Genomic DNA, 121,896 nt, shown 5'->3' with positions numbered 1-121,896 from the left:
CCCTTTCTGCTTGTACATAACTCATCAGTGGGACTGTTCTATCATAAATGAGAGAGCACTTTGTACACGCACTCCAATACCAAATTGGGTCCATTCACTCTAAACCTACCGTTAATGTCCGAGAGAAGTTTTTAATTTTAGCCCTCTGACTGTGAAATTAGTTTACAAACTTTGTTTGGGTTCTGTGTCTGTTAATCTGTACATTTGCACCGTTAGCAGAGGCCATAAAACTGTAGACAAATGCATTGCTGCTATGGATCTGAACATGCCCTGAACATAGCTAAAATAGACACGAGGTGCTGGAGTAACTCAGCAGATCTGACAGCATCTCCCTGGAGAAAAGGAATAGGAGAGAAACCACTTCTTCAGACAGTCCAACAGCAGTCTGAAGAAGGGTCTCGACCACGGACACGGTCATGAACCACGGACATGGTCGACCCTTCTTCAGACTGCTGTTGGTCCTGGAGTTCCAGGATGGCTCCAATGTTGCCAAAAGGTGAGGGACCCTGGTAATGCACTAATAAAACATTTGTGTTTCCACATGCAATGACACACACACACGCTGATGTTTTTCACATTTCAAGCTTCACTCTGATTTGCCTCCCCCCTTAATTACACACCACTTCTGACTTCAGGCCTGCTGCTCCCAAGCTGCCTTGATGACTAAGTACCCAGAGGACTGCTTTTCCATCTGTCTTGTCTGCATTTGTGAGTGGCCCATAGGATGAAGTAAACCTCAGCCAGGGAACCACAGAAACGTCATGAAAGGCGGATTAAAACAGCTTCACTTCAGGCATCTGCGCCAATTCTGTGCCAGGAATCGAGCGTAGCATCCCTGGTGATGGTCTTAGAACAGAGCTACACAGTAGACCCTGAACAAAGATCATTCTCCTCCGCCAGTGAAGAAAACCAGGCCGACCGTACTATAGATTATGGGGAGTGGCTACAGAGAGAGCTAGGCTCTGGTGGGAACTTGGATGAGGTAGGGAGGTGAGTTGGTGGTTTGGGACAATGGTAAGTGGGTCCCTAGGGAACTGGTAGCATGAGTGCAGGAAGAACCCCATGAGTGTTGTGTGCTTAATGGGGTGGCGTGGGGGGGAATCTCAGACACACAACGGGGCTGGGCTGGGAACCTGAGAAACGTTGGCTACAACACTGAGCAAGAGGGGTTGAGTTGCTGGGAGTGCGGGAAGAGATCATAATGTAGAGGAGTAGAGTAGAACATAGGACAGACAGTACAGTGTAGGACAGAACTGCAGATGCTGGTATATACCAAAGATAGACACAAAGTGCTGGAGTAACTCAGAGGGGCAGACAGTATCTCTGGAGGAAAAGGATGAGACAAAGGTGAGATAAAATGTGTAGAAAGGAACTGTAGATGCTGGTACATAACAGAGAAATATTCCAGAAAATACAAAAAGCGGGACAGGCAGCATCTCTGGAGAGAAGGAATGGGTGACGTTTTGGGTCGAGACCCTTCTTCAGAGATGCTGCCTGTCCCACTGAGTTACTCCAGCTTTTTGCGTATATCTTCGGTTTAAACCAGCATCTGCAGTTCCTTCTTACAAATATTCCATACACCCTGTACATGTCTGAAGTAGGGAACCGACCTGAAACATCGCCAATCCTTTTTCTCCAGAGATGCTGCTTGACCTGCTGAGGTACTCCAGCACTTTGTGTCTACCCTAGAACAATACAGCACAGGAACAGGCCCTTTGGCCCGCATTGTCTGTGCCAAATATAACGGCAAGTTAAACTAATCTCCTCCACCTCTCTGGGATGGCGCTGAGTGTTGAGTGTTGCTAAATTGGACAAATCCCTCCACTCCCTGCCTGCGTCTATCTAAAGCCTCCCAAACACCACTATCGCATCTGCCTCCACCACCAATCTCCTGGCAGCGCGTTCTAGGCCGCCCATCACCCTCACTATAAAATAAAACCCGCCCCGCACATCTCCTTTAAACTCTGCCCCTCTCACCTTAAATCTGAGCCCTCTAGTCTTTGACATTTCCATCCTAGATAGAAGGAATGAATGCCAAGGTAAATATTGAGGTTAGATTCTTCTTACACAATGGCCCCTCAAAATCTACAGGAGCAGAGGAGACAATGTGGGTCCCACTTAATGTTGATTCTACTAATTTCAAGTAACTCCTGCATTCCCTTCCCTCTTCTCCACCCTCCCCCCTCTAGTCTTCCTACCAGTTCCACTTATCGCATCCTTGTATCACTCTTGTTATCATACCTTCACCAGCCAAAAATGGGCCATTATGGGCTCCACCCTTCTTGAGGTCATCTGCTGCCAGTCCGGATTTGTTCTGGCCTTTTGTCACTTCCCCACCAGCATCTGATAGTCTGTGTAAGATGCTGATTTACACCAAAGATAGGCACAAAATGCTGGAGTAACTCAGCAGGTCGGGCTGCATATTTGGAGAAAAGGAGACGGTGATGTTTCGGGTCAGAACCATTCATAAGAGTCAAGAAGAAATCCAAAGACTGAAGAGGGTTCTCGACCCAAACGTTACCTCCTCCTTTCCCCCAGAGATGCTGCCTGATCCGCTGAGTTACTCCAGCATTTTGTATCTACCTAATGAAAGATTTCTGGGTAAAATTCAGTCGCAGGTATGTAAAGCACTGCACAATGTGGTAGATTTTCTCACTCCATACCTTGTTGTTTAATGTCCAAAGTAGATATTCCCTTAAAACCAACAATAGCCTGTGACAGGTTTAAGTGAATTCTTATCAAAAAGCCACAACCTTAACAGTTGAAAAAAAACAATGGTTAAAGGCACAATAAATGAATGGAATATGTTCCTAACGTTATGTTTCCTCCCATACACTTTCCAGATGAGGTCAGGAACTATAAAATGTTAGAGATATTGGCAACACAGGAGATTAAAGAAAATAATCCACCTTTGTTTTTCCCCTTCCAGTCTTCACCGAAGCAGAACCCCGTCTATATTTAATACCTTGGTTAAAACCTCTGTGAAATGTTCTGTTATTGTAGATGCTCATTTCTAACTTTGATTTATTAAGCTGAAAATAATCAGCAGAGAAAAAGCATAAAACAATTGGTGGATGAGTTCCCTGTGGCCCAGTGCCCGCTTCTTCCAGCTGCTTGAAAAGTGTGATCATAGAAAACTGTGGGAGGTTTTCTCTGGTTTCTGTGTTTATTTTATGAGCAATTTACAGAAACCAGTAAAGGCCAGAGGCATCAGCGTTTCAATCATTAACACGGGTTTATTTGGCTGGCAAGTCTCTTCTGCCTTAGATATGGGCTGTTAAAATTCAATCTTCACAGCAACCACACAAGTCGCCCACATAGAACACAGAGCAGTACAGCAATAGGCCCTTCAGCCCATGATGTTTGTGCCAAACATTAACAATAAACAGGGTGGCACAGTAGTAGACCTGTTGCTTCACGGCGCCAGGGACCCAGGTTCATTCCTGACCATTAGTGCTATCAGTGTGTGGAGTTTGTACGTTCTCCCTGTGACCGCGTGGGGTTCCTGTGAGCGCTCTGGTTTCCTCTCGCATCCCAAAGACGTGTGAGTTTGTAGGTTAATCGTCCCTCTGTAAATTGCGTGTGTATTTGCTATAAATCCCGAGTGTGTAGGGAGTGGATAAGAAATTGGGATACCAGGGAACTAGTATAAAGGGATGATCGATGGTCATCATGGACTCGGTGGGCCTGTTTCCACGCTGTATCTTTCAATCTGAACATGATGCCAAGTTAATTCCTCTGCCTGCACATGATCCCTATCCCTCCACTGCCTGCATATCCATATGTCTATCAAAAGCCTCTCGGACACCATTGTCAGATCAGCCTCCACCTCCGGGAATTAAGAGGCAGCCAGCAGGGGGGGGGGGTGGGCTGAGAGCAAAGAGGGACCCAGCGGTGGGGGGGGGGGGGGGTGAGCTGGGAACTAAGAGGGCCTTGTGCAGTAACGGGGGCCTGGTTCACCACTGTGGGAGGGTAAGACTGTTGAAACTTTGTTGGTGCCAGAAACATGGTGATGCTTTGAGTACTGCCTGGGTGAAGTCTGACGGGTTGTATGCGAACACAAAGCATTTCACAGTACCTAGGTACATGGGACAATAAAGTATCATTGAATCCAATGGACTCTCTCAGTGAGCCCAGAGTGGACGACATCGTGAAGTTGAATGCCCTTCAGACACCACAATATAAAAAGGAGCAAACAAAAGCTTTGTTTACTCTTGTTCAGTCAATGCTCCCTCCCACACAAAGCTCAGTTCTATGTAACACTTTCACTAGGTAACCTTAAGAAGGTCAAGCTGTCAAGTTTCAAATGCAATAATTAAACTCACATTCCACATGACCATATTGGTCAGCAGATTACATTTACAACTGGATTATGGGGAATCTTAAATCAGAGATACAAAAGAGCATTTTCCTTCCTTGTTGAAGGGTGCTTATCTGAATGCAAGCAGCGTTCATAATAAGACCCGATAGCACAGGAGTAATGTTGTGGGTACGGTCTGACGTAGACGTGGTTGCACAGTGACCAGGCCTGGGGAATGATGCTCAGGGGAACTTGACACCTTGGAAGGATTGGCATAAAGGGAGAGGAGATGGGTTAGCTCTGTTAATAAAGGATGAGATCGCTGCTGTGGTGTGGAATATCAGCTCAGACATCCAGGCATAGAGTCTTAGTGGAGATAAGAATCAGAAGGGGTAGGAAGGCAAAGACAGCAGTTAGTGGATAAGCTCGATAACGGTAGTTTAGTTTAGGAACAAAGAACTGCAGATGCTGGTTTATACCAAAGATGGACACAAAGTGTTGGAGTTACTCAGCTGGTCAGGCAGCACCTCTGGAGAAAAAGGATGGGTGATGTTTCAGGTCAGGACCCTTCTTCAGACGATTTAGTTTTTTTTCAAAAGTTAGTTTAGTTGAGTTCAGTTCTTTTAGTTTAGTTTGATGGCGTTTTTTTTTAGTTTTGTTTATTTAGTTTAGTGCAGATTAGTTTAGTCTAGTGGGATTTAGAGATACAGCACAGAAACAGGACCTTGGGCCCACTGAGTCTACTCCGACCAGCGATCACCCCTTCACATTAATTCTATGTTATCCCACTTTTGCATCCACACTCTACTCACTTGGGGCAATTTACAGAGGCCAATTAACCTACAAACCCGCACGGGAGGAAACTGGAGGAGCCACAGGGAGAACATGCAAATTTCACGCAGACAACACTTGAGATCAGGATGGAACCCGCAGCGAGGCAGCCCCGGGGAAGTTGCATCACAGGACTGCACGCATACAATGGACAATCAGACCAAAGCTACTTCAGAACAAGCCATTTAGAGCAACATCTGCAATCCCGTCACCTTCGGCCCCGTGTCCTACAGCATCCCCTTTCCACTCTTTCCCCACTTACCAGAGGGTTAATCTGCAGCGGCCAATTAGTGGACGAGGTCTCTGGTGGGGAGAGTCAACAGCATCAAATTCCTGGGCGTGCACATCTCTGAAGGTCATGCCTGGGGCCACCAGTGCGCTGCAATCATTAAGAAAGCCTATCAACGCCTCTACTTCCTTGCAATAACAAGGAACTGCAGATGCTGGTTAGGTAAGGCTACTACTTCCTTAGTTACTGGCAAGGCCTCTACTTCCTTAGAAGATTCGGTATGTCACGGAATGCTCTATTGAGCCTCTGGAGATGTACAGTGGAGAGAGTACTGATTGATCACATCACAGCCTGGTTAAACACCCAGGAACAAAGATTACAGAGAGTGGTAGACACTGCCCAGCCTGTCACGGATACTGGCCTCCCCATCATCGAAGGGATCTTCAGGAGGCGCTGCCTCAAGAAGGCAGCAAATATAAGAGGCCCACACCACCCTGGCCACACTTATTTTGCTCCTACCATCAGGGAAAGATGCAGGAGTCTGAAAACTGTGACCTCCAGCTTTACAAAAAGCTTCTTCCTAGCAACCATCAGGCTCTTGAACACTGAACAACACTAATCACTAACCTCAGCAACTGTAATCTTCTATGGACTTCGTCTTTTGACCACACTACAGACTTTGTTTTTGCACTCTTATGGCTGTTATCTAGTATTATAGTTATTAATTTATTGTGTTTTTGATTACTTATTATGTTGTAGTTCGTGCCCTATGAACAGAATAGTCAGACAACCGAATTCGTATAACCTCTTTATTCTACTCACCCAGGTGGGAGAGAGTCTAGAAACCGGAGCGTTTAGAAACACTCAGGAAGCTAGTGTAGTCTCTCTCCCCGAATGCTAACAATTACACATATTTATACCCAAAATACATTTCCTGTTGCTACCATATATGGCAAGTTTTACAATGTCCTATAAATCTTTATGTCCCCTTTAGGACCCCCCATGTCCTCCGTGTCCTGTGTGACCTACATGTCCTCGGTATTCCCAGGACCAAAGAACAGTCGATATGACCAAATGTTCCCCTTAACCATCAAGGGATGGTCAACCATCAAAGCCTTAAAGCCAGTTGCCCATATCAAAGGATGCACTTAGCCATAAACCGTGCCTCTGTGCTGTCAACAGGATGTCCTGGCAACATAATCGAGCTGGAGCTTTTACACCTTTTTTACACCCCTGCAATAAAACCCATATGGCAAAATGTCGAATGTTTAACCCCTTACAATTATCCGCATGTTACTGCATTTACTGGCCTGTAATGTTGCAGCAAGTTCTGTTGTCGGTACATATGACAATGAAACACTCTTGACTCTTGCTCTATCAGCTCATGTTTAGGATAAGAAACAGGAGCAGTCGGGGCAAATCCATTTGGAACATCCATCTGCCTCACAGACTACACCCGGGTTCAGGAATGAACCTGGGTCTCTGGCACTGTGAAATGCAGCACCACAATGGCCTTCTGTGCTGGTACCAATGGGGAGCATACCGATTTATCCCAGTTACACAGGTTAGAGTGCAGAACAGGACACAAAGTGCTGGAGTAACTCAGCAGGTTGGGCAGCATCTCTGGAGAACATGGATAGCTAACGTTTCGGATCGAGACACTTCTTCAGACTAATTGTAGTAGGGGGCCAGGGAGAGCAGAAAGCTGGGAGAGGGGAGAGGCAGGACAAAGCTTGGCAGGTAAGAAGTAGACACAGGTGAGGGTTTAAAAAAAAAAATAGGCAGATGGTTAGAATAAAGGCCAGAGATTAAAACAGAAGGTGTGAGACAGGATTGAGGGGTTGCGAATCGAAGAATGAAGTACATCAGAGGAGGGAGAGGCTGGAGAGGGCAGTGAGCTACTGTGAGGGGCAGCGAGGTACAGGATGGGAGCGAACAGCCTCGGTCAAGAAACGGAGGCAGTTAACAGTTCCACCTCTTTGGACGTGTCAAGGTGACCTAGACAGGCAACATTTTGTTGCTTAGGCATGGAAACAGACATGCAATTTCTCATACACACACAGTTACATGTATAGACATAGGGAGGACAACTGCGGGGGAGAGAGAGCGAGAGAGGTGGGAAAGAGGATAGAATGTGAGGAAGAGAACCTTTGGACATGGGACTATAAGGAATGGAACCAGGGAAACGTTTGGTCTCTTTTACGTTTAGGTTTATTGTTGTCACGCTTAATGAGGTACAGTGAAAAGCTTTGTTTTGCATGCTATCCAAACAGATCAGATATACCACACATAAATAAAATCGTCAAACTCAAGTACAGTAGGTGGAACAAAGGGGAAGATACAAGATAATTTTCAGGATGTAGTAGTGATAGGTGGAGATAAAGTGCTGGTGTAACTCAGCAGGTCAGGCAGCAGTCTGAAGAGAAGGGTCCTGACCTGAAACGTCACCTATCGTTTTTCTCCAGAGATGCTGCCCAACCTGCTGTGTTACACCAGCCCCCTACGACAATGCCGAGTCAGGTCGAGATTTCACCGTCTTCGGAAACATCGCAAAATTCCCACGCTTCTCCAGCGTCCTAATTTTCGCTGAAATCACTGACAAGTCGGTAAGTACTTGAGAGTTTTGAACTATAACATCTTGTATGGGTTACTTGAAAACCAAGTTTCACGGTAACAAGGCATAAACTGGATTGACTTCCAGTTTAGTAATAGCAGTATTAAGAAATTTAATTTTAAAAGTGGTTAAATGGATTTTTGTGCGGAGTGTGGGCATTCTTTGAAAATGTACGGGAGATGCATATCTGGTTTCTGGGTTGCATATCTGGGTTGGGAGCCTATTTTAAATGTAATGGCTGATGGCCATAAACATCGCGAAAATTTCCACTCTTACCTGGCCGTCAATCTACCTGTCAAATGTCCTGACGGTAAATAAATTGGTTAAACACAAGTATTTTATGGTATCTTCAAATTACTTTACTTAATTTAATATTATGTGCTTCTAAATGCATCTGAGAGAACCTAGCAAACCTGGGGACAGCATGCGACAACGCCCGCAATAAGCAACGATACCTGGCGACAAGCCAGCTGTCGCCGAGAAATTTCACTCCGGTTGATTTCTCAGCGACGCGCTGAGATCCACTACAATTCTTGGAAGACTCCTCACGATCATACCCGCGACACACCGGCGGACTGTCGGAGACAGCCTAGTCACCGGCAGTCGCCTTAAAATCGCCTAAGTGGACAGGCCCTTTACGGGGAAGCGGGGGGGGGGGGAGTCGGTGTTACCTAAAATTGGAGAATTCAATGTTCGTACCCGTTGGGTTATTGGCTCCCAAAGTGGAAATATAAGGTGCTGTTCCTCTAGTTTGCATGTGGATTCACTCTGGCAGTGGAGGCCCAGGGTAGAAAGGTCATCCGGGACTGAGAATGGGAGTTAGAGTCACAGAGTGATACAGTGTGGAAACAGGCCCTTCGGCCCAACTTGCCCACACTGGCCAATATTTCCTAGCTACACTGGTCCTGCCTGCCTGCCTGCGCTTGGTCCATATCCCTCCAAAGTTGTCCTATCTATGCACCTGTCTAACCGTTTCTTAAATGTTGGGATAGTCCCAGTCTCTCAACCACCCCATCTGGCAGCTTGTTCCATACACCCACCACCCTTTGTGTGAAAAAGTTAGAATGGTTCGGTGGTAGACAGGATGGCCCAGGTGATTCTGGTATTTACCACCATGTTATGCCTGTAATGTGTTTTACAGGTGACTGGGAAGTGGCATTGAAACTAATACAGGCTTTAGTTTGGAGGCACAAGGAATGCCAGAATCGTGATAAGAATGAATGATTTCACAGGGTTAGGCCAGCTAACTCTTGTGAAGTGTTCGTTATAATGATTCTGTAATGACACAAGTTATTAGGACACCATAAAGAGCAAAAGAGCATTATAATAATATGACACTTCAAAAGATAACACCAAATCAATGTACATTATGCATTTTGTAATTTGGAACAGTACCCCCCAACTATACATCAGTGGTGTACAGTATAAAACTGTAAAATCCTTTATATAAGATTATATGTTATCAAAATGGTCTTAAAAGATGACAAGCAGTTTTTTAAACCATTTAAAGAACAACATTTAGACTTTACTTTAGACTAGAGATACAGCGTGGAAACAGGCCCTTTGGCCCACTGAGTCTATGCTGACCAGCGATCACCCAGTACACTGGCACAGTCCTACACAATAGGGACAATGTACAATTTTCCAAAGCCAATTAACCTACAAACCTGTACATCTTTGTCGTGTGAGAGGAAACTAGAGGACCTGGAGAAAACCCACGCGGTCACAGGGAGAATGTACAAACTCCGTACAGACAGCACCCGGGTCTCTGGCGCTGTACGGCGGCAACTCTACCGCTGCGTCACTGTGCTGCCCTTTAAAAGACATTTGGACGTGCATGGATAGGAAAGGTTTAGAGGGATATTAGTCAAATGCGGGCAGGGTGGACTAGCATTAGATGGGGCATCTTGGTCAGCATGGAGAGCCTGTTTGTGTGATGCATGACTTTATGGTATGTGACACCTTAATTAAAAATATTCTCATTTACATGTGTTTTTTGAAGAATATTTCCTACATACTTTCTGAAGAATACTTCCTGTATTTTTAAATTGCGAGATATAGGGAGCAAAAAAACAAAAACACCATCAGGAACAGTCTCCTTGTTTTCCCCACCTGAGTTGTGTGTTAGTCTGATGACGGATGCCTTAATTATCCCTGGGACTTTTGCACTTTAGGTCTAAATGAGAGAGGTCTATAAATAGTTCCAATCTTCTGGGCAGGTGCTTTTGAGGTGGAGAGTAAATAGGTGATTAAACAATCACATGCGCAGGGACATTATACACACTTCTGATAATAGCATGCAAGAACATTAAAAATAGTTAATGACATGATAGATGACAGCTGAGATTTTGTGTTGGTAAAGGTGAGGTATTTCACAGCACAAGGACCTGCAGGCGCTGGAATCTTGAGCAAAGCGCTGGAGAAACTCAGCGGGTCAGGCAGCATCTGGGGAGGGACACATCATGCTGGAGAAACTCAGCGGGTCAGGCAGCATCTGGGGAGGGACACATCATGCTGGAGTAACACAGTGGGACAGGCAGCACCTCTGGAGAGAAGGAATGGGTGACATTTCGGGTCAAGACCTTTCTTCAGACTGATGTCAGGGGAGTGGGCGGTACAGAAATAAAATGTAGTTGGAGACAGTAAGACTGGTGGGAGAACTGGGATGGGGGAGGGGATGAAGAGAGAGGGAAAGCAAGGGCTACTTGAAGTTAGAGAAGTGAATGTTCATACTGCTGGGTTGTAAGCTAGCCAAGCAAAATATGAGGTGCTGTTCCTCCAATTTGCGCAGGGCCTCTGTGGAGGGAATGGACAGATGATGTTTTAGGTCGGAATCCTTCTTCAGGCTGATGGAGTAGGGAGGAGAAAGCTGGAAAATAGAGGTAGGGGTGGAACAAAGCCTGATGAGTGATGGGTGGATACAAGTGAGGATGGGTGTGGGGTGATTATTACTATTCAGGACCCTCCTGAATCCTAGCAGGTTACTTGGCATCATCAAAATAGTGTCAGTTAGATCTAGGGTTGCCAACTGTCCCTTATTAGCTGGGACATTCCATATATTGGGCTAAATTGGTTTGTCCCGGGCCTACACTGTCCCGTATTAGGTCCGGGGAGCGCAGTAGGCCCTGGACAGTGTAGGCCCGGGACAGTGTAGGCCCGGGACAGTGTAGGCCCGGGACAGTGTAGGCCCGGGCGCCGCCTAACGGAGGTTGTATAGCAACCCACCTCCCGGCCCGGGCGGCCGCCATTGGTGGAGCGGGAGCATGTGGCCGTTGGCTGGGTGAGGTTACGTGGGGCGCGGGCGGTGACGTCACCTTTTGTCTCTTATTTGGGAGTGAGAAAGTTGGCAACCCTAGTTAGATCACACACCTTTCTGAAATGTATAAAATTTATGGAAAAAGTCATGAGCAGAGTTAAATTCATAAAGGCTAAATACATCAAAGTATATTTACTTTCTTCATTTTATTTTCAATACTGTCTCTCCTTAATAGCAGGACATTTAAAGTATTGGTTAAACCATAAAAGGTTGCAAGTGTTTCAACAGATAACCAATTCAATCAGGCTGGTTGCTCCATCATTTTTACTCTGACTGCTTGTGGCATTTTCCAGAGATCAACAGGCCATATGAAAAAATGCTTTTGCCAACCACTGATGTAAAACTCTGCTCAGCTTACATCAGTGCTACCTTGCGACGTGTGGCTCAATGGGAAATCAAACGGCCACTCTTTTGGTACTAAATATCACTGCATTCCTGGGCAAGCTGTATCAATCTTTGTTTTCACAGCAAATGCAGCTATCTGTTTAGGTTAATTACTGAAGTATAGTGAAAAGCTTTCTTTTGCATTCTATCCATACATATATTATGCAAAAATACAATCAAGTCAAACTCAAGTAGAATAGGTGGAGCAAAAGGGGAAGATACAGAGTGTAGAGCATGTTTCTCAGCATTGTAGTGCGTCAGTTCCAGAGACAAAATCCAATGTCCGCATTGGGTGGAGTGAATCGGAAAGTCCACTAGCTTATCAGAAGCCTGATAGCAGAAGGGAAAATGTTGTTTCGAAGTCTGGTGAGAGGGGGCAAGGAGATGGGTGGATGCCCGCAGCAGCCTGGGGCTCGCCTGGATCGGGCACCGCTCGTAATGATTAGAGCACAGACTGGACTTTGAAAACGACGCCAAAATGTGGTGCCTCTTGCATGCAGGCTCAGTAGACGATTTCTGTACACTTTGCTAATCGGGGATGTGTTTAGATATGGCAATGGTTTACTGGACTGTACGTAAGAAAGGATTTTCACTGTGCGTTTCCACATGTGGCAATAAAAGCACCATTGAAGCGTGCTTTTAAGCATGATGTACATTAGTTGGCAGGATGAAAAGCTAGAACATAGAACTGTACAGCACACGAACAGACATTTTGATCCATAATATCCATGTCGAACATGATGCCAAGTTAAATTAATCTTTGCTGCCTGCACATGATCAATATCCCTCCATATGCATGTGCCTATCTAAAAGCCTCTGAAATACCACCATTGTATGTGCTTCCACCACCTCTACTGACAGTGTCTTTCACCGTGCATAAAAAAACTCGCCCTGCCATCTCTTTGAACTTCACCCCTCTAACTTTAAAGCTATGGCCTTGTTTGATATTTGGATCATATTATTTATGCTTTACTGCAATTTAATGTTATTATTTATAAATCACCAATCCAAAGATTGTATCACAAAGATGAAATTGCTGGATATCAGCAAATGAAGCAGTTAGTTGAATTTTACTTCAGTTTAGAGATACAATGAGGAAACAGGCCTTTCGGCCCATCGAGTCCATGTCGCCCAGTGATTACCTGTAGCCTAGTTCTATCCTACACACTCGGGGCAATTTACAGAAGCGAAGTAACCTACAAACCTGTACGTCTTTGGCGTGTGGGAGGAAACAGGAGCACCCAGATAAAACCAATACAGCTCACAGGGAGAATGTACAAACTCCGTACAGACAACACCCGCAGTCAGGATCGAACCCATGTGTCTGGTGCTGTAAGTGGCAGGTCTACCACTCTGCCTTCGTACCGCCCTCTAATGCTTTTTTTTAACCCAGTTCTTCAAACATCTATGATATTAACAGAACTCTCGAACACAATCGTAGGTGGAACAACATGAAACCTAATGCCAGATAGTAATCAGAGAATGTGCTAAAATAGGACAATACAGAAACTTGGACAAGAGGTTATTGATCCAAACTTGCACAAATGTGTTAGTAATCCATTTTTATTTGTCATGCAGAGATCACTTAATCTATTGCATCAGATGAGGTAGCTCAACCTTGCACAAAAGTTTAGCTAAGTGATTAACGAGCCAAATTTGCACAAATTAGCAATCCAAATGTATTAGTAATCCAGAGACCATTTGACCTATTGCATCAGATAAGGCAACTCAACTCTGCATCAACAGAATTAAATTGGAAAGGGTGCAAAGAAGATTTATGAGGATGTTGCCAGGACTCAAGGGCCTGAGTAATAGGGAGTGGTTGGGCAGGCCAGGCCAGGACTTTACTCCTTTGAGTGCAGGAGGCTGAGGGGTGAATTTATAGAGATGTATAAAATGATGAAGGGCATAGATCAGGTGAATGCACAGACTCTTTTACACCAGGCAGGAGAATCAAAAACCCGAGGAAATAGATTTAAAGTGAGAGGGGAAAGCTCTAATAGGAACTGGAGGGGGAATTGTTTCACACAGTGGGTTGTCGGTATTTGGAACGAGCTGCTAGATTTGAGAAAGGTACTATCAAAGTATTTAAAAGGCACGGAGAGGTATATGGATGGGGTGGGAGTTGTTTTATGTCCTCGTCGTCCACCCTGGGTAGTTCTGTGGAACTGGCAACATTTGCAGCAAAGCGTCAACTACGGTACTCTGAAGCACCAGTTGCCACTTTTGATCGTTGTAGTTGACATACGAAAGAAGGTATATGGATATGAAATGTTTAGAGGGACAAGGGCCAAACGCAGGCAAATGGGACTAGCTTAGATGGGGCATCTTGGTCGGTATGAACGAGTTATGCTGAAGAGCCTGTTTATTTTCTGTATGACTCCAAATGTCATTCCTATTGCAATTCCTGAGGGGAATGTCATTCCTATTGCAAATGTCATTCCTATTGCAATTCCTATTACTCCTTCTAGTCAGTTGATGAATGATTGGAATTAAAAATTATATACTTGTAAGAGAAATGTAGAAACATGAATAAATGTAATTATAAAAAACTATATTGAATTAAAAACAATAGATTGGAGCTGGCCAGTTGAGCACATACAGACCAACCATAATTGCCATTACATGATTTGGTCCATCCGTCCAAAACAGCAATCAAGAGTCAATCTGTAGTCATGGTAGGGTATACGGCTTAACAACAATAAATTAACTTCCCCAGACAGACACTATTGTCAAAAGGATCAGATAGTTTCAGATCACTGTTACTTGTACTAGCTTTTCCCCACCAGAATTACTGATGTATCTAAGTTACACCTCGTACAAACATTTTTTCCAGCTAAATATTGGGCAGTTTTAAATTCGCCCCTCATCTTTCTCCATCTTGAGAACAATATTGTGCACTCTGGTATTCTCTTTTCTCTACTCATGTATTTTATTGTACTCGTGTATGGTATTATTTGAATTGATTGCATGCAAATAAAAGCTTTTCACTGTATAACCTGTATTACCTGTGACAATAATAAACCAATACCAGTGCACCAGAATTTCTACATCTCTAATTTTACATTTGTTTTTCAAAACTAGCTTTGTTTTGTGGAACATCGACTAGTCTTTGTTTCACCTAAAGTAATCAAACCGTAACCAGTCTTATCTTGTAGAAGGCGAGACAGCAACAGATTAATGATCGGGGGTGGGAGGTGGAGGGAGAAGGGGAGATGGAGAGGGGGGAGATGGAAAGGAAGAGGGGGTAGAGGGAGAGGGGGTAGAGGGAGAGGGGGGTAGAGGGAGAGGGGGTAGAGGGAGAGGGGGTAGAGGGAGAGGGGGTAGAGGGAGAGGGGGTAGTAGGAGAGGGAGGAGGGGGGGGGGAAGGAACAGGGGAGGAGAAGGAACGGGGGGAGGAGTTGGGGGAAGAGATGCAAATTTTAAAAAGCCCAATATTTAGTTGGAGAAAAGTATAATGGTATATTAAATTATTTAAGAAGTTAAGTATTATTTTAACAATTAATTATAATTAATGATTTTATAATTAACAACAAATGATTATTCTTTAGACAGTTATAAATATATCTTTCCATAATTTTATCTTTAACAGGAACCTTTACAGTACTGTATATGCAGAAACTGCAATGGGCCTAAATATAATTAGCAAGATAGTTCAAATTGAAACATTAATTAATCATGATATGGTATATTTGAAACTTAAGTAAATAATTCAGCGTAATGCCCAGTACTCTTGTGTGGCTTTATATCTTGCAACTTAAGACAAGTATCTTACCTAGAAATTCAATCCATGATTATGCAACAGAAAATCAATTTATCCCCCAAATAAAGTAGTGTTTGATCACAGTTTTTTCCTGGGAATTTTATATCACATCTGGTATTCAACTGAGCAGATCGGTAAGAGACGTTATTGTGTGTGTAATGGGGGAGTGCCATTACTTGAACCACGTTGCCGTGGGACCGTTGTGGGGCAATCCCAAGACAACTTGGCCAACATCAGATGCACTGATTTGGTTCTCACCGTCTCAACCTTTCCCTCTTATCCTCTCGCAGTCTTGCTACTGATCTCTGTGTCACCAACTGGGAGCCTTACCTGGCCACATTTTACAGCCCAATTAAACCCTTGGCTGCCACCCATCCTGAGCCCAGCCTAAGAAATGAGGATAGACACAAAGTGCTGGAGTAACTCAGCAGGTCCAGCAGCATCTCTGGAGAAATAAAGATGGATGACATTTCGGGTCGGAACCCTTCTAAGAAACACAATTGTCCAGGTCAATGCACATTCTTATGCTTCATAAATGCCTCTCCCCTAAGAGGGTCACAAATTCGGCTGCCCCCTACAGGTCGTGGCTCGCAGCGCATCCAATGAGTTTTCTGCTGCCACGCGGCACATCCCAGCACCCACTAAACACAGAGAGCAACAGAATAATGTTCAACACTAATCCATCGGTGGAAATAAGGCTGTCATTGTTTAGTTTGTTTGCAAGCCAAAACTCAAACAACACTACGAGAGCAAAAACCAAGATCTTTGGAAGTATATTTTTGTTCCGTTTTTGAAACTATTGAAATCAACCCCCAGGAACTACTACTCCTTCAATAAACTTTAAAACAGAAATCTTAAGTAGTTTATCAATTGTTTTCATAAGTTCATACGGCATAGGAGCAAAATTAGGCCTTTCGACCCATTGAGTCTACTCCACCATTCTATCATAGCTGATCTATCTTTCCCTCTCAACCCCATACTCTTGCCTTCTCCCCATAACCTTTGACACCCTTGCTAATCGAGAACCAGACGACATAGGTTTAAGGTGAAGGGGGGAGATTTAAAAGAAAGCTGAAGGGTAACTTTATTTTACACAAAGGAATGGGCTGCTGGAGAGGTCATTGAGGCAAGTACTATTATAACATTTAAGAGATTTGAACAGTTACATGGATAGGGTAGGTTTGAAGGGTTATGGGCCAAGCGCAGGCAGGTGGGACTAGCGTAGATGGGTCATGTTGGTCAGCGTGGGCAAGGTCGGCCTAAAGGGCCTTCTTCCACACCATACTACTCTATAACCTGTCAAAAAATCTCTACTTTAAAAATACCCAATGACGGTCTCCACAACCGTCTGTGGCAATGAATTCCAGATTCACCACCCTCTGACCACGGAAATTCCTCGTAATCTCCTTTCTAAAGGTATGTCTTTTGATTCTGAGGTTGTGCCCTCAGTACTAGATGTTTTTACTCTCAGTTTTAGATGTTTTGCAAAGATTTAATTTTCACTCCCCTCTCCCTAGAGAACAATTTTGAAGCCTTCCCCCATGTGCACAGAACACACAACCCAACAAAAACATTAAACAAATCTAATAAATAGTGCAGATGTCTGTGGGTCTAGGATTCCAACACTTGCTCCTTCTTGCTGCATTAAATGAAGATATCAGGATATGGCCACAGAGGTTAATATGTTTCAATGTATTATAATTTAGTTTTAGTTTAGAGATACAGCACGGAAACAGGCCCTTCGGCCAACAGTGTCCACGCCGACCATCGATCACCTGTTCACACTAGTTCTGTTATCCCACTTTCTCATCCACTCCCTACATACCAGGGGCAATTGTTACAGCAGCCAATTCACTTCTGTGGCACTTGGGAAGAAAACGGAGCACCCGGAGAAAACCCACGTGGTCCAAGGGAGAATATGCACACTCCACACAGACAGCACCCGAGGTCAGGAATGAACCCGGGTCTCTGGAGCTGTGAGGCAGCTGCGCCATTTTGTCGCCTCCCAAACACATGAATGCCCAAATCATTTTACAAGTTTTGCTCGGGCAGAAGACTTTGAAACAAAAAAAAAATAGGACACATATATTTCCCCCCCTCTCGTAAGCATATGGGGGGGGGGGGGGGGGGAAACAAAAATCAGAGACAAATATCTCAAGTGCAGGTAAATTTAACTTCTGTCCTTGTGACCATTGTAAGGAAATGTATGCAAAACAGACTTTAATGCATAAAATAGAAATCTTGCACACAAAATGTTCATCAGAAATCACTGGCATTTAACTGTGCAAACGGAACCTTGATTCAGTGAGCTGTAGAGTACAAAGAACATTTATGGAATATCTTTTACTCTGGAGAACGGGTGGAGCACTTCTTTGCCCAACACACCGAATAGACGTGATTCGGTGCACCCCTGCTCCTGAAAATTACAGCATAAAATAATTGGCATCGAGCTGACTATCTTTGATTACGGTTCTGAAAACAATTAGCTTAAGAAATTGAAATATTCAATGCCACCCTTAAACAAATTGAGCAGAGTGTGCCGGAGTGATGAATGCAGAGTCCTGTATTTGTATTTGAAGGGGAACAGCATTGTTCTCTGTTAATGTTACTTCACGCTCAAATGCGAGCAACATCCATTTGCCAACATTTTGGAAAGAGCCGAATAAACAATTACCAGAAATTGTGTTTTGATTTTCTGTTTATACAGTCAAAATACAAGTGAACAGAAAACATTATTTTTATACGTGGTATTCCTTTGTCGAAAATCTCAAAACAAAAATATTTTTTATATCCCCTACATAGATGATGACCATCAGGAAAAGAGAATTGGCTATTGTGCCTGCAATATTCTCTTTCATTGTACAACTTATTATCTTTGAAGTTCGTTAATTGCAACAGTCTTGGTCATATTTCCCAAATGCCTTAATTTTAATGACATGACTTCAGTTAAAAAGTGATAACATTTAAAATTAAATTGAGACAGGAAATTATTTGAAGTTGCAGATACTATTATGCAAGTACAGGTACATTAATGCAGACTATTGCTTTGGAAATACTTCTCTCTTTACCCATTCTTCAATGAAGTTACAAGTTGCGCACAATATCCTATATTTCTTTGCAGACCGACAAGGTTCTGCTTCGGGGGGCAAAGGCATCAAGTTCTATAGTAACTTAGCAGGACAGCCAGCATCTACGGAGGACATGGATAGGTGGCATTTCGGGTCGGGAAGCTTCATCAGACTGAAGAAGGGTCCTGACCTGAAATGTCTCCTATCCATATTTTCCAGGGATGCTGCCTGACCCGCTGAGTTGCTCCAGCATTTGTGTCCTTCTTTAGTAAACCAGCATCTGCAGTTCCTTGTTTCTATGATGACCGGCTTTTGATAGCTTTACAAAGCAAAAGTGGAGGATTCAGCTGAGATTTTTAAATATCGAGTCTATGTAATTAAATAAGAAATCCATAAGCGTAAGATAGGCTCCATATGAAAAACATTTCAATCATGAATAGTATTTGAGTGCACAAGTCTTAAATAACTTTATACAAAGTTATTTCCATTTAACTAGGTGGTAACACTGAAATCCAACACAACAAATCCATCTCGGAAGAGCCTGTACAAAAACTTTACTTTCCGTACGCCAAATCGAATTTAAACCAAATTAGGTTTAAACTGCAGATCTGCAATGATTTACAGTATCTTATTGGGATTTAATTTTTTTACTCTTCTTTTTCTCAGCTTTCACCATGTCATCGTACACCTTTCTCTTGGCTGCCAACTTGTTTGTCTGTTGAGACAAAATAGAACAAATGCATTTCAATAATATTCCAACTGTACATCGCCAAATGTTTTAAAACAACCCCCTAAATGGTTAGTTAGTAAACGTCTTTATCTCCACACATTTAAACCACTTGTGGTTAGGGGCGGCACAATGGCTCAGCTGTAGAGTTGGCTGCCTTACAGCGCCGGAGTCCTGGATTTTCTCTGGGTGCTCCAGTTCCCCCTCCACACTCCAAAGACATACAGATTTGTAGGTTAATTGGCTTCTGTAATAAATTGTCCCTAGTGTTTGAGATAGTGCTGGTGTGCAGAGTGATTGCTGGTTGGCGCGGACTCGGTGGCCCGAAGGGTCCGTCCGCTTCCACACTGTATCTCCAAAGTCTAAAGTGGAAATCGGTCAATGAACAAAAGGCGATTGTCAGCATCATACATGTCTATTGATCAGTTGAGTGATACTGACAATAACCGCAAAGAACACTCAACCCAAAAGCTGCCGGATAAAAGTCATAGTTCAAAGCGGAGGAAAAGAAGGAAGTGGAATGCAAATTGAAATGAATCAATGATTCATTGAATTGAATGAAATAGCAAATTTGAAAGGCTGTTTTATTCCCACTGCTTGCGTCTTTTCTTGCTCAGGAATTCTAGCAATTTCAAATATTTTCTATGGGAATATGGAGATATATCCTCTATTTTTGCTAAAATGACCAAAACAAATTCTGAAGCAGGTACAAAGACTTCAAACTAAACACAAAATGTAAACAGCTGCAAGTTGGATTCACTGTTGGGTAGTCTCTCAAACAAAGACATCATTTGTGGCCTTTGGCTGGCCTGCTCGGTAAGACATTTTTTAAACTTCTTCCTAATTATTCTGGGTCGTTTAGCTGAAGTAGACAAGATAGACATTTAAGCCACAGACTGTGAAATGCAAGAAAATTATCTAGTCAGCATCAAAGTGGAAAGGACAGTCTGCATTTACAGTACAGAACAGTCTCAGCAAAACTGGTCTTTTAGTCTGAACTGGTTTTGAAATTATTGATTTTACTTTTTTAAATATGTATGAATTGGCCTCAAAAGATATGGAGCATGTGTAGGCGGAAGGGATTAGTTTTAAGTAGCTCAGACATTATGGGCTGAAGAACTAGTTCCTGTCTTATATTATTCTACGGTCCACGAGGTCAATACCATTAAATAGCTTGTGCAGCTTCAAAGTTCCCCTGCCTTTCTTTTAAAGATCTTCGTCTCATTTTATGCTCCAAATTTGTCTCTTTCACCAAATGATCAAAGCAAGACAACAGTATAGTCATTGAGCCATACAGCATGGAAACAGGCCCTCCAGCCCTATTTGCCCATGCCGACTAAGATGCCCCATCTATGCTAGTGCCACATGCCTGCTCTTGTCCCATATCCTAATCCTTTCCTATCCATGTACCTGCCCAAGTCTTTTAAATGTTGTACAGTACCTACATCAAATACCTTCACTAGTAGCACAATCCATGTACCCACCATCAGGAATACAAAAATCTTCAATACTTTAATAATTTACCCATCTCTATATTCTAATTTTCTTCTTTTGTCACATCACCCCAAATTTGTAAGAATTCAGCTTAAAACCTAAATAGATGCTTTGTTATATTTTTTAGACAATTCTAAAAATTGTTAGTTACTACAAAACTTACATAAAAGAATGGATCTTCTACATTTGCTAAACAGTAAATCAGTATTGTTTTAAATGCACGAGGCACAAGTTGAGCACAAACCTCGCGAACTTTTCTCCTCTTTCCAAACATGATTTTTTTGTACAAATATTTCTCCCTTTTCTTCATCATCATGATAGCCAGTCGCTTCTCCTCGGCTTTCTCTCGCTCAGATGCCTGGGCCTTGTTCTCCATCTTCACGGTCCCCGTGGTAACCTTCACATTCAGCTTCTAGAGAAAAAGCACCAACACCAATCTTGTAATTCAAGGAAAACTTCATAAGCCTGTTGCTCTTTGGCATTTGCAAAAAACCTATGTACAAATTAAAGGCACAATGAATAGCAGATGCCAATTTACAAACAAAAAAGACAAACTGCTGGAATAACTCAACAGGTCAGGGAACATCTCTGGAGAACATGGATAAGCGATTTTTTGGGTTGGGATCCTTCTTCAGATCCTGAAGAATTCTGAAGGAGGGTCCCGATCCAAAACATCACCCATCCTTTTCCTCCAGAGAGGTTGTCTGACCCGCTGAATTACTCCAGCACTGAGTATTTATCTATGTACAATTTATTTACTAATCACTCAGATAGATAGATGAAGGATGCACCATCAGATAATTGCACCAACTTTAAACTGTACATGGTGACACTTACATTAAAAATTGCAATCAAAACTTGTATTTGACATTCATTTCATCCTAACAGCACTGAGCGTCAATTGACCATTTACCTATGTCAACTGAACCATTTTTTGAAAAAAAAATCAATTTCCAGAAGACAGTCTGTGCTCTTATTTTAAATTGGTTTAAATTCGTTGAAAAATTTGGCATGTGTCGCAGAACATTTATTTCCCAAATGGCAAGAATTCCCTTTGCTGCGCAAGGCATTATTGCTGCTTGTTGAATGACCCACAGAACGGAAGATGTTAATACAATATATTGATTGATTGATTGAGAGGTACAGCATGGAAACAGGCCCTTCGGCCCACCGAGCACGCTGACCACTAGTTCTATGTTACCCTGCTTTTGCATTCAAGGTGGACACAAAATGCTGGGGTAACTTAGCGGGACAGACAGCATCTCGGGAAAGAAGGAATGGGTGACGTTTCGGGTCGAGACCCTTCTTCAGATCCGAAACGTCTCCCATTCCATCTCTCCCGAGATGCTGCCTGACCCGCTGAGTTACTCCAGCATTTTGTGTCTCCCTTTGATTTAATGCAGCATCTGCAGTGTTTTTCCCTGCTTTCGCAATTTTACAACGCAGATCTTTGGGCTGTGGGAGGAAACCGGAGCATCCGGAGGACACCCCATGCAGTCACAGGGAGAACAAGCCAACTCCACACAGGCAGCATATGTGGTCAGGATTGAACCCAGGTCTCTGGTGCTGTGAGGCTGCAGCGCCGCTGTGCAGCGCACAACCTACTTCATGTTAAGCCAAATAGCAAGTCTTTGACTTGTCACAACTGAATCATGATCTCTGCAAATTGAACATGAAGGAACATAGATATTATGGCACAATGAATCACTGGGTCCGACATCATCTCAAGTGATAACTGCTTCTGCTGGAACTCACTTTGCCTTTCACCTTCTGAGCCTCCATGGTCTTCAGTCTTTCCTCATCTTCTTTTTCAGTTTCATCCATGTCATCATCTCCTTCCTCCTCGTCCTTTTCATCGGATTCTTCCTGATCTTTTTCATCCTCCTCCTCAGATTCACTTTCGTTTTCATCTGTAGCAGGTGCAACACAAAGAATGCCCACTTAGGAGATCAACATGAACCCCCAGTGAAGCTCAAAGCTTGCTGAGCACTGTTGCTGCGAGTGTGCCCTCTCTCCCAGGTATGTGCCCTCTGTCCCAGGTATGTGCCCTCTCTCCCAGGTATGTGCCCTCTGTCCCAGGTATGCGCACAAAAGGATGACCGCTTAAGCCCGCTTAAGAAAAGGCCCTGATATGACAGAAAAATGAGTATCCAGTGATCAAGGTTTAACTTTGGTAATCATTTCATGTGAAATTGAACTTAACTACACCCACTCTTTTTCCTGTGTTCCACCTAGACAGTCACCCATTCCCCCACTATCCCGCCTCACCCAACCCAATGTTCCTTCCACAAGCTTCACTCGTTATCTCACCTTTTCTCTCCTTTTCAGCTCCAGCCTTTGTCCACCCATTCGCCAATCAGCCTCCCTCACCTGTATCCACCTATCACTTGCTCGGCTTTGTCTCGCCTCCCACACTTTTCTTCCAGCTTTCTCTACCGTACTGTAATCAGTCTGAAGAAGGGTCGCAACCCAAAACGTCACCTGTTCATGTTCTCCAGAGATGCTGCCTGACCCACTGAGTTACTACAGTACTTTGTGCCTCTTAATAAGAGGTTCTCTTGTCCTATATCATATCATATCATATATATACAGCGCGGAAACAGGCCTTTTCGGCCCACCAAGTCTGCGCCGCCCAGCGATCCCCGCACATTAACACTATCCTACACCCACTAGGGACAATTTTTACATTTACCCAGCCAATTAACCTACAAACCTGTACGTTTATGTACCTATGTACCTGTACCTATCTATGTACTAAAACTCTCTTTTTGGTTTGTTCCTGAACCACAGCCAAAACGGTACATGATAGCGCGACAATTTGAGGCCCACCTTAATTTGGTGCTAATGGAAGAAGTTTCATTGAAATCGGTGTTATATTTTTAAAGTTATTCACATTTTAAAGTTTAAATCTCTCTCCTAGGGAGGGAGGAGGGGAGGAGAGAGGATAAGGGAGGTTGAGGGGGATGGAGTGGGGGTGAGAGGGAGGGTGCTGCACCAATGCAGGAGAGGTTTGGGCCCAACGGGTCCACTTGGTCTAGTTGATACTAAATCACAAGAGAATGTTGAAAAGCACGGAATGAAATTCAATCTCTTCCTTTTTTACTTTTTGCTTCCCACTAAATTTTAACCCATTTCCTACGTGAGAATAAGCAGCAGGAATATGGAGAACATGCGAGACAGGTGTCAAGAACATTCTCAAAGGCTGAATCAAAACATGAATTGCCGCAGTGTCAGAAATGGAGTCAATAAGAAGTCTGGCTAATAGGTCAAAATAGTCGTCGATACAGGAAGAAATAAAGATAGCACCTCAGGAGGATTTCTGTAGTGTTTTCAGAAGTTTTGGGAAGGGCAGGTTCACGAAAGATTTAACTGCAACAGTAAGGATTTTAAATGAGAAGCACCCAGTTACCAGGGATCATCACAGATCAGCAAGGACAGAAACTATAGTACACTTAGTGTGTGATTAGATAAATCCGACTGAAGTTTGGATCGTAGAAACTTGCTGAGGTTGAGGAGTTGAAAACGTTCCAAGTGAGCTTTGGAACAATTAACTTTGAGAAGTGCCTGGCATTAATGAGGGTTTGGATACATGATACACCCAGGCAGGACATGCTGCGAGATGGAAGTTGGCAGTCTTTGCTTTGGGTTGCAAGTACTGCATTGAGGTGAATAGAATGCAAACATTGTGCACATTCGGGTTTGGTCTAATTTAGAGATACAGCATGGAAACAGGCCATCCAGCACACCGAGTCCACGCTGAACAACGATCACCCGTACCAGAGTTCTATCCTACACACCAGGGACAAATTTACAGAAGTCAATTAACCTACAAACTTGCACGTCTTTGGAATGTGGGAGGAAAAAGGAGCACCCCCAGAAAACCCACGCGGTCACAGAGAGAATGTACTAACTCTGTACAGACGGGACCCGTAGTCAGGATCGAAGTCGGGTCTCTGGCGCTGTAAGGCAGCAACTCTACCGCTGTGCCACCGGATAACGATTCAAGGGGAAAACTGGAATTGGAGAGAAGTGCACATAAAGCTTGTGCCAGGGAGCTGACAGAGGACATGTCAAAGTTAGGAAGGAATGGAAAAGATATGGAAGCATATTACCACTCATGGACCAGGAGGGGTAGGAAGTAAGTGGTCAGTGTGTACAGAATAATAGTATAGCACAGGCACAGTCCCTTCAGCCCACAATCATTGTGCCAAGCTTGATGCCAGGTTAAACTAATCTCCTCTGCCTTCACATGATCCACATTGCTTCGTATTCATGTGACTATCCAAAAGCCTCTTAAATGCTACTTTCGTATCTGTTTCCACCATCACTCGTGGCAGGGCGTTCCAGGCACACACCACCCTCAGTGTTAAAAATAAAGTGCTCCACACATCTCCTTTAAACTTTGCCCCTATCACCTTAAAACAATGCCCTCTAGTCGTTGAATTTTCCACCCTCGGAGAAAGATACTGACTGCCGAGCCTATCTATGCCTCTCATCAGTGCACCAGCTTACAATCACAGGACATTGTCGAGGAAGGAGTCAAAAGCTAATTGAAAGGATTCATTTGGCAAGGGAGACATAACATACATGAGAAACCACAGGCTGTCGAAATAACTTATGAGGAGGCAGGAAAGCCTCTGGAAGGTGGCATTCAAAGGCAATGCCTCTGGAGACGATCCCTGGTAGTTTTGCAAGAAAATGAGTTTGCAATTGAGGAGAGGAAACCATTTTCTTAATAGGTCAAGTAGCCAGTACTAGGGATGTGGCTCAAAGGCACATCCCTAGTATGGGAGACTATCGGCGCGGACTTGGTGGGCCGAAAAGGCCTGTTTCCGCGCTGTATATATATGATATGATATATGATATCAATCAACATTTGCAAGTGCTAAAGGCATTCTAAGCATGCTGTGTAATGCAGATAATCATTTCTTGTTTTGATGTTCAGCAATTTTGCCTTATTTTTTAAAATTCATGCAGCTTCATGAACTTCAATACCTAAACTATGATATTTGTATTAAATCTGGCATACTGAAAATCTTAAGCAGACATATGAGGGCATATTTGATTAATTGAATAAAAGATACAGAATGGAAACAGGCCCTTTGGCCTACCGAGTCCATGTCGACCATCCATTCACACTAGTTCTATGTTATCCCACTTTCTCATCCACTCCTTACCTACGGGGGGGGGGGGGGGGGGGGGGGGGAGGCAATTTACAGAGGGTTAATTAACCTTTAAGCTCACACGTCTTTTGGACTGTGGGAAGAAACTGGGGCACTTGGAGAATACACATGCGGTTACAGGGATAACGTGAAAACTCCAAACGGACAGCACCCAAGATCAGGATAGAACCTAGGCCTCTGGTGCTGAGAGACAGCAGCTCTACATGCTGCGCCATTGTGCCACTCTTAATAGGGCATCTGCATTTGGAAAAGAACCAAACATAAATAAAGAATCCACCAGCTTACACGTGTTCTCGCCTCTCTGAATGGCCAAGAGTTTGAGTTTCTCTGGTGGAACGTAGTCGCCGTCTTTCTCTTCCACAAATGGAGAAAGATGAGGTGGTAGAGTGACTCCTAGGAAATAATCTTCTACTGGAAGAAGCCCTTTGCAGTTAACACTGTCAAATACCCACTGCGGCTGGATATAATACCTGCAGTCAAAGCAGAAAAGGAGAGGTCAGCAATTTTTCAAGCCAAGATCTTTCTGCTGGTTCCAATTGGCATATTATAAATGTAGAGGCACGGTTTTAACATTGTAATTATACCCACCTCTCTGAAAACAATTTCAATTGTTAGATAAATTGTCTTAATAATTAGATTAAGTCTGAAGACGGGGCTCGACCCAAAATGCCACCCATTCCTTCTCTCCAGAGATGCTGCCTGTCCCGCTGAATTACTCCAGCATTTTGTGTCAACCTTCGATTTAAACCAGCGTCTGCAGTTCTTTCCTACACATTCCATTCTTAGATCCTGTACTGCCGCGAGATGAGTGACCCCAATTATTTCAACAGTGATTTGTAGGACTGCAGTCATGAAGCGAAGGAGAAAATTATTTTGATCAGTCTGAAGAAGGGTCTCGACCCGAAACGTCACCCATTCCTTCTCCCCTGAGATGCTGCCTGACCTGCTGTTACTCCAGCATTTTGTGAAATAATTGACCTAGATGAATAATTCTAATTATTTACATGTTTTCTGAGAGCACCTGCAAAAGCAAACCAGAACGCATGAGTAATTTCCAGCTGCTACACCCAGTGCTGGCTGCTTTTAAATTGCACTTTTTTTTGTGAAATGTAGGTTTTAAATTTACAGCTGCAACATGGAAACAGGCCTTTCAGCCCACACTGGTCATTGATCACCCATTCACACCAGTTCCATGTTGCCCAACATTTGCATCCACGTCCTACACACTGTGTGCAAGTTTACAGAAGCCAATTAACCCAAAAACCCGCACGTCTTTGGGATGTGGGAGGAAACCGGAGCACACAGGATGAAACCCACGTGGTCACAGGGAGAGCATGCAAACTCCACACAGACAGCAGCCGGGGTCAGTTCACATTAGTAGGTTATGCTCAAAAGTTCACAGCAATTGACAAATGAAGATTGATTACTAGTTATCATTCTTCAAGCAAGTGAAAATACATTATGGGCATTTTGCAGCTTTTTCACAAAAATGTTGCTTCTTCCTCCTTTGGAATAATACAAAACTCAAATAGTGGTAATTTGATCCAAATTACAAACCAACAATCCTTAATTCCCATCGTGGATGGAATGGGCTAGTCTTTTTTAACATTTTCAGGTCAATGCACTAGTTGCATTAACTCAGGATATGGGGCAAGACAATTAGGATTGATATTAGAGGAAGTCCTTCATTCCAAAGGAGGTAAATCTGTGGAATTCTCAGCTGGCAAGACCAAGTATCTGAATATGATTAAGAATTTAATTAGACATAGAAAATAGGTGCAGGAGGCCATTCGGCCCTTCATGTGATCATGGCTGATCGCCCTCAATCAATAACCTGTTCCTGCCTTCTCCCCATATCCCTTGATTCCACTATCCCCTAGAGCTCTATCTAACTCTCTCTTAAATCCATCCAGTGATTTGGCTTCCACTGCCCTCTGTGGCAGAGAATTCCACAAATTCACAACTCTCTGGGTGAAAACGTTTTTTTCTCACCGCAGTTTTAAATAGCCTCCCCTTTATTCTCAGACTGTGGCCCCTGGTTCTGGACTCGCCCAACATTGAGAACATTTTCCTGCATCTAGCTTGACCAGTCCTTTTCTATTTTTATATGTTTCTATAAGATTCTCTAAGATCCTATATGTTTCTATAAGATCCTCTCATCCTTCTAAACTCCAGTGAATACAAGCCTAGTCTTTTCAATCTTGTTCCATTTTGGGGCATATGACAACAAAGCACTCTTGACTCATTAAGCAGATGGATAGATTACAAGACAAAAAAGGGCACCAAGGGCTATGATATTGTGACTGGGGATCATTGGTAATGGTATTAGATAGAAGAGCAGGTTTGAAGGGCCAAAAAGCCTACTCATGCTACTATTTTTCGATATTATACAATGAACAAGCTGATGGCATTCATGTTATGGCTTATTTTCTCATGCCACAAGTGAACATCTGTCAACATTTTAAAATGGTAGCGTTTGCATTCTCTACCAAACCATTGATTTAAAAGAAACACTGAAAGCATAAGGAAAATGACAATCCACACTGAAGAAACAATAACTGTACTAAAATGTACAATGTTTAAATTTATAGCAAAGACTCAGCTAAAACAATGGATAAAGGACGTCAATGGCAGCATTATAATTTGCTCTAACCATTTTGTATTTGACTAATCTATGAATAATGCACTAAACCCAGTAATATTTGCAGTATCTTGGTGAAAGAACCGGGGAGAAGAAGAACGGTAATTTTACGAGTGGGAAATAACTGCAACTATGCCTCAGCGCTGAAAAATTGTTTAAAATAATGCCAAAATCCAACAGGACAATAAATACTTTACGGAAATGCAACATGGTGGCCCAATCAGGAATTAATTTTATTCTAAATTTTTCAGCACTTGCAGTAATTGACTCCATTTCCATGATCCATCAAACAAGGTTCCACAACTTGGTATGTGCAGTTCAGAGAAATTGTTAAGTAGAAGTTTACCATGAGTGACAAAATACACAGCAACTCAACAGATGTTTAAATGTTGTGTCAGCACATACCTATTGACGAACTGCTGATCAAGTCTTGGCCTGTCCACTATCTGGTGGGTAATGGTTTCATCTGTAACGGGATAATTAGCACCTATGCAAAGCGACTTGTCCCACGATACCATGCCTCCAAAACACCTGAAAGCGTAATTGATAAAAACAGTTTATGACTTAAGAAGAGGCATTTTCCCTGCCTTCCCTGCCCTTGGTCTTATGGACAGTAAGTAGAGGTAGAACAAGTGTAAATGTGAAAATGCATGAGTAAAACTCCCCCATCAGACCCAAAGATAGACACAAAATCCTGGAGCAACTCAGTGGGTCAGGCAGCATCTCTGGAGAAAATGGATATGTGACATTTTGAGTCGAGACCCTTCTTCAGTCTTCATTTTGTGTCTATCTTTGGGATGAACCCGCATCTGTGGCTCCTTGTTAATACCCATCAGATCCATACAAGCTATTGTCCACACACACCTGTGATGATGTTTTGGGTTGGGACCCTTTTTTCAATTGCCTGACCCACTGAGGTACTCTAGTACTTTGTGTTTTTTGCTTAAGATTCCAGCATACGGAGTCCCCAGTGCCTATTTTACTTTAAACTTGCAGTTTAAACCTTCAAAATTAAACTTTTAATTAAACTTTTAATTAAACAATTAAACTTGCAGTTTAAACATTAAACCTTCAATGTTTCAATAATAGAATCATACAAACAAGGATCTCTTGGCGAGGCAGAGAAGGATTTAAAGCAAAAAAAAAAAAAAATCAACTTGTTCTCTCCAACAACCATTGTACGCTGTTGTTATAAAGGCAAAACCAAGGTTGAGCTTTGAGTCAGCCAGTTAGCCAAAAAGAATCTTAGGTGATTGCAATCTATTTGTCAGCTCCAGTGTGAAGTGTCAGTCGGATACATAAGACTTTTTAAACTGTACTACCGCAAACTGCTGGCACTATCAGTAACCAAAGTGTTGCAAGTGGTGGCAGGGGAGAAACAGATGACGGTACGGGATTCAAAAATAGGTTTCCTCATCAAACAAGTTATCGTATGTACCTTATGAGAAATGTCAGCGATTCACGTGGCACCTCTCTGTTCAGGAAAAACTTCAAGCCTTCAAACAATTTCTTCTGTTTTTCTAATACTTGCTGCTCCTTTTGCCTCTCTCCAATCAGCTCTGCATTCTCCTGTATAAATTATTAAAGTTATTCCAGTGTCGCTTATTTACTACAGATAACCTTCCAGGTACACAAAAATAGTTAGAATATTAATAGCCTTTGAACATTGATTAACTACTGTGTCGCCTGCAAAATACCACTTTGCGGTATAAATTGTAAACTCACTGCCAACCCAATTCTGCACATAACCAAAAAGCAAACAAAATCTGCAAATAACAGAGATCTAGCAGAAAATGCAAATACTCAGCAAGTCAGGTAGCATCCATGGAGGGAGAAGTAGTTAATATTTAACTAGAAATTCCAATCACCCAAAACATTAATTTGTTTTCTCCCCATTGTTCAGTATTTACAGTGTTTTTCTGGTTTAAATCGTGATCACATCGATTTATCTCCTGTCCTTAACATATGAATTTGCAACCAAGATATGATACTGACTTTGCTGTCAGCTTATTTAGGTAATTATATGCTATTACAATGGAAAGGTAAATTCATGGAATAGTTTTGTTTTTAAGTGAACAACCTGATTTAATACAAAATTGTACCACACCAAATGCTACAGCAAGAAGTGTTAGCTCTTTGTCTTGGAAAACATGATAAATGTCGTTGATTCTGTAAATATTTCAGACTGTTACAAGATCACAAAGAACCACAAAGATATTCTGTATATTGCAATAAAAAGGTGCTGTTTGAGAATGTATGCTTGTTTTGGGTCTAATTTTAAATGTTTTATCCTTGGGGAAACTAAAATGTTATTTTCTTAAATGTTTCTCCTGCACCCCACTATCTCCCAATGGGCTTCTTGCATTTATAGCTCATCAATCAAGTGGCCAAGATTCATATGAAGCTCTCAACAACAAACATCAACTCCACAAATTAAAAACATATTTTCTTTGCAATGCTAGAATCTAGAGCAAGATCCAGTGGTGTTGGTCAGGCATCTGTGGAGAGAATGGATAGGCAGCGTTTCATGATATTCCAATTTACACTTTACAAGTCAACTACGCAGTCACTAAACGTCACCAATCCATTCTTTCCACAGATGCTGCCAGACCCGCTGAGCTTTCCCAACAAAGTGTGTTTGGATGCAAATATGTTGTCTGTTCGAACAGAGAAGAGTCTGTTCTACAGCTGTAGAAAGGATGAGTATTTCCCATGCCATTCATTGACCACTACTACTCAAAACAACTTGCCTAATTTTCAGCACCTATGAAATCATGACAAAGTCAAGCTGACAACAAAAATAAGTGAAGCAGCACGAAGTTCTCTTCTTACTGGAAAAGCAGTGCTTAAATGATGGTGACCAATACTAGATGGGTTGTGAATCTGTGGAATTCATTGCCACAGAAGGCTGTAGAGGCCAAGTCAATAGATATTTTTAAGGCGGAGATTGACAGATACTTGATTAGTATGCGTGTCAGGGGTTATGGGAGAAGGCTGGAGTATGGGGTTGAGAGGGAAAGATAGATCGGCTATGATTGAATGGTAGAGTAGACCAGATGGGCCGAATGGCCTAATTTTATTCCTATAACTTATGAACTTATGCAAAACTTACCTCTTCCTGAGGAAACTCATCTGGATCATCCTCGTCTTCATTTGAAGACACTGTTCGGGCTAAACTAGCACCCAAGGCAGCCAGTTTCTACAAAAAATCATAAAATGTAATTCAGCAGTAAATAAAATAATGAAAATGTCTAAATTTAAACATCTATTACGATGTCCTCTAACCTCCACATGACTTTCAGAGTCCATTGCATACATCTCTTCATCATCTTGTGTCAGCTTCCTTTCCTCTGGCTTTTCCTCCATCTGAAAACAAACTTTCAAGTTAGTTCATTCTACTCTGCATTCAAAATGATCACCTTCACCAAAATTACATGATCAGATATCTCAGTTGATAATGTTAAATCTCACTGGAACAAAAATCATGGATTTAAAAAATATTACAAACAAAATATGTAGAGAGATAACAAAATAACCACCATACATTAAAAAACATATAAGATTATGAAGGGGTTGAACACGTAAGAGGCAGGAAACATGTTCCCAATGTTGGGGGAGTCCAGAACCAGGGGCCACAGTTTAAGAATAAGGGGTAGGCCATTTAGAACGGAGATGAGGAAAAACTTTTTCAGTCAGAGAGTTGTGAATCTGTGGAATTCTCTGCCTCAGAAGGCAGTGGAGGCCAATTCTCTGAATGCATTCAAGAGAGACCTGGATAGAGCTCTTAAGGATAGCGGAGTCAGGGGGTATGGGGAGAAGGCAGAAACGGTGTACCGATTGAGAATGATCAGCCATGATCACATTGAATGGCGGTGCTGGCTCGAAGGGCCGAATGGCCTCCTCCTGCACCTATTGTCTATTGTCTTTAGTCCACAAAAGTTATATTTTTAAAAAATAAGTGTGTATTTAATACAAGCTATAACACATGCTTTTACTGTAAATCAGTTCAAGATCTACTCCAACTTTAAAATCTGGCTGAGGCCAATTAACCTACAAACCGTGGAAGAAACCCGAGCACCCAGAGGAAACCCACGCAGTAACAGAAAGAATGTGCAAACTCTGCGCAGACAGCATCTGGGGTCAGGATCGAACACTATCTCAGACGTTGTGAGGCAGGAGTTCTACCACTGTGCCATTTTAGAAGTAGAATGAGAAAGAAACAGAGGACTCTACAGTAGAGAGATTAATTACACGATATGCTTAACAAATATCACTAAACATAACACCCATGTCTTTATGACACAATAACTTTGACCACGCTTAAGGAAAACGCTATCTACCTTTGGAGGATAAAGCAGATTAAGGGTCTGGTAGAGTCTGAAGTTGACGAAGCCCAGCAGCGTCGTAAAAAACTCGGTGAAAGTGGCCATCACTCTGTAGTCCACGTCTGTTGGATGCTGGAAACAGAACATTTTAGAGCTTCAATTAAACAGGGCAATCAAAGCAAAAATAGGAAACATTTCCAGAGTGAAATTGCGGTTTTAACTCCTCTTAAAATTAAATATTTAGAACTAAACAATCTGTTTGATTGCACCTGCAACAACACAATCGCATGTGGAAAAAGTATTTACTTTGCAAGTCGAGGTGTATGTAATTCAAATTTAATGAAACAAGGATTACCAACTTTAGATGCAATGCAAATTAAAACACGGTATGACTATTGTAAATCAAGCTAGATCAGGACATCGAGTATAAGGTCAGGACATTGAGTATAAGAGTTATGATGCAGTTTTATAGGACCCTTCTTTGGACCCTGATTTTTTGTAGGACTGGTTAGGCAGCATTTGGAGTAGCGGATGCAGTTCTGGGCCCCATTACAGAAAAGATGTGGAGGCTGTCGAACGGATGCAGAGGAGGTTTACCACAATGATGCCTGAATTAGAGGGTAATAGCTACAAGAAGTTGGACATGGATTATTTTCTTTGGAACGCTAGAGTGTGGGAAGACCTGATAGAAGCGTAAGAGTTAAGAGGCATAGATACGGTAGATAGTCCGAAATCTTTTCCCAGGATGGAACTATCAAATACTAGAGGATCATAGCTTTAAGGTGAGAGGAGCAAAGTTTATAGGAGGTGTTTGATGCATTTTTTTCTTTAAACACAGAGGATGGTGGGTGCCTGGAACATGCTGCAGATACTACAGTGTCGTTTAAAAGACTTTTGGATAAGCAGGGAATGGAGGAATATGTATTATGTGCAGGCAGATAGAGGTTGGCCTTGGCATCATGTTTGGCACAGACATTGTGGGCTGGAGGGCCTGGTTATTTGCTGTACTGTTCTAGCATGTATTTATCCATACAAAAGGGCCATTTAATATAGGAATATTAATCTACATTCCAACAGCTAGAATTTCTACTTAAAAGGACAACATGCTGCCTTTGCAGGAGACTGTAATTAACAGAAAGTTAAGGATTAATCTATATAGTAACCATGTGGTAACATTAGGTTCAATTATTTGTTTGGCTGCTCATTGCTGATGAACAATTTCTGGATTATCTATTTTAAAGATAAAGGGACTAATTAATGTTACCAAATAAAAGACCGAGAGCTATGAAAATTGTAATGATTTGAAAGGAAATCAAGGGGACGCACCAGAAACTGTCTGGTATTAAGGTCAGGATGTAAAATGACATGTAGCCTTTAAGGATATTAGTTAAGCATAAATCTCTCCACCCTCAAACCAAGCTGTGCAAATATTTGCTGCCATCTGTGTACATTGAGTCACATTGACAAAGCAGCAGCAACAGCCAGCTATAAAATTTATTTGTTTTAAAAATTAAACTGACATCAAATGGTGTAAAAATAAAAATAAATGATTTTGTTGTGGTCGGTACTGGCAGATCCATAACTCGCTGGTATTTAGAAGGATGAGGGAGACCTCATTGAAATTTACTGAATAGTGCAAGGCCTAGATAGAGTGGATGTGGAGAGGATGTTTCTACAAGTAGGAGAGTCCAGGTCCAGAGGGCACAGCCTCAGAATAAATGGACATGCCTTGAGAAAGGAGATGAGGAGGAATTCCTTTCGTCAGGGTGTGGTGAATCTGTGAAAATTCATTGCCATAGTCGGCTGTGGAGGCCAAGTCAATGGATATTTTTACGGCGGAGATTGACAGGTTTTTGATTAGCATGGGTGTCAGGGGTTATGGGGAGAATGCAGGAGTGGGGTTGAGAGAGATCGCCATGATTGAATGTCAGAGTAGACTTGATGGGCCGGATGGCCTAATTCTGCTCCTATAAATGAATGACATGATATATCAAAGCTGCACTCAGGAGCTCTGTAGACAGACAGCTTTCTATCAAATTGATCAGGTATGATTTTGCAATGTCTCATTATATTAAGCACTTAATTATGGATCAATGCGTGCTAATACATTTGAGCAATAGCCATATTACCATCTTAATCCTCTGGGTTTTGCTAAAGGCAACAATTATTTGGCATCTACTTAATCTCAAAACAAAAAACGACACAGAGCGCTGAAGTAACTCAGCGGGTTAGGCAGCATCCCTGGAGAACATAGATAGGTGATGCTTCAGGCTGGGACCCTTCTTAATCTGAAGTCCCATCCTGAAACGTCACCTATTCATGATCTCCAGAGATGCTGCCTGACCCACCAAGTTTCTCCACTGCTAAGTGTCTTTTTGTGTAAACCAGCATCTGTAGTTCCTTGTTTCTACATGAATAGTTGACGTTTTGGATAAGAACCCTCCTTCAGAATTCTTTCGATTCCAAAGAAGGGTCCCGACCTGAAACGTCGCCTATCCATGTTCTCCAGAAATGCTGCCTGACCTACTGAGTTACTCCAGCACTTTGTGTCTTTTGTTGTAAACCAGCATCTGCAATTCCTTGTTTCTCCTCTTTTTATTATATCCAGTTGCTAACCATTCTTGCAGACTTTAATTTGATGGAGGGGAATTAAAAATCCACATCACTAACCAGACTGCTCATTTTTGGAACAGCAGTGACACCAAGATTAAGAAATATCACATGATTCACATATGGGACCATTTGAACAATGAATAGAAGGAATTACAAAGATCTTTGTTCATTTACTACCATGACAGAATGGGAGCTTTATTCCTGGGAGCCAGCTGCAGTGTCCCAAACCCTTGTCACAAGGGATGCTTTTCAGCAATACGAAGGCTTTTAAAATATAAAAAACACCCACAGCATTGCAGTTGGCTCAACGAATGACAAGTAGTGGTTCAAGCCCAGTAGCTGGCTTATACTGAAGAATTCAACAAAAGAATTTGATTTACCAAAAGCTCCGGCAACATTGCAGAGAAATTACAATGCTACTAATGCTGTGGTTTCTGGTCTAGTTGCAAAATCCCAGCCTTTACATGGGCTACAGAGAGGCTCAAAACATTTACTAACAATACCTTTGGAAAAGTTCTGAATTTTTTTAATAATCCCTACATATTTTTCCAAAGCGCTTTCAAGGGCATTGAACAAAATTATTCATATTTTAAAGTTAATCAGGGAGAAATCAATTGGATTGCAACAAATATAAACTTAGTGCATTAGTATATTAGCTGGTAGAGCTGCTGCTTCACAGCGTCAGAGACTCGGGTTCGATCTTGACCTCGGGTGCTGTCCTTGTGAAGCTTGTGACCACATGGGTCTCCTCCCGCATCCCAAAGACGCAAGGGTTTGAAGGTTAATTGATCTCTGTAAATTGCTGCTGTGTAAGGAGTGGGAAAGTGGAATGACACAGAACTAGTGCGAACGGGAGATCGATGGTCGGCGTGGACTCTGAAGGCGGTAGTCGGCTGAAAGGCCTGTTTTCATGCTGTATCTTTAAATCAAATTAAACTTGACACCAATGTAGTTCTTAATACAAAAAAAAACCCTGATTTGTATTGATGATAAAACTCTTACAAATTCCCACAAGCTCACAGCCAATACTTTTGCAAAAGGACACAAAGTGATGGAATAACTCAGCAGGTTAGGCAGCATCTCTGGAGAACATGGCCAGGTGATATTTCAATCTTCTTCAGACTTCTACAAACTTGAACTAAGACTGTAGATTTTTTATTCATCATGCCGAACCCATGAGTCAGCACAAGTCAAGCATAATGGTGCTGCAATCCGATGAACTCAAGATTATAACGAAATGTATGACGTGTGCAAGACAAATCTATGGCTTATTACCACTATAAAAGAGAATGATTGGAGGTGATACTGCTTGTAATAAATCTTTGGCAAATGTATTAGAAAAGATTTCCTCAAGTGCAGTTTTCCCCAAACTTTACAGACATAACACTATTTCTTGATACTTGAACTAATTTTGGGATCACTTTTATGCAAGGTTTTAAAGCTGGTAATATTATCAGTGAGTGTTCAGACTCGGACTATTGATGCAGTGTTTCAGTGATGAAAACATTAAGCTGCTGTTTTTTGTTTTAGAATTTAAAGACGATAGTTTAGTTTGTTTGCAGTGGACTCCTGCCACCTAAAGTATGTTTATAGGGCACAATGCACTGCAGATACTGGAAACCTAAGCAAAACACAAAGTTCTGGGGGAACTCAGTAGATTAGGCAGAGTCTGTGAAGGGAATGGAATGGAAAGGTGACGTTTTGGGATGCGGCCCCTCTTTTTAAAAAGTACGGGAAATGGGGCCGATAGGATAGATGGAAAGAATTATAACTGCAGATGTAATGAGTGCCTTGCTATAATTCCTATGGCTGTGATGATCAAATTTATACTACCCTTCAGAAGTAATTTCAAGCAGGCTTTTCATATCTGTTTTAAAAGATGGATTGGTCAAATGTTACCGTACTTTTTTAACGTATATTTTCTTTCAATAGGAAGAGGCCTATTGGTCCATCAAATGTATGCTAACTCTCAGGACATTCCCATCAATTCCATTAACTGGGGAAACTGAAAAAAACCATTGACCTGCACTACAAGGATAGAGAAGAAAACTGAACAGGAGCTGCTTTCATCATAACACCTCACGTCTTCGTGAAAGTAGATTTTGGAGAAGAAAACACAGTGGCACATTGGCGCAGCTGATAGAGCTGTTGCCTCACAGCACCAGAATCCCAGGTTCAATTCAGACTCCGGGTAATGTCTGTGTGGAGTTTACACGTTCTCTCTGTGAGTGCATGGGTTTCCTCCGGGTGCCACTGTTTCCTCCCACAGTCCAAAGGCATACAGGTTTGTAGGTTAATTGGCTTCCGCAAACTGTCCCTAGTATATAGGATAGTGCTAGAAGTGTACGTGTGATTGCTTGTCGGCGCGGATTTGGTGGGCCGAAGGACCCGTTTCCATGCTGCATCTCTAAAGTCTAAAGTAAAGACTTGACACGATAACCTTGTTTCTTTCTTTAGAGATGCCACCTCATCTGCTGAAGTGTAGTATTTTCTGCACATTGATTGGTTTTAACAGCTAGCAACACTGCAAATTGCTTCCATGTTGTCTTCATACTTACATCATGTGCAAATGTGTACGGTACAATCCAGGTTATTTGCTGACCAAGAATTTCTGCCTGGTAATAAACTCCTTTGATAGACAGGAACACCTAGTTTTAAAAAAAAACCATCACGTGTGAATGCATGAGAGTAAATCCCGTTTGCAAGCAAATAAAAAAAATAGGTGTTTGCTGTTCTACAATCAAATTAGCATTATTATAATTACAGTGAATTATTAAAAAATAGACAATATAATTTAAAAAATAAAAGTGCTGGAGTAACTCAGCAGGTAAGGCAGTATCCGAGTACATGGATAGATGACGTTTCGGATTGGGATTGTTCTTCAGAAAGGGGTCCTGAACAAAACATCGCCATTCCATGTTTTCTAGAGATGCTGCCTGACCCGCTGAGCACTTTGTATCTTTGTTTGTAAACCAATATCGGCAGTTTCTTCTGTCTACAATACAATCGTCTCCACATTATATGCCTACCACGTAAAAAAATAAGAAGCACTGATTATATTACGTTCGGCACAAAGCAGAATTACTGGGAAATCACAATCAAACCTGGTTGCCGTTCAAAAACGCTACGTAACGGAGATCGGAAATTTTAAAAAAAACAGAAAATGCAAGAAACAGAGTCAAAGTCCCTTCATCAGATGATCGGTCAATGATCTGAGGCACTGTGGCTCTTTTTCCACAGATATTGTCTGGCATTTTCTGTTTTTTCTCCCCGTCTGCTTTTGTTACTTAGTTTTTCTTGGACTGAAGTTCTGCAAGCACAGGATGTACCTGACTGCAAGGCTTAGGTTTAGCTTTATTATTGTCATGTGTCACGAGGTACAGTGAAAGGCTTTGTTTTGCACGCTACCCAAACAGATCAGATATATACTACACATAAAAACAATTAAGCCAAGGTTGAGTGCAATAAGTAGAGCAAAGGGGAAATTGCAGAGTGTAGAATATAGCTCTCGGCATTGCAGAGCAGCAGTTCTATAGACATAGTCCAATGTACGCAATGGGGTAGAGTTGTTTAAAGTTGGTAATTTCCTTCAGAACAGCCTTCCCAGTTTGGCCCATTAATTAACAATTAAGTTTCACTGCCAGACGCAGGGTTGAGTAATGGAGGTGGTGTGGGAACATGACTGAAGCAGACTAATCACGTTTACTCAGTCATGGATACCAGCTGTATCCAATTTAACAGTCCCTCTCTGCATCCAATTTAACAGTTGTTCTTGTTCAAAGCTTTTGTATTCCCGGCAAAAAAAACATCACTGTTGATCACACAGTCCTCTAACCTGCATCGACTGGTATGTGCTCCATTGGCTGTGAAACGGCTTGGGTCATAAAATACTATAAAATGGAAAGTTTTATTTCTTCCCATTTATTTTAATTACGGTGGAGCAATACAGTTACAATCTTAAAACTTGTCACAGAGTGCAGAGGGATCTGAAAACATCTTTATTCCCCTGGCACTAATTCAATATTTTTTTATCAGTACACAAATTATGAATTTCTTTCCGTATGCCCAACTTCTTCCACCGTGTAAGTCGTATTTACATTTTTCTGCAAATAATCCTATTGATTCCTTTATTCTATTGTGTTCGCAAGTTTGACCATGGTCTCAGGTTTACTCAAGGGACCATGATGCTATTCATTGCTATGTTATTAGCAAATTGATAAGCAACACAAGGAATTCCTGAAAGAGAGAACCGTGGCCCTGCATTAAAGTAGATTGGATTTTTACGACGATGTTGCCAGGACTGCGCAATAAGGAGAAATTGAGCGGGCTAGGACTCTATTCTTTGGAGCACAGTAGGATAGGAGGGTGATCTTATAGAGGTGTACAAAATCATGAGAGGAGTAGATCAGCTAGACGCACATATTCTAGAGTAGGGGAAATCAAGAACCAGAGGTTATAGGCATAAGGTGAGGGGGAAAAGATTTAATAGGAACCAGAGGGGTAACTTTATCACGTAAAGGGTGGTTGGTATATGGAATGAGCTGCCAGAGGAGTTAGTTAAGGCAGGGACTAGAAACATTAGACAGGTACATGGAAAAGACAGGTTTAGAGGGTTTTGGGCCAAATGCAGTCAGGTGGGACTAATGTAGGTGGGACATATTGGCCAGTGTGGGCAAGATGGGCCAAAGGGCCTACTTCTCTATGACTCTAATAGGGGTCCATAGGAAATAAAAGAATCCTTTTAGCCTTTGTACTTTCATCAATAGTTTTACCTTGCATTCAGAAAGCAACTGGCATCTCTTTTTTGGAACCGAAAAAGGTTAATTTTAATATAAATAAAGCCGTTTTGTGACTGCTTATGTATAGTAATACCTGTACTGAACTGTATACAAAAATGAATTCTACGTGTGAATCTTGGTACGTGTGACAATAAAGTATCATTGAACCACTGATCGAAGGTGGCAAAAGTTGGGTAAAAATGCTACATTCTCAATTCTCCATAATGCCATTTGGACTTTAGAGATACAGCGCGGAAACAGGCCCTTCGGCCCCCCCGAATCTGCGCCAACCAGCAATCTCTGTACGATAGCACTATCCAACACACTAGGGACAATTTACAAATTTGCCGAAGCCAATTAACCTACAAACCTGTACGTTTTTGGGGTGTGGGAGCAAACCAGAGCACACGGAAGAAATCCAAGGGGTCACAGGGAGCATGTACAAACTCTGTACCGACAGCACCTGTAGTCAGGATCGAACCCGGGTCTCTGCCGCTGTAAGGCAATAACTCGACCGCTGCGCCACTGTGCCGCCCCCAAGTACAGTTCAAGTTTAGACAATACGCACCTTACGGAGCGACCTGGAGGTAATAACAAAGTTCATAAACTCCACAGACAGGCGGCGACATAACTGAATTGTTTGTACGTGGCATTTCCCAGTGCGAGGGAATGTTGCGAATAGGAAGACCATGGACAATGCATCGTCCAGGTCCCGGAGCGCATCAATGAAGGTCGGGTACCTGAAGGAACAGTAAAACAGAAATGCATTGCTTAAATCCATTATTTTATATAAGCCATGACATTCAGAGCATGTAGTGAACAACTAATAATGAACAACTACTAAGCTGATTACAGGTTTTGTAAATAACCTTCTGGCAATCTGAATTACAAAATATTTTTTTGTATAAGAGAAATCCAGGATCGAAGGGTACAGATCATGTGCAGGCAGATGAGATTAGTTTAGCTTGGGGAAAAAAGACACAAAGTGCTGGAGTAACTCAGCGGTTCAGGCAGCATCTCTGGAGAACACGGATAGGCGACATTTCAAGACCCAAAGAAGGGTCCCGACCTAAGGCATTGCTTATCCATAGATACTTGCTGCCCGGCCTACTGAGTTACTCCAGCACTTTGTGTCGTTTTTGTATACCAGCATCTGCAGTTTCTTTGTATTCACATCTTAGTCAAGCTTGGCATTACGTTTGGCAGAGACATTGTGGGGCGAAGGGCCTGTTCCTGTGCTCTACTTTTCTATGTTCAGTGTTCTTATTCTCCAAAACATATCAAATTCCCTGAAGAACAACTAAACTGTATTGGATATCTTTGAAAATCCCACATCTTCGGATGCAGAAATACGGAACAGGGAGAAAAACCTCTTGACATCAATATAACTTCTGAATTTGCTTAAGGCAGTCATAGTCATACAGCGTGGAAACAGGCCCTTTGGCCCAACACACCGACCAACATGCCCCATCCACACAAGGTCCTACCTGCCTGCTTTTGTCATGCAACCCTATAAACCAAATATCTGTCTAAAGGTTGCAGGGAAAAGTCAGGGGAAAGCAAGGAATTGGCTCATCTTTAGGCCCAGAAAGCTTCAACTCTTACAAAGCTTGATCAGTGTATGTATGTGTGATTGAACATCTCAATTTTCCTGGATGGTAGCAGTCACGACAATATTTATGCAGCCCACATTCATCCAGGACAAAGCAGTGCCGTGATAAGTAGTTCATTCACATCCACAAACATTCATTTAATCCTTCATCCCTTCACCAGTTTATCAGAGCAGCAAGATGCCCTTTAGTTTAGAGATACAGTGTGGAAACAGGCCCTTTGGCCCACCGAGCCAAGCCAACCATCGTTAATTAACCTGCAAACCTGCATTTCTTTGGAATGTGGGTGGAAACCGGAGCACCGGGATAAAACCCACGCAGTGACAGGGAGAACGTTAAAAACTCCGCACAGGCAACACGTGTAGTCAGGATCGTCCAGGACCTGGGTCTCTGGTGCCATGAGGCAGCAACTCTAACGCTGTACCAATATGCATGTCGTCTCCCAAATAGTCCTTGACAGTATCATAGAAATTATGAGGACAAATGATGCAAGTACATGGGAATAGGCCTATGTTCAAATTCCATCCAATTTGGCGACTATTCTGACTTTAACATACATGCAGACATGCTTGAGCAAAACACAAAGTGCTGGAGGAACATGGCAGGTCAGGCAGCATCTGTGGAGGGAAGGGACAGATGACAGGGGTGGCGCTGGAGGCAGATACAAAAGTGATGTTGAAGAGGGTTTTGGAGAGGCACATGGAAATGTGGGGAATGCAGGGACAAGGAAGTTACGCAGCAGATTACTTTACTTTGGCATCATGTTCGGCACAAAGGGCCTGTTTCTTTTCCGTACTTATCTATGATGTTTCACGTCGGAACCCTTCTTTATACTGATATAGAGTAGGGCTGATAATATAATTCATATTGTTGGATTAAGTAAGGAAATCTCCATATTCAGCCTTATTGGCGACCAATAATCTGAAATACATTCCAAGATTAATAACAAATTATAGGCGAGACAGTTGTGAACATTAGAGAACTTTGTGGATGGTGTGAACTGGACTCTCAGCCTTAAGTTACTCATGGAGTGAGAACAGTAAAGAAGGCTAGATTTAAACAGAAGTGCACAGGTATGTGTATTTTGTACATAGGTGGGCTGCAACATCAACCACCTCAGTTCTCTATGTCTGCAGGGTGCGAGATTTAGAGGGGGACCTGAAGGGGGATTCCACCCAGAGTGTGTGGTGTGCCTGAAATGTACTCCTGGAGAGGGTGGTAGAAATGAGTCACTAATAAGGCTATCCAGATGGAATCACTTGGGCTTTGAAGGGCAAGGGCCAAATACTGGAGGATAGGATTAATACAAATGGATGCCCAATGGTAAGGAGCGACACAATGGGCCACATTTCCCCAAGTTCTGTGACTCTGACTCTCCCCAACCCTAGAAAGAGGCAACTGTAGATGCAGACTGATGGCAAAGGTAAAAAAAGGGGCAAAATTAGGTTCAAGAGCAGTTATCTTTATGAAAACATGTAGAAGGTGAGTTCCTCTGTAGAACAAGAAAATGAAGGCAAGTTTTGGATCACAAGAATTCCTTAAGGAAACAGGGTGTTGCAAGTCAGGTGGGACTAGTGTAGAGGGGACAGTTTGGTCAGCGTGGGCAAGTTGGGCTGAAGGAAATGTTTCCATGCTGTACGACTATGATAAGTCAGAGCGAGGAACACACCAAAATGAACACCCAAAGACTCTATGGTTTAATTACAGGAAGATGGGATGGGATAAGAGTTTTAACTGTTCATTTCAAAACCACGAAAATTTGAAGAGCTTGGATGCCAACACTGATCGTCAACATGGTTTACAAACAGGGAGAAAGAAAGCAACAGAATTCAAAGTGAATAATATGAAGGGAAAGGTGTTGATGGAGTTTTGTTCAATAGTTTTGGAAGGACATTTAAAGAGGATTGAATTTGTTCTCAACACTGGACAAAAGGTGGGAAGAAAGACGATCAAAAACAGATTCAGGAATGGTGGACATTTCCAACAAAGGGCAACAGAAAGTCATGACTGAAACATTAGATGAAGATTTTATTGCGCTTGGTAACTTGAGATGGATGTGTCTGTGACAGATATGAAGCAAGGCTACAAATCCTTTCATTCGATATCCAAACAGAAACCCTGATATTGTGTAAATACAGGAGATGCCCTGTCAATCATTAAGTTACATCAAACCACCTTGAGCAGAATTAGCTTCCCCATTAAAAACATAGTAGTTTTAAATACATGATGGTGTAAATTAAGTGTCAAAGAAAATATTTTAACAAAAAGATGATTCCACATCAGCTGACACCATTAGAAATTTGTTCTTGCATCAAAAATCATTTTTGGAAAAACAAAAACATCTTCTGCATCAATAATTTAATTTAATACCACAAGGGAAAAAATAGCTGGTACAGGTTAATAGAAGATGCATAAATTCTATTTTTCCTGATAAAAAGTAGAGTCTAAAACTCACTGTTTTGGGGTGGTGGACCACTGGGTCAGAAAGTGTGTAGTTCACTGTGGGAGGGTAAAAGACATGGGAACTGGCAGCATGCTCCCATGCCACAGAGCAGTGGGACTGAAGGATACTACAACAATATACCATTTGCAGTGTTTTCAAAATCATCCAAGGAATTGTCGAAGTATAACAGAGTGACAGGGGAGAAGTGGAAAGGAAGGGATGATTGGAGACAGAGATAAACAAAATAATTAAACTTTCCAAAAGACAAGTGTCTTCAAGGACACAGGATTGATGTCACTTGGGCATTGCTCTTTTGCAGTTGTACTAAGCTACTCTGATTATTTTGGCCATGTAATTCTCCCAGCCATGCTAATTTGTTTCTTACACTTCATAGACCAGAATATTTAAGAATACAATTAAATTGGGTTTTTAATTACATATGATCAGCCATGATCACATTGAATGGTGGTGCTGGCTCGAAGGGCCGAATGGCTTACTCCTGCACCTATTGTCTATTGTCTAAAGCAAAAGATGTCAGGGATGAGAAATCTTGAAACGTTGAAATCTCAAAATAGAAATATTCTGGTTCCATATGAAATATTATTGATTGACTGATACAGTATGGAAACAGGGCCTTCAATCCACTGCGCAGGAACTGCAGATGCTGGTGTAAGGCCGAGTCGATGCTGATCATCAATCACTCGTTCACACTAGTTCTGTATTATCCTGCTTTCTTATCCACTCCATACAATTTAGGGGCAGGTTACAAATGCCAATTAACCCATAAGCCACTATTCTTTGAGGGACATGGGAGGAAACCGGAACACACACGGAGAAAACTAACACAGTCACAGGGAGAACATGCAACTCCCAGACAACTCCCAAAGTCAGGATCAAACACATGTGCCTGGCTCTGTGAGACAGCAACTCAACCAGCTGTGCCACTGCGCTGCCCATTCTTTATTAACCTGGCATTCTTTAAGTGCTGATGGACTATTTGCATTTTGACCATTTTGTAATGTCATTACAGGTTAATTAATTCTGAAATTTATGCTCCAGCATTTCCTCCCCATAGAAGCATCATGTCTGTTGGAAGCTGAATTGCCTCCATTCTGAATTTGACACAGGCTAATGTTGTTCACCACAAGGAGGCAGGACTGGGAAAAGGATGAACAGGAGGAGCATTAGCTTCAATCTACCTGCTACCTACAGACTTTAAAGCACAAACATCAAAAAAGCAGATCAATTGACCCAACATCAACTTGAATGCACCCTTCTGCATCTGATGTTAATACAAGCAGTTTCTTTTTCTCTCTGGTCTAACCTTCCCTTAAATGTAACTGCTGTAAATGTGGTAGCTCCCCCTCCCCATAGTCGCAACAGAGTCCCACTAGTCCTTACCTTTCACCCCAACAGCCATCGCATACAACATAATCCTCCAGCATTTTCGCCACCTCCAAAGGGATCCCACCTCGAGTCACATCTTCCCATCTCCACCCCTTTCCGCCTTCGTTCCCGTTCCGTTCCCTCCGCAATTCCCTGGTTAACTCATCCCTCCCCACCCAAACCACCCCCTCCCCAGGTACCTTCCTCTGCGACCGCAGGAGATGCAACACCTGTCCCTAAACCTCCTTCCTCGACTGTCCAGGGACCTCGATAGTCCTTTCAGGTGAGGCAGAGGTTCACTTGTTCCTCCTCCAACCTCTTCTTCTGTATCATTTGATCAAGATGTGGACTCTTATACATCGGCGAGACCAAAAGTAGACTGGGCGATTGTTTCGCTGAACACCTTCGCTCAGTCCTCTTGGACCGACCTGACCTCCCGGTTGCTAAACACTTTAATTCCCCGTCCATCCCCACTGCCCTTTCTGTCCTAGGCCTCCTCCATTGTCAGAGTGAGGCCAAACACAAATTGGAGGAACAGCATCTCATATTTTGCTTGGGCAACTTAAAACCCAGTGGTATTAATATTGATTTCTCTAACTTCAAGTAACCCCTGCATTCCCTCTCCCTCCAACACCCAAGTCGCACCAGCTTCTCGTTCTCACCCAACAAAAAGCTAACAATGGGCGGCACGGTAGCGCAGCGGTAGAGTTGCTGCTTTACAGCGAATGCAGCGCCGGAGACTCAGGTTCGATCCTGACTACGGGTGCTGCACTGTAAGGAGTTTGTACGTTCTCCCCGTGACCTGCGTGGGTTTTCTCCGAGATCTTCGGTTTCCTCCCACACTCCAAAGACGTACAGGTATGTAGGTTAATTGGCTGGGTAAATGTAAAAATTGTCCCTAGTGGGTGTAGGATAGTGTTAATGTACGGGGATCGCTGGGCGGCACGGACTTGGAGGGCCGAAAAGGCCTGTTTCCGGCTGTGTATATATATATAATGGCCTGATTCCTTTATCATCGTTACTTTTTTGCATATCTTTCCTTCATTGTTCTATATCTCTCTACATCATTGTCTGTATCTCTCGTTTCCCTTTCCCGTGACTTTAAGTCTGAAGAAGGGTCTCGACCCGAAACGTCACCCATTCCTTCTCTCCAGAGATGCTGCCTGTCCTGCTGAATTACTCCAGCTTTTTGTGTCTATCTGCTGTAAATGTAAATGTGCTGCTGTAAAAAAAATATTGTTCCATTTCAGTGCATGTGACAAGAAAACACTTTTAACTTCAGACTTTCTCTATAATTGTTGACTTCATTAACAATTTTCAGCTTTCTAACAATACTTTAAGTCAAATTCTGCTCATTTAAGATTACCGGTTCAATTATCTCTAACAGCACTTTTGGACAGGAGAGAATGACTGATCAAGTTACAATAAGCAACTAAAAAACAAAATAAAACACTGCAGATACTAAAAGTCTGAAATAAAAACAGAAGATGGTGAAAAGGAAGATAAAATGGTCAAAACTTTGCTGACCCTTGGAAAATAAAGCTAGTTATATGGTCTCTACATCCCAATTATGTCTTAATAGTGACAAGAAAAAGTTAGTAAATAAAGTAACCAAAAATGATAAGAATTTGGACAATAGACTGCAATATAGATTCCTCATCAGGTCAATGGTGGGAGGAGAGGAGCTCATTTTGCAATTGATTTGTTCAATGTAATTAATTAAATGTCAATAAAAGCATTAATGCGTGTACTTTAAGAAGCAGCAAAATACTTCTTGTTATTTACATTGATTAAAAATGAATATTCATAGTGCCACCATTCATCGTGGTTAATTCTGTACAATGCAGTACTGTTTAGCTGCAAAGTATTTCAATTTCCAAAGTTGCACACATTTGTAACATCTACCCTATACTGAAAATGCTGGTCTCCTGATGATGTTAAAGTGGTCTCCTTAATACAAGCCAGTTTAGTGGCAGCAGTGTCTGGAACCAAGATTGTGTTCAAATTATACCGTGTGGGCAGATCTCACCATCTACGTGTGCAATAGTGAATTGATGCCCGCAGTACCAAACTCCCCCTCACCAATCATGTGTGATGTGTTCAACTTCCACACGTATTCAGTTAAATCAACTTTAGGAATTAATGTATTGGTCACATAAACGTCAATAGACAATAGGTGCAGGAGTAGGCCATTCGGCCCTTCAAGCCAGCACCACCATTCAGTGATCATGGCTGATCATTCTCAATCAGTACCCCATTCCTGCCTTCTCCCCATATCTCCTGACTCTGCTATCCTGAAGAACTCTATCTAGCTCTCTCTTGAATGCATTCCATTCCTAATAGTATTCCATTTCAAACAGCACCACTCTATGGCCCAACGTGGTAACTACAGAAAAACACAAGTGCCAATGACCTCAGCGGGCCAGGTAATAGCTGCGGAGGCCATTTCGGGTCTGGCCTCTTCTTCAGACCAAGAACGATTCGAAACGTCACCTATCCATGTCCTCCACAAATGTTGCCTGACCCGCTGAGATCCTCCAGCACGTTGTGTTTTCTCAAGATTCCAGCGTCTGCAGTTCCTTGCCTCTTAATAAATGCAGAAACTGTGCCTTAGAAGATTAAGAAAGATTTTCTGATATTTAAAAAAGGGGGGAATTTTATACTTGACATGAAATAGATTTTTTTCAAATCGCCCTGGCTTACTGGAATGACGTTAATTTGCAATGTATTCAGAATTTATTTTGAAAATTTTGTCTCATCATCTGGACATTTTAGCAGATTATCAAACTGCAATTATTTGGTCCCTTTTCAATGCTTACTTTTGTCTCAAAATGAGCCACATGACTGGTTACCGATTAACCCGAGGACGGATTTCCCAAGCCCTCCGCCTTCCATCATTCTGATCCATCTACACTGTAAACACAGTGCCCAGCCTTTTCATTTTTTTTCAATTTAGCAGTTTCACACAGCATTGAATCACACAAAACAGTCCAGACAGAATCTCCCAAGCCACACAACATCCATACCTTTGCCAATGCCCCTGATCTCCACAGCTCTTTTATTCCCGCAACTCCTGAGAATTGTGCTAAAATCTGGGAAGACTTTTCAACCAAGTCTGCATTCAGGTAGAATATAAACTAATTAACTATGAAGTATAATTCCATTCTTAATTGCAGACTGCAATCTCTTATCTCTATTTTATATACTTTAATAGTCAGTGACAAACAGTAAAAGATAAATTATCACAGCAAAAAAAATCTAGAAATATCACTCGTATCACAAACATTTTAACCATTTTCTAAAAAGCTTATTTTGGTTGAAGTCAAATAGTCCTGGGCATCTCCAGTTTTTATATTTTAATTTTTTCCACATTTTATTCTACTCTGGAAGAGATGGAGATAAATTTACGAACTGTATTTATTCACAAAATGCTGGAGTAACTCAGCAGGTCAGGCAGCATCTCGGGAGAGAAGGAATGGGTGACGTTTCGGGTCGAGACCCTTCTTCAGACTGAAGAAGGGTCTCGACCCGAAACATCACCCATTCCTTCTCTCCCGAGATGCTGCCTGACCTGCTGAGTTACTCCAGCATTTTGTGAATAAATACCTTCGATTTGTACCAGCACCTGCAGTTATTTTCTTATATTAATTTACGAACTGTGGTATACATTTCAAAATGTTCATGTTTGTTGCACACAAACCTGCAGGATTGATGTGTGCTGTAGAGAAATTAGTATATCTCGCACTCAGCATCAGCAGGAAATGAAATCATTCTGATGCGACTGTGGTGATAATGAGAAATTTCAACCCCATTAGTGTTCCTTGAGACACTCTCAACCGAGTCTTGGATTCTACTGCGCTTAATATATTCAACATTTAAAGGCTGACCTCGAGTCACAGGGCAGTTTAGTGGCACAGTTGCTGCCTCACAGCACCAGTGACCTGGGTTCAATCTTGACTTTGGGTGCTATCTGTGTGGAGTTTGCATATTCACCCTGTGAACGCATGGGTTTTTTCCTGATGCTCCAGTTTCCCCCCACAACCCAAAGATGTGTGGATTTGTTGATTAATTGAACTTTGTAAAATTGCCCCTCGTGTGGGGAGTGGATGAGTAAGTGGGATCACACAGAACAGCCAGTCGACAAGGACTCGGTGGGGCAAAGGGCCTGTTTCCATACTATATCCTACAATCAATCACATTGACTCTGCTCTTATCAATTGTGTGTGTACGTGTGTGTGTGCTTGCACATATGGGCTTATTATTTTCAAAACTCAGCAGATATTGTTGATGGACTGAAACCAGAGCTGGGACGTGAGTGCTTCTCCATCTACCTGGGCCAAAGGGCGAGTTTCCATGTACCACTAAACTAATGCGATACAAGAACAATGCAATACAAAGATAGAAATAGATTGGACTTAATGAACACAAAGTTTCTTCACAAATTACCTTTCTTTGACAACGTGATCTAGCTTGTACACAGGTTTATTGTCCTTGAGTCTTCCAACTGTTTTCCATTCTGCTTTTCCAAAGGCCTTCCGGAGTTTACGGACAAAAACCTGAAAAAGTAAATCACCCCAAATTTCCTTTAAAATGGATGCACTTAAGATTTATTTTAATAAATTTTCATTGAAATACAAGTTGAAGAAAATGGAAATAAAACAGATATATTCCCAGCAGAGTGTTCGTGTTAAGATTAGCTTTGAGCGGCTTTAATCATTTTGCTGGTTGGGTAATTGTAATTCTTTTTGCACGTCTTTCAAATCAAGGGTAATACAAAACAACGAGAATTTCTCCTGCTAGATTTCAGAATAATCCAACAAAATGATCTATAATGAGTGTCCTGATGATTTTGAGATGTGGTGTAAGCGGTGATGATGGAGGTGATGGAAGGCTGAAGAAAAGTAAGAGCCCATGGAGGGATTTAGACACCAGGATCAAAACTTTGCATTGGAATTACGGAGACCAGAAGTTAATGTGGGACAGGAGCAGGACTGGAGGCAAAATAAGATACAGGTAGCAGAGTATCAGAAGCACTGTGGTTTACACAGGATGGAGGGAGTGTCAACTCTAAAAGCAATAATGCAAGGTTAAAGGTTTTAGCAGTGGTTATGATGAAGTAGGTATCAAGCAAGTGAATTAAAGTTAAATTGGCAGCCTCCTGATGATTTTTATATGTGTCAGAATCTCTTTTGGAGTTGGCTGGTACACGGGTGATGTTCAGAGCCTGATTCATCTTGGGTGAATGGCCATGATAATCTCTGAAATCAGTGAGTCTATTGTGATCGGGGTCAAATGGTCAGGTTGAGTTTTCAGAGGGTTTTATGGGAGAAGGGAGCAAACAAAGATTAAAAAAGAAACAGGTTTGTGGCTGGAACAGGTGGATTGGCTTTGCTGAGCAGGGGAAGGAAGAATGCAGATAAAGGTGAACCATGGTCTGAATCTAAACAACAGATTCACAAGTCCTCAAGCAGTGGAAAGGGATCCAAGGAAATAAATGCTGAAAGGTGAGCTGCAAGTTTGATTCTAATCAAGATATTGGAACAGTTAGCTGTTTTGGGAGACAACTATTGAGCAGATTTGAGCAATTATGTGCTTTGATACTGGAGGGATATTAGCAGTATATTAGAAATCTTTGTCCACTAAAATACTAAAGTTCACATTTCCACGAAAATTTGTAAAATCTTATAGCATTTTTCCTCATTTACAAGATTACCCCAACAGCTTTAACATACCACCAAACATTCCTAGAAAGTCAGCGTATTAAGCGCAATGAAAAGTGAAACTATAAATTGCAGCTATACTTTGAACAGCAGCACAGTGGTGTAGCTACTGGAGCCGCTGCCTCACAGTGCCAGAGATCCAGGTTTGATCCTGACCTCGGGTGCTGTCTGTATGGGGTTTGCTCGTTCTCCCTGTGACCGGCTGCTCCCATTTCCTCCCACATCCCAAAGACGTGCGGATTTGTAGGTTAATTTGCCTCTATAAATTGCCCCTAGTGTGTAGGGAGTGAATGAGAAAATGCGATAACATAGAATGAGTGTGAAAAGATAATCAATGTTCAGTGTGGACTTGGTGGGCCTAAGGGCCTGTTTCTGTGCTAAATCTCTAAACTGAGCTAAAGCATACCGATTGATTCCTCAGTATTAAATGAAAGCAGAACAGTTGATCTCCTAGAATCACCCACCTGCCTTACGGAAAATTTGCCTGCCACAAGAAACACAAGAACTGCTTCTAACAACTTCCTATATAAAAAGATAAATTAAAAAATGTTTAAAGGATGACGAGAACATGTCTTCTTTGGGTAAATTAACTTAAAAGAAAATATCAAGGAGGACGAGTTTCACGATTTCTCCAGAATTAGTATTGGAAGTGTAGAATGGCTTTAAAATCCCCCAAAGCTAATAAATAACCATCAACTTTAGGAAATTTTAAGATTCCTTTAGCTCACGATGGCAAACAAATAATCTGAGCACTTATGAAGAATGTTTCTAAAAATGCAATTAATATTGTTAATGCAAGAAAATTAAATACAAACGTACTTTATACTCACGAAACTTGTTCACAATGGGTTCATGCAGTAAAAACTTGATATCTTTCATAAGATAAAAAGTACGTGGAGCTGTTGAACCTTTGTTAACCTTCTTCTTGTGCTTGGGTTCATGAGGATAAACGCCCTTCAGAATGCATAGCCGCCTATTAAAAATAAAAGGCAGAATGGATACAGCAATTATTTTAAGGATGGAAGTTAGTAATGTGGCTCATTATATTTTGGATGGGATTATGCCAGATTTGTTCTGTTGAAACCCTCAGAAATTTAAACATCAATAACTCTACTGCTTGTCGTCTGATTTCAACCAAATACCATTCACCCATGTTGGTTTTCACTGACTTCTATCACACCCTTAAAATTTCCAACCACATTTAAAACATCCCCTTAAGCCTCATGTCCCCAACTTGTATATTTCGTCTGGTGAGATTTGCAACAACAATGACCTGCCTCAAGAGAGGGTCTCAAATCAAGAATCACAGAGGGAGAACAGTGAGAACGATCTTGAATCTGAAGAAGGGTCCTAACCCAAAACATCGTCTATTCATTCCCTCCACAAATGCTGCCTGACCCACTGAGTTCCTCCAGCACTTTGTTCAATTATCTAACAGTGGCACAGCGACAAGATTGCTGCCTTATAGCACCAGAGACCCGGGATCAATCCTGACTAAAGTTACTGCCTGTACGGAGTTTGTACGTACTCCCTGTGGGTTTTCTCACACTCCAAAGACATACAGGTCTGTAGGTGAATTGGCTTCCGTAAAAAAAAGTGTAAAATTGTCCCTAGTGTGTAGGATAATGTTAGTGATCGCTGGTCAGTATGGACTTGATGGGTCGAAGGGTCTGTTTCCGCGCAGTTTCTTTACTTGGAGTTCAACTCCAAGGATTCACTGGCCATAGGATTATCATAGAAAATTAGAGGTATAATTGTTTCAAGAAATCTTCAAAAATTCTGTTTACCAAGCTACCCAAAAAAGAGAGATGAGAGCAGTCCAAGTAAGTTGTGTGTCCATGCTTGATTGCATCAACAATGCATGATAAACAAAAATAAACCTCAGGCAATAAGATAGCAATAAAAACAGTTTTAAGCCTATCTTATAAAACATCAGCTCTTTTACATAAAGAAAGGGTAAAGGTTAATGTAAGGCAGAACATAATGTAGACACAAAATGCTGGAATAACTCAGCGGGTCAGGCAGCATCTCGGGAGAGAAGGAATGGGTGACGATTCAGGTCGAGACCCTTCTTCAGACTGATCGATTTAAACCAGCATCTGCAGTTGTTTTTCCTACGCAGAACATAATGTAATCCTCTAGATAAACCCATTCTTCTTGGAAGACATAACCTTCCCCATTCAGATATCTCACCTGAAGTCAGCAAGACTGAGCTGCAACTTCTTCCTGGCTTTATTTCTAGTGATGTAGTTTGTAGCAGCTCCCCGCTCATACTGATGGGAAGAGAAATATAAGCTTAATTAGATGTAACATTCATGTTACGATTTCCTCGGGTGATGGTGGAACCTGGGCGCGGGGGGGGCACAGACATCTTGACAGCAACAAGGGCAACAACAAGTGGTGAAGGGCCTCAGCATTGGGGCAAGTTACAACTACCTGGTGTGTGTTTGGAGGGTCACTGATCAATGCACTTTCTTTGCACCCTCGCGGTATATGACAATAAATTAATCCGAATCTGATCAGGGGAACAGACAAGAGGGGAATGACAGAAGCTGGAGATGATCACTACCTACATCCTGGATGTGAGGGAGGGGTTTGATACACTACAACTGGTGTGGGTGGTGGTCCACAGGTCACGGTAAGCGGAGGTGGGGGAAGTGTTTTGTGGTCACAGTGACCAGGGGTGGTGGTGGGAGTCACCGTGACCTGGGAGCAATGAGGATCACGGTGGCCAGAGGTGGGGTCGAGGTAAGGGGGTAAGTGACAAAGAAGGGGTCACAGTAACCAAAAACATACAGGTTTGTAGGTTAATTGGCTTGGTAATTGTAAAAATTGTCCCTAGTGTGTGTAGGATAGTGTTATGATGCGGGGATCGCTGGTGGTGGAGGGGGTCATAGTTACCAGGAAGATTAAATGGTGAGTTACAATAACCCAGGAGGGGGAAAGGCGGTGGATACGGTGGAGGTCGATGCGGAGGGTTGGAAATGGGTGGCAGGACAACAGGTCATCTGAGTATTGAGAGGAAGGGGGAATGGGTGGTGGTCAACAAATCATAGTGGCTGGGAGTCAGTCTGAAGAAGAGTTTCGGCCCAAAACGTCACCCACTCCTTCTGTTCAGAGGGGAGGCGAGGGGGTAAGAGTGACCAGGTAAGGGGGTAAGAGTGACCGGGGGAGGGGGTAAGAGTGGCCGGGGGAGGGGGTAAGAGTGGCCGGGGGAGGGGGTAAGAGTGGCCGGGGGAGGGGGTAAGAGTGGCCGGGGGAGGGGGTAAGAGTGGCCGGGGGAGGGGGTAAGAGTGACCGGGGGAGGGGGTAAGAGTGGCCGGGGGAGGGGGTAAGAGTGGCCGGGGGAGGGGGTAAGAGTGGCCGGGGGAGGGAGTAAGAGTGGCCGGGGGAGGGGGTAAGAGTGGCCGGGGGAGGGGAGGGGGTTAGAGTGACCAGGTAAGGAGGTAAGAGTGGCCGGGAGGAGAGGGTAAGAGTGACCGGGGGAGGGGGTAAGAGTGGCCGGGGGAAGGGGTAAGAGTGGCCGGGGGAAGGGGTAAGAGTGGCCGGGGGAGGGGGTAAGAGTGGCCGGGGGAAGGGGTAAGAGTGGCCGGGGGAGGGGGTAAGAGTGACCGGGGGAGGGGGTAAGAGTGGCCGGGGGAGGGGGTAAGAGTGACCAGGGGAGGGTATTCACAGTAACCGGGGAGGGGGTGAGTGACCAGGGGAGGGAGTAAGAGTGATCAACAGGGGGAAGGATAGGGATCACGGTGGCCGAGTGGAGGGGGAATTGGGGTTACGGTCGTCATGGTAACGGGAGGGGGTCACGGTAACGAGGGGGGATCACGGTAACGAGGGGGTCCCGGCTCCCCCCCAAGCCGCACCTTCCTCTTCTCCTGGCCGCCCATCTCGTCCCCGTCGCCACCGCCGGGCCCCGCACATGGGCAGCAAGAAAGGACCCCGGGCCTTCCACAGCCCGTCGCGGTCGCGCCCGCGCCTCTCTCTCTCTCCCTCTCTCAGCCGCGCGGATCCTTAACCCACACCCATTACACGTTTATTTAAACCTGCCGCACACATCGCCGTGGAATTAAATCTATTGCTGTAAGTAAATGCCGGGTCAGGCGCTCCCTGGGCTACTGTCTGGCCTGCCGGCCGTCGCTGATGACGTACAGTTGTCCCCTGACATCTTCACCAGTGGGGAGATGGTGGCACCAAGTGTCTGCCTGCGGTTCTTGGGGATTGCCAACTGTTTCCATCACAGTTTCCCTGGGCGCTGAAGTGGCAGATGGAGTTTAATCCGAGCAAGACTGAGAAGTTGCACTTTGGCAAATGAAATGTAACGGAAAGGTATACAGTTAATTTTTCAGTTTAACTTAGAGATACAGCACATAAACAGGCCCTTCGGCCCACTGAGTCCGTGCCAACCAGAGATCACCCTACACGCTAGCTCTATCCTACGCACTAGGGACATTTTTTTTTAACGAAAGCCAATTAACCTTTATGTCTTTGGGATGTGGGAGGAAACCGGAGCACCCTGAGAAAACCCACACAGTAACTGGGAGAATGTACAAACTCCATACAGACAGCATCCACAGTCAGGATCGAACCTGGCTCTCTGTAACTGTAAGGCAGCAACTCTACTGCTGCTACACTGCTGCACTAGCAAGAGCCTCACCAGCATTGTTGTGCAGAAGGATTTTGGGGTCTATGTCCATAACTCCCTGAAAGTGGCAACGCAAGTAGATGGAGTGCTAAAGAAGGCATATGGTATGCTTGCCTACTTTGCTTGGGGCATTGAGTATAAGAGTCAGGTTTACGTTTAGGTTTATTAATGTCATGTGTACTTGGATACAGTGAAAAGGTTTATTCTGCATGCTATCCAAACAGATCAGATATACCATACAATCAAGTGAAAGTCAAGTACAATAGACAACGAAAAGGGAAAGATAGAGTGCAGAATATCATATCATTGTAACGCAATTGTAGTGCATCAGTTCCATAGACAAAGTCCAATGTCCACAATGGGGTAGAAGTGAATCAGGACTGCACCTTAATTTGTGGAAGAACCATTCAGAAGCCTGATACCAGAGGGGAAGAAGCTGTTCCTGAATCTGATGGTGCGTGCTTTCAAGCTTCAACTGAACAGAAGCAGGGTGAGGATGTACCTTCAACGAACAGAAGCAGGGTGAGGAAGGAATGACCAGGTCGTAGTGTGGCTTTATAGGGCTTGGGTTAAGCTGCATTTGGAGTATTGTGTAATTCTGGTCGCTCCATTTTAGGAAGGACGTGGAGGCTTTGGAGAAGGTACAAAAGAGGTTTACCAGAATGCTGCCTGGATTACAGGGTATTGGCTGTAAGGAGAGATTGGACAAAATTGGATAGTTTTCTGTGGAGACTACTGAGAAGTATATAAAATTATGAAAGGCACAGATAGGGTAGATAGTCAGAATCTTTTTCCCAGGGTGGACATATCAAAGACTAGAGGACATAGCTTTAAGGTTAGAAGGGCAATGCTTAAAGGGGGTACATTTTTTCCCACGAAGAGTGGTGGGTGCTTGGGGTGACGGTTGAGGCGTTTGGGTAGGCACATGGCAGTGTGGTGAATGGAAGGGGCATGGATCAAGTGCAGGCAGATGGGATTGCTTTGGCTTGGCGCAGACATTGTGGGCCGAAGGATCTGTTTCTGTGCTGCACTTTTCTGTGTTCTGTCTGCTGTTCTCCCTCCACTCCCAGAAGCTCAAAACATGCTACATATCTGCAGTGTGATCAGAAATCAGGATATCATTAAATTGGAAAGGTACAGAAGAGATCCACCAACTTGTTAGCTGGGCTTGTAAGATTGAGTCTTAGGGAGAGGTTGGATAGGCATTGAGGGGTGACATTGAGGTGTACAAGATCATGAGGGGCATGGATTAAGTGAATGCTCATGGTCTTATTCTCGGGGTAGTGGATTCTAAAACTAGAGGGCATAGGCTTAAGGTGAGAGAAGAGAGATTCAAGACAGATCTCAGAGGCAACCTTTCGACTCAGAGGGTATATAGTGTGTATTTGGAATGATGATATTGATCAATTGCCAGAGGAAGCTAGAAAAACAGATATGATTATGACTTTTAAAAGAAAGAAAATGAGTTCTAAATTAATTGCAGGGTTGGCAGTCCATGGACTACTGGGATGGACTGTTTGGACAGATATATAGATAGGAAGGGTTAAGAGGGCTATGTGCCAAATACAAGCAAATGTGACCAGTCCAATATGCCAACTTGGTCAGCATGAACAAGGTGGGCTGAAAGGCCTTTTTCTGTGCTGTATAGCTGTATAACAGAAACAGTTAAGACTTTGTGTGCAAGACCATATATTCCATTCTTCAGCCAATCACCCCCCCCCCCCACCCCTGGTATTCACTTATCAGTTGCCAGGCTTCATCTGTCCATTCCTTCTCCAGATGATACCTGAGCCACTGAGTTTCTCTGCCAGTTTGTTTTTTGTTTGAGGCTCACGGACTTTTACTCAGGGCACTAAATTGGATATCAACTATCATAGATGGATATAATTTCAGGATATATAAGTATCACGTGACACCAATAATTAAAAGACACTGAGAAAGGGTTTAAATTTTGATACAAGAGTATGGTTAAAGGCTAATAATACACTCTCGATGGTAAGGTCCAAGGAGCCAACTAAGTTTTGTTCTTTCAACTTACAATCTTATCTTGATGTATTGCTGCCTGTCAAGTTCTTTCAAAAGAGTTATTTGTTCAGTAGCACCAACTTTTCATTTACTTTTTAGGTCACGTTGCTAACTGAACAATCATGGGATTGAGAAAACGATAGCAAAATTATTATTATCCGTGTTTTTTAAATCACTGATAAGCTATCATCTCATAATTCATCTCTTGCACAATGACTTGTTTGCTGGATGGTTCTTATTTTAATTTATTTTTGGTTTGATCTGGAATCCATTTTGTCTGTGTTTGGGACCAAGAAAGACCTTGCCAGTTACAGTTTACTAAAGGTGTGTTTCCACTTACCCGTTACATAGTAAAACCACAATATAATTGATAAAATTAAAAAAAAGTTGAGTTTCCCTGCCAATCTCCTACTCTATAAATCACTCCCCCCTAACTGTTTTGAAAATAGAAAACTGATTACAGGTCCACCACTGATTTTCTGGTAACTGGTGGTTCGGCACCTCCTTTAATCCAGACAAAACTACGAGAAATCACTTGAAACCCCCCCCCCCCCAAAGACGTGGCACCTCGGCTGGAGAGGTGACCGATCTTGATATCATCAGGACTTCAGTGGCCGATCGCTGTGTCGAATTTGCACCCTGCGGCCGGGGCTCTGGAACTCTGGTCTGGACAAAACCAGTGTATCCGTTCCCATAGTCGACTTCCAAGGCTGACTTTACGGGACAGTATCTCGGTGCCTCGGCGGACCATTCCGGTATTGCTGGACTCCTCTCGGAGGCCGTGACTTCTGTTGGTCCAGCAAAACAGATAATCGAGAAAGGGTCTGGAGCCAAGGGTGCCAGAAAATCGATGGTGGAAGAATGTTTTGTGTTATTTAATTTAAATCAACTTTACTGCACCTTTGAATCGGTCTAAAGATGCGAAACATCACGTATTCATGAACACAAAATGCTGGAGTAACTCAGAGGGACAAGCAGCATCGCTGGAGAGGAATTGGTGACGTTTTGGGTCGAGACCCAACACCCATTCCTTCTCTCCGGAGATGCTGCCTGTCCCGCTAAGTTCCTCCAGCATTTCGTGTCTATCTTCGATTTAAACCAGCATCCGCAGTTCTTTCCTACACATCACCTATTCATGTTCTCCAGTCATGCTGCCTGATACGTTGAGTTAATCCAGTACTTTGTGTCTTTTTATTTGTAAACCAGCATCTGCAGTTCTTGTATCTATATTATTGCAGCTTTAGATAAGATTGAGGCTATGTATGAATGCAGCAATTTAAATCAAAATCCCTGTTGGGAAATTTAAATATTAATGGAATCAACTCAGAAATGAAAAGCCAATTTTTTTGTTGACAGTAATGCAGTAATGGTATTGTGACATTGGTAAAGGGGAAAGGTGGGAACCATTGTGTCTGTGAGTTATGATGTTCCACACAGAGCCCAGTACAGAGGTACTTTGAGATCCCAGACACACAGTGAGTAAAGGCAGAGGGAAAAGCATGAAGCAACTGTTAAAGAGGCAAGGGACATGAGTCGTGCCACATTCTGTCTCATTCTTTTAAACCTCTAACAATCTAGCACTGTAAGAGGGCTGAAAGAAAATAAACATGTCACATTGCAATATAAATAAGACAAAATCTAGGACTTTTACGAAATTTATCTCATTTTCCTTGCTTCTGTTTCTATGTAAGTGGCCCAGTTCCCATGAGTTATTCCGTTCAGAGCAGGTTGTTTATTGACACGAGGGTGTGGCGTGCACTCCGTAGTTCCTGGTACTTGTGGGTCATCGACTATTTACGAAAACAGCTTGAAGAAGCAGCAATGTGGTGTTTCATCGCCATCCTGTGGTTCTGTGTGTAACAACTGACACACTTTGCCATGAGACCATGAGACGTGAGAGCAGAATTAGGCCTTACTCCCATTGAATCTGCTGCACTATTCGATCATAGTTGATCTAATTTTCCCTCTCAACCCCATTCTCTTGGCTTCTCCCCGTAACCTTTGACACTTTAACTAATCAAGAACCCGTGAAGTCTGAAGAAAGGTCTTGACCCGAAAAGTCACCCATCCCTTCTCTCCCGAGATGCTGCCTGACCCGCTGAGTTACTCCAGCATTTTGTGTCTACCTTCGAATTTAGCCAGCATCTGCAGTTTTTTTTCCTACACAAGAACCTGTGAATCTCCGTTTTAAAAATACCCACTGTCTTGGCTTCCACAGCCTTCCATGGCAATGAATTCCACAGATTCTTCACCCTCTGGCTCAAGAAATTTCTCCTCATCGCCACTCGAAAGGCTTGTCCTTTTATTCTGAGGCTGTGCCCTCTGGTCTTAGACTCTCCCATTACTGGGAATGTCCTCACCACATCCACTCTATCCAGACCAAGGGACAAGCATTGATGCAGTTGCATGCATAGCAATATGTGGACATTTGTTCTCCAACCTGTACACCTTCCAAAGTTTCAATATCATGGACTTGCTACTTTTGTAAATATCTCGAGGAACAGCTAGCCATCGGTCTGAAGAAGGGTCCCAATAGGCGGCACTGTGGCACAGTGGTAGAGTAGCTATCTCACAGCACCAGAGACCCAGGTTCGAGCCAGACCTGAGTCTGTGTGGTTTGTACATTCTCAAGTTCTACCTGTGCCCCTGTGGGTTTACTCCGGATGCTCCGGTTTCCTCCCACATTCCAAAGATGTGTAGGTTTAAAGGTTAATTGGCTCCCTAGTGTGTAGGATGGGAAAGTGGCATAACATAGAACTAGTGTTCAGGTGATTGTTGGTTGGCATGGACTTGTGGGCCAAAAGGGCCAGAACACACAATTCACCTTTTACCTCAATAGTACTGTAATAGCAATACTTTTAATGCAATATATCGACGTGATTTGTTAAATATGGATGAAATGTCCATGACAAGCACTTCCAGCTGTTTCAAATCATAATGTTACAGTCAACTGAGCAAAAAAACAAACTACTTCTGGTATTACCTTCATTAATTTTTAGAGATCAGTGACAGTGGATACAAAACACACGACAACATAAATGGTGTATGTTTTTTTCTGAATAACTCAAAGTGCTAGAAGAGGAAGGGTCTAGACCTCAAACGTCACCCATCCATGTTCTCCAGAGATGCTGCCTGACCCGCTGAGTTACTCCAGCACTTTGTGTCATTTTGTGTATTACCGAGTATTCCTTGTTTCTACTCTCTAAATTTCTTCTGTGTTGGATCAATTGCTCTAAGTAACACAGAGGCCTTTTCAGGACCATTATATCTTCTGGAAGCAATTTGTATGTGGCAAAATATATAAGCTCTGAAGAAATTACAGTTTAATTTTGCGGTTATTTCAATAAGGCAAAATCTTTTTGAGTAATACCACAAAGGTTACATAGAGTCATAGAGTCTTACTACATGGAAACAGGCCTTTCGGCCCAACTTGCCTTCACCAGCCAACATGTCCCATCTACACTAGTCCCACCTGCCTGTGTTTGGCCCATATCCCTCTAAACCTGTCCATGTACCTGTCTAAAAATGACTGCAAAGAAACCAATTCATTAGGGTAAAAACACAATTGCAATCAAGTCCAAGGTGGTGCAAGAGGTGGTCTGTAGTCGGGACCTACAGCATCGGGGCCTACAGTGTCGGGGCCTAGAGCGTCCGGGCCTACAGCGCCCCTGGGGCCTAATACGGGACAAGGGCAGTCCCGTATGGGACAAACCAATTTAGCTCAAAATACAGGATGTCCCAGCTAATACGGGACAGTTGGCAACCCTACCTACATGTGATCCATATCCCTCCATTCCCTGCATATCCATGTGCCTACTAACAAGCCTCTTAAATACCCCTATCATATCTGTCTCCACAACCATCCCGGCAGCTTGTTCCAGCCACTCACCACTCTGTGTGTAAACAACCATGCCCCCCATATTTCTTTAAAACTTTGCTCCCCTCACCTCAAAAAACTATGCCCTCTTGTCTTTGACATCTCTACCCAGAGAATAAGGTTCTATCCTGTCTATGCCTCTCATACTTCTATATACTTCTATCAGGTCTCTCCAATGTCTTGTCAGTTATACTCAAATAACATGAATGTTAAAAAAATGTCTCAAAGGAGAGAAGGGAAGGAAGAGGCCTTGAGGGACAGCAGCAAATAGTGTAAATACATTTAAAATAACACATGATTGAAGGAAAACTAACTCCAGGGAGATTGGTAGCCCAGCTGGGTTATAAGTACAAATAATTAAAGCTTATGTGTGACAGGATGTGTTGGCGTACGTTTCTGATTTCTTCCTTTGTTTGTTTTGTCTTTGAATATTGAATATTGTGTTTTAGGCCTGGTTTTACAACTTTACCGGAATTGTGAATATTACTTGCCACAAAGTTGTCAAGGCAGTCCTAATAAATTTAAAACGGCTTTAATTCAACTTGCGATGATGTAAATCCAATCTTAGCAAGAATGTAAGGCCTGAGGACTTTTGAGCAAAGGTGGAAGAAGTCAGGTCTCTCTTTTTCCCTTTTAGAAACATAGAAACATAGAAAATAGGTGCAGGAGTAGGCCATTCGGCCCTTCGAGCCTGCACCGCCATTCAATATGATCATGGCTGATCATCCAGCTCAGTAGCCTGTACCTGCCTTCTCTCCATACCCCCTGATCCCTTTAGCAAAAAGGGCCACATCTAACTCCCTCTTAAATATAGCCAACAAACTGGCCTCAACTACCATCTGTGGCAGAGAATTCCACAGACTCACCCTCTCTGTGTGAATAAATGTTTTCTCATCTCGGTCCTAAAACACTTCCCCCTTATCCTTAAGCTGTGACCCCTGGTTCTGGACTCCCCCAACATCGGGAACAATCTTCCCGCATCTAGCCTCTCCAACCCCTTAAGAATTTTATATGTTTCTATAAGATCCCCCCTCAGTCTTCTAAATTCCAGCGAGTACAAGCCCAGTCTATCCAGTCTTTCCTCATATGCAAGTCCCGCCATCCCAGGGATTAATCTGGTGAACCTTCTCTGTACTCCCTCTAAGGCAAGAACGTCTTTCCTCAGGTTAGGAGACCAAAACTGCACACAATACTCCAGGTGCGGTCTCACCAAGGCCCTGTACAACTGCAGCAGAACCTCCCTGCTCCTAAACTCAAATCCTCTTGTTATGAATGCCAACATACCATTCGCTTTCTTCACTGCCTGCTGCACCTGCATGCTTGCTTTCAATGACTGGTGCACCATGACACCCAGGTCACGTTGCATCTCCCCTTCTCCCAATCGTTCACCATTCAGGTAATACTCTGCTTTCCTGTTCTTGCCGCCAAAGTGGATAACCTCACATTTATCCACATTATATTGCATCTGCCATGCATTTGCCCACTCGCCTAATCTATCCAAGTCACTCTGCAGCCTCCTAGCATCCTCCTCGTAGCTAACACTGCCACCCAGCTTCGTGTCATCCGCAAACTTAGAGATGTTGCATTCAATTCCCTCGTCCAAATCATTATTATACACTGTAAATAACTGGGGTCCCAGCACTGAGCCTTGCGGTACCCCACTAGTCACTGCCTGCCATTCCGAAAAGGACCCGTTTATTCCTACTCTTTGCTTCCTGTCTGCCAACCAATTTTCTATCCACCTCAAAACTGAACCCTCAATACCGTGTGCTTTAAGTTTGTACACCAATCTCCTATGTGGGACCTTGTCGAAGGCCTTCTGAAAGTCCAGATATAACACATCGACTGGTTCTCCCTTATCCACTCTACTAGTTACATCCTCGAAAAATTCTATAAGATTCGTCAGACATGATTTGCCTTTGGTAAATCCATGCTGACTTTGTCCGATGATTTCACCACTTTCCAAATGTGATGCTATCACATCTTTAATAACTGACTAGCATTTTCCCCACTACCGATGTTAGGCTAACTGGTCTATAATTCCCCGTTTTCTCTCTCCCTCCCTTTTTAAAAAGTGTGGTTACATTAGCTACCCTCCAGTCTTCAGGAACTACTCCAGAATCTAAAGAGTTTTGAAAAATTATCACTAATGCATCCACTATTTCTGAGGCTACTTCCTTAAGCACTCTGGGATGCAGCCTATCTGGCCCTGGGGATTTATCTGCCTTTAATCCATTTAATTTACCTAACACCACTTCCCGACTAACCTGGATTTCCCTCAGTTCCTCCATCTCATTAGACCACCGGTCCCCCGCTATTTCCGGCAGATGGTTTATGTCTTCCTTAGTGAAGACAGAACCAAAGTATTTGTTCAATTGGTCTGCCATCTCCTTGTTCCCTATGATCAATTCACCTGTTTCCGACTGCAAGGGACCTACATTTGCCTTAACTAATCTTTTTCTCTTGACATATCTATAAAAGCTTTTGCAGTCTGTTTTTATGTTCCTTGCCAGTTTTCCCTCATAGTCTATTTTCCCTTTCCTAATTAAGCCCTTTGTCCTCCTCTGCTGGACTCTGAATTTCTCCCAGTCCTCTGGTATGCTACTTTTTCTGGCTAATCTGTATGCTTCATCTTTTGTTTTAATACTATCCTTGATTTCCCTTGTTAGCCACGGATGCACTACCTTTCCTGGTTTGTTCTTTTGCCAAACTGAGATGAACACTTGTTGTAGTTCATCCAGCGACCTTTAAATGCCTTCCATTGCATGTCCACCGTCAACCCTTTCAGCATCAATCGCCAGTCTATCTTGGACAATTCACGCCTCATACCCTCAAAGTTACCTTTCTTTAAGTTCAGAACACTTGTTTCTGAATCAACTTTGTCACTCTCCATCCTAATGAAGAACTCTACCATATTATGATCACTCTTGCCCAAGGGGCCTCGCACAACAAGACTGCTAACTAACCCTTCCTCATTACTCAATTTTGCCCTCAACTTTGTATTTTCATTGTACATTCAGGAGTGTGCAAAGTAGAAACTTTATAAACAATGTTATATTTGCAAATTAAATGCATCCCATTGTATCTTTCAGTTTGATTTCCTCCCTCTGTCTTTTTCTTTATTCATTTCTGCTTTCCTACTTTCTTCATTGCTTATTTCTAAATAAAAGAATCCCTGAAAATCTGTCCCAAATATATTTGAATGTTCATGTTTAATGATGCAATCTTTCGTAACTATCTGCAAAGCCTGTTAGGTGAAAACGAGAAGCTGGTGTGACTTTGGTGGGGGAGGGATAGAGAGAGAGGGAATGAGGGGGCTACTTGAAGTTAGAGAAATCAATATCAACATGCAGGTAGACCGGGAAAATCAGGTTGGTAATGGATCCCAGGAAAGAGAATTTGTGGAGTGCCTCCGAGATGGATTCTTAGAACAGCTTGTACTGCAGCCTTCCAAGGAGAAGGCAATTCTGGATTTAGTGTTGTGTAAAGAACCTGATCTGATAAGGGGACTCAGGGTAAAAGAGCCATTAGGAGGCAGTGATCATAATATGATAAGTTTTACTCTACAAATTGAGAGGGAGAAGGGAAAATCGGAAGTGTCAGTATTACAGTATAGCAAAGGGGATTACAGAGGCATGAGGCAGGAGCTGGCCAGATTTGATTGGAAGAAGGCCCTAGCAGGGAAGACGGTGGAACAGCAATGGCAGGTATTCCTGGGAATAATGCAGGATCAATTTATCCCAAAGAGGAGGAAAGATTCTAAGGGGAGTAAGAGGCACCCGTGGCTGACAAGGGAAGTCAAGGACAGCATAAAAATAAAAGAGAAGAAGTATAACATAGCAAAGAAGAGTGGGAAGCCAGAGGATTGGGACTCTTTTAAAGAGCAACAGAAGATAACTAAAAAGGCAATACGGGGAGAAAAGATGAGGTACGAGGGTAAGCTAGCCAATAATATAAAGGAGGATAGTAAAAGCTTTTTTAGGTATGTGAAGAAAAAAATAGTCAAGGCAAATGTGGGTCCCTTGAAGACAGAAGCGGGGGAATTTATTATGGGGAACAAGGAAATGGCAGACGCGTTGAACCGGTACTGTGGATCTGTCTTCATTAAGGAAGATACAAACAATCTCCCAGATGTTCTAGTGGCCAGAGATCCTAGGGTGTCGGAGGAACTGAAGGAAATTCACATTAGGCAGGAAATGGTGTTGGGTAGACTGATGGGACTGAAGGCTGATAAATCCCCAGGGCCTGGTGGTCTGCATCCCAGGGTACTTAAGGAGGTGGCTCTAGAAATCGTGGACGCATTGGTGATCATTTTCCAATGTTCTATAGATTCAGGATCCATTCCTGTGGATTGGAGGGTAGCTAATGTTATCCCACTTTTTAAGAAAGGAGGGAGAGAGAAAACGGGAAATTATAGACCAGTTAGTCTTGCATCAGTGGTGGGGAAGATGCTGGAGTCAATTATAAAATACGAAATTGCAGAGCATTTGGATAGCAGTAACAGGATCATTTCGAGTCAGCATGGATTTATGAAGGGGAAATCATGCTTGACTAATCTTCTGGAAATTTTTGAGGATGTAACTAGGAAAATTGACAGGGGAGAGCCGGTGGATGTGGTGTACCTTGACTTTCAGAAAGCCTTCGACAAGGTCCCACATAGGAGATTAGTGGGCAAAACTAGAGCACATGGTATTGGGGGTAGGGTACTGACATGGATAGAAAATTGGTTGGCAGACAGAAAGCAAAGAGTGGGGATAAATGGGTCCCTTTCAGAATGGCAGGCAGTGACTAGTGGGGTACCGCAAGGCTCGGTGCTGGGACCGCAGCTATTTACAATATACATTAATGACTTGGATGAATTTGCAGATGATACAAAACTGGGTGATAGCGTGAACTGTGAGGAAGATGCTATGAGGTTGCAGGGTGACTTGGACAAGTTGTGTGAGTGGGCGAATGCATGGCAGATGTAGTTTAATGTGGATAAGTGTGAGGTTATCCACTTTGGTGGTAAGAATAGGAAGGCAGATTATTATCTGAATGGTGTCAAGTTAGGAAAAGGGGACAACGAGATCTGGGTATCCTAGTGCATCAGTCGCTGAAAGGCATGCAGGTACAGCAGGCAGTGAAGAAAGCCAATGGAATGTTGGCCTTCATAACAAGAGGAGTTGAGTATAGGAGCAAAGAGGTCCTTCTGCAGTTGTACAGGGCCCTAGTGAGACCGCACCTGGAGTACTGTGTGCAGTTTTGGTCTCCAAATTTGAGGAAGGATATTCTTGCTATTGAGGGCGTGCAGCGTAGGTTTACTAGGTTAATTCCTGGAATGGCGGGACTGTCATATGTTGAAAGACTGGAGCGACTAGGCTTGGAGAGGCTAGTCAAGAAGCACATCTGCACCCTCCTTCCTCGCAACATGGACCCACTACAGTTCGCATACCGTCCGAACAGGTCCACGGATGATGCGGTCTCCCAGGTTCTAAACACCGCTCTCTCTCATCTGGACAGCCAGGGGGGCTATGTGAGGATGCTGTTCATTGACTTTAGTTCAGCATTCAACACAATAGTCCCCAGCAGACTGGTTGAAAAGCTGCTGGAACTGGGGCTTAGCACCCCTCTGTGTGCCTGGGTCCTGGACTTTCTCACTGCCAGGCCCCAAGTGGTCAGGATGGGGGAACACACATCTAGCTCCCTCACCCTGAACATAGGATCCCCCCAGGGCTGCGTCCTTAGCCCCCTACTGTACTCCCTGTACACACATGACTGTAGGGCCAGGTTCAGCTCAAACTCCATCATCAAGTTTGCTGATGACACTGTGGTGGTGGGCCGGATCTCCAACAACGATGAGAAGGCCTACCGGGAGGAGGTGGCTGATCTGGCACTCTGGTGTCAGGACAATAGCCTCCTCTTGAATGTCACTAAAACAAAGGAGCTGATTGTGGACTTCAGAAGGGCTAAACATCCAAGGACGTACACGCCACTGGAGATAAATGGGTCTATTGTGGATAGGGTGAGCAGTTTCAAATACTTGGGAGTCCGCATCGCAGAGGATCTGACGTGGGCAACGCACATTGCCGCACTGGTGGGTAAGGCTAAGCAGCGCCTTTACCACCTTAGACAACTGAGGAAATTCAGAGTGTCGCTGAAGATCCTTCATTGCTTCTACTCTGGGGCTGTAGAGAGCATCCTGTCCGGCAACATTACAGTCTGGTTTGGGAACAGCTCTGCCCAGGACAGGATGGCCCTGCAGAGAGTAGTGCGTTCGGCAGAACGCACCATGGGAACTACACTCGTCCCCCTGCAGGACCTATACATCAGGAGGTGCAGATCCAGAGCAAGCAAGATCATGAGGGACCCCTGCCACCCCAGTAACGGACTGTTCCAGATGCTACGGTCAGGCAAACGCCTCCGCTGTCACGCTGTGAAAACGGAGAGGATGAGACGGAGCTTCTTCCCACAGGCCATCAGGACTGTCAACTTTGATAACCCCAGAGACTAAATTTTTGTCGACACTTTTTGTGCTATGTTTAGTAACTTATTAACTTTATTTATATGCTGTAACTGTAATTCTTTTTGTGCACAACCCGCAGGCATTGCCACTTTCATTTCACTGCACATCGAGTATGTGTATGTGACAAATAAATTTGACTTGACTTGACTTGACTTGTATACACTGGAATTTAGAAGGATGAGAGGGGATCTTATCGAAACATATTAAGGGGTTGGACACGTTAGAGGCAGGAAACATGTTCCCAATGTTGGGGGAGTCCAGAACCAGGGGCCACCAGTTTAAGAATAAGGGGTCGGCCAATTAGGACGGAGACGAGGAAAAACTTTTTCAGTCAGAGAGTTGTAAATCAGTGGAATTCTCCACCTCAGAAGGCAGTGGAGGCCAATTCTCTGAATGCATTCAAGAGAGAGCTGGATAGAGCTCTTAAGGATAGCGGAGTCAGGGGGTATGGGGAAAGGGCAGGAATGGGGTACTGATTGGGAATGATCAGCCATGATCACATTGAATGGCGGTGCTGGCTCGAAGGGCCAAATGGCCTCCTCCTGCACCTATTGTCTATTATCATGCCACTGGGTTGGAAACTGCCGAAGTGAAATATATATATATATATTTTGTGTGTTTGTGTGTATATATATATATATATATATATATATATAAAGTTCAGTATATCTACCTTTAACTTTTTGATTATTGTGGTGTTTACAGAGTGCTATGTTTACATATCTGTTGTGCTGCAAGTAAGGAATTCGGGACATATGACCATGAAACATTCTTGACCTGACAACTTGCCTTAATAGAGACGTCTTCTCAGTACATTTTGAGGTCAGATATTCTGATTGAATTAGCTATAACATTTCTTTTTGTTGGGGGGGGAAGGAAGGAGAGTAATTTTGCACATGGTGCAGAGTTAGATTTTGCAAGAGAGGAGGAGGGTGTTTGGTGGACAGCTGCACAAAGAGAGGTTAGTGGGAGGAGCGGCGTGGGAAGTGAGGCATTGCCCCTTTAATGGTGAACGTGAGTGAGTGAGTGAGGCCGCTTGCAGCAGAGGCTTTGAGCTGGGGATTTGTCTGATGCAAGGGGCGATGGTGGCCCCGGTGATGCTGCAGGGAATGCCCGGGATCTGATGCTCCTGGAGCGGCCGCAGCTGCGTGAGATGGACCTTCACATCCTGGAGCACCGGCTCCGGGTCACCAGCCTCGGCAAAGCCGGCCTGGAGCGCTACACACACGGCCTGATCAAGCTGGTCTTCCTGCGGGACAAGACGAGGTGAGGGGGAGGACATGGGATGGGACCCTGAGCCCCACCGACCCGACCCTCCACATCCCCAGGGATGACACCGTCTCCCCTCTCCCCCTCCCCTCTCCCCCTCCCCCTCCCCTCTCCCCCTCCACTCTCCCCCTCCACTCTCCCCCTCCACTCTCCCCCTCCACTCTCCCCCTCCCCTCTCCCCCTCCACTCTCCCCTCCACTCTCCCCCTCCACTCTCCCCCTCCCCTCTCCCCCTCCACTCTCCCCCTCCACTCTCCCCCTCCACTCTCCCCCTCCACTCTCCCCCTCCCCTCTCCCCCTCCCCTCTCCCCCTCCACTCTCCCCCTCCCACTCTCCCACTCCCCCTCAACCGCATCCCTTCTTTCTCCCAACTCCCAACCCCCATCCCCATGCAACTCCCCCTCCCACTCCCACTCCCACTCAACCTCATCCCTTTCTCCCAACTCCCATCCCCATCCAACCCTTCCGCGGCTGAAGTCCTTCTCACACCCACCCCTTCCTCCTCCCCCCTCTCCCCCCCCCCCCCCCCCCCCGGCTCGGTCTCGCCTCCACTGCCCCCCCTCTCCCTAAAACCCTCTACCCCACTCTCCCCTCTACCCCCTGTTAAACTACCCTCCCTCCCACCCACCACTCTGTACCCCTCGACCCCCTCTCCCCGAAGTCCTTCACCCTCTCTCCGAAGCCCTTCACCCACTCTATCCCCACCCCCTCCTCCCCATCCCCATAGCCCCCTCCCCCCTCTAAGCCCCCTCCCCTCACAGCCCCCCTTAAAGCGCCCCCCCTCAAAGCCCCCTCCCCCTCAAAGCCCCCTCCCCCTCAAAGCCCCTTCCCCCCTCAAAGCCCCCTCCTCCTCAAAGCCCCCTCCCCCTCAAAGCCCCCTCCCCCCTCAAAGCCCCCTCCCCCCTCAAAGCCCCCTCCCCCCTCAAAGCCCCCTCCCCCCTCAAAGCCCCCTCCCCCTCAAAGCCCCCTCCCCCCTCAAAGCCCCCTCCTCCCTCAAAGCCCCCTCCCCCCTCAAAGCCCCCCCCCCCTCAAAGCCCCCTCCCCCCTCAAAGCCCCCTCCCCCTCAAAGCCCCCTCCCCCCTCAAAGCCCCCTCCCCCCTCAAAGCCCCCTCCCCCCTCAAAGCCCCCTCCCCCCTCAAAGCCCCCTCCCCCCTCAAAGCCCCCTCCCCCCTCAAAGCCCCCTCCCCCCTCAAAGCTCCCTCCCCCCTCAAAGCTCCCTCCCCCCAAAAGCCCCCTCCCCCACCTCATCAAACTGGGCTTCCTGTGGGGCAGGGTGAGGTGATGGGGACCCTTTACCCTTCCTCCATTTGCCACCCCCCAGGGCTGACCCCATTTAATCCCCCCCCGACCCATTGCCCCCTCCTGCTCTGGGGGCTCGATCCTGCTCTTCCCACAGACCCTGCCTGGCCTTGTCCCATTCCCTAGATCCCTTGCCACTTCTCCCTCCTTCACACCATTTGACCTTGTCCTCTTCACTCTCCCCACTCCCTCCCCTCCTGCCTCGCCCTCTCATCCACCCCCTCTTTTGTCTCAGAATAAAATGCATGAGGTCCTTTCACAAGGAATTTCCCAACAACAATAAAATAATTGTTATGGTGTGTTTAGGTTAAACTTTTGCCTTCTAAAGACTCATTTAAGATATAAATTATATTGTTGGCAGGATTAAAGTTGGCCTTTCCATCCACCTCGTGTAGGAAATGTATTGCTTCTCTTCCTCCTGATTAAATTGCTGAGGTTTGGATTTTGTCACCAAACTGAGCTTTATTTGTAGATTTATGTTTTGATCTTATTAGAAGTCCTTAATCTCGTTTCCCAGGCTTTCCGTAGGTTGCAGTCCACGTGGTCCCAAGGCCAGAGATGTGGGCTATTGCAAATGATCACCTTTAGGACAGGGCAGTTTGCCAGACAACCCCAAGCCTCTACAGCACTCCTTCTCCACTGCAACACCCTCTCTCGCTGCTCCCCCTCTCTGATTCCTCGCTCTCCAGCTGCAACAGCCAAACCTCAATCGTTATCCAAAAGCTCTGGGGAAACACATCTGTGGTTGATAATTGAAAAGGTGTTTAATCTACACATTCAACTGACTAACATGGCATGAATAAAGGAAGGAGGAACATCCATTTCTATCTCTAGAACACAAGTGAACTAGGGGCAAGAGTAGTCCACTTGGCCTCTTGAGAGTATACTGCCATTCAATAAGATCATGGCTGATCTGATTGTAACAAACTCCATACTGCCACCTACCCCTGGTATCTGATCCAGCTTCAGGAATGTCAAAGATTTGGCTTGAACTACCCTTTTGACGAGGAGTGTTCTAAAGATTTGCACCCCTCTGAGAGAGATAGTTGAAGCAAAATTTCCTTAAATAACTGATCCTCTTATTTTTAAACTGTTGCACTTGATTCTAAGCCATCGGCTCTGATTTGTTCGGTACCTATTCATACCTCTAGTTTCCCTCTCCCCTGACTCAGTCTAAAGAAGGGCCTTGACTTGAAACGTCACCTATTCCTGTTCCTTGCGATGCTGCCTGACCTGCTGAGTTACTCCAGTACTCTGTGTCTATCTTTGGTGTAAACCAGCTTCTGCAGTTCCTTCCTAGATCTGATTCTAGATTCTCCTTCATCCTCTCCACATCTAACCTGTTTCTGAAATAATGTGTAGGGAGGAACTGAAGACGCTGAGGGTTTATACTGACGATAGACATACTTTTCTTCTGTTTCAGTCATGTAGAAACAATGAAATGCAGATGCTGGTTTATGCAAAAAGACACAAAAAGTGCAGGAGTAACCCAACAGGTCAGGCAACATCTCTGGAGAACATGGATAGGGACTCTTGTTCAGACTTATTGTGTGTAGGTGGGTGGGAGGTTGCAGAAAGAAAGATGGGAGAGAGGAAAAGCAGGACAAAGCATGGCAAGTCATATCCCCCTTTGCTCTTCTGAACTCCAAACAACATTCTGTCCAAATGTTTACTGAAAATAACCAACCCATTTCAGATATCAGGAAACACAAGGAAGAAACAAAATGTTGCCTATCCTTTCCCTCTCTAGATGCTGCCTGACCCGCTGAGTTACTCTAGCACTTTGTATCTTTTGTAAAATTCCAGATATCAGTTTAGTTTAGAATTGAATGTCCATGGCATTACATTCTTTCTTCAAAAAGAGAACAATATTGTACATAGCATTCCAAATGTAAACTCACCAATACCCTATGTTACTGAAACATAACCTTCCAACTTTTGTACTCAATATTGCGGGCGTCATGGTGTTAGTTCTTGCCTTGGCTTTGGGCATCCGGGTTCAATTCAAGTCTGTGGTGTTCCTTGTAACCACATGGGTTTATCCAGGGAGCTGTAGCTTTGTCCCATGTCCCAAACATATGATGCTTGGCAGATTATTTAGCTGCTGTGAATTGCCCCAAGTGTAGGTGGCTGGAGAGAGAATCAGGGAGCTGGTGGGCATGTGAGAGGCAACAGATCACAAGGACACAATTGGAAGAGTGGAACCGATAGTATTGCTGTGCAAGTGGCACAGAATAGATGGGCTGAATGTTCTCTGAAGTTGCGACGACCATGAAATAAACAATATCATTCAGTTGTCATGAGAGAAAAAAAAAGCGCTGGAGGAACTTAACATGTCAGCGGAGGATTTGTGCCTAAAAACGCCAGGGACCCGGGTTCGATCCTGACTGCGGGTGCTGTCTGTATAGAATTTGTACGTTCTCACTGTGACCGCGTGGGTATTCTCTGGGTGCTCTGGTTTCCTGCTACACTTCAAATGTGTACAGGCTTGTAGGTTAATTTGCCTTGGTAAAAATAAAAGGTGAATTGTCCCTCGTGTGTTGGGTGGAGCAAGTGTAGGGGGTGATCGCTGATCGGCGTAGACATGGAGGGCCTGTTTCTGCGTTATACCTCTAATGTCTAAATTCAGGGAGCATCTACGGAGGAATGGACAGATGACGTTTCTGGTTGGGACTCTTCAAATTCTGAAGCAAGGTCCCGACCCAAAACGTTGACTGGCCATTCTTCCCACAGATGCCGCCTGATCTGCTGAGTTTTTCCAGCACTTTGTGCTTTGCTCAATAACCATATAACCATATAACCATATAACAACTACAGCACGGAAACAGGCCCGTTCGGCCCTACCAGTCCACACCGACCACTCTCCCTGACCTAGTCTCATCTACCTGCACTCAGACCATAACCCTCTAATCCCCTCTTATCCATATACCTATCCAATTTACTCTTAAATAATAAAATCGAGCTTGCCTCCACCACTTCCACCGGAAGCCCATTCCATACAGCCACCACCCTCTGAGTAAAGAAGTTACCCCTCATGTTACCCCCAAACTTTTGCCCCTCAATTCTGAAGCTATGTCCCCTTGTTGGAATCTTCCCCATTCTCAAAGGGAAAAGCCTACCCACATCAACTCTGTCCGTCCCTCTCAAAATTTTAAAAACCTCTATCAAGTCCCCCCTCAACCTTCTACGCTCCAAAGAATAAAGACCCAACCTGCTCAACCTCTCTCTGTAGCTTAAGTGCTGAAACCCAGGCAACATTCTAGTAAATCTCCTCTGTACCCTCTCCATTTTGTCGACATCCTTCCTATAATTTGGCGACCAGAACTGCACACCATACTCCAGATTCGGCCTCACCAATGCCCTGTACAATTTTAACATTACATCCCAACTTCTATACTCGATGCTCTGATTTATAAAGGCAAGCATACCAAACACCTTCTTCACCACCCTATCCACATGAGATTCCACCTTCAGGGAACAATGCACAGTTATTCCCAGATCCCTCTGTTCCACTGCATTCCTCAATTCCCTACCATTTACCCTGTACGTCCTATTTTGATTTGTCCTACCAAAATGCAGCACCTCACACTTATCAGCATTAAACTCCATCTGCCATCTTTCAGCCCACCCTTCCAAAAGGCCCAAGTCTCTCTGTAGACTTTGAAACTCTACTTCATTATTAACTACACCACCTATCTTAGTATCATCTGCATATTTACTAATCCAATTTGCCACACCATCATCCAGATCATTAATGTAAATGACAAACAACAGTGGACCCAACACAGATCCTTGGGGTACTCCACTAGACACTGGCCTCCAACCTGACATACAATTGTCAACCATTACCCTCTGGTATCTCCCATTCAGCCATTGTTGAATCCATCTTGCAACCTCACTATTAATACCCAACGATTTAACCTTCTTAATCAACCTTCCATGTGGAACCTTGTCAAATGCCTTACTGAAGTCCATATAGACAACATCCGCAGCCTTGCCCTTATCAATTTCCCTGGTAACCTCTTCAAAAAATTCAAGAAGATTAGTCAAACATGACCTTCCAGGCACAAATCCATGTTGACTGTTTCTAATCAGGCCTTGTTTATCCAAATAATTATATATATTGTCCCCAAGTATCTTTTCCATTAATTTTCCCACCACAGACGTCAAACTAACAGGTCTATAATTGCTAGGTTTACTTTTAGAACCTTTTTTAAACAAAGGCACAACATGCGCAATGCGCCAATCTTCCGGCACCATCCCCGTTTCTAATGACGTTTGAAATATTTCCGTCATAGCCCCTGCTATTTCTGCACTAACTTCCCTCAATGTCCTAGGGAATATCCTATCAGGACCTGGAGACTTATCCACTTTTATATTTTTCAAAAGTGTCCGTACCTCCTCTTCTTTAATCCTCATAATTTCCATCACTACTCTACTTGTTTTGCTTACCTCACATAATTCAATATCCTTCTCCTCGGTGAATACCGAAGAAAAGAAATTGCTTAATATCTCCCCCATTTCTTCCGGCTCAGCACATAGCTGTCCACTCTGACTCTCTAATGGACCAATTTTATCCCTCGCTATCCTTTTGCTATTGACATATCTGTAGAACCCCTTGGGGTTTACTTTTACATTACTTGCCAAAGCAGCCTCATATCTTTTTTTCGCTTTTCTAATTTCCTTCTTAAGATTCCTTTTACATTCTTTATATTCCTCAAGAACCTCATTTACTCCCTGCCGCTTATATTTATTGTATATCTCCCTCTTTTTCCGAACCAAGTGTCCAATTTCCCTGGAAAACCACGGCTCTTTCAAATTATTATTCTTTCCTTTCCACCGAACAGGGACATAAAGACTCTGTACTCTCAAAATGTCACCTTTAAATATCCTCCATTTCTCTATTATATCCTTTTCATAAAACAAAAAGTTCCATTTCACTCCTTTTAAATCCTTTCTCATCTCCTCAAAATTAGCCTTTCTCCAATCCAAAATCTCAACCCTTGGTCCAGATTTGACCTTCTCCATAATTATATTGAAACTAATGGCATTGTGATCACTAGACCCAAAGTGCTCCTCAACACATACCTCCGTCACCTGACCCGTCTCATTTCCTAACAGGAGGTCCAACACTGCCCCTTCTCTGGTAGGTACCTCTACGTATTGCTGCAAAAAACTATCCTGCACACATTTTACAAACTCCAAACCATCCAACCCTTTAACAGAATGTGATTCCCAGTCTATATACGGAAAATTGAAATCACCCACAATCACTACTCTGTGCTTACTACTAATATCTGCTATCTCCTTACATATTTGCTCTTCCAATTCTCGTTCCCTATTTTGCGGTCTATAACACACCCCTATAAGTGTTGCTAAACCTTTCTCATTTCTGAGTTCCACCCAAACAGCCTCCCTAATCGAGCCTTCTAGTCTGTCCTGCCAAAGCACTGCTGTGATATCCTCCCTGACAAGCAATGCAACACCCCCACCTCTTGCCCCTCCGATTCTATCACATCTGAAACAATGAAATCCTGGAATATTTAATTGCCAATCGCAACCCTCCTGCAACCATGTTTCACTGATCGCCACAACATCATACTTCCAGATGTCAATCCAGGCTCTAAGCTCATCCACCTGTGTTTGAGTCCCTCCCCCCAACCGTACTAGTTTAAAGTCTCCGCAATTACCTTAGCAAATCTCCCCGCCAGGATATTGGTTCCTCTCAGGTTCAGATGCAACCCGTCCTTTTTGTACAGGTCATACTTCCCCCAGAAGAGGTCCCAATGATCCAGAAACTTGAATCCCTGCTCCCTGCACCAGTTCCTCAGCCACGTATTTATCCTCCACCTCACTCCATTCCTATTCTCACTATCGCGTGGCACAGGCAGTAAGCCTGAGATTATTGCTTTGGAAGTCCTTTTTTTTAACACTCTTCCTAGCTCCCTAAATTCTCCTTTCAGGACCTCTTCCCTTATCCTACCTATATTGTTGGTACCTATATGTACCATATAGCTAACATCCTGTTAGCTTCTTAATTTCACTCTACACCTGCATTTTCAATCGCACTCAGGGGCACTCAGCTCCCAAAGTAACATGGACGTTACAAAAGGCAAGTAAAACCTATGTACTTAAACAAATATAGCAGCTAATATGTGGAGGGCAAGGCCTTACACAGGGCAATGAAACAAAATAGGGAGTTGATCTGTTATTACCGCACATAGAACAGTTATTTGTAGGAAGGAACTGCAGACGTTGGTTTACATTGAAGATAGACACAAAATGCTGGAGTATCTCCGCGGGACAGGCTTCAGAGTCTAAAGAAGGGATCGACCCGAAATGTCACCCTTTCCTTCTATCTAGAGAAGCTGCCTGCTCCGCTGAGTTACTCCAGCATTTGTATCTATCCTGAGCACAGTTATTTGGTTCAGTTGGTCATTGCTGGTGTTTATACTCTGTATATGTCACTTCCCACCCTGCTTAACTGAACTTTATGGTTTATGTCCTTTTGATTGTACTTATCTGCCTTCTACAGCTGCTAGGAAGGGGTTTGAACTCTAGATGATTAGTGTAGGTCTTTGGAAACTAATCTGGTAATGTAAATACTGCATCACCACTCTCAACTTTTCTTTCCGAGGGTAGATTGCAAGACTCAGCTGGTCAGGCAGCATCTGTGGAGGGAAATGGACAGATGACATCATGGGTCAGACTGGCGGAGTCTGAGGAAGGGTCCCGACGTGAAACTGGTCCAAATCCTTCCACGGATGCTGTCTGACTCGCCGAGTTCCTCCTGCACTTTGTGTTTTGTTCAAAGTTTCTGCACCTGCAGTCTCTTGAGTCTCCTATGCAGATTACTTATTAAATAGTTGTTAGACATTACAATAACTTTGAATTAAATATTTACAACTATACCTGCACCTCTGCCAGAAATTTTCCTGGTTGAGAACTTTATTGTAAATGCTATAAAATAATACACCTTCCCTTGTACAGAACAGGTCTGTAAAATACAACCTGTCAAGGCCTCTGTAAGAACTCTGGACTCCATTGTGGATTTTAGAGATATTTGCCAGCTGGTAGAGCTGCTGCCTCACAGTGCCCGAGACCCGAGTTCGATCCTGACCTCGGGTGCTGTCTGTGTGGTTTGCACGTTCTTCCCCTGTCAGTGCGGGTGTCCTCGGATGCTCCTGTTTCCTCACACGTCCCAAAGATGTGCGGGTTTGCAGGTTAATTGGCCCTCTGTAAAAATTGTCCCCAATGCGTCGGGAGTGGATGCAAAAGTGGGATGACATACAATTAGTGTGAACGAGTGATCGATAGTGGCATGGACTCAGTGGGCCGAAGGGCCTGTTTTCAGGCTTATCTCGAAACCAAGCTAGTCCAAGTTATTAAACGCCTTGCATTTCAATCAACATGTGAGATAGCTCCGTGAATGTGAATGTCTTTTTAAAAATGCAAAACAATTTTGCCATACTGAGTGGTATGAGACAAACAGCAGGTGTGATAGTGAGAACAGTGTGGTACTCAGTCAGACTCGTGGGCAGTATGTGCTATGAAATATGGTGTTTGCTAGGAAAAGCTGATTCCATTGTTGGTGTTTACAGCCACAAGATACTTTAATTGCAGAAAATGAACAAGTTGCCTCGATTTGCAAGGCTAAAATTAAGATTTAAAAAAAATCAAGTCCTAGTCAAGCAATGTTTCAATGGAAGGACAGTAACTACTGCAGGAAGTCTGGGATGAGTGCTTGACTATGACTGAACCAGATGAGCAATGGGAAGAATATATTTTAAAGAGCAAAAGACAAGAATAAATATGGAGCAATTTCAAAACTAAGGTTAAAGCTAACAACCACGACGTTAACATCAATTTTACCACGGATGCTGGTTAGGGAAGAGATGCATGTGGTGAATTTTAGTAAAGTGGAGTTTGTGCAGGAAAAACCATGAATCAAACATTTTCTGGTAAAATGGAGGCACAAGGAACTGCAGATGCTGGAATCTTGAGTAAAACGCAAACTGCTGGAGGAACTCAGTGGGTCAGGCCGCATCTGTGGAGGGAGTGGACGGACGATGTTTAGGATCGGGACCCTTCTACAGACCTAACCTAAAACATCACCCGTCCTTTCCCCTCCACAGATGCTGCCTGACCTGCTGAGTTCCTCCAGCATTTAATTTTTTTTTTAATACAATATCGAACTTCTGTCAAGACTAAAGGATGATTGAGGAACTGAAAGTCAGCCAGAGCTTAGCACAAAGTGTGGGAGGAATTCAGTGGGTCAGGCAACATCTGATAAGGGAATGGATTGGTGACGTTTTGGATCGGGACCCTTCTTCAGACTCCATTGTTAATCAGCGTGGATTGTCTTCACAGCAAGTGATAGCAATACCTTTCAACTCCGAAAATGGTTACTATGGTTTTCTATCTCAACATGGTTTCCAAATATAGTTTCAACATGGGTTACGCAATAGGCAAACAATCATGGTTTCTGCGGCAATTACTTTCCTTCCCTGAATCATTGTTTGCCCACCACTATTGACTTAAACAATCCTCATTTTAGCCTTGCAAATTGAAGCAACTTGTCCGTTTTCTGCAAATAAAGTACGTTGAATGATGTGGCAGGAGCTACACTATAGGGGGATGCCCACTGTTGTGATGCCTCAAGTAGGTGAGAGTTTCTGGTCTCTGGATGTTTTATGTTGACCATCAGCCTGACCACTCCCTCTTCACCCCTCTCCCGTCAGGGAAGAGGTACAGAAGTTTGAAAACACATACCTCTAGATTCGGGGGCAGTTTCTTCCCAGCTGTTATTAGGCAACTGAACCGTTCTCTCACCAGCTAGAGTGCGGTCCTGACCAGGAGACTAATTCCCATTCCCATTACTGACCTTTCTGTCCTGGGCTTCCCCCACTGTCAGAGTGAGGCCTAATGCAAATTGGCGGTACAGCACCTCATAATTTTGCTTGGGCAGCTTACAGCCCAGTGGTAAGAATATTGCTTTCTCTAACTTCAAGTAACCCTTGCATCCCCCTCTCTCTCCATCCTTCCCTCACCCTAGTCGTCGTACTAGTTTCACTGTCATCCTGTTGAGTTTCACTGTCTGTATAACTCATTGTCACCTATCCCACAATCAACAATGGACCAATGTGGGCTCCAGCTTTCCGTGATTGTTGAATCATTTTGCATATCTTTAATTAATTTGTCCTATGTAGCTTCTATATCTCGTTTCCTTTTCCCCTGATTCTCAGTCTGAGGATGGATCTTGACCTGAAACACCATCTATTCCTTCTCCAGAGCTGCTGCCTGATCCACTGAGTTACTCCAGGTTTTTGTGCCTTTCAACCAATATCTGGTTTCTCCTACACGCTACCATCTACCTCATTGGAGACCTTTGAACTATCTTTATTTTGCACTAAAAGTCATGCTCTTTATCCTACATCTGTATACTGGACGGCTTGATTGGAATCATGTATAGCCTTTTCGCTGACTGGAAAGCATGTAACAAAAAGGCTTTCACTGTACCTGTACGTGTGACAATAAGAAACTAAACTAAAGCCTTGCATTAAGCTAGACCTACTTATGTATGAGCTTCTTGGATCTGACAGTAGTGGAGTTGCTTTCTTGCAGCGCCGGAGATCCGGGTTCGATCCTGACCGCAGGTGCTTATCTGTGCCGAGTAATATATACAGTAATAATTGTGCAGTATAATTCCTGCCTATTTTTTCCCCCTCAGGATTTTAATGCCAACGTCCTAGCCGATAAGATGTCAACTAATTTGCATGCAAATTCAAGGCCTTTAATTACTGAGCGTTGCAAGGGAAATTGTTTTTATGTAAAATCAGGAAGTCGCACGCTCTGCTTTCTGTTGCACGGGGGAAGACATAAAGGTTTGCAGTTATAAAGCATCTCCCACAAGCTCAGGGCGACTCTGCGGATAATGCAGGCGTTCTACACTGAAGCTGAGTCACAGAGTCATTGCGGCTCAGGGGGGGAGTGAGGCCATTTGGCCCCATGCGACATCAATGGAGGGCAAAGGGGTCAGTCCGATTTTAGTTCAGAGACATAGCACGGAAAAAACTGCAGCGCAAGCTCACCAGGTTAATTCCCGGGATGGCGGGACTGACGTGATGAAAGAATGGGTCGACTTGGCTTGTATTCACTAGAATCTAGAAGGATAGGAGGGGATCTTATAGAAACAAATAATATTCTTAAGGGAATGGACAGGAAAAATGTTCCCGATGTTGGGGGAGTCCAGAGAGTTAGATTTAGCTTTTAGGGCTAACGGAATCAAGGGATATGGGGAAAAAGCAAGAACAGGGTACTGATTTTGGATGATCAGCCATGATCATATTGAATGGCGGTGCTGGCTCGAAGGGCTGAATGGCCTACTCCTACAACTATTTTCTATGTTTCTATGCATCGGTCTGTATATTCTGCAATGGACTTCTGTTGGCACTTGTAAGTCTATCGGGAATACATTTTACAACTGTTTGCCATCTGTGGTGGGATAGTCATAGCTAAAATAAGCCAGAAATGTCCACTGGAGTTAACTCTGCACAGAACAGCAACCGCATTGTTTTGTAATATTTTTTAAAGGCTTGGGCATATACTTGACACACAATGCTGGAATAACTGAGTGGGAGTCACTCCAACACTTTGTCTGTTGCTCAAGATTCCAACATCTGCAGTTCCTGGTGCCGAGTGTAATCTACCAATGTGTTGCACAAAATAAATTGGCCCTGCACCACAGAGAGAAACAAAACCTCCTCACGGCAAGCAAAGCAAAAAAAAAAACCCACTGAAAACGTGAAACTAAAACAGCAAATGCATTGAAATAGAGACACAGGGAACTGCAGATGCTCGGATCCTGAGCGAGACACAAAGTGCTGGAGGAACGCGGCAGGTCAGGCAGCGTCTGTGGAGGGAATGGACAGGCGACGTTGTGGATTGGGGGGCCCTCATCGGGTCTTACCATGGTTAAAATGGTGAAGAAACAAACTGTAAACTGGACGGTTGCCCGGTATGTAAATGCACACTCAGCTCTCTGCTTTTGGGAATGATAGGGAATTAACACATCTGAGTTTTACAGAGACAATGCCAGTCAAACAGCGGTGGGCAATGTCCTTCCTTTCCTGATCAACAGAGATAACAGAGACACAAGTGACTGCAGATGTTGGAATCTTGAGCAAAAGTCAAAGTGCTGGAGGAACTCAGCAGGCCAGGTGGCATTTGTGGAGGGTGTTGATAGATGACCTTTTGGGTCAGGTTGACGAATGCTGACTGGAAATGCTCAGCAAGTTCAGTTTTTAGACACAAAATGCTGGAGTCACTCAACGGGCCAGGCACCTTCTCTGGATAAAAGGAATGGGTGATGTTTCTGGTCGAGACCCTTCTTCAGTCTGGGTCCAGTTTTTACCCGAGTAAGGAAATTGATGGAAAAGGTTTTCTAAGTTCCCATTTTGCTCACTGAAGAGATAGCCTTGTTTACAGCATTTCACCATCTCTCCGCTCTGGCTTTACTCCGTCATTGCCATCCTCTGCTCCCCGGCAGCGTAACCAGCAGCTTTTATCTCTCTCCCCATTCTGACAGCATTCGAACTGAAACTTGAACTCTCTTCCTCTTCTCACCAACGTCGCCTGACCTACCGAGTATTTCCAGCATTTTCTGTCCCCCAGCACCTGCAGTTTAAAACTTTAAAAAAAAATAAAAAAATTCTTTAATTGTTTAATTTTTTTAATTTTAACTTTTTACTTTAAAAAATGTTTAATTTGAATTGTTTTTAAAATTTTAAAAATATTTACATGTTTTCATTTCTTTAATTTGCTATTTTTAATTTAAATTTTTTCTTTACATTTGTTTTTAATTGTAAATTTAAAAAAATTAAAGTTGATATTTTTATATGGTGCATTAACAATATGGAGTCGACGATGAAGATGAGCAATTATTTTTATTCTTTATTCAGCTAGTAAGTAGCTTTGAGCTGACATCCCTTTCTTAATTCTGTTTGCTGCAGGTGTAAGTTTTTCAGCATGACGGAGATGCCCGATGAATACACACTAGTCTTAGATGAGGAGGGATTTAAAGGTACAAAGTTTTATTTTGCCTCGGTTTACGACGATCTGTCTACAATGTTGCCTTGATCAATTGAAAACACTGTTGCACCAGTGACCTCGAGGGAAAAGCTGCCAATGAACTTGTATCCTCTGTGCAATGAATTTCTCCTGTGCAATATTTATATTGGGTAATTTGTTTCCAACGTGATCTAATTTATCAAACATTAACATATGCTAAAGCTTTGTTTGATTTTTATTTCGTATTTATAGCATTAATGTTTTCAGCTTTGTTTTAATCATCTTTTAAAGTGCTCGTCGTCGCATTCAAAAATGACCTCCAGCGAATCTTTTGCACAATAGTCAAATAACCCAACAACAAGCATTTGTATCAATTTCTCAGTGAACAGGCCCTTCGGCCAGCAATATCTGTGCATGATGCAAAGATCAACTCTCATCTACCTGCACATAATCCATATCCCTCCATTCCCTGTGTATGCAAAAGCCTCTTAAATGTCACCATCATATGTGTCTACACCACCAGACACCCGCCACCCTTTGTAGTGTGTAGTCATAATAATAATAATAATAATAATAATAATATTTTAAAAAATCACCCAATTTCTTTATTACCTATTAAAGAAATTACCTGATCACCTAATTTACCCAGAGAGTTGTGGATTTGTGGAATTCTCTGCCACAGAAGGCAGTAGAGGCCAATTCACTGGATGAATTTAAAAGAGAGTTGGGTAGAACTCGAGGGGGCTAGCGGAATTAAGGGATATGGGGAGAAGGCAGGCACAGGTTACTGATTGTGGATGATCAGCCATGATCACAGTGAATGGCGGAGCTGGCTCGAAGGGCCAAATGGCCTCCTCCAGCACCTATTTTCTATGTTTAAACTTTACCCCTCTCGCCTTAAAGTTATACCCACTGGTATTTGATAATCCCACCGTGGGGGAAAAAGGTTCTGGCTGTCTACTGTTGGATAGCATGCTAACCGAAGCTTTTCACTGTGCTGGAGTAACTCAGCAGGACAAGCAGCTTCTGAGGAGGAAATGGATCAGTGACGTTTTGGGTTGGGACCCTTCTTCAGACTTCTCTGGAGAGAGAAAAAGCTCATTACTGGCTGCATTCAAATTGGTTTGATGGATTTATAGATAGTAAAGGAATCGGAAGTACATGGGAATGGGTCAGGAAAATGAGAGTGAAGTGAATGATGGAATAAGCCAAGGGTCTCAATGATCCACTCCTGCTCCATATTCTGATGTTTGATTAAATAGAGTAATGTTGAATCTTTTGATTTAGATTCTCGAGTTCAATTTCCAAAATAAAACTCCAAACTGTTCAACCACTTTATAATTATTACTGTCTAATCCAAGCATAATTTCTGGTAAACCTCCTCTGCACCCTCTCCAAAGCCTCCACACTCTTCGTGTATTGGGGTGATCAGAACTGCACACAAGACACCAAATGTGGCCTAACCAAAGTCCTATAAATCTGCAACATTACTCCCTGTCTCTTGAGCTCAATGCCCTGACCAATGAAGGGAAGTATACTATACGCCTAAGATAGATGCAAAATGCTGAAGTAACTTAGTGGGTCAGGCAGCATCTTTGGAGAAAAGAAGTAGGTGATGTTTCGGGTCGGAACCCTTCTGCGGTTCCTTCCTATGCCACACGTCTTCTTTACAGCTCTTTTCTACTTGTGTTGCCACTTTGTGGACTTGGACCCGAGCTGCAGGGAGAGGTTGGGCAGGCTAGGACTTTATTCCTTGGAGCACAGGAGGATGAGGGGTGATCTCAGAGGTGTATAGAATTATGAGGGGAATAGACATGGTGAGTGCACAGTCTTTTACTCAGAGTAGAGGAATCAAGAAATGGGGATCATAGATTTAGGGTGAGAGGGGAAAGGTTTAATAGGAATCAGAGGAGCCTTTTCACACAGAGTCTGGTGGGTAGATAGAATGAGCTGTTAGAGAAGGTAGTTGAGGCTGAAGCTATTGGAACATTTAAAAGACATTGGGGCAGGTATATGGATAAGATAGGTTTAGAGGGATGTGGGCAGGTGGGGCTTGTGTAGATGGGGCACCTTGGTTGGCATGGGCAAGCTGGGCCAAAGAGCCCGTTTCTGAATTGTTTGACTCTGATATCTTGGCAGCTTTGCAATGTGGCAAAGTTACAAGTTTTGGATGATCGCATAATTATGTCGTTGTTTTTGCTGAATGAACAAGTTCTTGTTATTTTTGCAAAACATTTAAAAAAACTTTATCAAAGTACTTGAACTGGAAAAATGTTTATGGAAAAAAAAATCATGACTATTTGCAAACATTAATTTTGAGTGATCATTTTCAATTGCAGCATGTATTTTTGCCATTTACAGTACAGTGGTGACTCACAATGCTTATGATTTAGTTATAAATAGAACACAAACTATGATTGCTAAGTACAAAGAAATCATGGGTGAAATAAATCTGTAAGGTGGATCAGTATTCAACAAAGTAGTGATTTTTATCTCACTGACCCCACAGTTCTAGTTTGATAAGGGGGCTGAGTTCCATTTTTTAAATAAAAATGAGTCATAATTGCTTTCCATTTTCTGCAGATTGCTCTTCATGACTTTTCATTGTTGACCCATTGCCAGACCGTTTCTGGAATTCAGTCAAAGGCACAGTTGTGTCTTTTAATGGAAACTAGTAATTACTTGCAGATGTGTTCTTTATCTTTTCTTGGATATTTATCTTACAAAGCTATTGGCGGTACAGTGGATGTATCCAAGATTACATTAGGATCCTGATCAACTGGGCCAATGAGCAAGTTGGTTTGAAGTTCCCGTTTCTGTGCTAAATGGGCGGCACGGTGGCGCAACGGTAGAGTTGCCGCCTTACAGCGAATGCAGCGCCGGAGATTCAGGTTCGATCCTGACTACGGGTGCTGTACTGTAAGGAGTTTGTACGTTCTCCCCGTGACCTGCGTGGGTTTTCTCCGAGATCTTCGGTTTCCTCCCACACTCCAAAGGCGTACAGGTATGTAGGTTAATTGACTGGGTAAATGTAAAAATTGTCCCTAGTGTGTGTAGGATAGTGTTAGTGTGCGGGGATCGCTGGGCGGCGCGGACTTGGTGGGCCGAAAAGGCCTGTTTCCGTGCTGTATCTGAAATATGAAAAAATAAATAAAAAATTCTATGACCTGTTTCGAGAATGTGCCCTATGTTAATGTAAAGTGGTGATTGTGAATGACACATGACTGCGGCCATTTAGGCTGAAGAAGGGTCCCAACCCTAAACGTCACCTATCCATGTTCTCCAGAAATGCTGCCTGACCCATTCAGCATTTTGTGCCACTTAGTTTTTTTTGACGTCCACTGTAACTGAATTATGAAACACAATGCCATCTATGGCATAAAAATCCTGAAGTTCAGCGTCATGGAAAACAATTTAAACAGAGTGTTCTTGATGTTGCAGGTTTGTGTGTCAGCTTTTTCTCAGACTGTCAGCACACTAATAGTTCCAGATTTTGTATGCCCAAATTGACCAGTGTGCAGTAAAGATGCAAACTGTGAACTTTTACAGGTGGCTTCAGTTGCATATAAAAGTTTTGGCAATTGCTTCTTAACCTATATCGTACTGATCAATTATTAACCATGGAGTTTGCTTGGCATAAAAGCCAGTAAACAGTCAATTTGACGTTAACCACTGATGTGGCTTTGCTCTGAAAATTCTCATCTTTATTTCCAACTCCTTCCATTGTTTCGCCCTGCACTTCTGGAAATTCCTCCCATTCTAGAAATATCTGCCCTGTCACAGTGTTCTGCACTTGATCACCGTCCCTTCCTGCCCACTTGTGTTTGAAGTAATGGGTTGGGTGTTACGTTGATGAATGTTGCAGTGTTTTGCATCGGATGCCAATGCAGTCACCAGTCCTACCTCCGCGTCCTTCAGTCCAGCTGCACGTGATTGAGTAAGTAACCTTGGTACTGTTCAGTACCAGAGTGACAGGCCGATGTACTTGGGTAAACAAAGCGTAAATCCATCAAAACACAGATGGTACAGCTGGCAGAGCATCTGCCTCATAGCGCCGGAGACCCAGGTTCGATCCTGACCTGGCTGCTGTCTGTGTAGAGTTTGTGTGTTCTCCCTGTGACCATGTGGGTTTCCTCCAGGTGCTCCGGTTTACTCCCACGTCCCAAAGACTTGCTGGTAGGTTAATTGTCTTCTGTAAATTGTTCCGAGTGTGAAGGGAGTGGATGTGAAAGTGGGATAACATAACATAGATAGACACAAAATGCTGGAGTAACTCAGTAGGTCAGGCAGCATCTCTGGAGAAAATGGATGGGTGACCTATCGGGTAGGGACTCTGATTACATAGAACTAGTGCGAATGGGTGAGCAATAGACAGCATGGACGGTGAGCTGAAGGGCCTGTTTCCATGCTGCAGCTTTCAATCAATCAAAGTGCTGGAGGAACTCAGCAGGTAAGGCAGCATCTGTGGGGGGAATGGGCATTTCGGGTCGGGACCCTTTTTCAGATTGGGTCTGAGGGGGTATGGGGAGAAGGCAGGAACGGGGTACTGATTGAGAATGATCAGCCATGATCGCATTGAATGGTGTAGCTGGCTCAAAAGGCCGAATGGCCTACTGCACCTATTGTCTATTGAATAAATCCTGTATTGATCACAGTCAGTCAGAATTCCTGAACTTTAGTTCTTAAATGTCTTTCCTACCTAATCCAACAATTGCTATAAATGTATCAATTTTCCAGGAGTCCAAACCACCGTCCTGCCCCGTATCTTCTTTGTTCCATTGTGGGTACATAGACAATTAAACCCTCTCGACCCGTGATCTCAAACTTGCTTTTGATCTGGATCACTCTCCAGCTGTTTGTGTTTTTGTGGGTTTTATTGGCTCGTTGTTTACACTCTCTTCTGCTTCCTCTTGCGTTCGATCTGTTTGAGGATAAAAAGCCAAATAGTGACCGTGACCAGAGGACATGTGAGGTGTCACTGGGCAGATGGCCCAAACCTGGGTAAACTACTGACCCAGGTGAGCACACCCTGACCTCGCACCTAACGGCTTTATCAGACCTGACGCACGGTTGTCTCCTGTCCGCATGTGGTTTGGTGACTAGATTGTGCCAAGAACAATGAGGTTAAAGGTTCCACCTTTCAGTTGAGATTTTAAACTGAGACCATGCCTGTCTCTTGTTGGCTTTTGAAGAGGCGCAAGATGGCCAGTATTTCTCCCTCACCTTTTTAAATACGATTGAGTCCAATCAGATATTTTAGCATGAAGAAGGGTCCCGACCCAAATGTCACCAATTCATGTTCTCCAGAAATGCTGCCTGACCCTCTGAGTTACTTCAGCATGTTGTGTCCTTTTGTGTAAAGCAGCATCTGCAGTTCCCTGTCTCTACATATTTTATTGTTGTGGAACTTTTCTGGGCACATAGAAAGAGAGACACAGTGGTGCTGCTGGTCGAGCTGCTGCTTCCTTGGTGCTGGGGATCCGGGTTGACTCCTGACCTCGGGCGCTGTCTGTGTTGAGTTTGCACGTTCTCCCTGTGACCGCCTGGGTTTCCTCCAGGTGCTCCGACTTCCTCCCACATCCTAAAGACGTGCGGGTTTGCAGGTAAATTAGTCTCTAAGTTACTCTCCCCAGTGTGCAGGGAGTGAATGAACAAGTGAGGTAACATAGAACTGGTGCGAATGGGGGATTGATGCGCGGTGTGGACTTGGTGGGCCAAAGGGCCTTTTTCCATGCTGTATCCTGCAATCAATCAATCAATCAATTTTTCCTGCACAATCAACCAGATCAGTCTGAAGAAGGGTCTCAACCCGAAACATCACCTATCCATGTTCTCTAGAGGTGCGGCCTCGCCTGCTTAGTTACTCCAACATTTTGTATCTTTTTCTTTCAACCAGCAGCTGCAATTCCTTGTTTCTAAATCAATCAATTGTTTGCTGTGTTACCTACAATGCAAAGGCGATGACAGAATTCTTTCAAAGAGTATGCCTTCGTGTTGCTCCGGATCCTTTGTAACTGCAGTAGTTTTATTGAATTGAATAACTTTTATTAACAAGTCCATTGTAGGGAACAACTCCATTTGTACACATACAAAGAGTTTGCCTTGGTGCTTTGCTCGCAAGTAACAACACGACATACAGTAAACAATTAAGAATAAAACATTCTAATTTAAACATGTGAGGAATTAAATAAAATCCCAGAACAAAAGGAGGCTACAAACTTTTGGTTGTTGAGTCGAGCTACTGCTCGTGGGGAAAAAAGCTCTTTTTATGTTTGGCTTTATACCCCAAAAGATTAAGCCACGAGGCAATGGACTTGTATCGCCCTGTGCAGCTATTCTGACCACACTGTGAGGCTTGGGGCTTTGGTCATGAACAAACTTTAAAAAAAACTGCGCTGTGGGCTGCAGGAAATGAGGGTGGAGCTGATGTATATAACAATTTCCTTCCACAATCCTGTGACCTTGCTGACCGCAAGACTAGCTCTTTCCTAACAACTTAGCAATCCTGGTTCTCGTAGTCCTGAATTCAACACAAAAACCTTTTTACATGTATTCAAGAGAGAGTTGGATATAGCTCTTAGAGCTAATGGAATCAAGAGATATGGGGCGAAAGCAGGAAAGCCTGATTCTGGATGATCAGCCGTGTTCATTTTGAATGGCGGTGCTGGCTCGAAAGGCCAAATGGTCTACTCCTGCACCTATTTTCTATGTTTTCGAATTATTAATATTCAGATTCTGTTTTATTTCCAAGAATAAACTTTATTAAGAATTAAAAAAGCCTTCTGTGATTCCACCTGCTCTCCAGCTCTACGTTGATTTGTTCTTTCCATACCTTTCATTCATTAGTTTTTGTGCACCTTTTCATACCACCAGTTTCCCTCTCCCCTGACTTTCATTCTGAAGAAGGGTCGCGACCTGGAACACTACCTATTTCCTTTTCTCCAGAGATGTTGCCTGACCCGCTGCGTTACTCCAGTATTTTGTGTCTATCTTCGGTGTAACCAGCATCTGCAGTTTCTTCCGAGACAAAACAGGACCTGTTCAAAAACTCTTCACTTATTTTCAGTGTCTACATATTCATTAGTGTCATATTCAGTAGTGTTTGGAACTATCCTTAAACCAAGCACCCTTGACTCGTGTGGCCCCCTGGGGTGCTATCCCTTCCCTTGTTTGAGGGGTGTCCCCATCGGGCTCTGCTCCTCAATGCCCAGCAGCGGAAAGACCCTAGTCTGTGGTCCTCCCGCACAGAGCCTTGGCGTTGGCTGCACAGAGCTTCAGTGCGTCCCTCAGCACGTACTCCTGCAGTGTGGAGCGGGCCAGTTGGCAACATTCCCTAACGGACATCTCGCTCTGCTGGGAGACCAACAAGTTTCAGGCCGACAAAAGAGCGTCTTTTACCGAGTTGATGGTCTTCCAGCAGCACTTGGTGTCTGTCTCCGAATGTGATTAATGTTGCTGGATTGAAGCCCAATACGCAGCTCTTCGAAAAGTTGAGAAACTCAACTTTTCTTTCCATCAAAACTCTTCTGGGTGACAATGGACAGTCCGTCACCAACGGGGTGCCGTCAGGCAGGGACGGTAGACAAGCACAGGATAAAGAGCGGCGATGATATGTGAAGGGATAATAGCCCTGTGGCCCTCTGAATCTGCATTGACCAGCGATCACCCTGTACACTAACACTATCCGACACACTAGGCACAATTTACAATGTTACAAACCTGGACGTCTTTGGAGTGTGGGAGGAAACCAGAGCACCCGGCGGAAACCCACACAGTCATAGAGAGAACGTACAAACTCCGTACAGACAGAATGCCTAGTCAGGATCGAACCTGGGTCTCTGGTGCTTTCAGGCAGCAGCTCTACTGCTGCACCACTGTGCTGCCCCAATAGTGAGGTGGATAACTCTGCACATCTTTCCACACACAACCAACATATTTTATAGCGTGTGATGAAACTCGATTGTAGGTGTGTGGCTTACTCAATTGTACTGAGATGCATGTTAGACGCAAACAAAGTGACGAAGTTCATCTGAATACTTGCATACCTAAGACAGGTAGTTCAGAGACTTGACAAGCAAGATTTGTATATTGCCACACAACACCTTGGAGGAAAATACCGTTCCTGCTCCTCCTCATCCACACACCTAGACCTTGATAGAGTTTAGCTGATGAGGGATAAGAGTCGAACACGAATGGGTGGCTCAGTGATAGAGCCGCTGCCTCACAGCGCCAGGTTTGTTTGTGTCTGGGCAGTGTTTGCGCGTTCTCCCTGTGACTATGTGGGTTTTCTCCGGGTTCCTCCCAAATCCCAAAGACGTGTGGGTTTGTTGGTTAATTGACCTCTGTAAATTGCCCCTTGTGTGTAGGAAGTGGATGAGAAGTATAGTTTAGTTTATTGTCATATGTACCGAGGTACAATGAAAAACTTCTTGTTGCTTGCTAACCAGTCAGTGGAAAGGTTATACATGGTTACAATCGAGCTGTCTGCAGTGTACAGATAGAGTTTGGGACAAAGACCCATCATTTATTTATTTGTCTCTGTACTCCACAATTTGAGATTTGTAATGGAAAAAAACACACGTGGTTGAAGTGCACATTGTCAGATGTTAATAAAGGCCATTTTTATACATTTTGGTTTCACCATGTAGAAATTACAGCAGTGTTTATACATAGTTCTCCCATTTCAGGGTACCATAATGTTTGGGACACAGCAGTGTCATGTCAATGAAAGTAGTCATGTTTAGTATTTTATTGCAAATCCTTTGCAATGCAATGACTGCTTGAAGTCTTCGATTCATGGACATCACCAGTTGCTGGGTGTCTTCTCTGGTGATGCTCTGCCAGGCCTGTATTGCAGCCTTCTTTAGGGCCATCCTTAGTCACGTGTGTGACCAAAAATGTGACAAATTGTGGAATACATCTCTTCTAATTCTGAAAGCGTTACAGGTATATTGTTTTGTACTGTATATATGACTTGTATATGTCGACGTTTATCAAGTGAAATTTTTATATGTTATGCTGACAATGTTTGTTTAGGGTCAGAGGTCAAATATGATTGGTCACGTGTGTGGCCTCACACGGCCACACACGTGAACAGTCATATTTGACCCCTGACCCTAAAAAATCATTGTCAGTCTGACAATGTGCACTTTAACCACATGTGATTTTTTTTTCTCTTACAAATCTCAAATTGTGGAGTACAGAGGCAAATAAATAAATGATGGGTCTTTGTCCCAAAATATTATGGAGGGCACTGTACATCATAAAGGGAATAGTGTTTATTGCAAAATAATGTCCAGTAAAGTCTGATGAAAGATAGTCCCAGGGTCTTCAATGAGGTAGATAGTAGCTCAGGACCATTCTGTAGTTGTTGATAGGATAATTCAGTTGCCTGATAATAGCTGGGAAGAAACTGGATCTGGAGGTGCAGAGAAAGTGGGATAACATAGAACTAGTGTGAGTGGGTGATCGATGGTCAGCCTGGGCTCTGTGGGCTGAAGGGCCTGTTTCCATGCTGTATCTCTAAGCTAAACTAAACATGTAAGCTATGGTATGTGCAGTTTGGTTGGTGGCTTTTGGCATCGTTATGGATATTGGAACCTTGAGGTTTTACTAAAATAAATGTTGCAGAGCAAGGGTTTGCTGCAGGGCCGTTTTTACAGCATTATGGGCCCCCGGGCAAAGCAGTGTACTGGGGCCCCTCCCGTTACTCTCCCCCACCCCCCTTTCCCCACCAGCCCCCCCTGTCGTGCCGGCGAAAAGCACTTATCATATCATATCATATATCATATCATATATATACAGCCGGAAACAGGCCTTTTCGGCCCACCAAGTCCGTGCCGCCCAGCGATCCCCGCACATTAACACTATCCTACACCCACTAGGGACAATTTTTACATTTACCCAGCCAATTAACCTACATACCTGTACGTCTTTGGAGTGTGGGAGGAAACCGAAGATCTCGGAGAAAACCCACGCAGGTCACGGGGAGAACGTACAAACTCCTTACAGTGCAGCACCCGTAGTCAGGATCGAACCTGAGTCTCCGAAAAGCACTTAACGATGGACTTAGGGTGCTACATTGTTGCGAAAAGCACTTACAGATCGCTGTGAGAAGCACTTAGGGATGGAAAAGCAAAGCACTTAGGGAGCTAATTGTTGCGAAACAGATCGCTGTGAGAAGCACTTGGGGACCGAAAATGTTGCGAAAAAAGCACTTATTGAACCTACATTTTTAAAGTAGTATTTATTTATTGCAAGTCACTTAACATACACAGATCAGCATGGGGCCTCTATGCTCGTGGGGCCCCGGGCAAGTGCCCATCAGGCCCATGCGTTAAGACGGCCCTGGTTTGCTGGATTGGTGAGAGGAAGATGAGAGCATGGTCTGCTGACGGGAGATTGCAGGTCATTGTGATGAGCTGATAGTTTTAAGTGTCCTCAACAGCTGGCCTCGCTTGGTTCCCTGCCATGGACTGATCAGTATAATGGCAATCTGCACACCACAGCAATTCTTGGTTATTGCCTCATCCTTAATCTCATTGTAAAGATAAAAACTTTATGATTCAGAAATGTAAATTTCTAGTACAGGAATGAGATGGAGAGATTTGTGACACGGTGTCATGACAAAAACCACTCCCAGCTATCTTCAGGCAACTCAACCATCTGATCAACAACTAGAGAGCAGTTCTGGCCTCCCATCTACCTCATCAGAGACCCTCGGAACCTCTTTCATCAGACTTTACTGGACCTTATCTTGCACTAAACTTTATTCCCCTTATGTATCTGTACACTGTGGAGGGCTAGATTGTAATCATGTATAGTCTTTCTGCTGACTGGTTGGCACGCAATAAAAGCTTGTCACTGTACCTTGGTACATGTGACAATAAACTAAACTGAAGGAACTAGTTATTGTCTTCTGGAAGCGTGGTGGAGTACATGCCCCATCATCAATGGTGCCAAAGTGGAAATGGTTGAGAGCTTCCAAGTTCCTTGGCTAATTATCAACAATTTGTTGTGCACTAACCACATTGAAGCTGCTGCTAAGAAAGCAAACCAACGTCTCCACTTCCTCAGAAGATTAAGGAAGTTTGGCGTATATTTAATTTAGAGATACAACGCAGAAACAGGCCCCTTGGTCCACCGGGTCCTCGCATATTAATACTATCCTACGCACACTAGAAACAATTTTTACATTTAAGTCAAGTCAAGTCAAATTTATTTGTCGCATACACATACACGATGTGCAGTGAAATGAAAGTGGCAATGCCTGCGGGTTGTGCACAAAAAGAATTACAGTTACAGCATATAAATAAAGTTAATAAGTTACTATTAGTGTCGACAAAAATTTAGTCTCTGGGGTTATAAAAGTTGACAGTCCTGATGGCCTGTGGGAAGAAGCTCCGTCTCATCCTCTCCATTTTCGCAGCATGACAGCGGAGGCGTTTGCCTGATCGCAGCATCTGGAACAGTCCGTTACTGGGGTGGCAGGGGTCCCTCATGATCTTGCTTGCTCTGGATCTGCACCTCCTGATGTATAGGTCCTGCAGGGGGATGAGTGTAGTTCCCATGGTGCGTTCTGCCGAACGCACTACTCTCTGCAGGGCCATCCTGTCCTGGGCAGAGCTGTTCCCAAACCAGCATGTAATGTTGCCGGACAGGATGCTCTCTACAGCCCCAGAGTAGAAGCAATGAAGGATCCTCAGAGACACTCTGAATTTCCTCAATTGTCTAAGGTGGTAAAGGCGCTGCTTAGCCTTACCCACCAGTGCGGCAATGTGCGTTGCCCACGTCAGATTCTCTGTGATGCGGACTCCCAAGTATTTAAAACTGCTCACCCTATCCACAGTAGACCCATCTATCTCCAGTGGCGTGTACGTCCCTGGATGTTTAGCCCTTCTGAAGTCCACAATCAGCTCCTTTGTTTTAGTGACATTCAAGAGGAGGCTATTGTCCTGACACCAGAGTGCCAGATCAGCCACCTCCTCCCGGTAGGCCTTCTCATCGTTGTTGGAGATCTGGCCCACCACCACAGTGTCATCAGCAAACTTGATGATGGAGTTTGAGCTGAACCTGGCCCCATAGTCATGTGTGTACAGGGAGTACAGTAGGGGGCTAAGGACGCAGCCCTGGGGGGATCCTATGTTCAGGATGAGGGAGCTAGATGTGTGTTCCCCCATCCTGACCACTTGGGGCCTGGCAGTGAGAAAGTCCAGGACCCAGGCACACAGAGGGGTGCTAAGCCCCAGTTCCATCAGCTTCTCAACCAGTCTGCTGGGGACTATTGTGTTGAATGCTGAACTAAAGTCAATGAACAGCATCCTCACATAGCCCCCCTGGCTGTCCAGATGAGAGAGAGCGGTGTGTAGAACCTGGGAGACCGCATCATCCGTGGACCTGTTCGGACGGTATGCGAACTGTAGTGGGTCCATGTTGCGAGGAAGGAGGGCGCAGATGTGCTTCTTGACTAACCTCTCAAAGCATTTCTTGACAACCAATTACCAATTACCAAGCCAATTAACCTACTAAATGTGTAGGAAAGAACTGCAGGTGCTGGTTTAAATCGAAGGTAGACACAAAATGCTGGAGTAACTCGTTGGGACAGGTGGCATCTCTGGACGGGAAGGAATGGGTGACGGTTCGGGTACAGACGTCTGAAGAAGGGTCTCAACCCGAAACGTCACCCATTCCTTCTCTCCAGAGATACTGCCTGTCCCGCTGAGTTACTCCAGCATTTTGTGTCTAACCTCAATTAACCGACAAACTGTACGTCTTTGGAGTGTGGGAGTAAACCGAAGATCTCGGAGGAAACCCACGCAGGTCACAGGGAGAATGTGCAAACTCCATATAGACAGCAGCCATAGTCGGGATCGAACCTGGGTCCCTGGCGCTGCAAGGCAGCAAATCTACCGCTGAGCCACCGTATCTCCAATGAATCTTACCAACTTCTTTGTCTCTAGTACGGTTACGTTGTCATGCTGAGAACTATATCCAGCACTCTGTATCCTCCCCTTTGCTCTGCCTGTTGTACTTGGGTGTGCTTGGCTGATTGTATTTATGTATAGTGTTATCTGACCTGATGGGACAGCATGCAAAACAATGCTTTTCATTGTACCTCTGTACACGTGACAATAATAAACCTAAACCAACAGATGCAACATAGAAAGCATTCTATCGGAGTGCATCACGGCTTGGTTTGGGAACAGCTCTGCCCAAGACCACATGAAATTGCAGAGAGTTGAGGATGTAGCCCAGTCCAGCGCACAGGCCAGATTCCCACCAGAGTCAGTGTGGGAAGGGGAGCTTAAGTCATGTGCAACTGGGAGCTCAGGATGGCCGTTGTGGATGCTGCTCAAGTAGTCAGCAAAATGGCCGCCTTATCCAAACTTGTTTCGCCAAGGTAGCGGAGGCCACGTCGTGAGCACTGAATGTAATGAACCAGTTCGGAGGTGGTGCGGGTGAATTTTTCTCACCTACATAGGCTGTTTAGGTCCCTGGATGGGGGTGAGGGAGGAGGTGTAGGACTGCATTGCTGCACCTAATGGTTGCAAGGGAAAGAGCCTGGGGAGATGATAGGAAAAGGGTAAGTGGGCTGAAGAGCCATCAAGAGAGTAGACCTTGTGGAATACCATGGGGATAGGAAAAGATGTGGCTGGTGGTGGGATCAGGTTGTGAGTGGTGGACAATGATGCATTGGCTGCAAAAGCTGGTGGGGCAATAATTTATAGATACAGCATGGAAACAGGCCCTTCTGCCCACAGAGTCCACGCTGGCCATCGATCACCTGTGTTATCCCTCTTTTGCATCCTATACACTCGGGGCAATTTACAGAACGGTGCGGCAAAAGGGGCGGCATAGTGGCGCAGTGGTAGAGTTGCTGCCTTGTAGCACCAGAGGTCTGGGTTCGATCCTGACTATGAGTACTGTCTGTATGGAGTTTATACATTCTCCCCGTGACCGTGTAGATTTTTTCCGGGTGCTCTGGTTTCCTCCCACACTCCAAAGATGTATGGGTTTGTGGGTTAATTGACTTCAGTAAAAATTGAATATTGTCCCTGGTGTGTAGCATATGAGGATCAGATAGTTCCTCTGTCCCTCTCTTTCCCCTCCCCCTTCCCAGTTATCCCACTGTCTTCCTGTCTCCGACTACATCCTATCTTTGTCCCGCCTCCTCCCCTGACATCAGTCTGAAGAATGGTCTCGACCTGGAACGTCACCCATTTCATCTCTCCTGAGATGCTGCCTGACCCGTTGAGTTACTCCAGCATTTTGTGTCTACCTTCGATTTGAACCAGCATCTGCAGTTATTTTCCTACATATGAGGATCACTGGTTGGCGGGTACTTGGTCTGTTTTTGTGCTGTATCTCTAAATTAAACTAAACTACAGAAGCCAATTAACCTACAAACTTGCACGTCTATGGGATGTGGGAGGAAACCGGAGCACCTGAAGAAAACCCAAGCGGTCACAGGGTGAACATATAAAAGCGGAGGACCAAAGAACACTCTCTGCTCTGCTGGGGCAGAGGAGGTGGGGTGAGAGCAGGTTTGCAGGTAACAAAGGAAATGTATGTCAGAGCTCCGTCATCTAAGGCATTGGGGAGGCCACGTTTACAGAGGGAGGAGGAGGGTTCAAAAGCCCGCGTGAGAGCCTGTTATTCTGTGCACACTGCAGCTCGCCTGAAACCTGGCAGTGTCGCAAGTGAGGCCGAGATCTTGCGTCTTGCAGAAGAAATAGTGCCTTCTGAAGAAGAAAGTCTAAATTTAAGTTCGATGCCAGCACTGTGTTCTTGAATGAGCTATTTTTAAGCAAATTACGGTGTAATTTCTCTCCATCACGTCCCCCCTTCCGCCCCCGGACTTCATTAGTGGCAGCGCATGAGATTGTGATACAGATTATTCAACAATGCAATGAGAATTTTTCTTTTGGAGTCATACAGCACAGAAACAGGCCCTTTGGCCCAACCTGTGTATGCCAACCAAGATGCTCCATCTATCTATATACTAAAACTCTCGTTTGTTATCTTGTTTGTGACTGATCTTCAGCCAAAACGGTACACGATAGCATGACAATTTTAGGCCCACCTTACTCACTGTTGTCACTTTAGTGATAATGCAAGTAGTTTTATTGAAATCGGTCTTATATTTTTAAAGTTATTCACATTTTAAAGTTTAAAAGGAGGGGAGGGGGAGGGGAGGAGGGGGGGAAGGGGGGAGTGGGGGAGAAGGGAGAGGGGAGGGGGGGTGAGGAGAGAGGGGAGGAGGGGGTGAGGAGAGAGGGGAGGAGGGGAGGGGGGGAGGACAGGATGCTGCACCAATGCAGGAGAGGTTTGGGCCCAACGGGTCCACTTGGTCTAGTATATGCTAAACCGTTCCCCTCAAAGTACCTATCTAAATGTCTTTAAAGGGTGTTATAGTACCTTACTCAACTACCTCCTCTGGCAGCTCATTCCATAAAACTCTCTGTGTGGAAAAAGTTGCTCCTCGGGTTCCTATTCATTCTTTCCCCTCTTACCTTAAACCTTTTGTTATCCGGTTCTTTTTTAATATATTGTTACCTGAAGACACATTGTGTGTTTTTCATGTTGCTCCAATGTTAACATCCGTCTACATTAAACTTTATTTCGAGTGTCCGAGTCTCTTTTGATCACGTCCCCTCTCCCTCAGTCCAATCCCCTATACCCATCCCACAAACCTCTCGATATAGTGATTGGCTGACTTAGTCTTGCACTACCCTTTAAAATTTAATTTAACCGGTGGATTTGAAAAAAGTTTTTTTTCTGAAAATGATGTGTCTTTTCTGGAATATTTTTTGAAGTGGTTTTTCTTTCCAAAGGCCATTAAATTAATTTGCTAAAGAAAATTCAAAACATTGTGAGAATCTTAATTTTTGTTTAGCTTTAAGAATTTATTTTTTCCCAGTTTAGTTAAGAAATACAGTGTGGAAACGGGCCCATCGAGTCCACGCTGATCATCGATCACCCGTTCACAATATTTCTATGTTATCCCACTTTCTCATCCACTTCTTACACACGAGGGGCAGTTTGCAGATGTCGATTAGCCCACAAACCTGCATGTCTTTGGGACGTGGGAGGAAACCAAGCACTGGGGGACTCCCACGCGGTCACAGAGAGAAGCTATCCTCACAGACAGCACCCGCGGTCAGATTGAACCCGGATCTCTGGTGCTGTGAGGCAGCAACTCTACCTGCTGTGCCACTGATCTGCCGCAGATCTGATAAATGTAGGTAATTTTTTAAATGATAAAAATAAGTATTTCTACTGAGGTATTATTTGGATATCACTCGATGTTTTCACGAGGCAGCTTTCGAACTTAGTATGATTGTGCAACGTCAACCTTGCATCTAGATGAACAGCTAAGTATTACTTGCACTGTTAAGTATCGTCAAACGCCCAGTCCTGTATCTGAATATGTTTGAAATTTGAAGCAGAGAGGAGTTAATTTTTTAATTTCAATAATAAACTTTATTCAGATTTTTTAAATATACAAAACAAAAAAGTGTGCAAAATTCTTAAACATTTTTCGTGTTATCATATCATATCATATATATACAGCCGGAAACAGGCCTTTTCGGCCCACCAAGTCCGTGCCGCCCAGCGATCCCCGCACATTAACACTATCCTACACCCACTAGGGACAATTTTTACCTTTACCCAGCCAATTAACCTACATACCTGTACGTCTTTGGAGTACGTCTTGGGAGGTTGATAGGAAATTTTGGGATTTCCTTATATTTTTGGACTCCAGAACTGTAGCAATTAAATGTGTTGGTCTCCCTCCACAGTTTATATGGGTCTTTGATTTCTGTTGGAAGTAAAGATTGATTCTCGTAGTGCGAATGAATGGGAGTTGTAGTTCCTATTGGATGTGGCCAAAGAGGTCTGAATAGTTTTTCAGAATGTAGAAACAAAGAACTTCAGATGATGGTTTATACCAACGATCGACACAAAGTGCTGGAGTAACTCAGCAGATCAGGCAGCATCTCTGGAGAAATAGGATGGGTGATGTTTTGGATCGGGACCCTTCTTCAGACTGAAAGTTGGGGGTGGGAGATGAAGACCTGGAGGGAAATCACAGAGGGGGAGCAGTGAGAGGGGGCATTGCCTCAAGGTATGCCTACTTGGAAGTTTTCTTCCTTTCTGCAGAAGTTCTGCAACACCCTGTCACTGCTCACCCTCTGATTCACCTCCTGCTCTTCAACTCCCCCCCCCTCCCCTCCACCCCATCCCCAACTTTCAGCCCTGACCCGAAACATCACCCATCCTTTTTCTCCGGAGATGATGCCTGATCTGCTGAGTCACTCCAGCACTTAGTGTCTATCTTTAGTAGTTCAGAATGTCGGATGTAACTAATTTATTTTGTTTAAAGAACAGCGAGGCATCTGAGGATTAGATTTTTGTCCCGTTGCATTTTCAAGCAGATATAAACAATCATATTTTTGAATTTGAGCACAGAAGAGAGAAAAAATTAAATGAAGAAATTGAAAGTGGGTGGTGGGTATATGGAATGAGCTGCCAGAGAAACATAGATAGAAACATAGAAAATCGGTGCAGGAATAGGTCATTTGGCCCTTCGAGCCACACTGCCATTCAATATGATCATGGCTGATCATCCTAAATCAGTGTCCCGTTTCTGTTTTCTCCCCGTATCTCTTTATTCCGTTAGCCCTAGGAGTTATATCTAACTCTCTCTTGAAAACAGTTGAGAGTTGAGACAGGTACCATAACAACATTTGAAAGACGTTTGGACAGGCACATGGATAGGAAAGGTTGAGAGGGAACTGGGCCAAATGCAGGCAGGTGGGACCAGCTAAGATGGGCTATCTTGGTTGGCACGGACAAGTTGGATCGAATGGCCGGTTTCCGTTGTCGATGAATCTTTGAAAAACACTCTGGGTCATTGCAAACAGCTTAACACAAAGTTCTGGAAGAACTCAGTGGGTCAGGTAGCATCTGTGGAGGGAATGGACAGATGACTTTTTTTTGGGTTGTGACTCTTCAAGATGCTGCCTGATCCTTGGTGTACTTCCAGCACTTTGTATTTTACTCAAGATTCCTTGCATTCATGTTTTGGAGCTTAACCATTTGTATGTGAACTGGAGACAGGAGGAACTGCAGATGCTGGTTTAAAAAAAAAAAAAGCCTGTTTCCTTTATCATCGTTACTTTTTTGCATTTCTTTCATTCATTTGTTCTATATCTCTCGACATGACTGTCTTATATCTCTCGTTGTCCTTTCCCCCTGACTAGTCTGAAGAAGGGTCTCAACTGGAAACGTCACCCATTCTTTCTCTCCAGAGATGCTGCCTGCCCCGCTGAGTTACTTCACCATTTTGTGTCTATCTTCGGTTTAAACCAGCATCTGCAGTTTATTCCTACACATGGATATGTGACTTTAGCCTTTAGCTGTACTTCGCGGTAACAGCTCCGGCCCACTGAGTCCGTGCCGACCAGCAATCATCCCGTACGCTAAAGGGCCTGTCCCACTTAGGCGATTTTTTTAGGCGACTGCTGGCGACTGTCAAAGTTGTAGCAGATCGGCAAAATTTTCTTTTACCCGACGACAATGATCACGACAATGCCGAGTCAGGTCGATACAAGTTACTCTTTTTGTGAAACTAGCACCTGACTAAGAGATTACACCGTCTTCGGAAACATCGCGAAATTCCCACGCTGATCAATGCTTCTTCGGCGTCCTAATTTTCGCTGAAATCACTGACAAGTCTGTATTTACTTGAGAGTTTTGAAATATAACATCTTGCCCGGGTTACCTTAAAAACCAAGCTTCACGGTAACAAGGCATAAACTGGATTGACTTCCAGTTTACTAATAGCAGTATTAAGAAATCAAATTTTAAATGTGGCTAAATGGATTTTAGTGCGGAGTGTGGGCATTCTTTGAAAATGTATGGGAGATGCATATCTGGTTTCTGGGTTGCATATCTGGATCGGGAGCCTACTTTAAAAGTAATTGCTGATGGCTATAAACATCACAAAATTCCCACGCTTACCTGACCGTCAAACTGTCGCCTCCAATCTACCTGTCAAATGTCCTGATGGTAAATAAATTGGTTAAACACAAGTATTTTATGGTATCTTCAAATGACTTTACTTAATTTAATATTACGTGCTTCTAAATGCATCTGCGACAACCTAGCAAACCTGGGGACAGACAGCATGCGACAGCACCCGCAATAAGCAACGATACCTGGCGACAAGCCAGCTGTCGCCGAGAAATTTCTATCTGGAAAATTTCTCAGCGACGCACCGAGATCCACTACGATTCTTTGAAGACTCCTCACGATCATGCCCGCGACACCCCGGCGAACTGTCGGCGACAGCCTAGTTGCCGGCAGTCGCCTTAAAATCGCCTAAGTGGGATTGGCCCTTAACACTATCTCACACACTAGGGACAATATACAATTTGTACTGAAGTCAAATAACCTACAAACGTGCTCGTCTTTGGGATGTGGGAGGAAACCGGAGAAAACACAGGGAGAATAAAGGGAGAATGTACAAAACATACAGATAGCAACCCATGATGTTATGGGTCAGAACCCTTCTTCAGCTCCTGATCTGAAACGCCGCCTGGCCATGTTCTCCGGAGATGCTGCCTGACCTGCTGAGTTACTCCAGCACTTTATGTCTCCATTTGCATGTTATTTCTTTCTCTCTGCTCTTGTTTTCAGAGTTGCCTCAAACGGACTACTTGCAAGTGGGTGAAGCAATCTGGTTGGCACTGAATGTGGTCTCCAATGGTCATTCGTCAACCAGCTCGCAGACCATCGGAGTGACGAAGATAGCGAAGTCCGTCATTGCCCCCCTCGCCCAGCATAACGTGTCTGTGTTTATGTTGTCCACCTACCAGACTGACTTCATATTGGTGAGCTGCCCATTCTCTCCCTTTCTCAGCTATTCTTGCACGGTATCCTGTAGGATGCAGCCCTGATTATTGCATTTACATTTGGCAAACTTCCTTTTAGTGATAAAGGCAAGACCGTAAGACGTGGGAGCAGAATTAGTCCAGACGACCCATCTATTCTGTTCCGCCATTCAATTATGGCTGCTCTACCTTTCCACCTCTACCCCATTCTCCTGCCTTCTCCCTGTCATCTTTGTCGCCTTCACTAATCAAGAACCTATCAATCTCTGCTTTAAAAATACCCACTGTCTTGACCTCCACTGCTGTCTGTGGCAATGAATTCCAAATATTCGCCATCCTCAGGCTAAAGAAATTCTTTCTCACTCCATTCTAATGGTATGTCCTTTTATTCTGAGGCTGTGCCCTCTGGTCCTAAACTCTCCCACTAATGGAAACATTCTTTTCACATACATTCTATCCCAGCCTTTCATTATTTAGTAGGTTTCAATGAGATCCCCCTCTCATCCTTCTAAACTCCAGTGAGTACAGGCCTAGAACCACCAACTGCTCCTATGTTCACAAGTCTCTTGCGAATGACATCATGGTGATGTGTTACATAATAGGCAATGCAGTTTGGTTCTCTTTAATTTGCTTTTGTCTCCCCTGGAAACTATTTTACCCAATGCATCTCGCACGGAATTGTGTCGCACTCTGTGTACCATGTTCTGTCCCCACCGGGAAGACCTAAGATAATGCCTTTCAAGTCGTTGGTCTCCGGCACTGTAAGGCAGCCATTCTACTGCTGCACCATTATGCTGCCACTATTGACATCTTGTCTTAGCACCAGGCACATTTTGGATCCATTAGAGTTTTAGTGAGCACATTCACATGGCGAAGATTTTGGTCCACTCTATTACAATGTGCATTGACCTTACAGTTCCAGGTATTTCAGAAGTACATCAGTAATTATCCTCAACCATATATGTGATTAAATGGACAACTTGATATGAATCACTTGGAAATCTCCATGCAGTAGATTGCTGCCTATGTACTAAGATCTACAATGTGGTTGTGCGTGACTGTATTCAACAAAAGACCATGTAATTGTAATTGTGCTGTCTTTATCTATTTAATACTCTCTTATTTCTGTGCCCAGGTTAGGGAGAGTGATTTACCAGCAGTCATTTGCACCCTGTCTGAAGAATTCAATATTTACAAGGAGGAAAATGGTGAATCGATCCCAGTGGACAGTAGCTCTGTCACAAACGGCTTTATAAAACCCAAGAATGGTAAGATAACATCTGTAGATTCATATCAAACGATCCACATAATTAGCATGGTAGGTAGAATTAATGCAATAAAAATGATTTTTCTTCCACAATTATTATATCTTTTCCAACTGATTCCGATATATCTTCCTAAAATTTTTTTTAAAAAGATTGATTCCAAAGTCACTAACTTTATCTGGGATTATAAGAGCCATAGAATAAAAAAAAAACACTTATGTAAACCAAAAATAAATGGAGGTCTAGCTCTACCAAACTTTATGTTTTATTATTGGGCAGTCAATATTAAAAATATTAACTTTTGGTTAGTAGAGACAGATAAACAACCAACCTGGTTAAAAATGGAAAAAGAAGATTGTTCGCCCTTTGAAATTAGTTCGATTTTATTCGCCAATAATAAAATAAGTAAGAAAACCTATAGTGAAAACCTTATAATAGATAGTGGAATACGTATTTGGAAACAAATAAAGAAAACATTAAAATTGGAATGTATACCACTAGCTCTTACTATTGTAAATAACATCACATTTAAACCTTCAATGATAGATAAAGGTTTTTTACAATGGAAAAACTGTGGAATTAATAAGATGGGAGATCTCTATAGGGAAAATTTTTTCCTTTCATTTCAAGAATTACAACAAATTTATGGATTACATTCAAAAGATTACTTTAGATATTTACAAATTAGAGATTATGTAAAAGCAAATACACATGAAATTAGAAATAGAAAGACAGAGATTTTAGATGAATGTCTAAATAAACACCCAAATACAGAAAAATTGATATCATATATTTATAATATTTTACTGGAAAACGACGCTCCAAGGACAGAAATATATAGACAATCATGGGAAAATGAATTAGGTCAAATTATTAGACCTGATATATGGGATGAAAGTTTACAACACATACATCACTGTTCGCTAAATGCTAGACACTCTCTTATACAATTTAAAATATTACATAGACTACATTATTCAAAAGCTAAATTACATAGTATTTTTCCAAATATATCTGCCATTTGTGACAAATGTCAGCAATTGGAAGCTAACTTAACGCACATATTCACAAACTGTGAAAAAATCACTAAATTCTGGACAGAAATATTTAAAATAATTTCGAATGTTGTTAATATGAAGCTGATCCCTGACTCAAACTTAATAATACTGGGAATATTAGAAACAGATCAATTAATAACAATGAATCAAATAATTTTTATTGATTATAGTTTAATAATTGGGAAAAAATTAATATTGAAATTCTGGAAAGGTCCTACATCCCCCACAATTAAAATGTGGATTACAGGAATGTCGGAGACACTTCATCTGGAAAGATTGAGACTTGTACTAATGGACAGGTTGAATCTTTTCAGAGGAATATGGTCTCCATTTATTGCATATTTAAAGGGTCAAAATGGCTTGGTGCGAGGACCTGACTGTGGCCTGAATAATGGAATGGAGGAAGAATTATGTATAATAAATCATGGATATATCTCCAATGATAGATAACTTTTTAATACTCCATTCATTTCTCCAATTTGGATTTCTTATTTTTATTTTATTTTTCTCTATCTTTCCCTCTCTGGGAAAAAAAGTATAGAAATATATAAGACATAATTGTTAATATTAATAATATTACGAATGTATGTGATAAGTATATTTTATTAATATGTACTTATGTTTAATAAAAATATTTATCAAAAAAAACCCAAAAAAAACCCAAGAATGGTAAGATAACATCTGTAGATTCATATCAAACGATCCACATAATTAGCATGGAATTTCAATGACTAAAATTTGTTGATTCTTGAAACAAAGGAGGAATGTGACAGAGCACAGGAAAGCATTCTCACGTTTGCAGAAGGGGTTTGTTTTTAAAGTAAAATGAATATTGGGATGGGTAAATGTGAGAATGCAGTTTGACAGGACATCAGAGGGGACTCCGTACTGTTTGAGAATGTGGCCAAGTGGGAACAGATCAAGACCAACAGGTTCCTGAATGACTCAACGTAATTATTTTTTCAGAACGCATATCAACCACGAGTATTCAGTTCTACAGGGATATAACTGAGAGATAGGGAAGTGGTTCAGAAACCACATTTAAACTTCTGTTCAACTTTAATTAGAATTCACTATGAATACTATATACAGTTCTCATCCCTATAATTTATTAAAGAAAGACTTGGAAAGCACAAAACAATAGTTTGCAAGGATGACACCAGATCTAAGTGCAGTAGTTGATGTTAAAAGGAGTAAATTATTTCACAAAATGCTGGAGTAACTCAGCAGGTCAGGCAGCATCTCGGGAGAGAAGGAATGGGTGACGTTTTGGGTCGAGACCCTTATTCAGACTGAAAAGGAGTAAAGGTTGTCTTGTGGCTTATGAAGACAGTCACAATTTTTGTATCCCGACATATACAATTACTTTTATAGAACCTTATATTTTTGGTGTACCTCAGGCATTTTCTAACTGGTTAATGTGGCGTACATAAATCAGTGATTAGAAGTAATAATGGTATTAATTAATGATTTTTTTATTATAGTTAATCCCTCTTTAGGCAGTGTCCTGACACATTACAGGAGCGTTCCTACAACTCCTATTATCCGTAGTCAAGTGTGTTTAGTTGCAGTATGCATTGGGAATGGAATAATGACATTCTTGCAAAGATAAGACACAAAGTGCTGGTGTAACTCAGCGAGTCAGGCAGCATCTCTGGAGAAAAAGGATGGGTGACGTTTCGGGTTGGGACCCTTAAGACATTCTTGAAGCAGCTTTACAGGCACATTAACATAACAAAAAACCAATATATAATCAGTAATACAAAAAATTATCAGTTAATAAGCAATGCAATAAATGTGATATTGTCTGGAAAATACATTTGTGCAAATAAGCACGAGTAAGTTGATGAAACTTCCTTCTGTTGCAGTGTTTTGTGATGGAAGTAACAGGCTGCTCCAAAAACCTTTTCTGCTTTCATTGAATAAAATGTAAAGATTTTGTCATTTACATTAGTAATCCCGGGTCTTGTTTGAGTGAATTTTTCTAGAGTTAATTAAGTAAGTTGTAAAATTGTCCCTCGGTGTGTAGGTTAGCGTACGAGATAATCGGTGGTTGCCGCGGAGTTGGTGGACCGAAGGGGCTGTTTCTGCGTTAAATGTCTGATGTCTAAGGTCTTAATATTTTAACTAGAACGGATTCACGAAGGAAGTTGTATGTCCACACCAGGCACAGCAATCAGCGACAGCCTCCATTAATTTGTGGGGCTGTTTGTATTCGAGGGAAAGCCTGCACAAAGGGTTTTTGTTTCATACAATCGGGCTCTATTCTCAACTTAGTCTATTCCCACAGGGGCATCTGCAAAGCATTTTGAATTAAAAGCTCATTGAAATTTGCTGGAAGCTGAAGCTTGTTGGAGAGGAAAAAATAATTTTGTTTTTAAAATCAATTTTAAATCAAGGGACCAAATCCAAAAATAATTAACTCCTTATGCTCCTAAACAAGAGATAAAACCATAAGATCGAGGAGCAGGTTTGGGCCATTTGGCCCATCGGGTCTGCTCCGCCATTCGATCATGGCTGATCTATTTTTCCCTCTCAGCCCCATTCTCCTGCCTTCTCGCTGTAAGCTTTGACGTCCTTACTAATTGGAAGGGGAACACAAACTGTTATTTCAGTAATGTTGGGAGCTGCACGAACATGAGGTTTGCACTGTTTTCTTGAAAGTGACCTCCTAACCACATTCTTCACCACATTGTTCCCTGTGACAGCCACCAGTCCCACGGTTCACCCTGTGCTCAGTCCCAAGAACCAGTTCTGTGTGATGAGCTTGGATCCAGACACTCTTCCTGCAATTGCCACGATTCTCATGGATGTCATGTTCTATTCTGCCAGGTACAGCTCTCTTGATGCATGGTAATTAATGTTCCCTGTGGTGCTCAGAATAATTTATTCTTGTCACATGTACCTAGATGCAGTGGAAAAACATTGTGTGCTTTCTCTTTTGCGCTTCCTTGATGTACTTGTAACTGCGTGTGTGTATGGTTTGAAGTGTCTGGGATATACTATTACAACTGCAGCGAAAGTGCAGCTCGAGAAGAAAGTGCAAGTGCCACGATGTGGTTGGTTGGGAGATCAGATTAGTTTATGAACACTCCGTTCAAGCGTTTGATAACAACGAGGAAGAAGCTGTTCCTGAATCTAGTGGTGTAGGAAAGAAAACTGCCGATGCTGGTTTAAATGGAAGGGAAGCACAAAATGCTGGAGTAACTCAGCTGCCTGACCTGCTGAGTTACTCCAGCATTTTGTGTCTACCTGAATCTAGTGGTACCTGCTTTTAAGAGGCCCTGTGCTTTAGGGAGATGTTGAGCAGGCTGGTACCCTATTCTTTGGAGTGCAGGAGGATGAGGGCCGATTTTATAGGCGTAGCTATGGGCACTTGCATGGGCCCCAGCTATGCCTGCCTCTTTGTAGGGTACGTCGAACAATCACTGTTCCAGGCTTACACTGGCCCTATCCCCACTCTACCTCTGCTACATTGATGACTGTATCGGTGCCACCTCCTGCACCCATGCAGAACTTGTGACTTCATCAACTTTACTGCTTTCCATCCTGCACACAGATTGACTTGGACCATCTCTGACTTCTCCCTACCATTTCTTGATCTCAACGTCTCCATCACAGGAGACAGACTATCAACTGATATCTATTATAAACCTACTGACTCCCATAGCTATCTAGACTACACTTCTTCCCACCTTTCTTCCTGTAAAGACTATATCCCCAAATCCCAATTCCTCCGTCTACGCCGCATCTGCGCCCAAGATGGTGTGTTCCATACCAGGTCATCGGAGGTATCCTCATTCTTTAGGGAACGGGGGTTCCCCTCTTCCATCATAGATGAGGCCCTCACGAGGGTCTCCTCGATATCCCGCAGCTCCGCTCTTGCTCCCCTTCCCCTCGCCCCAGTTATAATAGAGACAGAATTCCCCTTGTCCTCGCCTTTCACCCCATCAGCCGTCACAGCACATAATTCTCCAACATTTTCTCCATCTCCAATGGGATCCCAACATTAGCCACATCTTCCCATCTCCACCCCTTTCTGCTTTCTGCAGAGATCGTTCCCTCCGCAACTCCCTGTTCAACTCGTCACTTCGACCCAAACCACCCCCTCTCCAGGCACTTTCCCTGCAACCGCAGGAGATACAACGCCTGTCCCTATACCTCTCCCCTTGACTCCGTCGGTTTGGGCAAGTTGGGCCGAAGGGCCTGTCTCCACGCTGTGTGACTATGACTCGTGCCTGATGGGAGAGGGGAGAAGTGTCAAGAGTGTTTTATTGTCATATCTCCCAGATAGAACAATGAAATTCTCACTTGCAGAAGAGGGAATGGCCAGCAAGTGAGCAGTTGTTGATAAAGTGGAGTTCCAATTCTTCAGACTTTTCACAATGGCAGTTTCATGCTGTGAGTGGCAGCCCCCATGTTATTTCAGTCTCAATATTTTTGGTCTCTTAACTAAATAAATAGTGGCACCGCTGGTAGAGCTGCTGCCTCACAACGCCAGAGACCCGGGTTTGATCCTGACCTCGGGTGTTGTCTGTGTGGCGTTTGCATGCTCTCCCTGTGACCGCGTGCAAGGTGCTCTGGGTGCTCCGGTTTCCTCCCACATCCCAAAGTTTGCCCAACAATTTGGGCTTGCTGAATTTGAAAGCGTAGCCTAAATTGTTTGTTGATCCTTTCTTTGCAGTTTGAAAGCTCGATCTGCTGATCAGGACCTCGACCACATTCGCTTCTTTTCTTTCTCTTTAATTGATGGCTACATCTCCATAGTGGTTGACACCCAGACGCAGAAGCGGTGAGTTTACACAATCTATTGAGTGATCAATGTAGAAATGGAAATTTGGGAATGTTCTGATGTGTTATTTGATCAAGGCTTTTGGGTCCTGTGATTTCGACCGTGTGAGAAAGTGAGTATAGTGAACAGGGTGCCGCCATTGAAGATTTGTGGGTCTTGACCCCAGTCCTGGTACTTGAGACCAGCTGATATTTTATTGCACAACCAAGACCCACCGACCCAATAATGATCTGCATATTGTACAGCACAGGAACAGGCCCTTCAGCCCACAATGTCTGTGCCGAATATTAGGCCAAGACCAATTCATATCTGTCTCCACATAATCCATATCCCTCCATTGCAATGCACCTCTCCAAATGTCTCTTCAGTGCCACCATTGCCTCCACCACCACCCCTGGCAGCGTGTTCCAGCCTCTCGCCACCTTCTCTGAACTTTTTTTTGTTTATTGTATTGTTTACAGTGCACTAAGTTTCCATTTTCTGTTGTGCTTCTGCAAATAAGAATTTCATTGTTCAGTCTGAGACATATGACAATAAAACACTCTTGACTCTATGTAAAAAAAAAATTTTTTTTTAATTCTCCTGTACATCCCTTTAAACTTTGCCCCTCTTACCTTTAAAGCTATGCCCTCCAGTATTTGATATTTCCATCTTGGGGGGAGATACTTGGGGAGAGGTTAAAGGTTCTCACTATCAATACCTCACATAATTTTCTATCTTCTAACAGGTCTCTCTGCAACTTCTGGCGTTTTAAAAAGCTAGATCCTTTTAGTTTTAGAGATACAGAGCGGAAACAGGCCCCCTCGTCCCACTGCGTCCGCAACACCCAGTAATCATCCGTACACTAGTTCTATCCTTCGCACTAGGGACAGTTTACAGAAACCAATTAACCTACAAATGCACACGACTTTGGAATGTGGGAGGAAACCGGAGCACTCAGGGAAAACCTCTGAGGTCAAGGGGGGGAACGTACAAACTCCTTTCAGACACCAACCGTGGTCAGGATTGAACCCGGGTCTCCGGCGCTGTAAGGCAGCAGCTCTACCGCTGCACCACGGTGGCGCAGTGTTGGCAATCTCCGCCTTGATCTGAATGACCTTTTTTTATTCCCCATCATTATCCAGTGAGCTGATGGTTGCAGTAGTTCAGGGGTCCCCAACCTTTTTCGTCCAGTTTACCCCTTTGCAACTTTTCGAAAGTAAATTTACCCCCACCCTGTTTTGTTCAGTCATTTGAGTTTACAGTTCTACCATAATAAAGCAACCGACAAAGGGGAAGTTTAAAAATACTGTTTTTAACATTCTTATTATTTTAAGTTCAAATAACAATAATAATGGCACATAACAATGTTATTTATGAACGACTAATGATGAACAGATACTGGTATACCAGAACCAAACACAGTCAGTCAATAAGTACAAATCCAGAATCAACAAATGTACCTCCTGTGTAGGTGAAATGTACCCCCTGGCTGGGACCCCTTGCAGTAGATGATTGTCCCTGAAGACAGCACACCAACCTCAAACAATGCCGATACTCCGTATTTTAACTTGATTAATTTTGGGGATTATTTATATTCGCCGAACGTTGTCTCTGGATGTTGGGGAGGTTGTGGGTCGAGTCGGGGTGAATTAAGGGCGGTTGGATGCGTTTTCTGGGGTTTGAAGGCTGGCGGGAGGATGGAGAGAGGAGGGGGGAGGGGGATTTTCTTGTTCGATGCTCACCTGACCTGCTGTCCCCTCTTGCACCAGGTTTCCCAGTAACCTGCTTCTCACAAGTGCTTCGAGTGAGTTGTGGAGGATGGTGCGAATCGGTGGTCAGCCTCTGGGATTTGGTAATTGTAAAATCCTCTGTTATTTAAATTGGTTCGTTGAAAGACACAGTATGGAAACAGAACAGACCTTTCGGCCCATTGAGTTCACACCGACCATCGATCACCCGTTCACACTAATTCTACGTTGTCCCACTTTCACATCCACTCCTACACTCTGGGGGCAATTTGCAGCGAGCCAAATAACCGACAAACCCACGCGTCTTCGGAACGTGGGAGGAAACCGGAGCACCCGGAGAAAACCCACGCAGTCACAGGGAGAACGTGCAAACTCCACCCAGACAGCACCTGAGGACGGGATCAAGCAGTACGTCTGTAAAGCAGATTCCCAACCATCGGAATCTGACCTACAATTCAGGTCACCCTGTTGTAGGAATGATGCCATCAAGCTGGCAATGGGGCAGAGAAGATTCACAAAGATATTGCTAGGACTTGAGGGCCTGAGCAATAGGGGAAGGTTGGGAAGGCTAGGACTTTATACTTGGCGTGCACGAGGCTGATGGATTATCTTATGGAGGTGTATAAAATCACGAGGAGACTAGACAGGGTGAATGCAGTGTTTTATTCCCAGAGTAGGGAAATTGAGAACTAGAGAACATGCATTTAAGGCGAGAGGGGACAGATTTAATAGGAAACCAAGGGGCAGCTTTTTCACACAGAGGGAGGTGGGTACATGGAAGGGGATGCCAGAGGAGGTAGTTGAGGCAGGTACTATAGCAACGTGTATAAACATTTTGAGATGTAGATGCACAGGGAAGGTTTAGAGGGAATTGTGGGCAATTGGGACAGGCGGAGATAGGGTGTCTTTGCTGGCATGAATGAGTTGGGCAGAAGGGCCTGTTTCCGTGCTGTAGGACTCTTTGACTCTAAAGGGGACAAGTGATTACTAATTGCTGTGATTAGCTCCAGGAATTGGCTCCAGAGACCCAGTTTGATCTGGTTATGGATGGTTATGGTGGCACAGCGGTCGAGTTGCTATCTTACAGCGCCAGTTACCTGGATTTAATCCCGACTATGGGTGCTATCTGTACATTTGTCCATTTTCTCTGTGACCATTTTGTTTTTCCCCAGATGCTCCCACACTCCAAAGACTTACAGGTTTGATGGATAAATGGCTTCTGTAAGTTGTAAATTGTTCCTAGTGTGTAGGATAGTGCTAGTGTACGTGGACCGTTGATCAGCGTGGACTCTGTGTGCCATAGGGCCTGTTTCCACACTATCTCTGAAGTCAAAAGACAGAATTCATTGAGCCCAGCATTCATTGTCCAGTCCTCTCTGCCATTACAGAGGAAGTGTGTTGAGCTGCCAGCTTAAACTGAACATCTCTTGTCAGTGTTGGGTGGAGAGAGCCAGGATTTAGGACGGTGGTAATAAAATCTCATCGGTATATTTCTACCTGGGGCAATCTGCAGGATTTGAGAGCTGATGCAAATTTGGCCAGTTTGGTTTGTTAGAAAATATGATCAGAAAACTCTTAAATCTAAAAGAATCGGCCAACTTCACTGGCAATGGGGGAGAAGTCAAGGCTTGGTGGTAGCTTGTGGAACATAACTAACTTTAAACACAAAGTGCTGGAGGAACTCAGTGGGTCAGGCAGCATCTGTGGAGGGAATGGACAAACGACGTTTCAGGTCAAGACTGAAGGGTTCCGACCCGAAGGGTTCCATTCCTCCCCACCACTACTGCCTGACCTGCTAAGTTTCTCCAGCATTATTGTGTTTTAATTTCATTATTCCGTTGTTGGTACATGTGACCGTTAAACACACTTGGACTCTTGCTCAAGATTCTAGCATCTGCAGTCTCTTGTGTCTCCATATCCACTGCCCTCTTGTGGCAGAATCCAGAATGGCTGGTTTAGCAAATTATTTCTTCTCTCCAGAGGTGCTGCCTGTCCCACTGAGTTACTCCAACATTTTGTGTCTATCTTAGCAAATGGATTTCTACCTTCATGGTAGAAATATGTGGTGGGCCTTCTCGGTTTTTTTTCAAGTGCAAGTTCAGTCATTGTAAGGTAGTTTTCCTCTTTAAGCAAAACTAAAATTAAACGAAAAGGAAAATTATTTATTAATTTGGTTGCATTATTGTCAATTGAAATTTCATCAGCTCTGCACTGTGAATTGATTTTCCACATTTATTGCAATTGAGACACTGAAGTGCTATTTGTGTCCCTATTTGCTACGTCTACCAGCATGTTGATCATATTTTGACCATTTGGATATTCAGTTCCTTGCAGAGTATCAGCATGCAATACACACAGTCCCCAACTTAAGCAATAGGCAGCTTATGCAAACTCGCACTTACGCAAACAATTCTATCCGCAATCCCCCGTGCAATCATGTTACAGCCGAACTCCCAGTGAATTACTAGGCGCAAGGAACTGCAGATTTTATTTTACAATAAAAAAAAAACCAAAGTGCTGGAGTAACTCAGCGGGTCAGGCAGCATCTCTGGAGAACATGGGTAGGTGATATTTCGGGTCGTAACCCTTCATCAGAACTGCAGGTGCTAGAATCTTGAGCAAAACTGGAGGAACTGGAGCTGGAGGAGTTCTGTGTTTGGACTCAGTCGACCTGAAACGTCACCTATTCGTGTTCTCCAGAGTTGCTGCCAGACCTGCTGAGTTATTCCAGCTCTTTGTGTCCTTTTGTGTAAACCAGCATCTGAAGGTTCTTGTTTGTACCTGTACTTTGAACACCGAGGACCCTGCCCGTATCTAACCAACCACTGAACATTGGGCCCTCAACCAATCACTGACTCATCTACCCTTGCCCCCAGTCTCCTGACTGACTCCTCCCCACCTCCCCCACTGCCCCATGACTCTTCCCAGACTACACGACCTTCTGCTCATCCATTCACTGACCCCGCATTGTTGATCAGGGCTGGTGAGTGTTTCCCATGTCCACTGTCCTGTACCAGGAAGGCGCTGTACCTTCATCGGTGTTGATGTCTCCCTATAATTCATTGTCGTGCCTGAGATGAGTTCGGAAAGGGACAGAGGATGGAGGTGTTGGGGGAATAGCACGAGGGTCAGGCCAGGACACGGGGCGTGCGGAGACATGGGATGTGTGTGGTTTGGGCAGAGGAAATGGAGGCCCCGCCGCGTTTCATGTGGTCCGTCTGGTCTGGCATGGAGCAGCTGCGACTTTAATCTCTTCCTCTGCCAACCACTGAGCTGGATTATTCCGCTCGTTGCAGGCAGCTTGGGCAAAACCCTCAAGTGCTTAGTTTAGTTTAGCTTTTAGAGCTCCAGCATAGATACAGGCCCAGCGACTCACCAAATCCGCGCCGACCCCTGCGACACTAGTTCTATCCTACGCATTCGGGACAATTTACAGAAGCCAATTAACCTACAAACCTGCGCGTGTTTGGGATGTGGGAGGAAAGCGAAGCACCTGGAGGAAACCCACGAGGTCACAGGGAGAACATACAAACTTCATACGGACAGCATCTGTAGTCAGGATTGAACCTGGGTCTCTGGAGCCGTGAGGCAGCAGATCTACCCACTGCGCCACTTGCCGCCCTCGAGGCAGGGTTGAGGCTTTCATATTGAGAGGGGAGTGACCTATCAGGGTTTCTGGCGCCGTGAGGCAGCAGCTCTGCCACTGTGCCGCTCCTTGTTTCCCCTTCCATTTAACAAACTCACCCCTATTAGTTGTCTTGCAGGTTGCATTTTCACTGCATGTTTTGTGGCACAATGTGTGTGGGTGCATGCCTACCTCGTAACTAATGTTTATCAGGTTCTGGTTTTTTAGTTTTAGGTTTCAGTTTTACAGATAGTATAGAAACATGCCCTTTGGCCCACTGAGTCCCATAACCATCAAGCACTCATTCACACTAGTTCCATGTTATTCCACTTTTTTTATCCACTCCATACACAATGGGGGCAAATTACAGGGGCCAATAAACCTCAACCTTAACAAGGTTTGATCCTGACCTTGGGTGCTGTCGGTGTGTGGAGTTTGCACGTTCTCCCTGTGACCGCGTGGGTTTCCTCCGGGTGCTCCGGTTTACTCCCACATCCCAAAGATGTGCAGGTTAATTAACCTCCAAGTTGCCCCTGGTGTGTAAGGAGTGGATGGTGAAAGCGGGATAACATAGAACTAGTGTGAACTGGCGATGGCTGGTCGTTGTGGACTGAAGGGCCTATTTCCATACTGTATCTCTAACTAAACTAAACTAAACTCTGTGATTCTGGCAGCATCCGTGAATGACCTGAAATATCGTTTGCTCACTCCCTCCGCAGGTGCTGCCTGACCCGCTGAGTTCCTCCAGCACTTTGTGTTTTGCTCAGTGAGATGTGATATGGCAGTGGTAATTATTCGGTCTAACCCTTGGATGTCGATCTTGATAGCTTGTAATCTCTCTCTCTCTTTAGATGAATGCGGGATTGTTGCACAGATCTCTGAGCCTTTAGCGAGCGCTGACATTTCCGCTTACTACATCAGCACCTTCAATTTTGACCATGCCCTGGTATGTGTGATGTTTTTCTACATATATTCATGTTGAGTGGTGTACCTGATCCCACTTAAAGTGGGCATTGGTTCAAGATGACAATAACGAGGGACAGATGGAAGATGATTTTTATCAAATGCAGCACTTCTGAGTCTAAAGAAGGGTCCCGACCTGAAATGTCACCCATCCTTTTTCTCCACAGGTGCTGCCTGACCCGCTGAGCTACTCCAGCACCTTGTGTCCATCTTCGGATGAATGAACTAGCATCTGAATGAATGATTGAATACTTTATTGTCACATGTGGCAAGTCACAGTGAAATTCTTCGCTTGCATACTCAATAGTCGCCACATCGAGAGCGCTTACAAAGTTGCAACGTATTCAGCGCCAGGTTCCCCTTTGTTCCCCCCTCCCTCACGGTGGTCCCCACACGCCACAGTTCTGAATATGTGTTATCGGATTTATAGGATTAAGAACCAGAGGTAAGGTGAGAGGGGAAAGATTTATTAGGAATCTGAGGGGCAGCTTTTTCACACACAATGGTGGGCTTATGGAACAAGCTGAGGCAGGTACTATAAAACAACATTTACAAGGCACTGGTTGACAGGGACATGGATAGGAAAGGTTTGGTGGGATATGGGCCAAGCGCAGCCATAGAGGATTAGCTTAGAAGGGGCATCTTGGTTGGCACGGATGAGTTGGGCTGATGAGTTTTCCATGCTGTATGACAATAAAACAGAAAAAATGGCTGTGTGCAAAAACATAACCAAAACATTAGTGCAAAACACAATTACAGAGGGGAAAAAAAAAAGATATTACAGGTCCAAACCACTGATTTTCCAGCACCTTTGGTTCCAGAACCTTTCTGGATTATCCGTTTTGCTGGACCAGCAGAGGTCGCGGCCTCTGAGAGGAGTCGAGCAGTACCCGAACGGTCGTCCGAGGAACCGAGATACCGGCCCACAAATTCGGCCTCGGAGGACGGCTAGGGGAATGGATCTACCGGCCTCGGCCGGGCTGGAGTTCCAGATCCTCGGCCGCAGGAGGCAAATTCCACCCGCCGATCGTACGTCTGGTCACGGAGGCCCCGATGAGGTCGAGATCAGCCGCCTCAACTGGCCTAGGCACCACATTTTGGGGGGTGGAGTAGGGGGGGGGGGGGGGTTTGTCCGGATTAAAGGAGGTGCCAGACCATCAACTTTGGTGGTGGGCCTATAGTGCAAACGGTGACCCATAGTGTTCAGTTAATGAGGTAGGGTTAGAGGTGTACGGGTTGGTTCCAGGACCTGAGAGTTGCAGGGAAGAGGCTGTTTGTGGTGTGAGACTTCAGGCTTCTGTACATTGTGCTCAATGGGCGCAGCGAGAAGTGGGCAGGTCCTGATGCTGGGGGTCCTTGGTGGCAGGTGCCATCTTCTTGAAGCAGCGCCTCATGTAGGTGACTTTTATCAGTGGGGAGGGCTGTGCCCGTGATGGACTGGGGCTGAGTATCTGAAAATATAACTGATTCCAAAGTGCATTTACTGAACCCTTTAGCTGACAGTGCTGCCATTATTGTTTATTCTTCGTAAAGCTGGTTAAAATGTGAATTCTGCTTGCTGGCCGGAATAATCAATGGTATTAATTTTCTTCTCCGTCAGGTACCTGAAGAAGATATTGATAATGTTATCACAATGTTGCAGAAGCGTCAGAATGGCGACAGATAGCAGGTGCTTCCAACGGCTTCATCCATCGAGTAGATGCCTGATGATCTGAAGACCAGGAATCATTCTCTCCGAGAAGTCTAAACAGATTAATATGCCAATAATTTCCTGCAGTATTTAGCAGTTTATTTAGAATAGGATTAGCTAATTTTTCTTCAGGTAAATCTGTTTACTACTTCAATGATTGAATTCCTGCGTGCAGTCCTGACAAATTGTAATTATTGTTTTGCACTTCCAGCTTGAACGTGCACACGGTCTTACTTTAGAAAGCTGATGGAATTGACCCACATATCACCACTGGGCAATCTGAATCAATGGCAATAGGTAAAAGACTGTGCAGTGGATGTAAGGTACAGGCTTCAAATAGTTGTCAGGTGCCCCGGACCCAGTGGTTTCTGTGGAGACCGGAGTGATGAGGTTTGTAGGTTAACCCGATCTTCTATGTTATAGCATTAATATCTTTTTTTTTTTTAAGCCCCTAGTATGGCTTCAACGGACCATATAGCTAATTTTCCATGGAGGTTTTACTTAATTATAAATGCCTGTGAAGAGTTATTGTTTTCATACAGTTGTAATGCTCCAGGATGCGTGTTGTACGAAACTCTTTCACCGCGACTTCTGGCTTCTCTGGAAGCAGGGGTGTGGAGGTCAGAAAAATTTCATTTTAAAATGGTCTCCTTATTTTCGGACTTCCACGATTTTATGTGGAGTGTGGACTGAAGCTTCAACCGCGTGCAGCACTGAAGTCTGATGCGACGTTGTTAGGTTTTTATAGGTTCAAGCGCGGTTGGAGAGCATGGCCATGTGGCTGGTATCTAAAATGCTGGACCGACTTCCGGCTAGAGAATGTAAACTGATATTTGGGATTAAGTGTCATTAAAATAATAATTGATTTACTAAAGAAGGATGATGAGTGTATTTTGTTTTGGAAAAGATAACCAATCTTCAGACTTAGCGTGGAAACAGGCCCTTCTTTTGAGTTTGTGTTTAGTTTATTGTCAGGTGCACCGAGGCACAGTGAAAAGCTTTTGCTGCGTGCTAACCAGTCAGCGGAAAGACAAGGTGTGATTACAATTGAGCCATCCACAGTGTACAAATACATGTAAAGGGAATAACGTTAAGTGCAAGATAAAGTCCGATTAAAGATAGTCCACGGGCGGGTTGCCCACCGAGTCCGTGCCGACCAGCGATCCCCTTACACTAACACTATCCTGCACATTGGGGACAATGTACAATTTGCAAAGCCCGATTAAACGACAAACATGCACGTCTTTAGAGTGCGGGAGGAAACCGGAGCACCTGGAGAAAACCCGCGAGGTCACGGGGCGAATGTACAAACTTTGTACAGACAGCACCCATAGTCAGGATCAAACCCAGGTCTCTGGCGCGGTAAGGCAGCAACTCTACCGCTGTACCATGGTGCTGCTCCTAAGTGTCTGCACAATCTGCAATGTGTCACCATGTATCACCCGGGCCATTCCTGTGTGTGGTGAATGAAATAAAACAGGATTTGTTAGAGAGACTGCGTGGGTCAGGCAGCATCTCTTAATATTCCCACTTCATGATCTTTCACTGGAATGAGCAGTTTAATGCTTTTGTAGCGACCATAGAGAATGGTCTAGGTCGTCGAACCCTCGGATTGGCCAGCGAGGTCACGTGGGAACGCGACCATGGGGATTGGTCCAGGGAGCGACATCGCTGATTGGCCAGCGATGTCAGGTGCGCGTTTGGCGCCCGATTTAGTCAGTTCGGCGAAGTCTTCAAGGAAGACAGTAAGTTTGTAATGGTTGTCCTTTACCTTGTTGTTTAACTCTGTATTCGAAGATTGCGGCTGCAATAAACTTCTTCTACAACCAACAAGTTTCGGACTCGCCATATTGGTGACCCCGACGTGATCTGGACGATCACCGACTGAGCAGGAACCCGACGCCTCGTTGACGATGACCGAGCCGGGCACACCGGAGTTAAGCGCCGGAAGCGTTCATCTTCCGTGGTTTTGGACGCACGCACCGCAAGCTTGGTTTATCCACACCGAGGCTCAATTTCATATAAAGAAGGTGTCGGACGAATCCACGAAGTACTTCTACCTCGTCAGCGCTCTATCGCCGGACACAACCAAGCGCGTGATGCGGTTCATCGTGGATCCACCTGCGGAAAACAAGTACGAGGCCATGAAGAAAGTATTACTGCGAACCTTCGGATTTAATAAGCATGGTGGTGCGGCAAAACTTCTGCACCTACCAGATCTTGGAGACCAACTGCCTTCCGTCCTCATGGCCGAAATGATGATGCTAGCCGGTGAGCTTACGGATTGCCCTATGTTCGAACAGGCATTCCGCGAGAAACTTCCCGAGGATGTCCGACTGCTGCTCACGGATTGTTCTTTTAAGGACCCCGAAGCATATGCAGCGAAAGCGGACGCGCTCATAGCGGCAAAAAACAAGGCAAGTGGTTCGATCAACAAAGTCTCGACATCAGTGACCACGCCACAGCGACGGCAAGATGGCGCCACGTCTCCCGCCAATTCTCCGAAAGCCCGCCAAAAAGATCCGCACAAGCGCGGCTGGTGCTATTATCACCTACGATGGGGTAACGGAGCCCGCAACTGCCGTTTGCCTTGTACCTTCGCGGGAAATGCCTCGGCCGATCGTACATAGGGGCAGTTACGATTGGCCAGAACCGGCGCCTCTATGTCCATGATCAATTCAAGGACACAGAATTTTTGGTAGACACGGGAGCCATCGTCAGCATAGTGCCGCCGACCGACCTCGAAACCAGATCGGGTAAGACAGGTCCCACCCTCATCGCGGTTAATGGCAGCCCCATTCGCACTTTCGGTACACGGAAGATGTCCCTTGTGTTAGGCCTCCGCACGTACGAATGGCCATTCATCATAGCCGACGTCAAACAAGCGATCCTGGGCGCAGATTTTCTCTGGGCTTTTTCACTGGTTCCGGATGTCCGCGGTAACGACCTCCGACCCTCCGCCGAAGACGAGCACGTCGCTCCGACAATCGCCTCCTCGCCCAGCCCTACTGTCCAGGCCGTCGTCGCGGCCCCCGACTCGTATGCTGCGATTCTGGCAGAGTTTCCGGAGCTGCTCGTCCAACGCTTTGACACGCCTTCGGCTAAGCATGGTGTGGTCCATCACATCCGCACCGAAGGCCCTCCCGTTTTCGCTCGGGCCAGGAGACTACCGCCAGACAAACTGGTGGTGGCAAGGGCGGAGTTCAGGAAAATGGAGGAGATGGGAATTGTCCGTCAGTCTGACAGCCCGTGGGCCTCGCAGTTACACATGGTCTCCAAGGCATCTGGGGGGTGGAGACCATGTGGCGATTATCGGCGTCTCAATGCTGTCACCACGGCTGATCGCTACCCCATACCGCACCTACAGGATTTTTCATCTGGGCTGGAAGGAGCGGTGGTGTTTTCCAAAATCGATTTGGTGCGAGGATACCATCAGATTCCGGTGCGACCGGAGGACATACAGAAAACTGCAACAATTACTCCGTTCGGGTTGTTTGAATGGTTGCGTATGCCTTTCGCTTTAAAGAACGCGGCACAGGCTTTCCAGCGGCTGATGGACCGCGTGGGCCGGGGTTTACCGTTTGTGTTTATTTATTTAGACGACATCCTGGTCGCCAGCCCCTCCGTGCAGGAACACCAGGCCCATTTGCGGACCGTGTTCCAGCGGCTCCAAGACCACGGGCTCATAATCCAACCCTCCAAATGTCAATTCGGCCTTCCTGCTCTTGATTTTCTAGGGCACAGAATTACCCCTGCCGGCGCCTCCCC

At 43.9% G+C, this 121,896-nt stretch overlaps 2 protein-coding genes across 3 annotated transcripts; one reads left to right on the top strand and one right to left on the bottom strand.

Annotated features, from left to right (window-relative positions):
• Nucleotides 1-18,346: 18,346 nt before the first annotated feature.
• On the bottom strand, nucleotides 18,347-55,367 carry pes (pescadillo). Its single transcript, XM_078421555.1, has 15 exons — nucleotides 55,286-55,367; nucleotides 53,619-53,698; nucleotides 52,245-52,398; nucleotides 50,152-50,261; nucleotides 40,835-41,006; nucleotides 38,047-38,136; nucleotides 32,891-33,007; nucleotides 31,836-31,916; nucleotides 31,663-31,749; nucleotides 29,989-30,119; nucleotides 28,956-29,081; nucleotides 26,195-26,379; nucleotides 22,482-22,636; nucleotides 20,971-21,138; nucleotides 18,347-19,220 (listed from the first exon to the last, which is right to left on the bottom strand). Exons 1-15 carry the CDS (start codon nucleotides 55,307-55,309, stop codon nucleotides 19,134-19,136), a joined length of 1,767 nt encoding a protein of 588 aa, XP_078277681.1. The 5' UTR covers nucleotides 55,310-55,367; the 3' UTR covers nucleotides 18,347-19,133.
• A 242-nt stretch (nucleotides 55,368-55,609) lies between these two features.
• LOC144605901 (cytosolic arginine sensor for mTORC1 subunit 2-like) lies at nucleotides 55,610-118,979 on the top strand. 2 transcript variants are annotated; one of them, XM_078421554.1, is made up of 9 exons: nucleotides 55,610-55,748; nucleotides 83,050-83,120; nucleotides 102,812-103,005; nucleotides 104,141-104,273; nucleotides 108,037-108,160; nucleotides 110,013-110,120; nucleotides 111,872-111,954; nucleotides 116,327-116,421; nucleotides 118,039-118,979. In XM_078421554.1, the coding sequence occupies exons 2-9, from the start codon at nucleotides 83,066-83,068 to the stop codon at nucleotides 118,102-118,104; spliced, it is 858 nt and encodes a 285-aa protein (XP_078277680.1). In that variant the 5' UTR covers nucleotides 55,610-55,748; nucleotides 83,050-83,065; the 3' UTR covers nucleotides 118,105-118,979. The 2 variants fall into 2 exon arrangements, with proteins under 2 accessions (XP_078277680.1, XP_078277679.1); XM_078421553.1 differs by lacking the exon at nucleotides 55,610-55,748 and adding an exon at nucleotides 69,451-69,737 and having other exon boundaries at nucleotides 118,039-118,978.
• The last annotated feature ends 2,917 nt before the right edge of the window (nucleotides 118,980-121,896 follow it).

This window comes from Rhinoraja longicauda, chromosome 25, assembly GCF_053455715.1.
Source record: "Rhinoraja longicauda isolate Sanriku21f chromosome 25, sRhiLon1.1, whole genome shotgun sequence".
Taxonomy (NCBI): Eukaryota; Metazoa; Chordata; class Chondrichthyes; order Rajiformes; family Arhynchobatidae; genus Rhinoraja; species Rhinoraja longicauda.
This window is presented reverse-complemented; position numbering and strand designations above follow the sequence as displayed.

Coding starts and splice junctions, on each gene's coding strand:
- LOC144605901 (XM_078421553.1), top strand. CDS start 69,595: ATGCTCCTGGAGCGGCCGCAGCTGCGTGAGATGGACCTTCACATCCTG. Junction 69,738..83,049: donor TTCCTGCGGGACAAGACGAG/GTGAGGGGGAGG, acceptor TGTTTGCTGCAG/GTGTAAGTTTTTCAGCATGA. Junction 103,006..104,140: donor ACCAGACTGACTTCATATTG/GTGAGCTGCCCA, acceptor TTCTGTGCCCAG/GTTAGGGAGAGTGATTTACC.
- pes (XM_078421555.1), bottom strand. CDS start 55,309: ATGGGCGGCCAGGAGAAGAGGAAG. Junction 30,120..31,662: donor ATGAGTTTCCTCAGGAAGAG/GTAAGTTTTGCA, acceptor TAATTTATACAG/GAGAATGCAGAGCTGATTGG. Junction 29,082..29,988: donor TCGCTGACATTTCTCATAAG/GTACATACGATA, acceptor TTACGCTTTCAG/GTGTTTTGGAGGCATGGTAT.